This window comes from Acartia tonsa, chromosome 15, assembly GCF_053477335.1.
Source record: "Acartia tonsa isolate MP-2025a chromosome 15, ASM5347733v1, whole genome shotgun sequence".
NCBI lineage: Eukaryota > Metazoa > Arthropoda > Copepoda > Calanoida > Acartiidae > Acartia > Acartia tonsa.
The window spans coordinates 12,964,667-13,108,845 of record NC_137274.1 but is presented as its reverse complement, the minus strand read 5'-3'; the positions used below and the strand labels follow the sequence as shown (position 1 = coordinate 13,108,845).

The following is a 144,179-nucleotide window of genomic DNA, read 5'->3' as shown; positions in this document are numbered from 1 at the left end:
TTATACTTTGTTGTCCCAGGAATCAACATATCAAAAATCAGATCAATCGGATGATTAGATCACATAAAAAATATTTTTAAAAATTAAAAAAATCAACATGTTTAAAATGGACGTACGGACATTCTTGTTATGATTATAGAGTTGCTACGCTTTCTAAATCGTATTTAACTACTAAAGGAATCACCATGCAAAGTTATGATAGTGATATGACAGTTCTAACATTCTAATTTAACGGAAAAAGCTATCTCTATGTGATGGACGGACGGACCGACCCTAATTATAGAAAAGCTTCGCTTTTAAAAAGACAGCCATATAAGTGGCAAATATCACAAGATTTATAGATATAGTTTAAACCATAATAAATAGGAAAAATTATGCGGTTCATTATATTCAAGTTTAATTGCATTTTGTGCAACTACCCCTTTACTTCTAGGGCAAAATTTATATATTATATATAATTATATATGATATTATGATAGTAATTATGCTCCATATCTTAAATAGCCAAGATAATCACTATTTCTACTAGAGCGACCAAAATTCAAAATCTAAGCAAGGTAGCTCAGATTTACCAACAGACAATCAATATCCAGCTATGATTAAATTAAGAAACTAGGTACTTTTTGTAGGGTATAAAACACCACATAACACACCACACGAATAATACAGAACAATAATTATGTTCTAAAGCTTCTTATTTTATTAAGCTCAAAGCTAATAAGCAGGTAAAGACAAGAATACAAAATATTCACCAGACAATCACATATACAACAAACACCAGACAAAAGAATACCTAACTACAAGAAAATAACAGAATATACATCAATCAATAAAAATATTAAACCACTAGACACAGAATACCTTTCCACAAAAAAATATTAAACTATTAAATGCAGAATACCTATATACAAATAAAATAACAGAATATACATCAATCAATAAAAATATTAATACCACTAGACACAGAATACCTAACAGAATATACATCAATCAATAAAAATATTAAAACACTAAACGCAAAATACCAAACCACAAATAAAATAACAAATTATATACATCAATCAATAAAAAAATTAAACCACTAGATGCAGAATACCTAACCACAAGAAAATAACAGAATATACATCAATCAATAAAAATATTAAACAACTAGACCAGAATACCTAGAAATACAAGTAAATAACAGAATATGCATCAATCAATAAAAATACTAAAACCACTAGACACAGAATACCTAACCACAAGAAAATAACAGAATATACATCAATCAATAAAAATATCAAACAACTAGATGCAGAATACCAAACCACAAGAAAAAAACAATATATATCAATCAATAAAAATATTAAACAGAATACCTAACCACAAGAAAATAACAGAATATACATCAATCAATAAAAATATTAAACAACTAGACCAGAATACCTAACTACAAAAAAATAACAGAATATACATCAATCAATATAAATATTAAAACCACTAGACACAGAATACCTAACCACAAAAGAAATAACAGAATATACATCAATCAAAAAAATATTAAAACCACTAGACACAGAATACCTAACCACAAAAAAATAACAGAATATACATCAATCAATATTAAACTACTAAATGCAGAATTCCTAACTACAATTAAAATAACAGAATATACATCAATCAATAAAAAATATTAAAACCACTAGACACAGAATACAAGAAAATAACAGAATATGTATGAATCAATAATATAATATAATGACTCACATAGCATGACACATGCCACCAGACAATAATAAATTCAATACATTAAACAGCTATTTTGTAGCAATGTTGACCATTAATAGAGTATAAAACAGAATAATAAAGATGAAAGAATATTTCACATCTTTACTATTCTGTTTACTATACTCTTCAATCTCAGAAACAGTATCAACTAAAACTAAACCTAGAGTTTAACAATAAATGAGAATATAATAACAAAATAAAAAGCTTAAGGCTTAATGTAAAAAAAAACGATACACCAAACAATACCTTCAACAAACTATTAAAGCATTCTAGTAAATATTAGATAAATAAGCATATCATGTTGTAGAATGTAGAATATATAAAACAAAACATAAAGAATAAAATTGAAACCAAACTTAACACTAAGATATACACTACAAGACAACAAAGGTTGTAGAATGTTGATAATTGATAGAGTATAAAACAAAATAATAAAGATGAAATAATATTTCACTACTTTGTTTACAACTCTCAACTTAACTTCGTCTAATAAATTCAAGAACAAGATTTACACTACACAACAACTAAAAGATTAACACTACCAACAGACAAATAATCAAGATGAAATAATATTTCACATTTTAACTATTTCCCCTAATAAGTACCTAACAACAACAAAAATAACTAACAAAACAAAGACTAACACTACTAACAGACAAATAATAAAATTCTTGTTGGCAATTCTTTACACTAAGATATACACTATATGACAAAAAACAACAAAAAAAACCAAAGACAAATAGAAATAAAGATTTCATGTCGATAGAGGAGCATTGAGGTTGTAGGATTCTCGTTAGCAATGTTGATAATTAATAGAGTATAAAACAAAGTAATAAAGATGAAATAATATTTCACATCTTTACGACATTGTTTACTACTCTCATCCACAGTCTCAAACCAGTATTAACTTCACCTATAAAATACCTAAAAAAATAATACATTAATTAATGAAATACTTTATACCACCAGAAACCATCAGCCAAACCTGTCACCAGAAACCATCCACCAAACCTGTCACCAGAAACCATCCACCAAACCTACCACAAGAAACCATCCACCAAACCTACCACAAGAAACCATCCACCAAACCTACCACAAGAAACCATCCACCAATCCTACCACCAGAAACCATCCACCAAACCTACCACCAGAAACCATCCACCAATCCTACCACCAGAAACCAACCACCAAACCTACCAACCAACACAAACCCCACCACCAGACACATAAATAAATAACTAAAAGAATAAATATAATATTCAAGATTATTTTTAAAATCAAATAAATGTATTACTAAAAAAATCAGGAAAGCTCATTTGTAGAATATAAAAACCAGATAGGATTCAAACCAAAATTCTAGAAGGAAACTGTAAGACACTTATAGAATTCAGTTTGATCCCACCGGAGTTTTTTTTAAGTGAGAGCTATTTTAGGTGGGCCCATCACTAGAAGGGCAGAAAAGTAATACCTAGAATAATACTTTTCTACCCCCCCTCAAGGTAAGATAAGCAATGTTCTAGGCAAAGCTTACCTCACCTTGATCTAAAAAAAATTAAAAAATTAGTATTAAAAAATTTAAAAGAAGTAAAAAAAGTAAAAAAATTCAAAATAAAAAAGATAAAAATTAAAATAAAAAAATAAAAAACCTCCTGGTCAGTGTAATCAAAAAAACCTAAGGATTCCAATCAAAAAAAAAAAAGGCTTAGGAACTTCTGGAATGGAATGGAAGAGAGCAGCGGAGCGGGGCGCCTACCACCCCATTGCTCCCATAAAATCATACAAAAAATAAATAGTCATAAGCGTTATTATGACTAAAAATTTAAAAAAAGGGGTCGAAGTTCCTTAATGCCCAAAACAAACAACTACCAAAAGAACATAGAAAGTAAAATCTGCAGTTAGAAAATTAAGTAAAACTTTTTTGGCTTGTAACCCCGGGTAATTACAAGCCGCAATCCTAATACTTAAATGATCTAACAAAAAAGAAAAAAACTCAAAAAAACTTGTAAGGCCATAGTAATGACCTTAAAAAAATAATTGACTATCTCCAAAACCCCTGATACATACGACCTCTCACTCTTGAGAGGCCGCTTCACGGGCCTGGGCCAACAAACCCAGACCCACAGATGAGCCAACCCCACAAGGGGTTGGTTTTTGATGGAGAAAAGTCATTCAATAAAAAAATATGTTCAAATGGTAGTGAAAAAATGATTGAAATCCTTACATTCTATTACACTTAAGGGTGTAAATAGAATGCACTCACTGAAAAATCTTACCAACTATTTATACTAGCAGTAACTTTAAACTAAGATAGATTTTGGCGGGTGATTTTACTCTCTAGTTCTATAGTCATGTTTTTATAAATTTATTATGAAAGGACAGTAAATGCAAAACTGAGAAATATGCTGTGACTGTACCTTGTTAGACAGCTGTAGAAACTGCGCATAAATGGTTATCAAACGATGTAGTCTAAAAAAATGACATCAATTAAATAACGTGTAAAAGAAAAAAATCAAATATTCATTTTTGTCAAAATTAAATTAAAAATCGTTGATAAATTTGTATGTTATATATATTCTTTTTTCATTTTTAAATTTGGCATTTGCTTTTTTGTATCAACATTTAAAAGAGTTTTGATGATAATAAGATTATAGAAGCGTAGCTTCTCTATAATAATGTAGGTATGTCAGTGTTTTTTTTATTGATATTAAAATTTTATTTTTCAATTTTACATTGAATAAAACAATCAAATTAGCATAAAATAAAATAAATCATGTTTTAATCTTTTTAAACAAGGATGACAACACCCATAATAGCAAAGCACTGAAATGGTAGGAAAAACGGACATTAACACTTGTATAGTGTCTGAATTGAATATAAAAGTATAAGAGTCGAAGCAAAATTGTAAGCAAATTTGTTGAAAAACTGCTTGATACATGATAATGTTTATGGACATACTTACATTTTTAGGACTTGATTATAGAGTTGCTTCGCTTATAATGTTGTACTTTGATGTCCCAGGAATCAATATACCAAAAATTAGATCAAACGGATAATTATATCACATAAAAATTTGATGTTAAAAAAGTAGAAAAATCAACATGTTTAAAATGGACGTACGGACATTCTAGTAATGATTATAGAGTTGCCTAATTAAATTAAATCGTACCTAATTACTACAGGAATCATCATGCAAATTTTGAAATCGATAGGATAATTCTAACATGCCTAAATTAACGAATAAATGCTATCTCGAACGGACGTACAGACCGACCCTAATTAAAGAAAAACTTCGCTTTTAACAAGGATGACAACACCCATAAAGGCGAAGCTAAAAAAATGTTTTATCCAAATAAAGTTAATAAACAAAATTTTTTAAATGGACGTACGGACTTTCTGGTAACAATTTGAAGTTGTAACTAATTATTATTATAGGAATCAACATTTAAATCTTAAAATCGAAGGATAATTTTAATATGCCAAAATTTAACAATAAGAGTTACCCGCTATTTACGAAGTATTTGTATTTGACGGACGTATAGACCCTAATAACAGAAAATCTTTACTTTTGAAAAAATTAAAATATTTTTTCTAAAATAAATTGCAGAAATGTAAACTTTTTCATGTATCTATTCCATTTTACTATTTGCAGAAAACTGTTTGTCATAAAATAAATTTCTCTCTATCCATCTATCTAAAAAAACGAGGCTATAAATAAATAATAAATCTAAAAGTGAATCTTTTCTTCTATTAAAATTAACATGTCCGTCTGTAAGTAAGTAAAAGATATAAACATGTAAAATTAATCTAAATATGGCATGATGATTCCTGTAAAATTTAGGTAAAATTTGAAAGCGTAGCAACTCTATAACTATTACCAAAAAGTTTGTTGATCCATTTAATCCAAGTTTTATTATTTTTGTAATAATTATTTCTATGAAGATTGGGCATTATGTTCTAATCAAAGCAGCTCTTTAATAAAGGTCTAGCAGATACGCCCCTAGAGGCCTCTAGGGGCACTTGAGGAGAATGGAATCGAATTTGAAAACCCAATATCTTATTTTAGATTTTAAAAGAAAAAGTAAAAAATATTCACCCCTCAAATTTTTTTGGGGTGGGGATGCCTACCCCCCCCCCCCCCACATTTTATTTTAGTTTTAAAAAATTAAATTTTTTTGGGGGGGGTTATAAACCTTCCCGGGACCTATATAAAGGAGAACTTGATCGGTTCAGCGGTTAGCCAGATCCTTCGCTACAAACAAACAGACAGACAAACAAACAGACAGACATCGTTCTTCATTATATTATAAATAAAAATTAAGCTTCAAGAAGTTTTCTAAAAATAAAATTTTTGTTTAAAATATCATTCATCGTTGAATATTAAAAGCGTCAAATTTGACAAGACACGAATTTTCTTATTATAAGCGAAGCTTTTCTAAAATTAGGGGTGGTCATTACGTCCATTAAAGATTTATCTTATTTTTACTTTAATAACATTTTTTTATTCGTTGGCTTAACATCTTTGAGGGTAATTTTGTGTATCATCATTGGTGATTTGCATCAATCTATTGGCCATTGATCTATGATTCATAACACATTCATAAGTTTCCTTGCAATAAACAAGTAGAATCAAATCCAAAATGGGATATAGTCCCTTTCGTAACATTGCAACTTATGGGGCAATTCTTCATATTTTTCACAGTAGCTTTTCTCCTATTTCTAGCCCCTGCGGGGGGCTCTAACCCTGCGGGGACAATTACCTAACCCTGTGGGGCAATCACTTAACCCAATATAGCCTAACCTAACCTAAAATAACCTATAAAAAGCCAAAAATACGACGAATCGCCCCTTATGGGGCAATGTTACGAAAGTGACTATTCCCCCAAAATGATACGTCATTGGCAGGGATTTTAAGGGATAAGACAATGGAAGATTTATGTAAATTCCCAATTATTATAAACACTATAACCCTTTATGTAAATTAAAATTCGTTGAAAGGTTTCACTTAACCATTTAATGTTTAGATACAGCTAGCTTTAATCAACAAGCGAATTAATTATTTCAGCCTATTTCACTATAGTTGGTTAAAACTTGTTTTTTTTTGGGAGAATCAATTGTTAGCATCAGAACTGTCATATTGTGGTAATCAATATATAATATTACATGGATATTACACCAGATTTTTATGTACTTTAATAAAATTTTCTCTTAGCTGGCTAAAATAACAATACCCCCATTCACATCCTTTACCCCATTCCCTCCCCTCCTACTGGATGAACGAACTGACTAATAAATGAGTACCATATAAACAGAGAGAGAGAGAGGGGGGACAATAGGCAGTTTATAACATCACAGAACGAGTAAGTTGTATACTTTGGAAAAAGTATCTTAACTAAAAAAATTAGCAATCTATCTGAAATAGCAATCAAGAAAATAGCACCTCCCCCTGTCAGACAGACAGGGTGAATTTGCGAGAAGCTTCGCTACTAATAACAAAATAGGGGGAGAGATATATATGGACCCCCCCCCAAATTTTTTCCCTGTGGGTCAAATTTGCTTGGGGCGGGTACTTACCCCCCCCCTGAAATCTATTGGGAGGGTTAAATTTTGTTTACCCCCCCCCCAAAATTTACATCCAGGGTAAAATTTTTGGGAGGTAATATAAATACTATCAAATATTAAGTAGTAAAAATGTGCGCAAAGCGTGCCAAAATTTTTCTTTTTTAGGGATTATAATTTTGAGGGGGGGTGTTTACCCCCCACAAAAATTGTTTGGGGGGGGGGGTAAATTTCATATATGGGAGGTAAAATGAAAAAAATTTTGGAGGTGCCAACACATCGTAAAATTGACGACCTCTCCATTTGCCCCCCAAATATTATTTTAGATTTATTTCTCTTGTTGGTTATTCCTTGAACAATATGAACATGGATGGCAACATCCATGAATAAGAAGCACAAGAATATCCAATGCACGAACAATTGCATATATTCAGTTGTTTTATATAAAAAAAACAGAGAAAAAATCAAGAAACCTGTATCAAAATACGTATCGTTATTAGTAGCGAAGCTACTCTATAATTCACTCTGTATGTCCGTCCGCCAGTCAGTAAGTCCGTAACGCTATGGGGGAAATGGGATTTACTCAGCTCCTATAAAAGATAGAAAGCTGAATTTTTTTTACAACATTCCGATCATTAAGGAGCACAGTTGATTATAAAACACTAAAAGACGGTAGGACCGCTTTTTAGCCTTTATGGATGTTGTCATCCTTGTTTATATTTTTACGAATAACTGACAGACAGACGGACCGAAGTAATTCATAAACTGATTGCTCATTGGTACAGGAAAATAATGCAAAGAAATCAGCTGTCTACTATTGTTGTAAAACCTTTTTATTTAGGGGCTAATTGTTTTTTTCCACAATATTGATTTTTGAATCTTGTAGAAGGCAAGCGATCATGTAAGTCATTCCTTTGATCTATATCCCCCCGGGCCCCCCCCCCCTCACCCATTGAATAATGTATTTAAGATATAAATATCCAACTTGTAAAAAGCAAAGCTTTTCTATAATTAGGGTCGGTCCGTACGTCCGTCACAGAGAGATACCTTTTTCCGTTAATTTAGGCATGAATTGTCCTAGCGATTTCAGACTTTGCATGGTGATATCTGTAGTAGTTAGGTACAATTTAGAAAGCGTAACTACGTAACTATAAACAATACCAGACTGTCCGTACATCCATTTTAATTTTTACAACAAATTATCCGATTCTTCTGATTTTTTGAAAACTGATTCCTAGTACAACAAGGTATATGTTATAAGCGAAACATCTCTATAAACAAGTCCCAAAAATGTAAGTATGTCCTTAAACAGTATCATCTATTTATGCAGTTTTCAACAAAATTTACTTAAAATTTTGTTTGTACTGATGCATTAATATCCTGCTAAGCCAGTTCTGACAATCTACAATGTACAATTGTTCGTTTGTCCTTCCATTTCAGAGCTTTTATGGATGTTGTCATCCTTGTTTTAAAGTATATCGCCCTCTTTAATATTGCATAACCGTTCTCTCACACACATACCTATATAGAACAGGATAAACACACACACACACACCCTTCAAACTTATAAACTTATTTAAGAGAATTTCTTGTATTTTAATTTACTGTTTTTTTAATGAGATAACATATTCCTGTTAGATACCTAGCCACCTCTAGATTATCCTCGCTGTAGATAGATAGATATATAAAATGGTGGTAGTACCAAATTTTGAGGGGGTAAATACCCCCCCCCCCCCTCCGACGTCAAAAAATCAACACTAACCTTAAGTTTAGGATGGGTCCTGAAAAAATTACCAATTTTGGGACAATTTTTAAAAGCGAAGTTTTTCTATATTTAATGTTGGTCTGTCTGTATGTCTGTATGTCACAGTTAGCTCTTTTTTTTTAATTTAGTCATTTCAGAATTGACTTTTAAACTTTGTATGATGATTTCTTTAACAGTTAGGTGTGATTTAGAAAGCATATCAACTCTATAATCAGTTTCAATCATGTTTATTTAAAACTTACAGGGACAACAAAGTACAATATTATAACAGTATCCGTCATTTAACAGTTTTGCAACAGTTTTACATACTATTTTGTTTAAACTTATACATTTACATTCTGCTGTTCTGTTCTGACACTCTAATGTCGTTAACGTTTATTTGTCCTAAAGTTTTAGAGCTTCACTTTTATGGATGTTGTCATCCTCAAGGACGTCCAAGGGGGGGGGGGTAATTACCCTTCCCAAACGAATTTGGGGTTGCCTTAGTTGCCCCCCCCCCATTTAAAATTTACCCCAACCATTTAGGAGTGGGTATTTGCCCCACAAAAAAATTTTACCCTAGGGGTAAATTTGGGGGGGGGGTTAACAAAATTTACCCCTGCCAACAGATTTCAGGGGGGGTAATTACCCACCCAAGCAAATTTTCCCCCGGGTAAAAATTTTGGGGAAGGAAAAAAATTTGCAGTGCGCTTCGCACGCCATTTTACCCCCCCCCCCCCCTTAAATTTTTTTTCACCCTCAAATAAAAAAGCTTGGACGCCCCTGGTCATCCTTCTTACTTTATATTTAACCAGGCATGGTGGGGACAATGGTCTGCTTTATTACATTAGTTTTATTAACGCTTTTTTATTTGTTGGCTACTTTGGGGACTTCAAATGATTTTTGATTTGTTGTTTCATCAAGTTGAGTGTCCAAACGTTTCAACCAATAATTATTATCTAAGAAAGATGGAATTTTGTACATTATCTTAGGGAATGTACATAAATTTATTGGCTATTGTCTTATCCCTTTAGATTCCTGATTCTTTGATGAGAGAAACAAATTTGACCGCCCGCGCAAAAATTGAAAACTGAACATAAACTAGCTTGGTGTTTTTGTAAACTAGTGAAAATCGTTGAATATATGAAATATATAATTATTCTATTATACATATATATTAGAATCTTTCAAAGTTTGAAAAATATTGTATAGCTTTCCTTTGATAATTAAATTATATAAAGTAGTACGCGTTTTTTGTCTGTCCCAAAGGATCTCGCTAACCACTGAACCGATATTATTCTCCTTTTCAATTAAGCTTCTTATAGATCCTGGGAAGGTTTTAAACTATTTTTTGGGAGTGTGTCTTCACCCCCTTCTCCGCCCCCCCCCCCCCAAAAAAAAAATATTTTTTTACTCTTTTAAAACCCAAATTTAAAAAGAGATGAGGTTGAGTGTTGAATGCCCCTAGAGGCTTATAGGGGATTTCAGAGTATCTATCTTTAGCAATTATAAAGTTGTAATAAAGTACATATGTTTAAGTTTAAAATCGTGTTTGAATGAAGGAGCACTATCTCTCTAAAACTAATAAACAATATTTTTGGAGGTTCTAAGAATAAAAATAAAATCAATATAACAGTAAAATTCCGTCTAATTTTTATTTGTGATTTATTTGTTATGTAACAATATGAAATTTTATTAGAATCAAGTTAAATATGGACATCTAGTATATAAACCCTTAAATTATGTCAATTAGTTGCAGTCGAGTACTAATAAGTTTTATAGCAAGTCAGCGGGTTGTTTCCCCCCCCTTTTGAGGCAGTTTTTAGTCTTGACAACAGGTGGCGTGTTGTCCAAGGTATAGAGGATTAATAGTGTTGTTGAAGGGGACGCTCTGAGATATTGTTGTGAATCTATACCTTTTACCTTTTATTCAGTATGGGTTTTTAGGTCCTTATGGCTTCTAAACTCTTTTTTATGGTTTTTTGGTCCACCTGGCCTCTAAACTTTTTTCATGGGTTTTTTGGTCCCTACGACCTTAAAACTCAAACCTCAAGTTGGATTGATTCTGGACAGATTTCACAGTGTGGATGCTGTGCCGCGGCTGTTCAGAATCATGAAGGCCTGCTGGTTCTTACCTTAACCTTCCCTCCCTCTTTTTTTTTACCTCTTGCTTGAGAGAGGTTCTTTTTTTCAGTGGGCTAGTTGTACATTGTAAAAAGTCGAATATGGGAAGCATTCAGTGGTTGATAGGCTGCAGACTTGAGGCTATTGTTTGCTGAACATAAGGGAAATCGGACCATTGGCTGGTTCGTTTGGAATCTCGTCGTTTTAACTTTTTGCATGACCGCCCTCGGTCAGCACGCAGCGTTGGGACTTTGCTATAATACTTTATTTAGTACTCACGGACCGACTGCCAGGGAACAACGGCGCCTGTTCCATTATTAATTATCTGGTTGTTGCCATGTAGTGTTTATTCATGGTGATAATTGGGTAGTTTGTAATGTAACAGTGCTATTCTTCAGTGATTATTTTTTCATATTCCAAGAAATATTCATATTCAATCTTTATCAAACTATCAATCTATGAAATATCAAAGCAAACAAAGCTAGAAACTAACCAAACCTACAAACAATTTAACGAGAATAAATAAGAGCTTTCTATTGTAATATCTTATTTTTCTTGTTGAATTATTTGGTTTTATTATCTTCATTAGTGATTCAAATAATCTGCAGTTGAAAACATATTTTTATCTTTATACTGAATGTTTATTCCTACAAAATACCCAGCTTATACCAACAATGTAATTAATTCGGAAAAAATCACGAAACCTATACATGTTTTTCAGCTGTAGTTGGGGGCAACACATCGTAAAATTGACGACCTCTCCATTTCCCCCCCAAATATTACATTTTATATTTTTTTTCGCTTGTTGGATATACACTTAGAAACAAATGACAATTAATTTTACAATTTTTAGATGAATTCTGCTGTATAATTACAAATTCGCTGGATTAAAACTAGTTTGTTTATTCTAGTGGGATTAATTGGTTATGCTAAAATATTGAGATATTCTGACATGCTACTACATATGTTATGTTATGTTGTGCTCATTTTTAAAAGCGAAGCTTTTCTATAATTAGGGTCGGTCCGTCCGTCCGTTAATTTAGGCATGTTAGCATTGTCCTATTGATTCCAAACTTTCCATGGTGATTCCTATTACAATAAGGTACAATATTATGAGCGAAGCATCTCTATAATCCAGTATTAAAAATGTCAGTATGTCCTTAAACAGAATTCAGTTTTGCATCAAATTTACGTATAATTTTGTACATTATATATTCATATTTTGTATATTCAGTTCTGACACTCAGCAAAAGTTAATGTTCGTCTGTCATATCGTTTCAGAGCTTCGCTTTTATGGATGTTGTCATCCTTGTTCTTAAGGGGCATTATTATTTTTAAAAGCAAAGGTTATTTTTAATTTTATCTTTAAATGTAATTTTCTATCTTAAGCTATAATGACAGAAATGGCGTCATACAAATGATATGATAGATAAATTTCAATGTATACTGGCCTATCATAGGTAATTTGTATTGTATGGCATCATTTTCTTATAGTTCAAATATTCTTTGTTTATTTTCTTTGATTTAATCTATAAAGTTCAAATATTTTTTGTTTATTTTCTTTGATTTAACCTATACGTGATTTTCAGCTGCATTTTATTTTTCCCTGGAATATTATTTATTTAAGATATGTTTCGCTTGTTGGCTATACTTTATTTATCGCATCGGCTTTTAATGTATATTAAAATAGACAAATAGCTTAGGCCCGCACTATCAATACTGGTATTAGTTTTATCTTTTTTTAATTCAGTATGGCATTATATTATTGACAATTTTCTTAATTAATGTAATCAAAATTATTTTATTATTAGTCTGGGTCTTTTTAAAATTTAATATTCCACGAAAGCTGTCGCATCGTATTATAGACAGCTTTTTGCAGAAATTAAAATGAAATGTATTAATTTTATTATATTTTATGTATTTGTTAAAATTGTCCGTAGTACAATGATATACATGATTTCAATTCAGTGAATATAAATTTGTTTCGAAGCCATATTGGAAATAATTTAATTCCAGTTTTGATAGCCCGAGATGACGAAGTAACAAAACTGATGTAAAAGGTTGATTTATTATTTGTTAAATTGTTAGTGATTTTTCAGGATATTTAAATTAGAATATTGTTAGAATAGCATAATAGAAATAGAAGAGTAGAAGAATATTCTGAACCCTTTTTTCGTCAAATCTAAGAGAGAACATTCCTAGCAGACAAAAGTATTGTTTACTTTCGACTCAAGCTGATGTGGATTCTTAAAAAATGATAGACTCGCTATTCGATAGTGAGGCAAAATTATTTTTGTGAAAAATCATCCAAAAGCACATTAAAAATCTACAAAAATTAAACAAAACCATATGTTAATAACCCTCTTAAGATTTTATTTCATTTTTGTAAAATTTTTTATTCGATTTTGGAGGATTTTTCACAAAAATAATTTTGCCTCACCAGCGAGTTGCCAGCCTAACTTTTTTTTTAAGAATCCAACTTTGTTTCAAGCTTTCAAATTGTAAACGAAATTTTTGGGCAATTAATTCTGATTCCGCAAAGCTTTCTACTAAGAAAATATACTGTTAACAGCTGACTTTTATGTATGTATGAAATGAAAAAAAACATGCCTTCGTAGGAAAATGTGTACATAATTTCAACCAATGAGATCCAATGTAAATTCCGATGCGATTCTCCTATTGGCTCAATCAGACATTCCCTCTCTTTCTTAGTACCTTTATTAATAGCATGTTAGAATTTCAAACGTGCATAATGATTCCTGAATAAGTTCGGTAAAGTGTGTTTTGTTTTGATATATTCTTTTTATATTCGTTAATATTTCTCTTTGATTTTATTTAATTTATCCTTGTTCTTATCAAAATAAATCATTGAATGTGCCATTTTAAATATTGAATTTTTTAAAAGCGAAGCTTTTCTCTAATTGGGTCGGTCCGTACGTCCGTCCGAGATAGATAGCTTTTTTTTGTTAATTTAGGCATGTTAGAATTTTCCAATCGATTTTAAATTTTGCATGGTGATTCCTGTAGTAGTTAGGTACGATTTAGAAAGCGTGGCAGCTCTATAATAATTACCAGAATGTCCGTACGTCCGCTTATTTTTTTTACTTTTTAACAACAAATTTTCATGTGTTCTAATTATCCGTTTGATATTATTTTTGGTATATTAATTTCTAGGACATCAAAGTACAATATTATAAGCGAATCAACTCCATAATCTTGTCCTAAAAATGTCCATATACATAGTCCTGTATCAAGCATATTTCAACAAATTTACTTACAATTTTGCTTCGACTCTTATAGATTTATTTAGTTCTGACACTATACAAGTGTTAATGTATTTTTGTCCTACCGTTTCGGTGCTTCGCTTTTATGGATGTTGTCATCCTTGTTCAACCTTGTTTTTATCGGAACAAAAAATTATTCATTGTTTTATATCTTTGGAAAAATCATTTTATTTGCCTTTAAAATTGTTTTTCAAAAAAGTTTACTTTTTTAATCTATAATACAAAGTAGAACGATGTCTGTCCGTCTGTCCGTCCGTCCGTCCCTTAAGATCTCGGTAACCACTAAACCAATGATTCTACTCTTCAGGGTATTGATCCTGTGGTGGTTTTAAGCTATTTTGATATAAATTAAAACCACCGCCAAAATTAATTTGAAAAAAAATCACGAAATTTATGCATGATATTCAGCTGTCGTTGGGAGCAACGCTAGTAGAATTGGCAACCTTATTTCTTGAAACTTAAGAATTAAAAAATTTAATTAAAAACATTTTTTTAGTTATTTTCTATAATTAGGGTCGGTCAGTCCGTCTGTCCGTAACGGATAGCTTTTTTCGTTTATTTAGGCATGTTAGAATTGTCCTATCGATTTCAAACTTTGCATGGTGATTCCTGCAGTAGTGAGTTACGATTTAGAAAGCGTAGCAACTCTATAATCGTTACCAGAATGACCGTACGTCCATTTTAAACATGTTGATTATTAAACTTTTTTAACAACTAGTTTTTATGTGATAAAATCATCCGATTGATCTGATTTTTGATTCCTATTACAATAAGGTACAATATTTTGAGCGAAGCATCTCTATAATAAAGTCCTAAAAATGTCAGTATGTCCTAAAACAAATTTACGTATAATTTTGTCAACTTATATATTCATATTTTATAAAGAAGGTGTATTAACTTTTTTGCTTTTTATTTAAGTAGTAGATGTAAAATTTTTCATAGAATTCAGATATGCAATCGGATAACTGCCTTTTTTTAGTTTATAAACAGACTGAAGCATACTTGTTCATAATTTTTCATTTTTTACATGTTATGTAAGTATCACTATTTTTAAAAGCGAAGCTTTTCTATAATTAGGGTCGGTCCGTCCGTACGTCCGTCCGTCCGTACGTACGTCCATCCGTCCGTAACGGATAGCTTTTTTCGTTAGTTTAGGCATGTTAGAATTGTCCTATCGATTTCAAATTTTGTATGGTGATTCCTTTAATAGTTAGGTACGATTTACAAAGCGTAGCAACTCTATAATCATCACCAAAATGTCCGTACGTCCATTTAAACATGTTGATTTTTTTACTTTTTTAACAACAAATTTTTATGTGATCTAATCATCCGATTGATCTGATTTTTGGTATATTGATTCCTGGAACAACAAAGTATTATGTAATAAGCGAAGCAACTCTATAATCAAGTCCTAAAAATGTAAGTATGTCCATAAACATTATCCTAAATCAAGCAGTTTTTCAACAAATTTACTTACAATTTTGCTTTGACTCTTATACATTTATATATGATTATTCAATTTTGACACTATACAATTGTTAATGTCCGTTTGTCCTACCGTTTCAGTGCTTCGCTTTTATGGATGTTGTCATCCTTGTTATTGTAGTATCTATTGTATATATTGTTTGAACATTATCCTTTTTTTTTGTCAATTGTATTGGTTAAGTTTTGAGAAGAAGGAGGGGGTGTCGTTAGAGGGTATACCCACCCCCTTTAGAAATGATAGAGGGGGGGGGGGGTAGGATAGCAATTCTAGGGGGATTTATCTGCTATTATCATACCCTTTTTTGTACCTGCAAACCTACCGTAAAATTAAGGAGGTTGTCACAAAAAAAAACGGGTTCGCATGCCAATATAAGAATCAATTTTAAAAACTTTGATTTTTAAATATTTTTTCCAGACTATAATTATAAAAGGGGTTGGTTATCTCCTACCCCCCCACTTTTTTTAATGAAATAACTATTCAACCTCCTTCATCTAAAGTGCCCCTGGAGGCAGTTACTAATAACTAATACTATAATCCTTTTAATAAAGTAACACGATGTTTGTTTGTACTGAAGGATCTCTCTTACCGCTGAACAGCTATTGTTTTCCATTAGAGGGTAGCTTCTTATTCCCCCCCCCCCCCTAGAAAAAAATTTACTTTTTCATTTTAGATCTAAATTTAGATAGGACAATTCTAACATGCCTAAATGAACAAACAGAGCTATCTGTTATGGACGGAGGGACCGACCCTAATTATAGAAAAGCTTTGCTTTTAAAAATATGCTATACAAAATGTTGTACAGTACGAGCACAAGCAGACACGATCCTACATACCAAAGAAAGAGGGGACAAAGGGCTGTTTATTACACTAGTCCCCAAACTTTTTCTTATTTGTTAGCTTATCAACTTTGGGGACTCTAATGAATTTTGATTGATTTAATTATTAAGTTGAGTGTTCAAATGTTTCAACCAGTTCACAGAAGGGGTTCTTGTATGCATCATATTTGGGATATAAATCATTAGCTATTGTCTTATCCCTTTAGATCCCTGCCTGTACACATACACAAACACTCCCCAAAAGGAGCAAGCGCACAATCTGAACATACACACAAACACAGACACATAGAATCACACACACACTCATGTTTACACATAGACAGGCATACACACAGACATAAGAATCACACATAAGCCACACACACATATACACTGACTCGTACCAGCTACTAACACACACACACACACACACACACACACAGATAGGGATCACAACCACAAGCTACTGCTACACACACTCACAACAGGGAGGGAGGAGACATTGGACTGTGTATTACACTAGTCTCCAAAGTTTTATCAGACCATTTTCTTGTTCTTTGGCTCAACCACTTTGAAGACTTTTTGAATTTTGATTGGTTGGTTCATTAAATGAGTGTCCAAACGTTAAGACATGTGACTTTAAGGCTATGCAATCCGATTAAATGGGTATTTTCAAAAACCTGGAATTTTTTTAGCCTACCCGTGTATGATTTTGTTGAATTTTTGTAGATTTTTAATGTGCTTTTGGATGATTTTTCACAAAAATAATTTTGCCTCACTATCGAGTAGCGAGTCTATCATTTTTTAAGAATCCACATCAGCTTGAGTCGAAAGTAAACAATACTTTTGTCTGCTAGATATGTTCCTTCTTAGATTTGACCAAAAAGAATATGCTTCCATTCTTATATTTCTATTGCTGAATAACAGTTTCTAAAAAGTTCTACATCAGACAGCATGACAAACAAATGTTATCACTTGTAGAGTGTCAAAACTTGATAAGCAGAATATTAATTCATAAAGAGTTGTATAGTTGTGAAAGGATACTGATTTAGGATATTCTTACATTTTAGGGGTTGATTATAGAGATGCTTCGCATATAACATTATATCTTGTTGTAATTGGAAACAGAATAAAGAAAAAACAGAATAATAGAATAATTAGGTATAACAAATAAATTTAAAAAAAAAAGGTTAGAAATTAACATGTTTTAAATGGATGTAATTACATTCTGGTAACGAATATAAAGTTGCTACGCTTCCTAAATCGTACCAAACTATTACAGGAATCAACATGCAAAGTTTTGTTCCAATAGGACAAGTCTAACATGGCTAAAATTACGAAAAGTGGTTCGTTATAAAAAAATCTCTCACATTACAAGACTTTATTTAAAAATATAAACACTATACAAACACTTTACATGAATATATATAAATATAAAAATTACACTTTTTATTAAGCTTATTATGTATTCCAAAAAAAAGGTAGAAAAAGCTCGATAATTGTAAATACAGTGTGTTCCAAAATAATCAAAAAAGAGGGAAGAAGATCAGGCATCTAAAGGGATATGACAATGGCCGATAAATTGATGTACATCCCCAATGATGATGCACAAAGTTACCCCTTATGTAGATAAAAATTAGTTGTCAAAACGTTTGAACACTCAACATAATAAGCCAACCAAACAAAATTGGTACGTTAACGAATAAGGAAATGTAATTTAAAACTTTGGGGACTAGTGTAATAAACAGCCCATTGTCCCCTCTCTATCTGCGATAACTACCTATTAGAAACTTTAAATTTTTTTGTAGGCTTAATATGATATGTACTGAAATAACATTAAAGGAAGCCTGAAAGAAATACACCGCTTTAAATGCTTCAAGACTGCCACCAGTAGAACCAATAACCCAAATTTTAAGCCTTCAGCTTCAATAACAAAAAAGGGGGAGGTTTTTAATGCAACCATCTCGTAATCAGTGAGCAAATGACACTTAGAATTCGAATTTCGATCTGAACTTTTGCATGAGTAATCCTTGGTAGGTCTATTTTCCCTAAATCGAACAAAAAGTTGGAAAAGTAACGGCTAGCGGCTCAGCCGTTCAGCCGTTTTTAGCCTATTTTCAGGGTAAATCCATCATCAATTACGTAGGAATCAACTTTTTAAAACATATTTTTGGTTTAATTCATGTTAGATGATAGCAATAACCATTTTTAAAACTTCTAGCACCAACAGCTACCGTGTAGAACCGTTTGATAGCGTTTTAGAGTAGAAAAGAGTTTTATGTTGAGAGAGGTTTCGTGACTAATTTGCAATATAGATATCAAAAAAATGACAAAACAGCTGAGTCGCCAGCCGTTAGCCGTTACTTTTCCAACTTTTTGTTCAATTTAGGGAAAATAGACCTACCAAGGATTACTCATGCAAAATTTCAGATGGAAATTCGAATTCTAAGTGCCATTTGCTCACTGATTACGAGATGGTTGCATTAAAACCCCCCCCCTTATAGACATTTCAAACTTTAGGAATAAAAAAGCTTCAAATTTGGGGTATTTGGGTCTACTTATGACAGTCTTTTAGTAGATAGATCGGTGTATTTCTTGCAGGCTTCCTTTATATAAAATTAAAGAGATGGCTAATAAAACATTTCTTTAAGGAAGCACACTGTAATTTAAACTCGCTGAACAATTTGTTAATATTTTGATTTTTTTGTTTGAGCAAAATATACATTATAATATTCATTGTTTTGATTTTAAATATCGTTTCCAGGAAAGGTATTACTGTTGTGTTGACTATAGTTTTTTCTTGAATCAACCCACTGATACCAACCCCAATCCAAGATTTAAAGGGGGGAGGCGGATGTGCCACTTTTTGAAACCTAAAGTAAAACGTGCATGATCTCAGCCCACAGCTATCCTCAACAGTTTAGCGGATTTATAAACAACACGCTCCAAGCGGTCAATGGATCCTAAAAATAGACAAACTTGCTGAATCATACCTGGTTTTACCTAAATTATACCTGCTCCTTCTTCGGGACTATAGGCTTTTAAAGCTTTTTACTTAAATTACCCTATTATTTGACTTAAAAATAGCGTTCGACAAGACATCCTGTCGCTGTTTATAAGTTTTATTACAAAAAAGATGTTATTATTTTCTTTTAAGGCCATCCAAATGTCTGTTATTAGATTTAAATTTAACCGATATAATTGTTATTGGTTCCCTCTGCCGATTCTATCCATATTTCATGAAATTAAAACCATATGAAAGAGTTGACGAGAAAATAAGAAAAGTGTTGAGAGGATAAGTAAAAACTAAGTTAATGATAGTATATTAGTATTAAGACTAAAGTAATTTTATCTAATATAAGGTTTAACAATGTTAACCTCAAGAAAAACGTAAATATAATGGTGGGACAAAGTAAATTATAAAGTAAATGATCAGTTAAGTTGTTATAATAAATAGGAAATAGAGGAATAGAAATAAAAGAAAAGAATGATAAGAGAATATATAAGAAAACAGAGAAACCCTTAAATATAAATATAAAAAATGTAGCATGACCAACAGACTGACAGAAAAAGTAAGTTAGTCGTATGCTGTTACTTTTTGTTAAGGGATATCTTCACAAAAATTGACTTATCTATCTGAAATAGTATTGGTTAAAATTAAATTTTACCATATTGTTATGGACTGACAGACAAGATGAATTATAAAGTAGTTCTGCTACTAACCCGCAACTATGGCTCGTCATGTAGCGCATCCGCTCTTCGTTGGGGATGTGATAGGTTCGCGGTACAATTAAAGAAGTTAAAAATTGTTCCTACTGTTACTATATTAGGTGTGCGGCATAAATAGTTAGAGTAGGGAGACAGGAATCTAAAGGGATAAGACAATGACTTATAAAGTGATGTAAATCCCCAATGATGATACACAAATTTACCCCTTATTTAGCTAACACTTAGTGGTTGAAAAGCTTGGAAACTCAACTTAAATACCAATCAATCAAAACTTAATAAAAGTCTCCAAAGTTGTAAGCCAACAAATAAGAAAACATTATTATAAAACTTTTGCTAAAGCCCAATGTCCCCTTTCCCTTCTCAGACAAAGTGTTGGTTGCATAGAATAAGGAGGAATAGAAATGAAAACCCTAAATATTTCTGGGAAAATTGAAGGAATCTTTGACTTGCGCAGTAAAGACAATAATGATAAAGTACAAATCACAATGACTAGTTGGACAAAACTAGAAAAGTTTAATTTGTATCAACATCTAATATAAGAAACATAAGAGCGCAACCTAGTTTTATAATATAAATACTGAGACCAATATTTTGTTGTAAATTTTCTTACATAATTATTTTTTTAAGGCTTAATATGCACATTAAATTCATTTTTAATCCATTGTGAATAGGGAAGAGGAAGCTGGATTCTTGGCTACATGGCTTTTAGTAAATCATTGGAAAAGAAATTTATTTTGAATATTTTTTCTGAATAATTACTGAAATCATGTTATTTACTAACAGCCTTGTAGCCGTTTTGGTCTTTCAAAAGTTCCAATTTTACTTCAGGCTAGCCAGGCAGAATCTTCTACCTGGATTCTATTCTATACTTTATCTTCTTTGGTTGGTTGTCTGTTGAATGTTACTTAAATGAATATCTAACAGTGGGCGGTAGAGCTCCCATGACAAGCGCGCGGATTTTGAAATCAAAGGATAAACCCACCCCAATTAGGTAATATTTTCGCTATTAAAAACTTAAAACACATAGATGTATTTATGTTGAGTATACTCTGCTAACTTAATTTGAAGTCAAATAAGCTGATCATATTTCTACCATCCACTTTCTTATATTATGCCTGGAGTAAAACTCCAATTATATAGGTTAGTACTCTAGCCTATAACTTTTCCTCAAGATAAAAATACAGTTAATCTTTTAGATGATTGTAAATTTCTTTGCTATTAATTATAGCATACTATTGAAAATCGGTATGCAAAAGATAAATTTCTTGTCAAGTTTCACAATTATCATTTTTATCTCTTGATAGGATAAAAAGTAATGCATAATTTAATTTTCTATTCTTATCATTGGTGTTGGGCGTTATATACCAATAATATTTGATGCAGTTATCAGTAAGTATATAAACAGCAGGTCAACAGTCTTTAGATTTATGAAATAATATTAAATATGTATTAGATGGTAGTTCACAGCACAAAAAAACGCGCGAACAGAGGTTAGTGGGTTAAACTAAGCACTACTTTTATTCCTCAAAAAATAAAAATCAACCTGTGATAAACATGCTGCTACTTTTGTTTTCCATAAATTGTTACATGTCTTTTATTACTATAAATAAACATATGGTTGCCCTTTAACATCCAGGGGATTTGTATTCAAATGGAAGGAAAAGGCAGAAAAATAGCCTAAAACCATTGTGAGACCGATTTAAATTTTCCATTATTTCGAGAATTCAATCAAATCATTAGTTATTGAAATCTTAAGCTAGCTACAAACAAAAAAAACCTTAAAACTTTAAAAAATACATTTAAATACATTTTACATTTGTGCCAATAAAAAAATTTGATCCTAAATTTATGTTAGTATATTATACTGTAATCTTAGGCAATATAATTAATTTTTAGGAACCGCTATTCTTGACTAGCTGGAGAATTAAACGTACACTAGATCATTTTCTGATGATATTTTTTTCTTACTGCACTGTAATTTACTAATTACATTTCATATTTTGTTTTGATATCTATTTCAGCTTAAAACTGTAGTCATAATGTCACCAATCCTACTTTATAAAGTAGTAAGTTTTTTTGGGTCATGTAAAGGAAACGAAGTTGCGGGTTTCGTCGTATTTTAACAGTAGCTTTTGAAAGGTTATATTAGGTTAGGTTAGGCGATTGCCCCGCAAGGTTAGGCAATTGGCCCCGCCGGGTTAGAGCACCAGCAGGGGCTAGAAATAGGATAAAAGCTAATGTAAAAAAATAACGAAAACCGCAACTTTGTTTCCTTCACATAAGCCAGTTTGTTTTATAAAGCTTAAGATCTGAAAAGTTGTTAGGTTGTACTTTTCAAGAAAGCACAATCAATTTTTTTTTAGTTATTTTAGGCTATTTTCCTCCTCCCCCGCCTTCCCTAGAGTATCAGGTTGACCAATTAGTAATCTTATAATGTTAAGTAGTAAGTTTTGTGAATGTATGAATTAACATTCTAATATTTGAATGGTAATTTTGTATAAAAACAAACACTGTAAATAATGGTTTTAGCAAACGCTGTTAACAATTTTATCAATATATTAAATACAAATGACTCCTTTTTTGTAATAAAACGTATAAACAGTGACAGGATGTCTTATCGAACGCTATTTTTAAGTCAAATAATAGGGTAATTTAAGTGAAAATCTTTAAAAGCCTATAGTCCCGAAGAAGGAGCAGGTATAATTTAGGTAAAACCAGGTATGATTCAGCAAGTATGTCTATTTTTAGGATCCATTGACCGCTTGGAGCGTGTTGGTTATAAATCCGCTAAACTGTTGAGGATAGCTGTGAGCCCATAAAAGAGTTACAGCTCTAAAATTCTGCACAGCAGTTGCTTTTGTTGAGAACAATATGGTACTGTGTAGAAACGGCGGCGGAACCGCCGCTACCGCCGAAAACCGCCGTTTCCCGCCGAATTTTTTTTCTTTTCTCGCCATAATATACAATTTTCAATCATCTGAGAAAAACTTTTTTTTCATAAAAAATTCGCTTATATTTTCACTTGACTTTTGGCGGTTCCGCCGCCGTTTCTTCACAGTTCCATATTGTTCTCCACAAAAGCAACTGCTGTGCAGAATTTTAGAGTTATAACTCTTTTATGGGCTGAGATCATGCACGTTTCACTTTTGGTTTCAAAAAGTTGCACATCCGCCTCCCCTCTTTAAAAAAAAATGTTTATAGGCTTTTGGGTGCAGTACCTATAGTTTACACCACAATGTCCCTTCCTTCCCTGTAATACAAACTTTTAATACATTATTACAATACTTTTTAATAATAAAAAATATGTTTTCTGTTAACATTTACATCAAATTTATTTCAAATGTTGATTAATATATCTTAATTTAGCATTTTAGGGCTTTAGGATTTATAGAAACCATTTAATTTTAGAAATATTAAGAAAGACCTGATATAAATTTGATGTATTTTATAACTGGAAAATAAAGTGGTTTTATTTTTTTAACTTAAAATGTAATTTTACAAAATTAAAAAATTACCCATCTGCTTGTAAGATGGGTGATTTCCCCCAATGTGACTATCGAACACTGAATAACCCTTACCCTGCGGGGTTACTTTATATAACCTAACCTAACCTGACATAAAGTAATAAACAAACAAACGAAAAACTACATCCCTTAACAGATCTTTAGTATAGATGTATATACAGACAACTACCTCCCTTCATTTATCAAAGCCCTCTTTCGTCTGCTTCTAAATTATTTTCTGTTACTTGGCTGTAATAATATAAGCGACACTATTGGTTGATTTTCAATGATCCAACAGAAAGGTTGCATCATAAGATATGTAAGTTTTTTCGGAATTTAAATGTTAGGGGGAGATTTGAAATCTGTATCAAATTTTAAGGATTTTTTTTTATAAAATTAGTTTTTTGTATAATTCTTTATCTAAAAGCGAAAATGCATTTTAAGTTATTTAATTTTGACCAATTGGATAGGTGGATTTTAAACTACCTGCGCTCTAATTGGTTGAGTGATTTACGACATCCAATCAGAGCGCAGATTTTTTAAATCCACCAATCACAGATGCCAAAATTAATTAACTTAAATTGCATTTCCGCTTTTAGATAAAGAATTATAGAAAAAATGAATTTTATAAAAAATCCTTAAAATTTGATGCAGATTTCAAATCTCCCCCTAACTTTAAAATTCCGGAAAACTTATATATCTTCTTATTGCACAAGGTGGTTGCGATGAGGAGATACAGCTATTTAACCCGTTCTCCCTCTAGTATTTTACTCTAATCATCCCTCCCCCCTCCCAATTTATTTTTGATTTATTTAAGAGGTAGTTCTGTGCCCAACAAGGAACTTTGAGGGAAATCACCGATCATAGAGTTTTAAAATTTGATATCTTGGTATAATAAAGTTATCATAATTACATTTCACAGGGTTCTTAAGGGATAAGACAATGGACGATAAACAAGTCCCCAAAATTTTTAAAAACTTTTTCTTAATCGTTGGCTAAGAAACTTAGGGACTTTTTAATAAATTTTTATTTGTTGATTTATTAGATAATAATCCAAACGTTCCAACCAATAAATGTGATCTACAAAAGAGAGAATTTTGTGTAATATAACAAGGAATGTAGTACAACAATTTATCGGCCATTGTCTTATCCCTTTAGATCCTTGACTAATTTGGCACAAGATATTGGACAAGCACATAGTTATGGCACACTGGTATATGATAGTGGACAAACTAATGCCATTTCTCCTCGTCATACGCAATCATGCGTCAGGTTGGAAGAGTGACGCAAATTTCTGAGCCCAGATTTCGCGATTTGAAAAAAAATCATCTTTATATTATAGCTAATTAAATAATCTTCAAAGCATCGTTTTTATCATATTAAGAAAAATAGTAATTCAAATAGCAAAAAACGATATTTGAAATTTGCGTCACCCTTCCAATATTGCACATGACCGCGAGACGTGGCATTATTTGGTCCACTATCCTGGTATATTTTCAATAGGACATCCAAGAGGGGGGGAGGGAGTGGGAATGAACCCGCGACCGTGGCTTCACACGTAGCGCATCCGATCTTCGTAGGGTTAGAATCTCGGCTCAACACCGTATAATAGCTGAAGACGTTGAAAATGGTTCCTACTGCTGCTATGGCAGATGCACGACATTAATAATCATACTAAGGGGGAAAGCTTTGGTCAAAAATGGTTAGAACAACCAAAGGTCATGTAATCAAAGAGAACAGAAAAATTCGACACTGACGAGATGTAGCCCTGGAGACTAATCAATCAATAATCGAAGAGTTTCTGTTGTGTGATACTTGACCTAATACCCCCCCCCCCCCCAGGGTATTTTAACAAAAGGAGAGCATGGCTCCCCTTAGTCCCAAGTTGTTGGTGGAACCCCTCACCTGCCCCTTGGACGTACTTTAATAGGGTTACTCTATATAATCTATAAAAACAACACTACACTAATATGATTTCAAAAATTATAATGTAGGAGATACCTTTCAGGGGTGTATATTCTGCAAATTTGACCCTGCTAAGGGGGGGGGGGGGGGGGTAAAAAAAATATGTGGTTGGGGGAAAAAGTGTAAAAATTAAGAGAACTGAGAGCATTTTTTTCCAATTCATGTTTTAAATAAATAATGCATTTTTACACCCTTTATAAAATAAAACATCAGATGAAATATAATATTGGTGCGCTACTTATGGAAAATAATTGTCCTAGTTTTTTTTGTTTACTTGCATTGATCTTTAAAAATCACCAGGTAGAAAAGTTGTAGAAGAGGCCAAGCAAATATTTCCAGCCTTTTTTGGAGCAAATAAACCACTGAACCAATAGAGTTCTCCATAAAGTCCATTTATTTAGTATTCGGATAGTTTTAGGCTATTTTCAGTCCACTCCCTCTCAGTTTAAATACAGTTTTTCCTATGTTATTTTTAGAATAGCGGTTTATTTTCGACTGCCAGATTTCTGAAAATGTTTGCCTGTACTCTTGTACTAGCTGTCTATAAAAAAAATAGGGCTCGGCAGCCGCGCGTCAGCCGCCTGAAAGCCTTTGGGAAATCAACCTTTCACAATTTATAAAAAATAAACTGGAACGCTAAACCTGGACAAATGTGGCAACCCCTCCTTTCATAGCATCCCAAACGGGTTAAATTTAAGGCGTTTGAAGCGCGGCTGCCGAGCCCTGATAAAAAAAGTATAAAGACATACAATATACATTATACATACATGATCATAATAAAAATATCACTGGAATATAAAAAGGTTTAGTACAAAAAAAGTTACTTAAAAAATACTTTATTTTGATTCATAGAAAAATGTCTTTTTTTATGTTTGTTTTACTTAATTTTATACACAGTTAAAAATTGAGAATTATTCAGTTGCATTTTGGGTTCTTTTTTGCATTGATTTTGATTATATAAAATATACATTGATAAAGGCGTTTTTCAAATGGATGAATGAACAAGCAATTAAAAAAAATATTTGAGCTGGATTTTTTGCCTTGGTTGTGAAAATGTGTCGGAGCTCCAATACAATAAAAGTACCCAAAGATGTGGGTATGTCAAAACTTTGGGTACTGGTCTATTTCTTGAGGGGAGCCCCATGGTGTGTTACATGATGACGGCGTAGGTACCATTTATTTTTCACCTGAATAAAACAATGTTAATAATATTTACTAGCGGTTAATAGGCTTCTTGAGGCGACCACAACTTTTAATTTTAGTTTGAAAAAGGAAAGGAAACTAAAAAATTTGGAGAGGGTCTTTTATTTCTAAGGACGATTTCCCTTAGGAGCGTGGTGGAGTTGGGGTTTCCAACAACGACGTTGATTTGATGTTGTTTCTAAAAAGAAATATAAAAAAAATGTTATGGGATTTTTACATTTTTGAGGGTGTGTCTCCCCCCCCCCCCCCTTCCGACTAGAAAATAGCTTAAAACCGCTACAGGATTAGTGGGTATATTTCCTGACGAGTAGAGCCCAATCGGTTTAGCGGTTAACGAGATCTAAAGCGTCAGACTGACAGACAGAAAGACAGACATCGTTCTACTTTAAATTTGGCCCTTTATCGTTTTTAAAAAAATGAATGGCATTTATTAACAAGACAGAAGGACAAAACAATTGTATGCCATCTATCTTTAATAACAACCTAGAAAATCTCTATACTCCTATTAGCGTTACGGACGGACAGAATGAGTTATAGAGTAGCATCAAAAATGAAAAGTTACCTTTTTATTACAAATTTCACATTGCATCTCCCTTCCCACTGTGTGCATGTTCAGAATATGCTGAAACAAAGAGGTAGTTACACGAAATGCATTTGAACTTAATTTAGTGAACCGCATATTTTTTCCTAGCCCTTAATGGATTAAAATATATTTGAAATAATTTTAATTTTCTACCACGTAGTTTTTAAAATATTCAAGATTTGAAAGACGATTTTCAAGTCTTAATATTTTAAAAACTACGTGGTAGAAAATTTAAATTCTTTCAAATATATGCAATATAAATGTAGTTTAAACCATTAACTAGGAAAAAATATGCGGTTCACTAGGTAAATTAAGTTCAAATGTATTTCGTGAAAGTACAAGTTAGTTTTAAATCCTTGAATAAAAGTAACAGGATCTGTGTGTGTCTGTTTGTACCGCTGAACCGATATGGTTCTTCTTTACAATTCTCATAGGTCCTGGGAAGGGTTATGACTATTTTGGAGGAGGGTACCACCACCCTTACAAGAAAAAACTAGTTCTACAAAACCAGCAACGCCAAGCGACCGTTTAGATATTTTTGGTAATAGCTCATGTGTAAAAAATGCTATTTAAATTCAAACTGCGCGGCTTGTGTTAATAGTAAAAAAATGTTATGCATAACGATTGAACCACTAGAGCTCTGTTTTATAGAAATATTAGAAACATTCCTGTGCTAGGTATAGTTTAGGGGCTACGTGGTAAAATGTCCCAAATGACTTAAAACTTGTAAGAAACATTTTTTTAACCTTTCTAACTTTTTTCAACGTTATTCCTTAACTAGAAAAAACACAAAAATTATCTTTATATTTTCTAATACTATAGCTTATGGCGGTTCTAACGATAAGCCTATATTTTTTCTACATTAACACAAGCCGCGCTATTTGAATTTTAAAAGGTACGCAACACCCTTGCGTTTCCTTTTTTTATGAAAAAAATCTTCGAACTGAAAGTGAGGAAAAATTTAAGAGATTTTGTTCTTTTTAATTGGAAGATTTTTTATCTTAGATATGTTTAGGTACAAACTAGTGATGGCAATCCGTCGAATTTTTGGGCCGGATTCGGATTCCGGATTCTTAAAGAATCCGTCAAAAAAGTGGCGGATTCCTTGCGGATTCCAGATTCTAGCAATATTTTAAAAGGATTTTAATTTTTCTAAAATTATGTATGTCCTAAAAATCAATGTTCTTGGTGTTCTCTATAATTCACTTCCGAGAATCGAATCAGATTTTAAAAGATATTATATTTATGATGAAAATCTTTGCCTTCAAAGAGGAGGAGTTGAAAGAAAAAACCCAAGACGCTAATTTTAGCCTACCAAATAAGAATCCGGAATCCGCTATTAAAAAACGGATTCCGGATCCGGATTCCATAATTGGCCAAAAATTGGGCGGATTCCGGATCCGGATTGCCAACCATAGTACAAACATTATTTTTTTTTAATTTTTATAGGATGTTATAATAAACTAACACTAAAGTTGCCAATTTGTATGCTTATTTTCCGTGAAGGTGTTTTAAGACATTAAAACAGGAGTAGAACAAAAACGGCGAAACCGCCGATTTTTTTCTTGTTATTTCTCGCTAATTTGACATTCTTAATTCATTTAAGACAACCTTATTATTTTCTAATAAAGTTAACCTTTTATTATTGTATTAAAACTTGTTCCAAATTAACAAAAATCATCAAATGAAATATAGGGGTACTTTACAAGAAAAAAGTTTGTCTCAAATGGTTCAAAATTGTCTAATTTTGAGTTAGAAAAAAATCGGTGGGGCAGCCACCGTTTTTTTTCTTCATGCAAATCCACGTTTTACCCCATAAAAGCAACTTTAATTCTAAAGTTTATCGTTCTACTCCTGTTTAAAAATCTTAGACCACATACCCTTGCAGAAAATAAGCGCTCTTTATCATAAATCAAAATATTAAGAATTAGTTACTTATCGCACCGTATTATAGACAGTTTTCCGCGGATATTGATTTGAAAAATTCTAAGAGGAGCCGTAGAAAAATGTCTAATACAATACTATACATGATTATTCAGTATGGCTCGAAACCAGTTATAATCCAGCGGATATTAATCTGTTTCAAAGCCAAACTGAAATATATATTATCTCTGAATTTAAGTGCACGCACCTGTTTCAGATTAAACTTGTTGCTGAACATCCTGTTACAATGGATATATAATATTTTGATTAGGGTTGGGTCGGATAACCGATTTGGCCGGTTAACCGGCCGGATATCCGGCCATTTTCAATATCCGGCCGAATACCGGATATTAAAACTATCCGGTTACATGATATCCGGCTGATTTTTGACGCCGGATATCCGGTAATTTTACCAGATATCCGACCGGCACCGGATATCCGGCATTAGAAATCAGCCGGATATCCGGTATTCGGTATCCGGCCAAAAAAGTATCCGGCCCAACCCTAATTTGGATATTGTGCCAGGGGAATTTTTGTCGCAATTTAGGTTGCTACTATAGACCTCTGATATTGGTCAATATGTTCCTTCATGGTATTTTCAGCTTTTGCAACGGCTAACCCAGGTTATGAAAGTTCAAACTGCATAAAAGGAGGGGGTTTTTAATGCAACCATCTTGTAATCAATGTATAAATGGCACTTAGAATTCGAATTTTGATCTGAAATTTTGCATGAGTAATCCTTGGTATGTCTATTTTCCCTAAATCGAACAAAAAGTTGGAAAATTAATGGCTAATGTGCCGGCTCAGCCATTTAACCGCTTTGGTGCTTTTTTAAGGGCAAAATTATCGAAAATAACACCAATAAACTTTAAAAAATTTCTAGTACAAGCTGTTTTACAGCTAGAATCGACTTAAAAAGGCTGGTAAAGGCTATAAAATGACAAGATTATCATTTTTAGACCGAATAATGTAAAATTATTATTCAAAAAGTTGATTCCTCCGTAATTAATAATGAATTTGCCTTGAAAATAGCCAAAAACCGGCTTAACGGCTGAGCCGCCAGCCGCTACTTTTTCCAACTTTTTCTTCGATTTAGGGAAAATAGACCTACCAAGGATTACTCATGCAAAATTTGCAAATATGGTAAAGGGGGGAGGTATCGCTATATTAGCCAGCTGAGAGAAACATATAATCAGGGTATGCAAGAACCTCTCACAATAATAACATATTCTATATATCCATTCCTGTTACAGTGGAGACACATCCGCGGCTGTCTGCTCTTCCAGAGCGGACTGTCCAGCAGTGCGGCCATCTGCTCCGCGCCCAGCAGTGCTCCTGGTCCTCCACCGGAGCTCTGCTCCGCACCCAAAAGTGCAACCGCTCCCCCACCGCAGCTTTGCTCTCCACCCAACAGAGCCGCGGCCGTTGCAGCACAACCTGCACCGACATTCAATATAATTTAGAACAAGATAAGTTTTCATGAAAACTGATGCCTTTTTGAAATGAAAAAAGATGACTGTCCTTTCGTGTAATGACACACACACACCGACAAACTTTTTGGGTACCTATAAAAATTAAGTTCCCAAAATGCCATAAAAATGACGAGCAAACATTGAATTTCTTTAGCGTAATAGGTGAAAACTAGATGCCTTTAAAAAAAAGGCATAAAACCAGCACGTAGCACATCTACTGGTTGTATGTCGGGTTAGGTAAAAGGTTCGAGTCATACCGGGTCATAACTACACATTAAATATGTACAAAGTGCTGCTATGTCATGTGCGCGACATAAATAGTTAGCAAGGGATAATTTAGGTTATTAACATGGACATCAGACAAACCCTAATTATAGAGTAGCAAGCTGCGCTTCTACTCATCAATTATTGTTGTCGCCTGTATTTGTGTCAGATATGCTTGTTCTGGAGCCACAGATGTCCTAATATAAAACCATGATTAAGGGAGAAGTAGTTTGTGCTTGTAGTGCGTAAAATCCGTGAGTTAGCTTCAGTCAAAAGCGATTATTAAGTCTAACTTTCTTAATATTGACAAAACGCATAGTATAATAAAACGCATATTTAATAACCAGCAGACTTAATAATTGCTTTCGACTGAAGCTATCTTAGGTTACTTAGAGGTTAGATGTACCCAGTAAAATACATCCACAATGATGGTAAACAAATAAAGTATCTACCCCTTCTTTAGATTAAGTCGAACTATTGGTTGGATAGTTCGGGCACTAGGTACTTATTTTGAAATAACTAATTACAATTTGTAAATGTACCCAAAGTATTTGAGCCAACAAATAAGATATGTAGATATAAAACTTTGGGTACCAGTGTAATTTAATGTACTCTCCCTCTCTGAAATTCATGCACCAAACAACATGAGCATTGAGCATACCTTATTTGTAGACATTTGAGCTGTGGGTAATAGTTGCTGTTGCTGCTGTTTAAGCTGCTGAAACATAGCTGCCGCAGACAGCAGTGACCTAAAAAAATACAACATTTTGGATAATGAGCTCATTGAAATAGTTTAAAAAGTGGGTAATTTTTTTCGCTTATTTTCCGTAAAATTGTGTGTAATTTTTTAGTCAAATGCGCGTATTAAGAACAGTTTGACTTCATAAGCGCATTTGGCTATAGGCTTACACACAATTCTATGGAAGATACGCAAAAATGACCTTCTTTCTTATCCAAGAAATCATCCTTTTTGGGGAAAGGATTCTAAAGATAACTAAAATTAGGGCCTTTTTTATGGGGGGGGGGGATTTAAGCCCCCTGGGGGGCAAAAGGGGGGCAGGGTTAACTTCTGAAATAAAAGTTTGTTCAGGACCCTAAAAAACTTAAGTCCTAGAAATCTTACACTTTAGGGACGGGGGGGGGGGGGGGCGGCAAAATCGTCCACCCTCCTTCCCCAAAAACAATAGATTTAAATTATATAGGTATTACCTTGTATTATTAGTGTGAGGAGGTTGGATTGAGCTTTTTAAACATTCCACTGAGGATTTTGTTAAATTTATAGCCGTTTCTTCCTCATTTACTATTACACATTAATAAATCAAACATTTTAGAATTGTAATATCAAATTTAAACCATTCATAATGTTTTTATTAAAAATTTGGTAAACCTAATGAATTCATTAAACACCTTAAATATATTTTTCCTTTAAAACCTCTATATTTTTACTTTATTAGTAGTGAATAGAGCATGCCGCTGGAGGCAAGGGGAGTTGATATTCCAATTTAAAATTTAAAAAAATACCTATGGATTGAAAAATATTTTTTCCAGGAGCAATTTCTCTAAGGAGGTAACCTTCATCAAAATAGTTCTAAACCTTTCTTGAACCTACGAGAAACTTCACTGTAAAGGAGAACCATATTGTACCAATGGATCTTGCTATACGTTAAACTAATATGTATGTTTCTCTTTTGCTTCTTATAGATCCTGGGAAGTTTTTAATAATTTAAGCGGAGGGTAACAACAGTCTCCCAAGAGAGAGCAACATCCCAAAAACAATCTTTTAAAACTAAAATTGAAAAGGTAAGTCACTTTCTCCAACAGTCACCCCCCCCCCCCCCTATCTCAAGTTCCTTATAATAAATTTAAAGGATCTCTTTCTGTCTGTACCAAAGTATCTCACTAACCGCTTAAATGATTATAGTTCTCCTTTATAGGGTAGCTTCTTATAGTTCCTTGAAAGGTTTATAGCTATTTTCAGGGAGGGTACCACCACCCTACCAAGATAAATTCCTAGATAAAAAAGTACCTATTCCAGAAAGGGAAAGGTAGGTTGCGGGTAAAATCCGTAAAGGTTGTGTGTTTTAAGTTAAAAACAGTAGTAGAACGATAAAAATTTATATTAACTTTAAAGAAAAAATTTGTTGCCTATGGTTCTTTTCAATATTTAGTGAATATTATCGTTCTACAACTATTTCTAAGCCCTAAAACACACACTTTTACGGATTTTACCCGCAACCTACCTTTCCCTTTCTGTTAAAAACTAAAATTGGAAGTAGGTGGAACACTTCTCCAGCCCAAAGTGCCCCTGGAGGCCTCTAGGGGCGTAACTGTTAAAGCTAAAATACAATGATTAATCTAACTATTGTGTTCCTGTGTGTAACTGGTGGTGTTGGTCCATATTAATAATATCTGTGTCCAAACTCTCCTCTCTTCTCACTTGAACATCATCATCCTTGTTTTTGTGATGCTTGTCACTCAACAGGCCCATTTCTAGAAAAGAGGTTTCAAAACATTTGAAATAAAAATAACCGCTTGATTAGAAGCGGAATATATACATACTAGCGGCTTCACCTTAGCCTCTAGGTAATTCAAGAGGTAATTAAAAAAAAATTAGGTACCCACCTAAAAAAATAAGGGTTTTTTTTGGGGGGGGGGATGTATCCCAATCCCCAAGAAAATAGCCTAAAACCAACACAGAATCAGTAGGTATATATTCCCTGAAGAGTAGAATCCAATCAGTTCAGTTGTTACCGAGATCTTAAGGGACAGACGGACGTACGGACAGATATTATTCTACTTTTTATCATAGATATTTCGCGGGTAAAATGTACGGACTGCTCTAAAATCTAATGTATAACATTAAAAGGTCATAAATGTCAAAACAATTGTTTCAATACTTAAAATATTTAAAGAAATATTGTTTTCTTTAAAATCTGTTTAAAAATATTTATGTAGTAGGGACAGAATCAATTTAGTAGAAAAGATTGGTATTATTCATTATAGGGTTGGCAATCCGTATCCGAATCCGAGATCCGAAATCCGCCCAATTTTGAAATCCGAATCCAAAATCCGTTTTTAATAGCGAATTCGGATTCTTAATTGGTAGGCTAAAATTAAATGTCTTGAGTTTTTTCTTTCAACTACCCCTTTTTGAAGGCAAAAATTATCATCATTATGTATGATAATATATCTTTTAAAATATGGCACGATTCTCGGAAGTACTATGCAGCACTTTAAATTTTTAAAAAGCCTTTTAAAATATGCTAGATTCCGGAATCCGCCAGTTTTTGGACGGATTCTTGTAAGAATCTGAATCCGGTCCAAACATTTGACGGATTGCCATCCCTAATTTATTATTAAAGTCACTCATTAGGCTCATCCCTTATAATAAAGTAACATGATCTCTGTATGTATGTATCAAAGGATCTTGTTAACAGAAAAAAACCTATATGGTTCTCCTTTACAAGTTTGATTCCCTTAGGTCCTAGGAAGGGAAGAAAAAGGCATTTCGTAACACATCATACCAACAACTTTTTTTGAGTCCTTTTGTTAGCTTTATGACTTTTGGAACTTTTATCAAATTTTTTGTTTGGTTCATTAAGGTCAGTGTTCAAACGTTTCAACCACTCATTAAATTGTAATCTACATAAGAGGTAGTACCGTAGTTTTGAGTATCATTATTTGGGATCCCTTAAGATCCCTGCTCTCTACCTATTTGTTGTGAGTTGTGGGTGCGGACTGAATTCTCCTTCTCTGAGCTTGTCTCAATCAATATATCTTCCTCGCCAGAACTAAAAATAAACAAGGATGACAACATACATAAAAGCGAAGCTATGAAACGGTTGGACAAACGAACATTAACTCTTGTAGAGTGTCAGAACTGAAAAAATGTATAAGTTTTGATTTGATTAGGATTTGATTATAGAGATGCTTAGCTTATGATATAGTAATTTGTTGTCCAAAAATCAGAAGTGGATTATTTAAAAAATTAAATTCGGCTATGATCGCCAAATCACAAAATATTATTTCCATAAAAGCGAATCTCTACAATTTGAAGGAAGGACAAGCAAACAATTTTAGATTTAGATTTTAGAGCTTCGCTTTATTGTTTTCCTTATTTTTTTAAAAATAGTATCAACTGTTTTGTTAAGTTCAAACTGCATAGAATATGATCAAATAATAAGTCAGATTACAAAATTCTATAATTAAAATCATAAAAGGGTTAGACATAACCATGAGATTTTAGTTATTTTTTGTAGGTTTTTACAAAAACAATGTGATTTGGCGACCCTCACCGATTTAGCGACTATAATTTTTTTTTAAGAATCCACCTCTGAACTACAAAACAAGCAATCACTTATTTAGACCATTAGGAACATAGTGAAGATAAAATCCTACCAAAATAACCTTTTAGAGTACCCAAAATAACCTTGCAGAGTACCCAAAATAGCCTTGCAGAGTACCCAAAATAACCTTGCAGAGTACCCAAAATAGCCTCACCTGAAAGCTGATCTTGCGGGTGATGATGACGACATATATGATCCCAGCTTGCGAGGAACTGTCTTTCGTCTTTTTGAGGCTGCAATTTGGGTATGCAATCATTAACAAGGTTTAGGGTTGGGCCGGATATCCGGCTGATTTCGGGTATTGTTCCTCTCTTGACAACGCCTCTAAAGGGGGGTTTCGTCGTATTTTCTAAACAGCTTTTGATAGGTTATTTTAGGTTGAATAAGTTAGGTTATGTGATAATCGCGCAGGGTTAGGCAATTGGCCCGCAGAGTTAGAGCACTACTGAAAAGCTACAATTGAAAATACAACGAAACGCCCCTTAAAAGTCGTTGGCACGAAAGGGACTATTATACCCCTGATTTCTAATGCCAGATAATCGGATATAATGTAGTAGCAAAAACAACTCATGGATGGGAATACAGGACCAGGAGATTTAGAAAGCATTTTTTAACATAGAGAATAGAAATATATTGGAGAAGAAAAAAATGAAACCATTCTTACATATTTTTATATTTAGTAATATTTACTTATATTTTGTAATCAACCGACTAATAACATTAATCTACAGATGGCTAAATTTTGTTTATCTTTACATTATTGAGGAGAAATATGAATCTATCCTCATTGTCTTATCCCTTAATATCCCTGTTTTTAATGATTAATGCCTGTGTTGGGTTGTGAGGGGTTTGAGTCCTCCATGAGAGGGGCAGCAGTGATAATATCTCCTCCTGTTGTAGTTGTGGCTGCGGCTATAGCCAATAAGCTCAGATCACCTTAACAGAATTTTTTTTTCACATCACCCTTAGGAGGATGTGCATAAGAATGGTTTGGCGAGAAATGTAAAAAAAAAAAAATTTGGCGGCGGCGGAAAACAGCGGCAGCGGCGGTCACCGATAATTTTAGAAGTAACTTTGGCCCTGTAGTAGCTTAAATCCGAAGTTAGCACAATTTTGGGCAAAGGGTTCTAGAGTAACCCCTCCCTCCCTTCCCAAACCATTCTTATGCACATCCTCCTTTAACTTATTCAGTTTTACAACCCCTCCTTGTCTGTTTTAGGGTACATGATTAATTCAGCATGGCCGAGAACCGGTTTTAATCCAGCGGATATTTATCGGTTTCGAAGCCATACTGGAAACAGTTTTCTCGTATTCATTCGAATCCGGTGGAAAGGAACCGGTTCTCATCCATACGAAAAAACTATGTCTAGCATCGTATTATATCCAGCTTTCTAGGGGCGTCGTAGCTCAGTGGTAGCGCACTGAGTTACGGTGATGAGAGTTTGAGTTCTAGTCCCAATGTGGCAACTCGAATTTCTCAGTTGAATACATTCACGCAACTTCCCCTGGTTGTGTAAGAAGGGGATTATTGAGTAAGTTTGGATACTTAATAGTCACGTACATAATATCAGTACTACCCTTATCCCAAGCTCCTCTGCGGAGAGCGTCATTCACTACGGTGACTTAATTTGGGACACCTGCCATACTCGGCGAGGGTGAGGTAATAATGAGTAGCTCTCATGAGATAGCGGGTCAAGTCATAATGTGCTTGAACGTGGAGCTTGAAAGCCCTAGTTGCTATACAAAAGTGTCTCAGCCTACTCCATGACTACTTAGGTCCAAACCCTAAGAGACTATGGCTAATCAATCAATCAATCAACGAATATAAAAATGTACAATCATAAGATTAAAACAAGTTTTTTAGCCCCGAGGTGCCGTACATTCTATATCGGCGGAAAGCCGTTTATAATACGATGAAAGAAATAACTATTCTCTTTCTACATTACATGACAATCAGTCTTTTTTCACATTTTTGCAATCATCCTACTTATGAATGTTGTCATCCTTGTTTAAATAAACCCATCTTACCATTAATAAGGTTGTTATTTGAGATAGAGTTGTTCCTTGTTAGACTCGAAGATTTCTCCTCCCGCCCCAAATTTCCGGCAGTTGGAAACAGGTTTTCATTTGGCTCATGTTTCAGCTCCGTCTAAAATTAATGGGGGTTAAGTTTTTGTGTTTCGTTTGTTTGTCCGTTCAGATCTCGCTAAGGGGGGGGGGGGGAAGTTCTGACACATTTGCGTAAACCTGGTGTATAGGCTTTATCTTTGGACTGAGAGGATAGGTTATTAGGGATAAAAACATTCTTATATGATGAATTTCCCCCAGATTTAAGATTTTTTGGATAGGCCTCCAACAATTATGAAACAAAATATGCTTCTTTTTGATTGTTATTCACACATTTGAAGAAAAAACATACATATTTTGTCTCATAAGCTGACATCTAACCTGGAGCTCCGGAACCTGGAGGCCTGTCTAAAAAATCTTAAATCTGGGGGAAATTCATCATATAAGAATGTTTTATCCCTAATAACATATCCTCTCAGTCCAAAGATAAAGCCTATACACCAGGTTTACGCAAATGTGTCAGAACTTACCCCCCCCCCCTTACTGAACGGATGGAGGATTAGGTACATTTTCAGGAAAGCTTCACATAGGTCTCGTAAAAGATAGTTTATTTAATCATTAGAGTAAAACTCTAGGGGTAGAAAAGATTAAATACCTGTATTTTCCTATCGCAATGACCTTGTGCCGACTCTCAATTTGGTTTTCGAAAATCAACCAATGGTAATGGAAATATTAACACAGCCAAGTAGCAGAAAACAATTTGCTGGCAAAAGAAAAAGGTCATTGAAAAAGTTGAGATAGTTATCTATAATACAAAGTAGAACGATGTCTGTCTATCCGTCCGTCCGTCTGTCCCTTGAGATCCCGGTAACCACTGAACCGATCGAATTCTACTCTTCAGGAAATATACCTACTGGACATGTGGTGGTTTTAGGCTATTTTCTTGAAGGGTGAGAAAACCCAAACCCACACCCCCCCCCCCCCAATTTTTTTACGAATTTTGCGAATTCGCGATTTATTCGCAATTTTTTTGGCTGGGAGGTAATAGAAGATGTAAAGCCCCTAGAGGCTAGGGGCGAAGCCGATAGTCTGTATATATACATACATCTATACTATAGATCTGTTAATTAATTTATTTTAAGAGGAGAGTACCCCAACAGTAACACCCATACGAAGGGTCAGAGCTAGGCGTCGAAAACAATATCCTCCCCCCATAGAAAAAAATTATCCCCCATTTTTAAAAAATTTTCTTTTTAAAATTAAAATTTAAAGTGGTGGAGAGGGGTTGACTTCACTCCCCTCAAGTGCCCCTAGAGGCCTTTAGTTTATAAAAAATACCTTGACTTGAGATTGGTGGGGATTCAAAGCATCCACAATTCCTTTAATTTTGAAAGCCTCAGCCGACCTTAAAAACTCCTGACAAACATAAAAAAAATATTCATTAAAATTCGCGATTTAAAAGTAACAGGATGTCCGTCCATCCTCCAAAATGAAACTACGATTTCTATATTGTATCTAACTATTACAGGAATCATCATACAAAGTTTGAAAATAATAGGACAATTTTGACATGCTCATAAGATTTATTCCGATCAGACATAAGGACGAATGTACTTTCGCTTAAAAGTAGAAAATACAGGGGCTGCTTATTACACTTTACACTATTACCCAACGTTTTATGATATAGATGGATTAACTATTTTGGAGACTTACATCAAATTTTGAATTGAATTTGAGTGTCCAAACGTCCTTCAACCACTAATTGTAATCTACAGAAGGGGTAATTTTGAGTATCATTTTTGGGGATGTACACCAATTTATCGGCCATTGTCTTATCCCTGGAGCCTACCTGTAATTTATTGTGAGGTACAGACACGTTGCCATGGTAGATGTACGTCATTATGGCCTCCAGGATGTCAACCTAACAAAACAAATGGGTACTCAAATGGTTACTTGATTGTACAGTTCCTAGTATCCTACCTAGGGTGCAGTGTACTATTTTATTCTTTAGTGTAACGAATGGAAAAAGAAGGAAAAGAAAATGGAATGAAAAGGGAAAAAGAAGTGGAAGAGAAGGAAAAGAAAAGGCAATGGAAAGGGAAAAAGAAGGGAAAGGGAAGGGAAAGAAAAGGGAAAGAAAAGGGAATGAGAAGATAATAAGAGAAAGAAAAGATAATGGAAAGGGAAGGGAAAGAGAAGGAAAATAAAGGGAAAGAGAAGCGAAATATAAGGAAATGGAAAGGGAATAAGAAGGGTAAGAGAAGGAAAGAAAAGGGAAAGAAAAGATGATGGAAAGGAAAGGGAAAGAAAAAGGAATGAAAATGGCAAAACCCGCTACTTTGTTTTCTTTCCATGATTCGTAGTTTTTTGAAACAGACTATCTGGGATTATTTCATATTATGATTCAGATATATCGTTATTTTATTTGTTGGCTCAACAACTTTTGGATCTTTAACTGAATTTTGATTGATTGGTTCATTAAGTTTGGTGTCCAAATGTTTCAACCTCCAATTGTAATATACAGAAGGGATAATTTTGTGTATTATCATCATCATTGGGCTAAAAAAAACAGTAATAATCTTACAATTTTAAAATTATTATCCGCGGAAAGCTGTCTATAATACGATGCGATGATGCTATACCTGTATGTCATTGAGTATCAGGACTGGATGTCCGCAGGGGTTCTCCTGAAAAAAAACAAGTTTTAAAGGCTTTGGACTTTCTTAATTTTCCAGGGTTGTATATTTTGCATGGGATCCCAGGGAGTAAGGGAGGGGACAATGGATCAAATATTCAATTTTTAAGAGTCTCAGACTTTGGGTACTGACTTAAAGGGATTGTGCACGAATACAGCAGATTCTGACTGACTTTGGGTACTAGCTCATCAATGCCCCGCTAACTAGCTGAGTTAGTTTTGAATATGCAGACAGAAAATTTGTTATTGATGGCTGGTTTTAACAAAATTTTTTCTCAAGAAAATGTCATTTCATTTATAGAAACTCGACTGTGATATTTATGTATTAAACAATCTAAGAACCGCTTGAATTTAGGTGTCAGTTAAAAATATATGAGAAGGGTTGACGTAGTTCTAAACAAGATTTTTCTAGTGATTAATTACAGAATATTTACTACATTGCGATGTATTGGTAATTTAACTTTCGAGTAAATAATTTTTTTCTTAGAACTAATTTTGTTCTAAATTAGATTACCATGACCCCTTTACAATTTTGGTCAAATTTTCTTGATAAATCTGGTTTTCATTGCTTTTCAGCGAACCCTCTTAAATTGAATTAATTGCCCATTGTCCCCTCCCTTACTCCCTGATGGGATCCCCAATACAATGGAAATACTGTACTATATGTACATTATAAATCTTCTTATTTTAGATGACCAGAGGCACACCCATGAGAAGCAAAGCAAGCCCAAATAAATTGTTTCATTCCTGAGCATACCCCCCCTAAAATTTTTCCCAAATACTGAAAGTCTTGTACTTTCAGATAACACAAAATGACAGAATCTTAAAGCTCAGGATTGGAACAGTTTTTTTTCACATCTTTTTCCTACACTTTTGTATCTATTTAAGAACACAATGAGTAGATAGTTGTGAAGCTACCTTACAAGGGCTTTGAGACAGTCGGATGAATTATCTGATTATTGAGGTGAGACATTATCAGGAAATATTTATCCCTGACAGTGAAAAAAAACTGACCTATGGTAGAGAACATACTACCTATAGTTAGTTATAAAGTCTTTCAGGAACCCTTGAAAGACACCTGTAACTGAATGTTGACATTTAACAGCATTAGGTTATAGTAAATATTATAGTTTGTTTACAAGCATTACCTCAGGAGTTTGGAATCGGATCAAGATTCTAAATTTGCTGTACACAGCTATAATCAAATGAGGGAGGTCTGGACTACTAAACAGTCAGAACCATCTCAACAAGCATGCACAGACACCCGTGCTCGCAAGCGATCTGTTAACAAACAACTAGAGTTTAGCAGATGTAAGTTAAGACGAGGAGTTCCTGTAAATAAGAACTCCCGACCTCTCAGACGGACATTGTCTGAATCTGAAGTTTTTGCAGGCGAACCAAGCCAGCTAACTGATTATTTTCTTCATAATTATGAAGAAACTGAATCTGGACCAGTAACTAGGTCCAGAAAGCGAACTTTACACCCACCATTGGACTTCTCTAGAGTAAAACTAAAGAGAAGTGTATCACTAGGCAGTGTCAGAACCAATGACACTAATCTGGCTAATATTGATGGCCAGGAACTAGTACCAGAACAACCATTAAGTGCTAGTACATCATTTGGATCACAGCTCCAGTTTGAGGCTGATAATCTTGATCATCTATCTGATACTGATGATAGGGAGGATCTAGATTGGGATCCATTTTCCCCCAACCTTACTTACAGTAACGTACCATCTATTGTTGACTCTGTTTTTGAGGACGCATTAGACTTAACTGAAAGAGGTCAAGACGACGACCTTCCTGGAAGCCTACCCAGAGCTTCCACTAGTACCCATAATATTTCTGTTGGATCCTTGAGTGATATTTCTACAATGGCTTCAAGGGATCCCAGAGAACTAATGCTTGAATGTGATGATGCACTCACTTTAGATGAATATTGTGAAGTTTTCGTTGCAGACCTTCAAAGTCGGACCCCTGACTTTCTTAATAGTCAGATTAAAGATATTGACCTGGCTATAAAAAGGGTTGGATCTAACCTGAATTTTTTCAGAAGATTTCCAAATCCTGAATTTACACCTGATGATGTAGATAAAGGAAAGGCGCTAGTAAAACGCCTTATGGATAAAAGCCTTGCTATTCAAGCTCATTTGAGCAAACCTGCTAACTCAGAAAAAATCTCTGAGGAGTTAGCTGTTGGAATCGAACAAATTGAAATTCCAAAATCTGCAGAAGATCAACAATCTGCTGGTAATAGCAATGACAATGGTCAGATTGGAAATAATCAAGGCATAGGATCAGTACCTGCCTTGCCACCAACTGTCCCAAGTCATCCACCTTTGGCTCTCAGACCCACAGACAGCCAAACCAATCATTTGACTCTAGCAATTAAAAAGGCTAGAGTTCATCAAAGACGAGATCCTATTCTAGTAGAAATAGCAGATCTTGGAGATTCTCTTGCTGAGTTGATTGCAGTAGATTGCAATCAACTTGGCAAATTTAACAAAGTTCACAACAGGTTTAAGGAACTTCTTGATAAGAGCCTAAGAGCTTTGAAAAAAGCTCGCGACCTGTGTGATGATGCTATGGCATGTGAGTTAGCAAAGGATGCTCATAATCTTAATGAAGCATCCACTCAACTTGAAAGTTTAATTTATGAATGTGAGGGCCATGTTGACAACCAAAAAGAAAGACATGGATTCTCGCATGGTAATATGCCTTCAAAGGACAAGATGGCTACCTTACCATTACCCAATTTTTCTGGGGGAAAGGATGATGCTCTTAACTTCTATACTTTCAAAGAGAAGTTCGAAGCACATATAGACTCACTTCCCTCCCTTGCTAACTGTGAGATTTTGTCAATCCTTAAAGAGAAATGTCTACAAGGAGTTGCAGCAAAAATGGTTTCTTCTGAGAAGACAACTGTTGCTGTAATGGACAAACTTGCAAGCTTTTATGGCAGTAAAGACCTTATTCTTGCCAGAAAGAAAAAGCAAATTCTTGAACTAGGGCGCTGTCCAACCTCAGGTTGGGAGCAACAATTAAATTGGTTGGTTGAGGTGCGATCCCAGCTTGGATCATTCCAAGATTTTGCTATAGAATTTAAAGCCGAGAGTCTGTTGTATGGTAAAATTGATCTTGCCAATGCTGTATCAGGACTATTGATAAAAAAGCATTTTGAAGAGATCACCAGAACTTTCAGATCCCAAGTAAGTATGGGACTCTCAGATGGTGAGTTGTGCTATAATGCTTTGATGTGGTATTTAGATGAAGAAATTCATCAGCTATCATATTGGCTTGCACACAGCGAAAGTAGATCTGTGCTGCAGTCAGCCCAACCCCAAATCCAATCTAATAATAATGGAATTAGGGGGGCCAGGAACCCACCTAAGGCCCAAGGTGCTACATATGTTTCTACAGAAACATCTGCACCATCAAATAGTACTCAAATATCAAATATGGGTACCCCAACCCCAGCCCTATTATACACAGGGGCTGGCAAGAAACCAACTCCCATGAAATGCAACTTATGTCATGGGAGACATACTCACATGTACAATTGTGAGCAATACATTCAAGCTCCTATTAAGGATAGGAAAAAGCTTAATGTATCAACTAAGAGCTGCTACAGGTGCTTGCGACTGAATGCACAAGTAGAGTTTACTTCAATTGAAGAATGGTGGACCAAACACAAGAATGATTGCAGAACCAACTTTACCTGTAAAGTTGGGAAATGTCAGTATTCTGTCCATAGAATGCAAAAACATATTCTTGTGTGCGCTACTCATGGTGATGCTAATGCTGAGAGGATGAATGAGTTCAAAAATTCACTTCCAGTTGGTCAAATACCCAACACCTCTCAAATAAATTATCTTAATGGACCTACTCTAACTGATAACGAAACAGTTAATGCATTAGTTCCATCTGAAGATGGTACTTTTCCAGATGTAGGAACACCTGCCATATTTATGTGCCAGAAAATAAAGGCACTAGATGGCTCCCACATATTTGTCTTCTTTGACAGTGGCTGTGGTGCCGCAGCTATATCTACACAGGCTGCCTCCAAAGTAGGCAGCACAGTGTTTCGCCCTGGCCCTACTTCTATGAATGTAGCAGGGGGTAATACCATAATGTTACCACATGGTAGTGATAAATTCTACCTGCCTATGACAGAATCCCAGGTCAAGGCCACAATCATTGCTACCAAGATGGATCGCCTTACTGCACCATTTCCTGTCTGGGAATTGCAAGAGGCCTATCAAGATCTTGTCCACCACTACAAGGGCAATGAAATCTTACCTACAGTACCCAGCAATATAGGGGGCTGTGAGGTTGATATCATATTAGGTATCAAATATAATACCTATTATCCATACTTGGTATGCACACTACCCTGTGGGTTATCACTCTATCATAGTCCATTTGATGGAGTTGATGGCCATGCAGGTGTTCTTGGAGGACCCCATCACTCTTGGGCAAAAGCCAAGGAAACTGTGTCCTTTATAGGTACAGCCTCGTTCTTTACCAATGAACTTAAGGCTTACAGATATATTAACAACTCATTGCTTGAATCCGGAAAGTCTTGGATTGCTGCTAATGAGGATGAGTCTTGGGTAAATATAGACTCAAATGAGTTGGTTTACAGCAATGAAGAACCTGTAAAACTCAACAAGGATTATGACCTTCAAGATCTCAGTGCCAAGAAAAAGCTCAAACGTTACCTTGAAATTGAGCTGCTTGGTACAGAGGCCTCATACAGGTGTATATCTTGTAGAGGATGTGTGGATTGCAAGCATGGAGACAAGCTTGAAGCCAGAGTCAGAAGATGCTCTTATACAGTCAAAGACCCATTATGACATTGAAAGGAAGAAAATAACTGCTTCCCTTCCATTCACCTCAGATCCTACAAAGGATTTAGCCCCGAACAGGCATATTGCTCTGAAAATCCTGAAAGGGCAAATGAAAAAGCTAGCTAAAGACCCAGAAGCTAAAGCTCAAGTCATAGCCAGCCATGAAAAACTTGCTAGTCATGGATACAGTTGCAATGTTACAGATTAGGGTGGTTTTTGATGCATCATCCCGAACAGCAACTGGAAAATCTTTGAATGATGTCCTTGCTAAGGGATCAAATAAGTTGGAAAAGATTCTAGATCTCAACTTAAACTTTAGATCTGGCCCATATGCTTTCTGTAGTGATATTCAGATGGCCTACAACCAGATTGCGCTGAACCCAGAACATTACAGGTGGCAGCGATACCTCTGGTATAAGGACCTTGATCCAGATGGTCCTATTGAAGAGAGGGTTATTTTGACAGCCATTTATGGTGTCACTTCATCTGGAAACCAGACCTATGAAGGTATCCAGAAACTTGCAGATCATGTGATCAAGAATCACCCTTAACATGCTAAGGGTGCAACCACATTAAAGAACAAAACATATGTGGATGATACAAATGATACTGCTTCATCAAATGAAGAACTTGATGAGATTATTGGTGGTCAGGTCTTCACTCTTAAAGAGGGTGGAATGGCTGCTAAATCATACACTAGAACTGGAGTTCCTCCAGATGAAAGTGTTTCCAAGGATGGAGAAACAGTATCCTTTCTTGGCTATCGATGGAATCCTGTCAAGGATTGCCTTATGTTAGATGCCAAAGAACTCTATTTTGGCAAATTCAAAAGAGGCAAGCGCCCATTGCCAGTCCAAGGCAATCTTAAAGATGCACTTGCATTGACTTTTACTAAGAGAACCCTTCTTAGTAAAATGGGTGGCAACTTTGACCCGATTGGGTTAATTACACCCTGTTCAGATAAATTTAAATATGATTTTCATGCAATACTCCATGAAGGTAAAGGTTGGGATGATTTGTTACCAGAGAAGTATCTAGATGTTTGGGTTGACAACATTAACATGATGGTCCAAGTCACTGATATCAAGTTTCCAAGAGCAGTCATGCCCAAAGATGCCTTAGAACCCATAGACCTCTTTGTTAGCATGGATGCTAGTCAGCATCTTGCTATAGTTTGTGTTCATGCCAGAACTGAAAATAAGCATGGACAGGTATGTGTCAGGTTAGTTGCTGGCAAGTCTAAAATTGTCAGTGGCTCCACTATACCTAGAGCTGAGCTAAAAGCTGCTGTAGCTGGTGTTACCCTGGCTGACACAGTTATCAAAAATTTAAAAGGCAAAGTGCGAAAAGTCACTTATGTTACAGACTCCTCTGTTGTTCTGTCCTGGATCAGTCAGGACACTAGACCAATGTCACTTGGCATCAGAAGCTCTGTTATAGAAATCAGACGTTTTTCTGAAGTAGAACAATGGAGACACATACCATCAGCAGAAAACATTGCTGATTTAGGCTCCAGGATGAATGCATCTGTGAAAGACATCGATGAACATTCAGAATGGCAGAATGGTAAGAGATGGATGTACTTAAAGTATGAGGACATGCCACTCAAAAGAATATCTCAGATAAACTTGGATAAGGAAGCTGAAGTTGCTGTCAGCAAAGAGATATCAGTGAACTATACTGATCCCATACCAGGTAAGTCTCAAATTGAGGAAAGGAAGGTATACAGTAAGTATCTTTACCTACCTACAGCCTTACCATGGTGCAAGGCTGTTAGAGTCATTGCAATCTGCAACAGATTTTGCAAATATGATTTTAAATCCAGGCTTAAAGCTGACCAGCGAGTTACTCGTAGTAGCAAGACCAAAGCTGCTGAAAAAGCCATGTCACTTGCTCTCACATTTACACATGATGAGTTAGCAGAAGCGGAAGATTACTTCTTTAAGAAAGCAACAAAAGAAGTATATCGCTTTAGCAATCCCAGGGAGTACAAAAATAATTCCTTAGTTAAGAAAGGGATATTGCTGTATTCTGGAAGAATTTTGGAAGGACAAGCTATCAATGATGTTGAAAAGATCATGTCTGACATAAGACCACTTAGTTTTGTCAGACCAATCATTGATAGGTATTCACCTGTGGCATACAGTATCATGTTATATGCTCACAATGAACTTGTTCACCACAGAAACACAAATGCCACATTGAATGAGTCTCGGAATATTGCCTTTATATTAGGAGGCAGAGACTTGGCAAAGGAAGTAAGAGCAGCTTGTGTGCATTGCCGCAGGTACAAAGCTCGCCTTCTTGAAGCTGAAATGGCACCAGTCCATGAAAATCGACTGACCATAGCACCACCATTTTACTTTACACAGGTGGATCTTATGGGCCCATTTACAGCAATCTGTGAACACAATCACAGATCATCAGTCAAAATATGGGGCATGGTAGCTAGAGATCCATCATCTGGTGCTATAGCTGCCCATGTAATGACTAAATATAGTACTGAAGCCTTTCTACAAGCCTTCATGTGATTGACACATCGCTATGGAGTACCTGCTATAGTTTTTTCTGACCCAGGATCCCAGTTGGTCAAAGCAGGCAAAGATACTAAGTTGTCTTATGCTGACATCACTCGTACCCTTAATGGTAAATTTGATGTCACTTTTGACCATGCAGTAAGTCCTACTGCTACCCCTAACTTTCAAGGATGTGTTGAAAGAAACATTAAAGAGATTAAAAATTTTTTTCACCAAACCTATAGTGGTTTAAAATTGGATGTTGTTTCATATGAAACAGCATTTAGTTATTGTGCAAATAAGCTCAACAACATACCTCTATGCCTTTCATCTAAAACAGATGATTTAGGACATGTTGACCTGATAAGTCCTAACAGACTTATAATGGGGCGCAACAACCGTAGAGCCCCTACTGGGCCAGCATCACTAGCCCAACCAGGTAGACTGTTAAAACAGATCCAGTTAATGACAGAATCCTGGTGGAAAGTCTGGCGAACTGAACATATAATGAATTATGTTCCTAGACCTTCCAGGTTCAACAGAACAACAGTTCAACCAGAAGAAGGTGATATTGTAATCTTTAAGAAAGATCAGGAAGAACTAAGTTCTGATCATATTTGGCGTATTGGACGTGTAACTGAATGTTTAGTGTCTAAAGACAACATTGTTCGCACTGTCCGCATCCAGTATAGAACAGACTGGAAAAATAAGTTCCGTGAAACCACTAGAGGAACTAGGAGTATCGCCAAACTATTTGCTGAAGATGAGATCCCTTTCATTGATCAGCTAAATGAGAGTAGCCTTCATGCTAACGCTCTCTATTTCAACTATCTGAAGACCAATCAGAAAGTTCATGATTTTAGGCACAATGAAGCCTACCCATTCATTCTACCCTTACCATGGGAAGAAGACTAATTATGATTGTATGATTCACGTACATAACCTTTAAAACATAAAAACAAAACAAAAAAATACCAAAATACTAAAAAAAAAAACAAATATTTAACATTGTATTATTATATGTTTATCAATTGTGGTAAAATATTATACAATAAAAATTTAAAAATATATTTATTATTATTTGTTATATTTCAGCTTGCAATCATGGGAGTACCTACTGGTCATTTCTCCCGCCCCCCCCAGTGTACTATATGTACATTATAAATCTTCTTATTCTAGATGACCAGAGGCACACCCATGAGAAGCAAAGCAAGCCTAAATAAATTGTTTCATTCCTGAGCATACCCCCCCTAAAATTTTTCCCAAATACTGAAAGTCTTGTACTTTCAGATAACACAAAATGACAGAATCTTAAAGCTCAGGATTGGAACAGTTTTTTTTCACATCTTTTTCCTACACTTTTGTATCTATTTAAGAACACAATGAGTAGATAGTTGTGAAGCTACCTTACAAGGGCTTTGAGACAGTCGGATGAATTATCTGATTATTGAGGTGAGACATTATCAGGAAATATTTATCCCTGACAAATACAAATGATGTTAGAGGAAAAAAGAAAAAAAAAATACCTAAGGAGTACTGAAATTTTTTTGTCCCTCATCGACGAAAAACTACAAAAATACCTATATAGAAGGGGTAGAAAAAAGAATAAATTAACTTTTAACCCTTCCCTTGGGGAAAAAAGATAAAACAGAATATACAATACACCCTTAAGAATTTGTTAGCTGTTATTCAAGATAGTCTCTTTTTAATTTTATATTTACTAGCGGCTTCGCCCCTAGCCTCTAGGGGCTTTGCCCTAAGAGATGATAAAAAAAAGTTGAGGTGTAATTCGTAAAAAAAAAAATTAGAATGACCAAGGAAATCTTCTGCAAAAAAAAATTGGGGGGGGATTTATTGTTTTTTGGGGGGTTTGGGGTGTCCCACCCCCCAAGAAAATCGACTAAAACCACCACAGGACCAGTAGGTATATTCCCTGAAGAGTAGAATCCGATCGGTTCAGTGGTTACCGAGATCTTAAGCTTTAGACGGACGGAGGCACGGACAGACGGACAGACAAACGGACAGACATCAAGCTACTTTGTATTATAGACTAGCGGCTTCGCCCCTAGCCTCTAGGGGCTTTGCCCCAAGAGGTTTGATCAACCTAATTTTTCGTATTTTAGATTTAAAAAGAAAAAGTAAAAAAAAATTTTTTTTTTGGGGGGGTATTTTTAATTTTTTTTGGGGGTTGGGGGTGTCCCACCCTCCAAGAAAACAGCTTAAAACCATCACAGGACCAGTAGGTATATTCCCTGAAGAGTAGAGCCCAATCGGTTCAGTGGTTACTGAGATCTTAAGCTTCAGACGGACAGACAGACGGACAGACAGACATCGTTCTACTTTGTATTATAGATATACCAGTTAGACAGGGTGGGGAGGGGGTCAGGAAGTTGCAAAATAATAACTGAAGACAGTTTTTTTATAGCAAAACCAATTCTGACTACCTAGCAATCTCCGAGATATTTAGCTTCAATAAAAAAAAACCTTACTACCAAATTAGTTCAGTGGTTAATGAGATCCTTAGCTACTTATACCCTTAGACAGACAGACATCCTGTTACTTTTATAATGACAAGTTTACCTTTAAAATCCTTCTGAAGTAAGAACTACCAGCAGACAAAATTACTTTGTGACCCTGAAAACAAAATTATATAATAGTTAGGTAGATATCATATAGGAAAGAGATGGTTTTAGGCTAAGGGAAAGAGATGGAAAAGGGAATAGATAAAAAAAAGGGAAGAGGAGAAAAGGGGAAAAAAAAGAATAGGGAAGGGAAAGGGAAGAGAAAGTGAAGGAAAAGACTAGGGAATGGGAAGAGATTGGAAAGATAAGGGAAATATAAAGGAAAGAGAACGGAAGGAGAAGAGAAGAGAAGGGAAAACGAAGGAAAGAGAAGGGAAAAAGGAGCACAGAATGGAAAGAGAAGGGAAAAAGATAAAAATGGGAAGAGGAGAGAAGGGATAGAATATGGAAAGAGAAGGGAAAAAAGAAAAGGGAAGAGATAGTGAAGAGAAAGTGAAGAAAAAGAGGAGGGAAAGGAAAGAGAAGGGGAAATGAAGAGAAAGGAAATAGAAGTGAAAGAGAACGAAATAGAAGTGAAAAAAAAGGAAAGAGAGTGAAGGGAAAAATTATGAAAGTTTACCTTGAAAGTCTTTCCATCACAGGAGAGGGTGACATCAACAAAGTCCTCCACAGACTTTAGATCTTCTAAGGAGTTTATAATGTTGGAATGAAAGCCTTGCCACTGTACACAATATTGTTTAGTTTAAGTAGTGACGCATAATGTAGCGTGTTGTCTTTGAGTTGGCTATAAGGTTCGCATGCATGGAGATGAGACACATCTGTGGTTTAGTAAAGTGATGCTTTGTTGTCTACTAGCGGTTGTGCCCCTGGCATCTAGGGGCTCTATATTCGAAGGGCAAAAAAACAGCCTAAAACCATACCCAGACTTTTTTTTTCAAAAAATAAATAGCCTAAAACCATTTCAGAGACTATATGTGGCTTCACTATAAAAAAGAACCATATCGGTTCAGCGGTTAGCGAGATCCTTTGCTACAGACAAACAAAGCTTATTACTTTCTATTATAGGATAATGTTCTCATGTAAAGGAATGCGATACATTGTTTGTATTGCATTGTATTGATGTTGTGATGTAGTAAAGTGTTTTTTTTGTTGATGATTATAGTGATTTCATGTTAAGGGATGAAATACTACTATTACCTATAGTGTAGTAAAGTGTGGTATTGTTTTGAGTTGACTATATGTAGAAGAATTAGGTATGAGATTAAAGAGATACAGCTGTATGTTGATATGATGACTATAGTGTTCCTAAAGGTTTTTGTTTTTAAATTTGTTACTTTTCTTTAGTGTTCTCATGTAAAGAAAAGAGATATATTAATAGTATTATTTGTTGTTGTACTGACTATACAATTATAATAAAACAAGGATGTCAACATCCATAAGTAGCGAAGCACAAAAAAAATCGTAGATGGGAATATTTACAAGTAGATTTTAAGTGTATTTATAAATATCAGGAATAGATTTATTAGAAAGAAAAAATAAACACGAAACCTTGTTTTATTTTGTATGATAACGACGGTTAAAGTAAATTACATACAAGATGCGCATAACAATGGAAAAAATATTTTGATACTGTCATCGCAAAAAAGCTCGAAAGTCGGACCAAAAAATTCAATTTTGATATCCATAGAAAACTGGAAAATTTTTGAAAATTGGACCATAAACACCAAAGATATGAAAAAAACTGTGAAAATATAAAAATAGCCAAAAGCCTGCAAATAGGCAGTCTGGTTGTCTTTGCCGTTTACTTCAAACGACAGGAAATTAAATTTTGATATCTTTAACTGAAAAATTTTGAAAATAGAACCATAAACACCAAAGATATGGGGAAAATGTGGAAAATATAAAAATAGCCTAAAACCTGCTAAAAAGCGGGCCGACCGACTTTAATGTTTTATAGTTAATTGTGTTCCTTAATGATGGGAATTTTGTCAAAAAATTTCATCTTTTTATCTTTTATAGGAGCTGAGTAAATCCCATTTCCCCCATAGCGTTACGGACTGACTGACAGACAGACAAAGTGAATTATAGAGTAGCTTCGCTACTAAAAATAAAACTTTAAACTAAATTCCTGAATTGAATAATGATCTGTGGTCTTCATGTTTGATTTCTCAGGGATCCTAAGAGATGGGACAATGAATGATAGATTAGTCTTCCCTACCCCAGACACAATAAACAAAATTACCCCTTGTGAAGATTGAAGCAAAGAAGATAGGAAAATGTAACTTTGTACAAAGCTATCAGTATTCAATATAATCCAACGAGATTTACTAGTAAATAAATGGAGTAGATCTCATGAGTCTAAAGAAATAAAAATGGCAGATAAATTGATGTACATCCCCAAGGATGATACACAAAATTACCCCTTCTTTAGTTTACAATTATTGTCTGGATACTCAAATAATAAATCTACCAATCAAAGTTGCCAAGCCAACGAATAAAACTTTATTATAAAACTTTAGGGACTAGTAGAATAAACAGCCCAAGGTCCCCTCCCTCCATGAGCAGGACTAGAGTTTGAGTAGATACATTTCATTCATTGTCGGCCCACCCTCCCTGTTGGAGTGTCAGTAATGCCCAGCTAACTCTCTTAAACTTCAACTATGAACTTGTGACCAGATTTTGAGCGTTTTTTTTTGCTTTGTTTCTCGAGTTTCTTTTTGTTTTCTTGTCTTATATTTACAACCAAGTAGATTCTATTATGATTTTTCTGTCCTGATCTTTTACAGGCGACCAGGACATCTGAAAATAGTTATTTATAGCATCGTATTATAGACTGCTTTCCGTGGTTATTAAAATTAAAAAATTATAAACTTAATACCAGTTTTGTTAGCCCTATATTTTAATATTCGTGGAAAAATAATTATCTATAAAACGATGCAAAACATGATTTTTCAGTAGGTATGGCTGAGAACCTGTTCTAATCCAGTGGATATTAGTTTCGGAGCCATACTGGAAAAAAGATTGACAACATCCATTAAAGCATGCAGGGCTTCATAATTAAGCATTATGACGTTTAACTATAATTTTTGTGTACACAATTCCCCTATATCTCCCGTTTCTTTCTAATATAATTTGATAGGTAGGTAGTTTTACGTTTTTTTATTACTTAAGTAAGGTCAGATTAGGTAAGGGTAAAATTCGGTTCTTGGTAGCCAACTACAGAAAAAAAGACATTAGTCTTAAGAGTGTAATTTAGTTGATTAGATAATATTACTTTATTACAGGGTTTCGGATCCGGATCTGGATCCGGATCCGGATCCGCAAGGATCCGCATATTTTTGAGTCCAAGGATCCGGATCCGGATCCGCAAAAAAATGCGGATCCGGATCCGGATCCTTAGACTCCAAAAAATGCGGAAAAAATGGAAAAATCTACCTAAATTTATATAAAATCTCAGACATTCTCTTGATGAGAGCCAATCTTTAAGGTTTAGGTTCAGACTTGAAAATTAAAAGTATTTTTGACTTTGAATTAAAGAATAAAATTTTTGTAAAAATTTGGTGATTTTATTTTTATTGTCAAAGATCCGGATCCGGATCCAGTAGGATCCGGATCCGCATCTGGATCCGGATCCGGATCCGCACTGACCAAATTTTGAGGATCCGGATCCGGATCCGGATCCGCATAAAATCAATGCGGATCCGAAACCCTGCTTATTACAACGAAACAACTAACCTATTTAAAGAAAAACTTTAATAAAATTCAAAAATTCTCTTTGTATTTTTTAAGATCTGTGTTTTAAGAAGAGCAAGGCTAGCTACAAAATTATTACGTTCGTACGTCCGTCTATCCGTCCGTCGGAGTAAGTAAACAACATTAAATTTTCTCAAATTACAAAATGGAAGAAAATGATTTTTAAGCACAGATTCCCCTACCTATAAGGCATGTTTGACCATTTTCTAAAATTGGCAAATATAAAACCGCTTCCTATACCGTTAGTCTTTATTTTCTTAATAATCTGGACTTAAAGGGATAGTTTCACGAAGTGCATTTAAAAAAAAATAGTGAACTGTAAGTTTTTTCTATTTTAAATAACGTAGTAGTGCATAATATAAAGTTATTGATTAAAATTAAGAGATTTTACCAGGGATTTTCCTTAAAAAATGAGTTTTTCATTTTTAATTTTCAACTTCGTTGCGTGTTATATATGGCAAAAACTTTTTTGTCATAAGTACAACTTTAGATAGCATTTACTAGTTAATAGAACTTTAAACTTTTTATACAACAAAATACACATAACAACAAAGAATGACCAATAAAATATTCAGTATGGTACTTAGAGTAGTGATCTTTTTATATGTCTTAGTAGAATATATTAGGCATTTGATAGATTTGATTGTGATAAAGAATTTTAACATTGACCTGACCAAACTTTTTTTATTTGACAATATCTGAAAGAGTTAGTGATTTGCAACATAAATTACATGAGAATGGTCTTTTTATATATATATATGTTGTATGGTTAGTTGGTATTTCCGCGTGAGATAATGTGTATATTGTAGATAAACCGGACGGTTTTCTTTATTTTTTTAAAAAAGAATCTATAGAAAACCTGTCCTATAGTGAACCGGACGTTATTTTTTATGTTTTTTAAGTAACTTGTCCCAAGGGGAACCCCTGTTCAATTTTTTTATAACTCTTGTGAAATATGTGGAAAAAGATTATCTAAAATTAGTGTTTTGGCTATACATATTTGGAAAAAAATAGACCATTCTCATGTAATTTATGTGGCAAATCTCTTTAACTTTTTTCGATATTGTCAAATAAAAAAAGTTTGGTCTGGTCAATGTTAAAAATTCTTTAACATATAATCATATCTATCCAATGCCTAATATATTCTACTAAGACATATAAAAGTTCACTACTCTAAGTACCTTAACTCTTTAAATACACTTCATAGAACTATCCCTTTACATTTAAAGAAGTAGTTTTGCTTCGTTTTAAGTCTCTAGGGATATTAAGAGTGAGCTAAACAGCATAAAACCACCCAATAACATTCCCATAACCACATACAGCTTCCCTAAAAAGTGCAACACATTCGGACCGAGTATTCTTATTTTAGAATCAGACAAGATAGAATTAGCAGATATGCCCCTACCATCTAGAAACTCTCATAATTCGAAGGGACAGAGAAAGCAAGAACAGCCTAAAGCCATACTAAGGACCTATTAGAAGCTTCCATAAAATAGAGAACAATATCATAAATATATATTAAGCTTGAAGCTGCATGATTAATTCTATTATGACAGACAAACTGTACATTCTGATACTTTTATATAAGTAAGGATAAAATGGAGAACCATATCGGTTTGTGAGATCATTACGTACACACAAGACAGACAGACAGACATCCTATCACTTTTATATTTGGTTTCTTCTTTGTCTAGACATTGTAGTGTATGCTTGAAGCTGCATGATTCTATAATGGAACAACAACAAAAAAACAATGGTTTCATTTTTTCTCCTGATTTATTTTCCCATTTGCCTTAAATACTTTTAACTATTTTCCCTATAATAAAGTAACAGGATGTTTGTCTGTCTCTTTGAACCAAAGGACCTTACTAACCGCTGAACCAATAGTGTTCTCTTTTACAGGGTAGCTTTTCATAGGTCCTGGGAAGGTTTATAACTATTTTTTGGATGATAACTGTAGTATCTCATATTTAAAAGTATTAAAATTTGTGTTTCTAATAATTCGATCAAGTTCAAACTTTTCAACCAATAATTTAATTTAAAGAAGGGTTATCTATGTTTATTATCATTGGGCCCATGTGCAATTTAATAGATATCAATTGTAGGGGGAAAATGTCAGCAAAACTTTTGTCTGTTATTATTTGACGGAAAATTTGAAAATAAAACGCGGCATTTTTGCGCTCAAAGTAAACGATTTTTTTGTCACTCTTGAAAAGTAAGTCAGCTTTCTATTAAAGGAAAAAATAAACATAATTGGGAACTTTAAAACATTCGTTTTTTTTTTAATATTAAAAAATATTATTTAATATGAAAGCTAGCTATAAAAGAATAGCTACAAAAAAGCGAAAAAAATTATGCTCTCAGACATGCGTTTTAGCGCTTAGTTTCTCTGTATTAAAAAACCCCTTATTTTCTATCTACAATTCCCAAAGCCATTTTTAGAGATTTTAAGGAATAAGACAACGGAGAAAAAAAATTTGGTGAACCATAGTTTTAAGCTTATAAATGAGAGAATGTGCTTTAAAACTTAAAACTGTATAATTTAACCTTTACTGTCACCTCCCTACCCGATAATAAGAATATTTTGTGGGGGGAGAAACGTTGATACATAATTTGTCCACCAGTTGAGATAGAAATGCCATGCAGAGTAAAAATTTCAAATTATTTTGATTATTAATTTATTTTTGATTTTTTTTCTAGGAGGGGGAGAGAACATTGGACTGTAAATTATACAAGTACCCAAAGTTTTATAACCACTTTAGTTTCATTGTTTTAAAAACTATGGGTACTTTATAGCATTTTAATTACAAGTGTAAACTTTCCATCCAAAAATTTCAATCTAAAGAAGAAATTATTTTGTTTTATCATAATTAGAGATAATAAAAATTAATTTATCGTCCATTGTCTGATCCCTTAATACTCCTATAATACAAAATTTTTGGAAGTCCGATAAAATATGTAAATTTCACGGTGGCTATTCGAGATATATAGCTAGACGGCTGATATTTTGTTATGAAGACTCTTGGTATCATTTAATATCCAAGATACTTGAGTTGTCTAGTTTGTCAGTTTGTCGGTCGTGTACACTTACAAAATACTTGCAAGGTGTCGTGATTTTATACATTGACAGATATAGATAATTAGAAAATATATCAGACGTCTATCTTTATTAGTAGCTGTGTAAATCTCATTTCGATCCCCGGATGTTTATGTTCATTTGGGCTATATCGTTTGAATCCAGAGCTTTGTTTTCATGGATGTTGTTATCCTTTTTCACTTTTTCCACTTAAAAGAAATTTATGGGGCACGTACCTGGATGTCACTGTTCTTCTTGCCTATAGATCTAAAATAAAGATTTGCTTGTTTTGGGATCTCCAAATATCCTAATAATCCTAACCTAAATTAATTCTAGAAGGGAGGAGTAATCTTGACCGTTTGTGACCGGTCAGAAACTCATGACCGCCGTACTTATAGCTCTTATCACGGTCAGGCTAAGTTGACCGCTCCTTCATTAGCTATACGGCTGGGCAATTAAGACTAAAATGGAATTTAATAAAATTCCCTTAAGTCCTCCCTTCTATAATTGATTTTATCCCCACTACCAAAAATAAAGGCCCGTGGAGATATATGTTAGGTTTGGTATACCCTATATATGTTAGGAAAAAGGAGATAACTAAAAACAAGCTCCCCTTGGTATAATATTATATTCCTGCCAGATCCCAGATATTGGAACTTTTCGGCTTAATATCCAGCAATATAAGTTTTTATATTATACAACAGAAATCCCTGTTAACAAACAGGCAAGGCATTTTTTCTTAAATTATTGGTATTATATAGCAATAAGTAACACTTCGGCTCAACTTAATAGTTTCTTAATTTTTAAGTTCTTATTCTTTTTATATATATATGTATAAAAAAATAAATAAAAAATGCATTTTATGTCATCAATATCTAATAATCCGGCTGGATATATGGTATTAGAGATAAGCTGAATATCTGGTATCCAGCCAAAATGTATCAAGCCCAACTCTAATTCTAACTAAAGAATTTATAATTGAGCATACAAAAAACAAAGAATCCGAAAATCACTTCAAAATTAGTTGATTTGTTACAATTAAGAGCTATTGTATGAATCCTTTGTCTATTTAATAAAATAAATCGTGGATCTAAGTATTTAGAGCTAGCTTTTAAGATTTTTATAGTGGATGTAATGTGCACAGCTGCTCCTACTAAAATCTTAAATTCTAGTTTTTATCTCTGCTTTAATCCTGCTATATCTGAGATAATACCTAGAGTTTTCTCTGGTACAGAGAGTTAGAAGTAAAGAATTAGGAAGTATATTTCCAGATCTGAAATCGTTTCAGCCACCCGTATGTAAACAATAAACTAAAGTGAGGCTTTCTGTAATTAGGAAAGGTCTGTACATCAGTCGTACCTGAAGGTTAAGCATTAAACTAAACACGTTCTATAGAGTTCAGACTTTGCATGATAAGTTCTGTAACAGTTAAGTATAGTTTAGAAAGCGTAGCTACTCTATAATTATTACCGCAAGTCTGTACGCCAATTTAAAACCACCAGCTTGTTTGTACTTTAATGACAACATTAGTCTTATTTAAAATATATTTATCCTATTCAACTGATTATTGTAATATGATTCCTAGAACAGGGTACAACTTTATATCGAAGCATCTCAATAAGTAATATAAATGTAAGAATATTCTATAAAAGTGACCTCTACTTGGGTAATTTTTGATCAATTTTTCATACATACAATTTAATATCTATACTTAATCAATAATCTGATTATTACAGGAATAAGGTATAGCCAACCAGCGAAATAATATAATATAACATTTATTTTTGTTATGTGTTATGTTTGTTTGTCATAACATATAATTAAAAAGCTTCACTTTTGTGGAAGTTATCATCCTTGTTTCAAAGTATAAACAATTTACAATAATATGTATTTGAATTATTAGGTTTTCAAATCTAGGGGAGTATCCCATATTCCCGGGATGGTTTAATGCTATTTTATTAGGAGATCCAAGCAGATTAATTTTCACAACAAGAACAATACTCAATATAATGCACTCCTGCATTTTTACTTTAATGACAGGTTCAGTGGAAATTAAGATTTAGTTAAATAATTGAGGTGTTTGTTTCTCCATGTGTGAAAATTCTTATTGTAAACACGAATTTTTTTTTTTTTAAATTGGAGACTTGTGTTCCATATGTTATGTATAGACATCAATCATTGGTCAGTTTGTTCATCCAGTAGAAGGGGAGGGTCTCAGTAAAGTGGGTGGATGGGTGTAACTTTTTAGTCAGATACCAGTTTCTTTTTATTATGTTTAACATAATGATCTGGAGTAAAATCTAAGTAATACTAAATCTATAGTATTGAATGGTTATTTAGAAAAGGAATAAAAAAATAATTTCCTACAGTATCTGTTATTATGCTATTCTTTAGATATTTGCTTCTGTCATAAGCATCTTGCATATTACGCAATTCGACTTGACTTATTGTTGATATGGAAGATTAAAATTTCGTGATTTTAGTAGTTTTATTATCGTGGATTTCCTGTATCCTAAAAAAAACACTGAAAACGAGATTTTTCCATGTCTTGTTTTTAGAGTATATGAAAACAAATATTCATGTCAAAGTTTTCTATACTAATTTCCTACACTGTACTTAATGTTTTTAAAATTCTGCACATTCTTTTTTTAATACAAACTATTGATTAAAACAGGATTAAAACCAAGATTCAAAAATTATTGTATTTCTCAGAGGTATATATCAGTACATAGTTTATCTATATTATGATGAAAAGTTAATCTATAGATATATCTAAAAATAGATTTTAATGAAACTTATCTAGATACCTACCTACAATTCTTGTATGTTTTGCAGTCTGTAATATAGAATTAGCCAGATAATCAATTATTACAAATAGAATCAATAGAATCGTTTTTGTTCATCTGAAATTTAAGAAACTTGACACCACCTCAAAAATTAGGTTATACTTTTCAGGAAGTAAAGTAACAGTCCTAACTGTTTTTCGTAGTTAGTATCAAAATCCTTTTACAGACATGTGCTTTCATATTAATTTAGTACTATACTACATTATTTAGGCTGTAATGTTTAATCTTGTTCTCGATAGCATGAATAAATGCTTTCCAAGCCAATATATTAGTCGCATTATGAACTTATATATTACCTATGTCATAATAAAAGGTTCTACCATTTTAGAATGGATTAATTCAGAAGTAAATCTTTAATGCCATGCAATATTTATTTTATTCAAGAGTGACAATTCACAATACTGAACTCAAAATGAGTTAATCTTAATAAAGTGAAGGTTAACATCACCTAAATGTCTAAATATTTTAAAGGAATGTAACAATGAAGTTTTTTTCTTTAGTAGCTTCTTAAATTTAAGGAAAATTGTCTAAAACAGAGATGTTTAATATTTATTTCATAGTGTAAATATAAAATGTAATGCAATTTACAGGCTTTAGAATTCCTTTTGAATTTAGGCTGATGTTTCAGCAAAGGACCATTTGCCAATTTCTGGAGCAACTATTTTCTAGTATTGATATATTAGCGAAATAAGCATGATAGAAATGACTTCCTTCTGATACAAATTAGATTATGAGATTGAGTCTGAACTCAAATCAAATCCTAACCACGATGTATTTTAATCAGTTGTGGGTGATGTAGGACATCAAAGCAGTGTTAATGATTTAGTCAATAAATAGGCAAAGGTGAACAATATGTATACTTGGTCAAGGGACGTCCAAGCTTTTTATATTTAGAGGGGTAAAATAAGTGGTTTGAAAGGTTTGAGGGTATAATTTAATGTAAAAAAAAAAATATTGAAAGGGGTAAAATGAGGGGTTTCAAAGTTTGGTTGGGGTAAACGAATCGTTACTCCCACCCTTGAACGTCTATGTTTTGGTCTAAACATCAGGGTTAAAAATAATTGAATTAGAGTAAGTACATATTTTGGTAAATAGACTTGATTAAATTCCATGACCAGCTCAAGAAATTTTCCTCGTAATGGTATTAGAATGAAAGGAAGAGAACAAATTGGCAATGTTGGAATGAATCTACTATATTCATCTTTGTACAAAATTTAATTCCTAATATTGAACATTTGCCAATATTGTCCTAATTTGACTTGCGTTTGGAATTTTTAATGTTTTTATTTATCCAATATACCGAATGTATCAGGAGTGACTAGGCACTAAGTGTTTTTAGTAGTCATATAAACTACTATTATAATTCGATATTGTGACTTTGATACAATTACAAAATCAGTAGTATTTCTTACTAAGCACAGTGGGGCAAGGTCAGGATAAAAGTATACTTTCACGGGTTGCCAATTTTTGGTTCAGTACAGACATAATATGATTAACAGTACTGATATTCTTTTCACCTGTGCCCACTAGTGGGGTTTTATTCCATTAACTAAATGTGCCAAAAATTGAAAACTATTTTTTTAAAATAAGAACCTAAGTACCTTTAATAACATATTTCAATGTTTTCTAACCAACAATAAATTAGAAAAAAAAACAAAAAAACAAACATAAATTTACATTAAAGTGTTTTTGTATCATGGTTATTAGCGTAAAACACTAGAAGGAGTAAGGGTTAAATAACCGTATTTCCCTGTCGCAATGACCTTGGGCTGACTTTCCATTTGGTCTTTGAAATTCAGTCAATGGTAATGGGAATATAACAACCCAGTAGTAGAAAATAATTGCTATCAGACAAAAAACATAATTTAAAAAAAGGGGGGGGGGGTTGTTATTATCTGTATATACATCTGTACAATAGATCTGTTGAGGGATTAAGAAATTCTTTTTAGATGTCTAAAGCCTAAGGTTACTAACAGAAACCCAAAATTATCCTGAAAGTAGTTCCATTCTATTCTTATTAAAGATTAAGATTCTTGTTGACATTCTCATTTTCATGGAGAATATTTTAGTTAAAATATAGTTAGCCTTCATATCTTGCTTCACATATCTTTGTTATTGTCCTATTTGTGGGTAATAGAATCAAATAATAAAATGTTATCATCCTAAGGATTTTTGTTCCCCTGGATGAAGACAAGAATTCCATAGATTTTTTTAACTATTAACAATAAGACATAGTTACTAGTAATTCTAAGAGTTGTTTCTTAGTACCTACAAAAGGTAGGAAATTTGCAATGAAAAGTATTTTAGACAATACCTCTGATTTATTAGCATGCACGCTATATATTACTTGTTTTCTAAAAATATTTTGATATGTTTTTGTTACACTACTTATCGGCATTGTTATCCTTTTTTAGGTTTCATTCTTGCTGGAAACATGTAGGGGAAACTAATTCAGTCCTAAATTGTTACCAACCTTCCTAAACAATAGATATAAGTTCATTGTCTTGCCATTATCCAAATTTAACAAAATAATGTTTCTCCAAAAAATATATTTGTATAAATCTTTAGTAAAAGTTTAGAATAGGATGCTTGGTCATATTATCAATATTTCTTCGCCTATAATGCAAGGTTGTTAAAATTGCTTCCAATTATCAAATTAGAAATCTTATTAGAAAAAGGAAAAGAAAATAAGTTCCAATTTTCCCATGCATTTTATGGTAAATATTAGGATCTGATCTCAAGAGTAGAAGAGCATTAAGCTACTTCTTAAATATTAGGTACCCATCTACCTAATTGTATAATAATTATAAATTAAGGCAAACAACTAGCGATTTTGTTGAACATTTAACAAGCATTATAAGTATATTTTGTTTGATTATTGAGATCAGATGGTTCACCAACAGATGTAAAACTACTAGGACGATGCAGAATGAGATACTTCATAACGAAAAGAAAAATCAAAATAAAACATAAATAAAAAATGAAAAGAGTGGGGGGGGGGGGAATTTCTTAAGTTTGGTTATTTTACTAAATTAAAGGGCAAAAATGGAAAATCTTTTGATTTCTCATAATCAAAAGATTGTAAGTTTATTTGATTAATTTTTCTTTTAAGGAGGATTTAAATCTATATTTTCAACTTTTATGTCGTAAATAGCTTTCAATGTTAAAGATTCAATGCTAAAACTATGAGGTGTAAATATAAATATAAATAAATGGCCTTTAATGTCTATAATTGCAGTTTCTCTTTAATTGGATGGGTGTGAGTGTCTGACTGTATGAAAGAAACAATAAAAAAATAGGGAGTTTTTAGTTGTCTTTTGGAGTAGATCTTTGTATGTTTCTTTTCATTATATTCATTTACCTCTTGATAAAGCACGTGTTGAAGCAATTTCATTTTGATGCTTATTTTTACTTTGTTAGTACACAATTTCAGCATCATGTTTTATAGAAGATAGCAAATCTTAGTTATGAGTGTCTGAAGGTTACAACATTATCAGTTTTGTGAGGAAACCCCTCTAATATATATTTTTATTAAAGGGATAGCTGCACAAGGTGCATTTAGCAAGTTTGATACTAAGCATAAGTTATAAAATTTACCATCTTATATATGTAATTTTGTATTACAATAAATAGCAATCAATTTGGCAAACCCAAGATAGTCCTCATGCTGTTATTGAAAATAAAAATAGCCATTTAAGTTACATATATCCAAAAATAAGATTTTCAAGTTATAGTATTTTTAAAACTAAAAGGAAATTCTTTCTAATATATGTCCTATAGATGTAGTTAAAACTATTGAACTGAAAATTTATGCAGTTCACAAGGTAATTTAGAGTTATAATGCACTTCGTGCAACTACCCCTTTATATAGAACCTTTTGACTACAATTTGAATAATATAGTCTTGAAAGGCAATTAGTTTAATATTTGTCTTAGTACCTTTTGTTTATATTTAACACTATCTGACATAAATGAATTTCCTAATCTTAACAATCAATGAAACCCCCTCCTTGCCCCGAGTACAGTTTAAAACGGCTAAAATCCAATCCCCATTTACAAGCAAATAAAACTTATGATACTCCCTCCCCTTTCATTTTAATGTTTCATATCCCCCACCTTCCCTGTTTTGTGATTGTTGTTGAAGTGTAAGAGACACAGTCATGAAATCTAATCATGTACTGTCTGAATATTAGTGCAGGATCAAACAATGATTCTTTTGGTTCCTTTCCAACAAACGACCAAGTCTATCATACCGTCCACATTAGCGGTATTGGTCTTCATAATCAAGATCCAGTCAGTAGGTTGATTGAACGGACCTTAATACTTGGAATAGTCTCCTTTGGCCATCCTCCAGATCTTGTCAAATCTGAACGAGAAAAATTTACATTAGTTATGAATAATGTAAATAAATTAGCTTAATATAATCCTATTATATAAAGTAGCAAGCTTTTTATTTTGTCTGCAGCGAAGGATCTCGCTAACTGCTGAACCGATATGGTTCTCTTTCAAAGAAAAGCTTTATATAGGTCCTGAGATGGTTTTAGGCTATTTTATTTTTATAAAAAAAAGTCTGGGTATAGTTTCAGGTTTTTTCTGCCATTCCATATCCCTTCGAATATATAGCCCCTAGATACTAGGGGCGCATCCACTAGTATTATAATATAATCTATTAACTTTGAGTATAGTAGACTACTGTTCTAAATTGAACCTTTCTGAGTACCACTTGTTCTGATGATGTCAAACATCCCATCCACGTTGGTGGTATTGATCTTCATGATTAGAAATCAGTCATTTGGATGATGAAAAGGAGCTTCATACTTGGAATAGTCGCTGTCTGCCAGCCTCCAGATCTTTTTGAAACTGTAACAAAAATACCATTGTTAATGGAAAGAGTACAATTTGACAAGTATTTTATTACTTTCTTAGTATGGGTTCAAAACTGATTTATATCCGCTGGATTAAATCCAGTCACCATTCATACTGAAGAAGGTCCCAAACTTATAGAACATTATATTGTAGACAATTATATTAATAGAATACAACATCTACCTTTATCTTATTGATTTTGAAACGGTTCTCCATGGTTGGCCCCTAGCCCCTTCCTTTATTTCTACTTCCCGTGATATAAGTTGTGTATAATACGATGCAATAGTTAAACTGTTAAAATTATTGATGATTATAGCGGAAATTTTCTCTAGTGATGAAAGGGCTAGAAAGTAAGGAAATTTTTTTTTCTTTAAAAATTTAAAATCAGACTGTGTGCAGGGTGAGAAGAAATTAGATGTCGGACGAATTTGAGGCAAAGAATACTGAGGTAAATTTGAGAAGTTACAAGGTAAAATTTCTATGCAATGGAACTATAAGAGAAATGATTTCAGTTAGAGCTATAAAATCCAAAGTGGATGTTCATACTGATTGATGGTTCAATATATAACTGTATCCCCAAGGATATCATCAGTTAAACTATTACTGTCAATATTAGGTATTCATCCAGATTTATAGCCAAAATATAACTTAATTACTAAGGATAATTTTAGTTATAGCTAAAAAATCAAAAGTGGATGTTCATACTGATTGATAGTTCGATATATAACTGTGTCCCTAAGGATATCATCAGTTAAAACTATTACCATCAATATTAGGTATTCATCCAGATTTATAGCATTAATATAATCTAATCCCTAAGGATATTTCGGTTACAGCTATAAAATCCAAAGTGGATGTTCATACTTATTGATAGTTCAATATATAACTGTATCGCTAAGGATGTCATCAGTTAAAACTATTATATCAATAATAGGTATTCATCCAGATTTATAGCGTTAATATAACCTAATCCCTAAGGATATTTCGGTTACAGCTATAAATCCAAAGTGGATGTTCATCCAGATTTATAGCGTTAATATAACCTAATCCCTAAGGATAATTTCGGTTACAGCTATAATTCCAAAGTGGATGTTCATCCAGATTTATAGCCTAAATATAACCTAATCCCAAGGATAATTTCGGTTACAGCTATAAATCCAAAGTGGATGTTCATCCAGATTTATAGCCTAAATATAACCTAATCCCAAAGGATAATTTCGGTTACAGCTATAAATCCAAAGTGGATGTTCATCCAGATTTATAGCCTAAATATAACCTAATCCCAAAGGATAATTTCGGTTACAGCTATAAATCCAAAGTGGATGTTCATCCAGATTTATAGCCTAAATATAACCTAATCCCAAAGGATAATTTCGGTTACAGCTATAAATCCAAAGTGGATGTTCATCCAGATTTATAGCCTAAATATAACCTAATCCCAAAGGATAATTTCGGTTACAGCTATAAATCCAAAGTGGATGTTTATCCAGATTTATAGCCTAAATATAACCAAATCCCAAAGGATAATTTCGGTTACAGCTATAAATCCAAAGTGGATGTTCATCCAGATTTATAGCCTAAATATAACCTAATCCCAAAGGATAATTTCGGTTACAGCTATAAAATCCAAAGTGGATGTTCATACTGGTTTACAGTCCCATATGTAACTGTGTCCTTAAAGACATCCATAGTTACGGACTATAGAACCAATAACAATACTTCATACATATGTAGTTCAAGTATAACTGCACCCTCAGGGTATCCTCAGTTAAAAGCTATGTATGAAGTCTGTCAACTCATGTCATATAAACAAATACTACAACCAAATTGTTCAAGACCATTGTTTCAATATTTCAAAGACCATGATCTGACTCAGTATTTCTCAACCCAGATTGTTCTTAACAGTTAAGAATAGTCTCAAATGTAAATAGTGCTTTTAATTTTAAGTTAATTTAATCTCGGCCTCTTAAAAGGGGTATATCCTTTATCCCGTAATGTCTTTATCCACATCCCCGACTATATTTATAAATTGATCCTATCTGACATGAGTTGACAAATATTAAGTTCATGTTGGCGGCTAACAGCCGAAAAGTTTTGTGTGGCAAGCCACTAATTCTTAATGTCTTAAAAGGTCCTATTAATACTTACATTTCACCGCTGTCATCTCTTCTTTCGTAGTTCATCCGCCAGTTAAAACCGCCGTCGCCTTCGTCCGACATCTTAAAACGCGATCTTTCAAAATTCCTTATATAAAATAAGAAATAAAATTCTGAAATGGATAGATATATATCAATAGTTTGCCTAGAATTGCAATACTCTATGTTTACATATTAGTTAGATGATCACTAGTAAAATCCAGGTATTCCCCCTTCGGATTGAAACGACTTTAGGTCTTATCCAAACCAGCCATTATTGCTTTTTCTTCAATCATATTGCCCATGTCCAAAAAGATTTCTGTCTGTATGTCCGTCTATTTTTGTTTGTTTATTATAACTAACTTTCACCTTGGCTATGGTTTAGTTTTAAAAATGATTTTTAGTATTTATTAAAAGCGAAGTTTTTCTATAATTAGGGTAGGTCCGGCCGTCCGTCGGGGACAGTAAGCTCTTTCCGTCAATTAATATAAATTAAAATTCTCTTATCGATTTCAAACTTAGCCTGAAAATTATTATAACAATAATGTACGATTTTGGAAGTAGCAAATGTACAATCTACACCAGAAAGTCTGTACGTCCAATAAGTCATGTCATCCTTATTATTTTTTTTCAGAACACGCGGGAGTTGTTAAATCTCTTTTAACAGAGATTAACTTAGCAGTTAAGAGGAGGTGTGCATTCTATATCTTTATATAAAAGTTACAGGATGTCTGTTTGTCTGTATCTAAGGATCTTGCTACCCACTGAACCAATATGGTTCTTCTTTACAATGTAGCTTCTCTTAGGTCCTGAGATGGTTTTAGGCTAGTTTTATGCCCTTCCCTATTCCTTCGAATATGGAGCCTGTAGATGCGAGGACCGCAACCGCTATTCTTTGTATTAAAGTTGCAGGATGTCTGTTTGTACCAAAGGATCTTGCTACCCAATGAACTAATATGGGACTCCTTTACAATGTAGATTCTCATAGGTCCTGGGCAGGTTTATAACTATTTTGGGTGAGTGTACCACCACCCTCATAAGATATATCGCTCCATATCGGTGCAGCTTTTAGCTAGACAATTGATAGACAGACAGACAGATTTGCTACTTTTCTATTAGGAGAAAACATTAAATAATACATGAAAAATATTGTCTCACTCGTGCGGAAAAAGATTATAGACAGCTTTCCGCTGGCAATATGAAGATGGTATAGCTTAGAACCGGGTTTTAATCCAGCGGTAATGAAACGGATAACCATGAATGCACACTCGTATACAAAAGAAAGAAAGAATAAAAAATGAGCACAGAAAGGAAGCCCAGTAAAGTCTTCTCTGTAAAGGTAAGGCATTAACTTTATTCATAATCCCCCCAGGAATCACCATTGCCAAAACTAGATAAATTAAAATCAAAGAATCCGATATAGCACAATGTATTTTCAAGTATGGCTTTTAAACCGATTTGTATCTTGTGTATTAGAATCGGTTCAGCTAGCCATACTTAAAAATCAAACATAGCACCTGATTATAGACAATTTTCCACTAATATTAAAGTAAAACTTATAAAATTAATACCAGTTTTGTTGGCCTAGTTTTGTGGTGTCCGGGGGGTAACAAAACTGGTTTTAATCTTGTATTATTTTAATTTACTATCCACGGATTGCTGTCTATAATACTATGCGATAAGTAACCTTTTTTTTAATGAAATACCCACATACCTAGATCATTAGATGTTCAAGGGGGGGGGGTGAAGTTCTGCTACTTTTGCGTAAACAGTGATTATAGGCTTTGTCTTTGGACTGAGAGGATAGGTTATTAGGGATAAAATCATTCTTATATGATGAATTTCCCCCAGATTTAAGATTTTTTGGATAGGCCTCCAGGTTCCGGAGCTCCAGGTTGTCTCTCGACAGGTAAAAATGAAAAAAAAATTTTTTTTTTTTTCAGAGTTAGATGTCTGCTTATGAGACAAAATAAGTATGTTTTTTCTTCAAATATGTAAATAACAATCAAAAAGAAGTATATTTTGTTTTATAAGTTAACTTCTAACTCTTCAAAAAAAAATCTTATTTTTAATTTTTACCTGTACAGAGACCACCTGGAGGCCTGGAGCTCCGGAACCTGGAGGCCTATCCAAAAAATCTTAAATCTGGGGGAAATTCATCATATAAGAATGATTTTATCCCTAATAACCTATCCTCTCAGTCCAAAGACAAAGCCTATAATCACTGTTACGCAAAAGTGTCAGAACTCCCCCCCCCCCCCTTACTATAATCTTTAAAATTGTGATTCTATGAACGATTAGGAATGATTTCATACATGCATCAAAGCTCTTTAATTGGGTATTAGACTGTAAGAAAGATCAATTTAAAGTGGAACATTTCAAATGTCAAAATGGTTTAAATATCGTATTGTATGTATCTCTCACAAGGATAATGTAAACGGCGATTTATTGTGATAGGTACTCTAGTCGTTCAAACCAATTCTATCAATAATACAAAGTAGTCTATTAATATATATAAAGTAGAACGATGTCTGTCTGAAGCTTAAGATCTCAGTAACCACTGAACCGATTGGGCTCTACTCTTCAGGGTATATACCTATTGGTCATACTCATGTGGTGGTTTTAAGCTGTTTTCTTGGGGGGGGGGGGGGTGGACACCCCCAACCCCCCAAAAATTAAAATCCCTCCCCCCCCCCCCCCAACATAAATTGTTTTCTGGGGAAACTACTTCACATAAAATTGGCATCACCAGAAATACTTAATTTTTTTTTTAAATTGCCTTTTGGGTCAAAGCCCCTAGAGGCTAGGAGCGAAACCGCTGGTAAACTTACTAAATTATCAGCACAAGATGTCTGTCTGTCTGTTTGTTCTTTACAATTCTTTCTGTTTTTTTTTGGGGGGGGGGGTTTAGGGAAGGTTTTCATATGTCCCGAGATGGTTTAAGGCTATCTTACTTGCCCCCCCCCTCATATGTTCCAATCTTGGGCGTTAAAGATGTTTCCTATTGCTGCTATGTCAAGTGCATGACATAAATAGTAGGGGTAATGCATTGGCCCAAAATATGTGCAACTCAATACCATGCAGTTAGATCTAATAATAGATTATGCAATTACAGGTTTCTTTGTCTAAATGACGTTTGACCGTGTAATCAAGCACTTGATATGCAAGCTTTGGTTCAGAGATGTTTTTTTTTTAAAGCGAAGCTTTTCTATAATTAGGGTCGATCGGTCTGTGTGGGACAGTTAGATCTTTCCGTTAATTTAGACATGTTAGAATTGTCCTATCGATTTCAAACTTTGCGTGATGATTCTTATAACATATAGGTAGGATTTAGAAAGCGTAGCAACTGTATAATCTACCAGAAAGTCTTACGTCCATTTATAACATTATGATTTTTTTGACATTTGACAACATTTTATGTATGATATAATTATCCTATTAATTTGATTTTCCTAGAACTGACCCATTGTTATATTATTTCAGAAAGGTGGCAATCTCCAGGAAGGCTATGGTAAGTTTACATTAAGGTTCTAAACCTGCGACCGTGGCTCAACATGTAGCACATCCGCTCGTCGGGGAGGTGATAGTTCCGAATCGCGGCTTAACACTTCGTCATAACTACAGACGTTTAAAATGGTTCCTACTGCTGCTATTTCAGGTGCGCGATGTAAATAGTTAGAGTAGGGGAAACGCCTTGGCCCAACTTATTACCATTATTAAGGACTTCAAAGTGTTGGTTGTCTGATGGGTGTTACTTAACCTAATACCCCGGGTGTTTGGACAGAAAAGGAGACATGTCTCCCCTTAGTTATCCTGGGTTGTTTGACCATGGCGTTTGAGTGTCATGGACAGCATCCCCGCCCGCATAAGTTAATTAATCTTAAGGACCTTATATGCAACCATGAGGTACTCCACTATCCTAATATGAAAGGAACAGGATGTCTGTCTGTGTATGTATATGTAACAAATAGATCTCTCTAACCGCTGAACTGATATAGAATGGGTTGATAATTAGTTTTGGGGAGGTTTCCACCTTGCCCCTAGAAAAAAATTACCCCCTAAAATTGAAAATTACCTCTCTCTACTTCAAGTTCCAATAGTTCAATATGCCACCAATAGTTTTCTGCTTTGTTTAGCCCCTTATGAGAAGGACTTGTGTACCAAGATGGTTCAAATCCAAACTAAGCGCTACTACCTGGATGTCAAAGAGAACCGGAGGGGAAAGTTTATCAAGGTAAGAGGTCCTAACTTTTCAATAACTAATTGTAATCTACAAAAGGGGTGATTTGGTAAATAATCATTGGGGATCAATGTATATCTGTCATTGCATTATTCCAGGGGTGTATAATGTATTCTGGATGGTTTACCCTGCTAAATAAAAAATATGTGGTTAGGGGGAAAAAATGTACAAATTAAGGCAACTGGAAACTTTCTTGTTCATTTTTCTCTCCTCCTTGGTGAAAAAAAACTTAAAGAATGTGTGGGAGAGGGTATGAATGAAATGAAGAGTTCTGAAAATATTTTTCCAATTTTCCCCTTCCTTGCTGAAAATAACTAGGAGGGGAAAAATAAAATTTTTGCAGCAGGGGAAAAAATTAATCTTGTGCAGAATATACACCCCTGCCTTATTCCCCTAGATCTCTGATTTTTATGTATAGGAATATGATACAATCATAGTTATCCATAAAAGCGAAGCTCTGAAACGGTAGGACAAACAAACATTAACACTTGTAGTTTTAGAACTGAATAAGCAGAATATAAATATATAAGTCTAAACAAAATTGGACATATATTTTTTTGAAAACTGCTTTGCTTAGATACCTACAGGATATGGTTTAACTAAGGATAGGAAATACTTACATTTTTAAGACTTTATTTTAGAGATGTTTCGCTTATACCATTTTATACCATAAATGCGGTGTAAAACGTCCATTCGCCAGATGGGTATTGCGTTGCCCAACAAGACAACCTACCCTTTGATTACACCACCTTTGTCTGAGAAGTCCTAACTGTGTATGGTAATGAGTTGTGCCTATTTACAGGCCAAGGCATTACTCTCACATATTATACTATTTATATCATGCGCCTGACATAGCTGCACTAGGACACTATTTTTAACGTCTCTAGTAGGGTTGGGCTGGATATCTGGCCAACGTTCGATATCCGGCAAATTACCGGATATCCGGCGTAAAAGTCAGCCGGATATCCTGTAACCGGAAAGTTTTAGTATCCGGTATCTGGCCGAATATTGGAAATTGCCGGATATCCGGCCCAACCCTAGTCTTTAATATGTTTTGTTTAGGTGGCGGAGATAGCTGCCGACGGACGGAGGGACCAAATTTTTCTGGCACTGTCCACAGCTGCCGAGTTCAGGGATCATTTGTCAACATTCAGGTACTTTGGGGACTTTCATATACTTTGGATATTTTTATTTGATTTGGTACTTTTTTTTTACTTTGGGAACCTTCATTTACTTTGAGTACATACATTTATTTTGGTTACTTTCATTTTCTTTTGATACTTTCATTTATTTTGGTTACTTTTATTTACTTTGGATGCTTTCATGCTTTAACAGTGTCAAGACATTTTATAACCAATACTTCAATTTTAAAAACGAACAATTTTGTTGATCATAATTGGGAATTTATATTAATTTAGGGAACTCAAGGGATAAGATAAGGCCAATAAATTGATGTACAGTACACCCCAAAATAAGATACACAAAATTACCCTTTCTAAAAATTGCAATTATTGGTTGAAATGTTTTGACTTAATCAAAATTCAAAATAGTCCCCAAAGTTGTTAAACCAACGTATAAGAAAACATATAATAAACAGTCTAATGTCCTCTCCCTCCCAAAAACTTTTTTTTTCATTCATAAGAGGGATCAGTTTTTGTATTGTCTTTCAAGTTTAAAATGTCCTCTTAAATCATCTTTAAGCAAAGTCACATTTTCAGAAAAATGATTCACTGAAACCCAAAATAAACGATAAAACCCCTGTGTTTTATTTTAAAAAAACACTGGGCTGCGTTATTTATTAAAAACCCGGGTATTTTTCAAACCCTACTTGTGATGTCGCCATAATATTTGTTTATATTTTAGCGAGCACTACAGCAGTCTGCCCCCTCACAACCCCGACATCCCACCCCCTGAGGATGGTAAACTCATGTCGGAGATTATGATTAAGGTAAAACCTTTACCAAAATAGCCTAAAACCATTTTAGGATCTGTCTACTTCTAGTAACTACGCCCCCAGAGGCGGCACCAACCATTAAAAACTCACTGAAGTCCCCAATGAGAAAGAAAATGTTATTATTAGGGATGGCAATCCGTCAAATTTTTGGACCGGATTCGGATTCTTACAAGAATCCCTCAAAAAAATGGCGGATTCTCGCGGATTCCGGATTCTTATTTTTGGCGGATTCCGGATTCGGACTCCGGATTCTAGCAATATTTTAAAAGGCTTTTTTTTAATTAAAAAAAATTAAGTGCTACATATGTCATAAAAATTAATGTTCTTGGTTTTCTCACTTCCGAGAATCGAAACAGATTTTATATATAATGATAATAATCTTTGCCTTCAAAAAGCGGGAGTTGAAAGAAAAAACTAAAGACGCTAATTTTAGCTTACCAATTAAGAATCCGGAAGCGGATTCGGAAACGGATTGCCAACCCTAGTTATTATAAATCTTTGGGAACTAGTGTAATAAACAGTCCATGGTCCCCTCCATCTCTGGTTTGATTTAGTAGCGAAGCTTCTCTTTAATTTCAAATGTCCGTCTGTCCGTCCGTCAGACACTAAACGTTTTTTTCTCGGCTCCTATCAGATATACAAGGCTGAAACTTCTTATCAACATTTTTATCAAGATAGAGCATAATCAAGTACAAATCATCCATAACGGTCGGACTGCTTTTAAGCAGTTTTTTCATCCGCTTTTACTTTTTTCATAAAAGATTTTGTGCTTCACTACTTATGGATGTTGTCATTCCTGTTTAGGACAATAGACGCTACTACTTGGACCTGAAAGAAAACAGCAGAGGGCGCTTTTTAAGGTAATTTATTTTTTTTATTTAAGGCATGTTTTAAATAGACAGGCCATTCTACTAACGATTTTAGATTTGCTATACTTTCTAAATCATTTTAACCTAATTATAGAAAAGCTTTGCTTCTTAGTTTTAAGAACCAGAAAAGTAAAAAAGTATGGCTTAGAAACCGATTAATACACGCTGGATTAGAACCAGTTATCAGCCATACTGAAAAATCATGTTTAGTATCGTAGTAGACAAATTTTCATGAATATAAAAATAAAAAAAATATTGTTAGTCCAAGCCTTCGGCCACTTAAATCTTATAAAGGGGGGGGGGGGGGCGAAAGTGACACTTTTTGTAACCAAAACTAAAAGTCAACAAAAGAACTCAACTAAAAAAAGAGTTACAGGTCTGAGATTTGCATGGCAGTTGCTTTATAGGGGTACAATATTGAACTGTGAAGAAACCACGGCGCAACCGCCGTTTCGCGCCGAATTTTTTTTGCCTTTTCTTGGCGGTTTTCGGCGGTTGCGCCGCCGTTTTTTCACAGTTCCATATTGTACCCCTATAAAGCAACTGCCATGCAAAATGTCAGACCTGTAACTCTTTTTTTAGTTGAGTTCCTTTGACTTTTAGTTTTGGTTTCAAAAAGTGTCACTTTCTCCCCCCCCCCCCCCTCTTTTCATATTAATATCTGCGGCAAGCTGTCTATAATACGATGGGATAAATAACTAATCTTTTATTTTAGGGTATCTCAGACTATGGGCCGTGACAGCTACAGAAATTATTTGGCTATACCAGCTCAGGTATAAAGTAAATAAAAAGTCCCCAAAGTTGTTAGACCAACGAATAAGAAAACGTTATAATAAACTTTTGGGGCTAGTGTAATAAACAACCTATTGTCCCCTCTCTCTCTCTGCGTTGTTAAGAAAGTGACAAACGAAAGGACAAATAAATATTATAGAGTAACAGCTCTATAAAAATAAAAGATATATTAAAACAGTTTGTAAGGCCCCCAAGGACCAAAATTTATGGAAATAATTCTGTAATTTCTTATTTTACTACCTGCGGAAAAACTGTCTATAACTTATAAGTAACACTAGCGGCTACGCCCCCTAGAGGCCTCTAGTGGCACTTTAAATGTTTTTTTTTTATATTTAAAATATGGCTTTTTTGCGTTTGACGTTTATTTTTCGTTGAACTCTCTTTCTAAAATCGAGAAATTTAAAAAAAGATTAATTTCTCTAGGGAGGGTGGTGGTACCCTCCCCCTAAATAGTTATAAACCTTCTCGGGACGTATGAGAATCTACCCTGTTAAGGAGAACCCGATCGGTTCAGCGGTTAGCGAGATCCTTTGGTACAAACATACAAACACACAAACATCCTGTTACTTTATTATAAGGATTGTGTGGTAACCGCCTCGGTTAAATGGCCGTTACCCAAGTTCAAATGACTACGGCATTGCGAACAGACGTGGACATGTATAATTATAGAGAAGCTGGGCTTCTCTAGCTATCACTAAATAACAAACAAAGTCTATTCAGATGTTACTTTATTCAGGGTCCAAAGGCTACTAATTTATAATACAACAAATAATAAATACACAGCTTGGAATAAATAATACTAAAGCAAAATCAATATAAATACATATACATTAATCAAAATGGGCAACAATGATCCCCCATCCCTGGAAGGGGTGGGGGAACCAAACAATGCAGCTTAGCCATAATACGGCTGTCAAAATCTATCATTAATTTTAAAGCATAGGGAGGGGTCAGGCTGACCCCTTCCCCGGTACTCGGGGGAGGGCCCTCGGCCCTTCTCCGAACCAAGGTCAGGGTTGCCACATAACATGGCTCAGGGTCGCCGAATACCACAACTCTCCCCTCGGAAGGCTGGGAGGGGGTTTTCCCCACCAGACTTCCGACAGTGGTGGAGGCCTTCGGCCCACTCATTATGGGACTATTATTTACAAGGGTTAACAATTCAATGGAATCCTAGTGGTGCTTTTTAGAGTTGGTGGGCCCCCAACGTGGGGTAGAAGGTAGAGGCTGGCTTTTGTTGGGCACGTAGCTCGGTGCCAGCGGGTGTCAGGCCACCATGGGGCGCGGCCGCTGCGGGGCCTGTCAGCAACGGGGCGTTCTGGTTGGCGGTGGCAGCGGCTGGAGCACTGGCTACAAGGTTGACTGTCTGGGCGGCAGCCTGGCCTCCCGAGGGGCCGCGGGGCTTTCCGGAGTGCGGCCCAGGCTTGCCTAGGCGGTCATTCCCACTATCGGCTGATTTCATAGACACCATTTCCTAGGCTGCTTCCCGGCCAATAGGATTGGCATCCCAGTCCACTGAAAAGTCCCGGGACTTGGCATGGTTGGCCCTGGCCCTGGCCAAGGCCTTACGATACAAGGTTGGGTGATACAGGAATACTTGCGACATCGCGTTCAGGGCGGCACCTACACCTCCTTGTGCAGCTGCCAGGAGATGATGGTTAAGTCTCCCAGTAGCTTGAGAATCAACAGCAACAAACACAGTATGGCTGCACCATCTCCCCACTCGTGAATGGCTTGTCTAAATCCAGCCCAGACATCCAGGGTTTCCTCCCCTTCCTCCACCAGTCGGTCAATATTATAGGACACTATGCCATGGTCTCCGGTGGCTGAACAGCTTCCCTGCTGGACGCAGGAGCCATAAGAAAGGCCGGTCAGCATGGCTGCCTTATACGCCGGAAACGATAGTAGCTGCTGCCAATCATTCAGCTCGGCCTGGGAATACAACCCTCCCGAGCTAAAGTCATCCAAGGGCTCGGTCAGCAGTTGTTTGGGTGTATCCAGCGGGGGCGGCCTCTTCTTAGGGGCTGGAGTTAGCTCTATCCACCCTTCCTCGGCGTGTACAGTTAGGGGGTAGGTGGAGGAGCAGGGAATCTCGGTGGCGGGACCGCTATACACCTTTCTCACGGCATCTACAAATCCTGTGGGCTCCACCGGCACCTTGTCCCAGCATTCATTGCTCTCCCTTACCACGTATTTATTACGCTGGCAGGTAAGCTGGAGCAATACATCTCCCCTCAAGATAGAGAACGTGCTCCCCTGGACACGCACCGGATGGGCCGGGTCTAGCTGCTGGAGCTTCCAGCAGTTGGCCGCTACCTCTTCTCAAGGGGCCTCAAGGGGCATCTCTCCCCAGGTGGTCCCACACGTACGTGGCCTCTCCGGTGACGCAGGACAGCTCAGACTGGGGACACGCCAGGGTCAGGTGGTCGGACTGGGACTCCACCCGTCCGTTCTCAACTACGTAGGTCTCCTCCTTGACCAGCAGCCGTCGCTCCTGGAGCACTAACTCATTGCGGTACAGTTGGCCTTCAAAATGGACGTCCTCCCCTTCACAACCCACCCCCTCGGGGTTGTTGACCAGTGCTCCCACCATATCAAGGGTGAAGAACAGGGGGTGGTTCAGCTGGAACGTCAATGGCTTGCAGGGTGTAGACTCGGCTCCGGGCCAGGTCCCGGCAAGTCTCTGGGTCAATCTTGGTTGGCCGCATGAGGGTGGGGACCGACGTCACCTTCAGGTGGCCCCAGACTCCACACCTGAATGTCCACTGGGATACTGTGAGTTGACAGCTATACCACGTGGTCTCCCGGATCTTAACTTGTTGCACGATATGTAACTCATGGCCCAGAGGCACCTCCTGGTGTAGCGGCTCCTTGCTAAACATCTGCTCTTTGTTGAAGGCAGTGACATGGGTGGGGTTGGCACAGTCCCACCCTACTAAGACATAGCTGGCCGTAGGCCACACAGCTGCTAGCAATAGGCCCCACAGAACCATCCACCAATGGGAGAACCTGCCAGATAGCCACCATCCTCGTGCGCACATCTGGGGGTTCTCAGCTCTGGCCACAACGGCTTCCTGGGAAGGGGGACTGCTTGTCTGCTCCTGGCTAGATATAAATTTCCATTGAGTGTTATCCTTAGACGCCCGGGGCTTCCCAATACCCTCCCCAATGATGGACTGACAGGCGACTGGCGCCTGTCTGGGCGTCGGCTCCCCTAGCCTCAAGGTGGCCCTTCCCTCATCCATGGCATGCCCAGTGGCATGGGGCTCTAGTGCGTGTGGCACAGGCTCGCCCTGGATTACATCCCTCCCCTGCCCTAGGAACTCAGGTGCATGTGGCACAGACAAGTCCTGATACCCCCAAATCTCAATCTCGCCAGCCTCTAGTGCGGGGGGCACAGGCAAGGCTGGGGTGTTACAATATTTTGGGTACAATGCATTTGTCAATTTTAACTTATCCTGGCTCGGTTGAGGGGGCTGGACAGCTGGATGCAGTTGAGGGTGAGGGACAGCTGGACTCTCCCTGCTGGCTGGGGGCTCGGGCTGACTGGGGGTGACGGGTGTCACCCCTTCCTCTGGGCTGCGGGCTCGTTCCGGGGTCCAGGTCTCTTGGTGGCGGCGACGGTTGTCGCCCAAGGCACCAGCGTGGGGGCGCTGGATAGCACCCCCCAGTCTTCACAGGTGGCGGCGACGGTTGTCGCCCCAGACATCAGCTTGGTGGTGCGGGGTAGCACCTCTCGTCCTTCCTAGGTGGCGACGCCGGTTGGCGTCCCATACATCGACTCAGACTCGCTGGCTAGCGCCTCTTGCCTCTCCCGCTCGGCGGCCGCAAGGGCCTCCCCGTACACCATCCCGGTGGCGCTGGGTAGCGCCCCTCGTCTCTCGCTGGGGGTGACAGGGGTTACCTCCTCCTTCGGGGGACTCGGTCTGGCAAGTACCATCATGTTGAGGCCGAAGGGCAGCGGCTGCAGGACTTCTGGCTCCGCGATGTTGGTTGGCTGTACGAACTCTGGTCCCATGTGGTTGAGGCTGAAGCCCAGGCCAACCCGGTTGGGTTCAGCCGCTCCTCCCAGCACGTTGATCCTGGCTGGGATGGTCCCAAACTGCGGCATTCCTTCTGAGTGGCCCACAGCGCTGGGGGCGGCTGCTTGCTGGAGTGTCACTGGCGGCGCGCTCCCTTCCATGTTGGCTACCTGGGAGTTGGGCTTTCCCGTACGCGTCTCCTCCCGGCTACCTGGTCCCAGTCAGCCTTGCACTCGGCTGCCGTATGGCCTGCGTAGTGGCAACATTCACATCTGGCAGGCCGGTCACGGTGGGACTGGGTGCGTCGCTCTTCTAGGCTGACCTCCATAGGTGTAGGACAGTCTCTGACTCGGGCCTCCCATGGTAGCAGTAGCAGTGGCCTGGAATCTTGGAGGCATCGTCTGGTGCAACCTTCCCCATCTGGTGGAGACCCGGAGCCAAGGCGCTAATCTCCATTGGCTCCGAATCATCATACTGGGGCAACTGGACGCTGGCCGATCCCGTGAGTCCGTCGGTGGCGTCCATTAGGCACACACCCTCCTTCAGCTGCTTGGTGATCATGGTCACGGTGAACATGGCTCGCCTCGTGTACTCAGGTACCGAGGCGATCTCATGTCCCATCATTTCACGTTTCACGTTGGCGTTGCGGATGCCACGGTTAAGCTCATCAATGAGCAACTCCAGATCTTCGTGGCTGTAGGCCTCCCTGTACAGGGCGCACTTTGTGGAGATATAGGCCTGGATGGGCTCCGTCGAGTGTTGCCTATAGTCCCTGAAGGCTTGCTTCAGGGTCTGGGACTCATAGGCTGGACAAAACAACATTTCACACTCGGCCTTGACTTGTTCGAAGGTCAAGGCTTGGCCTGCCTCCCCAAACAAGTGGGAGGCCATCTCCGCCGCCTGCCCCACGCCAGGGATAGTAAGAGGGCGTTGCGGCGGTTTAGCGTGTCATGGGCGGGTACGCGGTAAGCCGCCCATGACATTTCCAGCCTCCGGATGTGGGAGTTCCAGGACTGCTTGGGCAGTCCTAGGTACTCCGGCAGGTTACTCAACATCAGCTTGCGGTACTCGGCTGGAGCCGGCTGGGGATCGTCCTGGAGCCATCCTTGAAGCTGGTCGCCTCCTTGCGCTTGTTGTTGCTCCATTGGGTCAAAGGTTCAGCGTCGGGTCACTAATTCTAAGCCAACACTATAGGCTGCTTACACTTATGGTCACTATTCTAGCAACCGCTACCGTTTATCACTTGGTTGGTTGTTTGAACTACAAATATATAAAATAGGTGTACACTAGGGTACTTTTCACTAGCTTCTCAGCTTTAGGGTAGGCTGGTAGGTCTAGAGAGTTGTTGAGGGTCTGAACTGCTGTCAGGAACTGATTTAGTTTTCCTTATCACACTGTAGATAGGGGGGAGGAGCTTTGCAAGTTTTTTTTTTTCTAAAAATATATCTTTTGTATGCTATCGAGTAGCTCCCCTCCTGTGTGTGTGTAATCCCCTTTCTCACAACGCGCCTACGCGCCGTCAGAGTGCGCACACAGGTAAAACGCGCATCTATCCCTCAATCTGCTCTCTCATTGGTCCGCTTTATCTCCTTTGTCCGTCAGATTTTCGTTGTGTTCCGAGCTTCGCTGCGCAACCCGTGAAATGCGCTCCGTTCTCCCGGTCTCTGTCTCTGCACGGTAGACGGACTTATCCGAGTGCGGGGAGAAGGGGGAACGCGTGAGGGGACGGGGTAAGGACGCCCTTCCCCAGGTGGGGAGGGGGGTGCCGCGGGCTTGAGGTGACTGGGTTATAAGGTAGGTGGGCTTCTCCCTTAATCCTTGGCTTATCAGATGTCACCTTCGATTGTATTTACTTCGATTTATGGGTGGACCCTCCCCTTCTGTTGGGATAGGGGGTGTATTTGCCGTGCTGCAGGTTTGGGGGTCCGAGTGTTTACCAATGCATTGTTAGCTTGCACCTGGGTTCTATTTTTGGCTTATCAAAATTCACGGCAATTGTTTACCAAACCCTGCCCATAAATCTATTGTTTAGCCTTCACACCAGGGAGGCAATCCATAAAATCTGATACAATATCTGTTTTTCTCAATGGGTGGCTGTGCTGTAGCCTCTCAGGATACTTGGAGTTAACGTAGTTTTTCTCCTATTTGGTACACTACACTCGTATTTTTGCTCACAGCTCACGGCTATTTTGCTTGCTTCAGCCAGTCGGCGGCAGGGAATGTCCCGTCCTGCAGCGCTGTGGGTCCGAATCCGGGTGGTGGCGGCAGGGAATGTCCCGTCCTGCAGCGCCGTGGGTTCAAATCCTGCTATCTTTCGCAGTAAGTAGTGGGCCTGTTTTCAGCCGTCTGCAATTACTTGGCCTGTTTCAGCCCGTCCGCAGGCCTGTTTCAGCCTTTGAGCGCCCAATCCTCCATTAGATTTCGTCGCTCTCCGCGGTTCTCCGTCGAATTTCGCCGCTCTCCGCGGTCTTTCGTCCGATCTCGCTGCTCTCCGCAGCTCTGGTTCCGCCACTCTCCGTGGTCTTTCGCTAGGTTTTGCTTCCACAACTGCCGGATACAGAGTTAGACCTTGCTATCCAGGGTGGGTAATTCAGGTTGCTTGTGTCAGTTTTGCCAGTTTCACTGCTGGGAGTACCTTAACCTCAGCTGCGCGTCTGCTCTACACTTGTGTTTTGCCGTAATCTCACATAGCTGTCACCAAGTTGTGGTAACCGCCTCGGTTAAATGGCCGTTACCCAAGTTCAAATGACTACGGCAGTGCGAACAGACATGGACACGTATAATTATAGAGAAGCTGGGCTTCTCTAGCTATCACTAAATAACAAACAAAGTCTATTCAGATGTTACTTTATTCAGGGTCCAAAGGCTACTAATTTATAATACAACAAATAATAAATACACAGCTTGGAATAAATAATACTAAAGCAAAATCAATATAAATACATATACATTAATCAAAATGGGCAACAATGATCCCCCATCCCTGGAAGGGTTGCCACATAACATGGCTCAGGGTCGCCGAATACCACAATTGCATAAGCCTAAGATTTACTGGATTGTTTTTTAGGCCTTGGCATGGCTCGTTGTTAACTTAACAGGGATAATACATTGGCCTATAAATTGATGTACATCCCCAATGATGATGCACAAAATTACCGCATCTGTAGACAAACGAAAGACTATAATTGATTATAGAGTAACAGCTATACTAAAAATAAAAATTTAAGTGATTAAAGGAAGCCTGCAAGAAATACTACGCTTTAACTGCTGAAAGACTGCCACAAGTAGACCAAATACCCCAAATTTGAAGCCTTCAGCTTCTATAACAAAAAAAGTTCTAGGCATTTTAAAATTACATTTTATGTACAATGAAAATGTTGAAAGAAATACAATGCTCATGTTGAAAACTTTGAAATTAAACTACGTGGCCTAGAAATAAAATTATAAGCTTATTTTTGTCAAAAATTTAGGTTTCCAGTAACTAATTATATTTTTACAATAAAAATACCCATTTTTATAGTCAAAATCATTAAAAAAAATAAGTTTTACTTGCGTTGTACCGAATGTACTGTAGCCAATCAGAAGGTTGAATCAGCTTAACAACCAATCACAACTAAGCTTGTATTAGTTTACCCCTTTGTTTCCGCTATGATTTTCGTTTAAAAATGCAATTTAAATCGAATTTTTTTCATAGATTTTGACTATGAAATGTGGTGTTTTTATTGTAAAAATATAATTAGTTACATGCAATCTAAATTTCTGACAAAGATAAGGTTATAATTTTGTGTCTAGGCGACGTAATTTTATATTGTTTTTTTTCTTTTATGAGCATTGGAAATCTTTCAACAATTCCATTGTACATAAAATGCTTTTTGAAATGCCTAGAACTTTTTTGTTATTGAAGCTGAAGGCTTTAAATTTGGGGTATTAGGTCTTCTTGTGGCAGTCTTTCAGCAGTTAAAGCGTGTTATTTCTTGCAGGCGTCCTTTAAGTGTTTGTTGAACCGGTTCTGATCCCCCCCCCCCCAAAAAAAAAAAAATCTATTAATTTTCATTAAAGAACTTTCCTAAAATAAGGGAGGGAGAAGACATTAGACTGTAAATTATACTGGCACCCAAAGTTACTTAAACAGTATATCTCATAAGATAAATTCGAAAACTTGGGGATATTTTATATCATCCTGATTGGTTGGTTGGTTTTAACTAGCAGTGTCTTATGTCCAAGTATTTTAAACAACATTTTTTATCTCCAAATTTGTTAAGCCGAAGAATAAGAAAACTTTATTATAAGACTTTGGGGACTAGTGTAATAAATAGCCCATTGTCCCCTCCCTCCCTGTAGAACCCCAATGTTGACAATACTATGTTGCAGGGAATGATTGAGATGCACAACTGAAATGTGTACACATTTCAACCAATAACATGAGCGGATTGTACTTACAAACATTGTTATCCTATTGGCTGTGTATTTCTAGATTATTTAAATTGATTTGAGTTTGGTGTTTATCAATCGCCGTCCGTTGATGTGATTGTATTGCAGGGTCCAAGAATTGACCCCTGAAGCACCCCAATGTTGACAAATGATCCTTTTGTGTTGCTTGGAATGATTGAGATGCGGAACTGAATTGTGTACACATTTCAACCAATAACATGAGCGGATTGTACTTACATTGTTATCCTATTGGCTGTGTATTTCTAGATTATTTACATTGATTTGAGTTTGGTTTTATCAATCGCCGTCCGTTTGTCGGTGATTGTATTGCAGGGTCCAAGAATTGACCCCTGAAGCACCCCAATGTTGACAAATGATCCTTTTATGTTGTAGGGAATGATTGAGATGCGCAATGCTCTAAGTGATGTTGTGGATGAATTTGGAACTGATGATGGCGGTTTCCAGGTTAGTATCTCATCTCTGAACATACACTATGGTTGCAGGGATCTTAAGGGATAAGACAATGGCCGATAAATTGATGTACATCCCAAATGATTATACACAAAATTCCCTCTTTTGTTGATTACAATTATTGGTTGAAACGTTTATACACTCAACTTTGTGAATCAACCAATCAAAATTCATTAAAAGACCCCAAAGTTTTAGGCCAACGTAAAAGAAAACTTAGACACCCTAAAATATATTGGTGATGGGGATTGGGAGAGGGGGGGGGTGACATTTTTTTTTTTAAATCCCAATCCGTACTGTTAAGACAGTTCTATTTTTTAAATAAAATAAAAGGAATTAGATAATGTTCGTTTGTATGTCCGTATGTCTGGTTTATTGAGCTTCGCTACTTATTGATGTTGTCCTCCTTGTTATATGATAAAATCATCCTATTTACTTGACTTTTACAATATTGATTCCTATAACAATAAGGTAAAATGTTTTAGGTTGAGAGCCTAACAAGTCAGCACGTCAGAGTTGGCCAGAAAATTTTCCATTTCGACGCTGGACAGGGAATTGTTACAATAATTTTATTTTAGCAGCTACGCCCCCTAGAGGCCTCTAGAAGCACTTGAAGGGGGGGGGGGGAGGGTTGTATTCTACAACCTAATTTTCATTTAAAAAGATAAAGCAATATATTTTTTTAGGGGCGATTTTTCTTGGGTGTGGTGTTGGTAACCTCACCCAATAATAGTTATAAACTTCGGCCTTTCTGGGTTATCAAAACTGGTTTAATCCTATAATTTTTTATACTAATTCTCGCGGAAAGCTGTCTTTAATACCATGCGATAAATCTGTAACTAAAGTAACAAGATGTTTGTCTGTGTGTTTGTACCGAAGGATCTCGCTAACCGCTGAACCGATCGGGTTCTCCTTAACAGGGTAGCTTCTCATGGGTCCTGGGAAGGTTTTTGACTATTTTGGGGGAGGGTGCCACAACTCTCACAAGAATACTCACAAAAAAATCGAAATTATTTATAAAGAGATAGTAAAACGCAACATAGATAGGTATCGTATTATTTAAAAAAAAACATTTACAGTGCCACTAGAGGCCTCTAGGGGCGTAGCCGCTCACAGGTCTCCTTAACAAAACCTTAGATTAAAAAAAATCTCCAAAGAAACGGACAACGGGGCCTTCAAATAGGGCACAGTGGTGGTCAGAATCCGTTGGAGATTAAATCTTAGCTGCTCCTTCTTGCCAGATATTGCAATTTGAAGTTTTGTGGTAAAAATGCCTAAAATTACAAGAATTCCAAGGATATATGCATACATTTTCATCAAATAAAAAGGTGAGTTTAAAATTTGAGGAGTTTAGATGTCTCTGTATATGTAAACTACACAGTTCCTCCCCATTTAGAAAATTTTAAAACTTTTAAGAAATTATTTTAACAAGAGTAATGAAAAAGGTACAATGTCCTGTCCAGTTTATAACTTTAAGCTAGAGGCTGTTACCCTGGTACAGTAGGAAAAATCCTCAGTTCAAGTTTACATATAGCTAAAGTTAATTCCTAAAATACTCACAACCTCCCCCCCCCCCCCACAACCCCACCACTTACAGCCCATAAATTTAAGGAGGGAGGGGGCGGGGGGGCAAAGTAATAGTATTATGTTTTACTCAAAACTACTTGAAGTATTGTGAGAAAAATTTATATGTAAGATTCTTAGGCCCAAAGTTTCTGGAAATATTGTTGACTACCCCCCATCCCCCCCCCCCCCCCCTAAGAAATCGAATAGGAAGGGGGTGAAGGAGCAGAGTTCTTTAGATATCACTAAAGAAATATATAAGCTTTAGTACTTAAACTTTAGTAGGCATCAAAATCTCTTGCAAATATTACTTTTACAAACATTACTAAACCCCCCCCCCCTATCTGTTGGAAATAGTGACTAGTGGCATAGGTAAATAATATTGTGTATCATTTAGAAATCTCTAGAGATATTTCAACTTATATAGGCCAATATTTACTTTTATAAATATCTATTCCAACTACAACCCTCCCAATTTAGTACAATTATTTTGCTGCATAATGTTCTCCAACCTATTGGACTCATAAAAGAAATATTGTCAACCCATTGCTCCTTCCCCTAACATTGAATAAGTAATACATATAAATCAATTTGGAAATCTAAAAGCTTTATTCCAAAGTTTGCTCCTTATTACTTTAGTGGTTCCTGAGTATAACACAGGTGGTGAGATTGTATGGAAGGTAGCTGTAGAGGGTAAGCAATAATTTAATATTTTTTTTTATGGGGGTGGAGTATGCAGCAATATAATTTTTCTGGTTGGGGTTGGTTGAAGTTGGGGAAAGGCCAGCAATATTTGTTCAAGTATGAAGTAATTATGAACTTACTAAAGTTTAAATCCAAAAGCACACTATATCTTGAGTAATCTCCAAGTAAATCACAAGGGTATTGCTATACTCGCTTCTATTACTTAATTGGAGGGGGGGTGGAAGGAGATTGTAAAGCAATATGGAGGGAAAGGGGGCTTGGAGGGGGGGTTTCAGCAAAATTTGTAAAAGTTACTTTTGGCCAACCAAAGCATATCTCAAAGGTTTGCTTTGTTGCTATAATTCTAGCGGTCTCTTAGTAACACAACAGAGTAGTACCCTATCAACTGCAACCCTCCCCCCTTTCTCTCTTTACAAAATGTTATGTTTTTGGTTTATGGGGGGAGGGGAAGGGGTCAGCAATATATGAAAAAGTGCTTTGGGTCCTACAACAATACAAATCCAAAAGCATATATATATATCTAAAAGTCTTTTAAAACACATTGGAATGATCTTTTGCCACACCCCCTTACCCTCTCAATTAGGTTAGGAAGAAGAGGAGGGGGGGGGGGGGGGAGAAGGTGGTCAACATAATTTGTACAAACTTTTGGCCTAAAAACCTTACATAAAATTTTTTCTCACTATACTTCAATTAGTTTTTGAGAAACACATAATAGTATCATTATGCTTCCCCCCCCCCCCCCTCTCCACCCTAAAGTTTGTAGGTTGTGAGAGTTTGGGGGGGGGGGGAGGGAGCAGAATAACTAAAAGTAACTTGGGCCATATGTAAACTTAAGGGTAATATCCTTTGGGATAAAGTTGTAAATTGGACAAACCTCCTTAAGCTTATAGTACCTTATTTATTACTCTTATTTAAGTTAAAAATATCATTTATAGTGGTAAAAATTGTTTTGAATGGGGATGTAGTGTGTAGTTTACATATGAAGAGATATCTAAACTCCTCAAATGTTAAACTGACCCTTTTTATTTGATGAATTAAGGTGTTCACTTATGCATATATCCTTGAAATCCATGTAATTTTAGGCATTTTTTCCACAAAACTTAAAATTGCAATATCTGGCAAGAAGGAGCAGCTAAGATTTAATCTCCAACGGATTCTGACCACCACTGTACCCTATTTGAAGGCCCCATTGTCCGTTTCTTTGGAGATTTTTTTTAATCTAAGGTTTTGTTAAGGAGACCTGTGCGCTAGTAAGGGGGGGGGGGGAAGTTTTGACACATTTGCGTAAACAGGGAGTATAGGCTTTATTTTTGGACTGAGAGGATAGGTTATTAGGGATAAAATCATTCTTATATGATGAATTTTCCCAAGTTTTAAGATTTTTTGGATAGGCCTCCAGGTTCCGGAGCTCCAGGCCTCCAGGTCCTCTCTGTACAGGTAAAAATTAAAAAAATAATTTTTTTTTTGAAGAGTTAGAAGTCAACCTATGAAACAAAATATGCATATTTTTGAATGTTATTCACATATTTGAAGAAAAAACGCATATTTTGTTTCATAAGTTGACTTCTAACTCTTCAAAAAAAATTTTTTTTTCATTTTTACCTGTACAGAGAGGACCTGGAGGCCTGGAGCTCCGGAACCTGGAGGCCTATCCAAAAAATCTTAAAACTTGGGAAAATTCATCATATAAGAATGATTTTATCCCTAATAACCTATACTCTCAGTCAAAAGATAAAGCCTATACTCCCTGTTTACGCAAATGTGTCAAAACTTCCCCCCCCTTATTATTGTAATCAATGTTAATAGAATGATCGTGGAGTTTATCTTAAGATTTCAGAAGTCCAACCTACCTACAGGAAAACACACACACATACATACATCTAATTAATTTATTGATAAGCTATAGTGACTTACCTAGTGTTTGGACTGTAGTAGTCATGGAGTAGACTGAGAAACATTTACCAATGTCCCCTCCCTCCCTGTATTAGGGTAGATGACATTTTTTGCAGGGTTGGTAAAAACCCGTTTTTTTTAAATAACCCAACCCAGTGGGTTTTATTAATAAAACCCGGGTATTTTTGGGTTTAATTGTTTTCCAAAATTTATTACCTAGGAATTTTTAAATATATGGATAAATCCTTATAATAAAGTAACAGGATGTTAGTTTGTGCCAAAGGATCTCGCTAACCACTTAATCGGTATGGTTCTCCTTTACAGGGTAGCTTTTCATAGGTCCAGGCAAGGTTTATAACTATTTTGGGGGAATGTACCACCACCCTCCAAAGAGAAATCGTCCCTAGAAAATTCCCCACCCCAAATAAAATATTCCTCCCCCCTCAAAAAATTTTACAAACTTTTTTTTTGGGGGGGGGGTGGTATTTTTTCTATGGGCAATTTATTTTTAGAGGGTGGTGGGACCCTCCCAAAGTTAAAAACCTTTAACAGACCCGTGAGAAACTACATTGTAATTGAGAACCAAATCGGTTCACTGGTTGTTTTGGTACATGTAGACAGACATTCCGTTACTTAAATATAAAAATAAGCAGGTAAAATGCAGTTATACAGTTAAAATAAAATGTTTCTATAATTACTATTAGTTGGTTGAAAATGTGTTAAAATAGAGTTAATATTATCGAAAAAAGGTACATTTAAAAAAAAAATCCGGGCTTTTTTTTTGAGTTAATAAAGCCAAAAAAAAACAAGTTGGGTTTTTTACTTGGGTTTTTTATGCCAACCCTGATTTTTTGTGATGATTCTAGGGTTAGCAATCAGTCCAATTTTTTGGATCCAGAATCCAAATCCGAAATTTAAATTGCGGATTCGGATTGTTAATTTTTATGACTTTTGTAGCACTTAAATTTAAAAAAAAAATGTTTCAGGCAAAACTAAAAAACTAGTTTATTTGTTCTTGGTACTAGTAAAATGGTGGGTAGCATCCAAAGTCTTTTTCGTATTTTATTTTCACAGTAGCTTTTCATGCTTATCTTAGTTAAGGTTAGCGTTAGGTTAAGTAAGGGTTAAAACATGGCCGCTGTAAGGGCTAGAAATTTTTATTTTTAAAAGACCTTTAAAAATATTGCTAGAATTCACAATCCGAAAATCCGCAATCTGCAAAAAAAAAACAAATTAAGAATCAGCAATCTACAGATTAATCCGTTTTTTTAGGCGGATTTTGTTAAAAATCTGAATCCGACCCAAAAATTGTAAATTGGGCGGATTGCTAAGCTTAGAAGATTCCCTAGATGTGTTATTTATGTGTGTGTGTGTGTCGTTATCAGGACAGCAATCACCATCCCGGACAAGTGCTGGTCAAAGTTTAGAGATGTTATCGATCAGTTCATCGACAAACTTGAGGTAATTAGACGGACGCTTTCGCCGAAAATAGCGGTTTTTGACGAGAGCGGCGGTTCCGCCGCCGTTTCTTCACAGTTCCACAGAATACCTCTTTAAAGCTACCGCAATGTCAAATTTCAGTGCTGTAATTTTTTTTATTTGAGTTCCTTTGACTTTGTAATTATGGTTTTAAAAACTTTTTAACAACATTCCCAGCAGAGGAATAAAACTATAAAATGCGGTCGGACCACTTTTTTGTATGTTTAATGCCATTTTTAATCGTTTCATATTTAGAGCGAAACTGAAAGAGTTGGTCATGAGAATGAAATTGGAATGGGAAATCTGACCATTGACGATAACAAGGCAGGAATAGGAGGATAGAGAAATATCAGGGATCTAAAGGGATAAGACAATGGCCGATAATTTGATGTACGTACATCCCAAATGATGATTCACAAAGTTACCTTTTCTGTAGCGTAAAATTATTGGTGTAAACATTTGGACACTGAACTTAATATACCAACCAATAATAATTTACTTTAGTCCCCAAAGTTGTTGAGACAACAAATAAGAAAACGTTATTATAAAACTTTTGGGGACTAGTGTAATAAACAGTCCATCGTCCCCTCTCTCTGGATATATACACAAGTAACAGAATGATGTCTGCGAGTTTGTTTGTCTGTCTGTCTGTATCGAAGGATTACCCTAACCGCTGAACCAATATGGTTCTCCTTTACATAATATATTCTTGCATCTCCTGGGAAGGTTTATAACTATTTTGGGGAGAGTGTACCGTCCACCACCCCCTATCTTAAAAACAATTGAAAATTTTACAATCATTTTTTGCCTAGACCCTATCAGGTAGCCCTAATCCTTCAGGGCTAACACCCAGTTCCCAATATAACCTAACCTAATAAACAAACAAACACAAAAATACCAATCCACTTTTCATATTAGTTTAAAAATTAGGAGGGAGTGGGGGTTCTTTTTCCAATAAGGCACATTGCATTGGGAGAAAACTTTGTTCCGACTCATACTTTTAGTTTTCCATTTACCTATCCATCTATTCATGATAACATCAGGAACAAGAAGAAACTAAGAAATAATTTACTCAAAGAAGATACCACCTCTATAATACCAGCGACATCTGTTGATATAAAAATGAACTATATATAGATATATAAAGGGTAGTATGTATTTCATATGTTACTTCTCGTGCTTTTATAAAGGGAGGGAGGGGATATTGGGCTGTTTATTAAACTAGTTCCAATGTTTTATTGTAAAAGTTTTCTTATTCGTTGGATATACAACTTTGGGGACTTTTATGGATGTTATGATTGGTTAGTTCATTAAGTTGAGTGTCGAAACGTTTCAACCACTAATGGTATTCTACCTACAGAAGGGATGTACATCAATTTTTCAGTCATTATCTTATCCCTCAAGATAATATAATAAAGAAAATAGTTTCCAGGAGTTTTAAGGGATTAGACAATGGACGATGAACTAATATACCCACCTCCCCCTCCCCCTCAAATTATGATAAACAAAATTATACCCATTTCTTTATTCTTGTAAATTAAAACTATTGATGGAAAAGATTGTACACTCACTTTGTACTGTACATTGAAATCACGAGTTAGAAACTGTTTTTTTTGGGGGATTTTTGATTTAATAGCTCAGCTGGTTTCCATACCTTTAAAAGAAAATTCGGATCGTGGAAAGAAAACGAAGTAGCGGGTTTCGTCGTATTTTCACATTAGCTTATTTCTCCTATTTCTAGCATGTGTGGGGGGGGGGGGTTTAACCCTGCGGGACAATTATCAACAAATAAAAAAGTAAACAGTAACAAGCCCTTTTCACTCCACAGGGGGGAGCATAGGCCGCTGACAATTCGTCAGTGTTTCTGTAACAATGTGGCCTATGGATATGGGATAGGGTTGTCAGCCCTAAGCCCTATGATTGCGGTGTAAAGCGTCCATTTGCCATCAGACAACCAACCCTTTGATTGCACGACCTTTGTCTGAGAAGTCCTAACTGTGCATGGTAGTGAGTTGCGCCTGTTTTGGGCCAAGGCATTCCCCCTACTCTAACTATTTATGTTGCGCACCTGACATAGCAGCAGTAGGAACAATTTTTAACGTCTTTAGTTATGACGCGGTGTCGGACCGAGATTCGAACCTATCACCTTCCCGACGACGAGCGGATGCGCTACGTGTTGAGCCACGGTCGCGGGTATTTTATCAACAAATACCTAACCTAAAATAACCTTTCAAAAGCTGTTTTGAAAATACGATGAAACCTGCTACTTCGTTTTCTTTTCTACTATTCTACTATGTAAACAATAATTTAATATTAAGGGTATTTTTATAAAGGGGGGGGGGGCGAAAGTGACACTTTTTGAAACCAAAACTAAAAGTCAAAGGAACTCAACTAAAAAAAGAGTTACAGGTCTGACATTTTGCATGGCAGTTGCTTTATAGGGGTACAATATGGAACTGTGAAGAAACGGCGGCGCAACCGCCGAAAACCGCCGAGAAAAGGCAACAAAAATTACGGCGGGAAACGGCGGTTTTGGCGGTTGCGCCGCCGTTTCTTCACAGTTCCATATTGTACCCCTATAAAGCAACTGCCATGCAAAATCTCAGACCTGGAACCCTTTTTTTAGTCGAGTTCCTTTGTTAACTCTTAGTTTTGGTTTCAAAAAGTGTCACTTTCGCCCCCCCCCCTTATTTGTTAAAAAATTGATTCGTTGGAATTTTTTAAGATTTCAACTGTATTTTTGGAAGTATCTTTACAAGAAAGTAATTTTGCTATAAATATTAATATTAAACTTCATTAACAAGCAAAAAGACTGGTTAAGAAAATAAAACTGTTTATTTACATTCTTTTAGTTCCTATTTTTTGGCAGAAAAAATCTTCCAAAAGTTTTAATTAAAAGTTCGAAGATTTTTTATTTCTATTTCTATTAATCGTAGGGGTTCAGCTGGGAGGGAGGTGACATTGGACCTAAAGTTTTCAACCATTAACTAATCAACAGATGGACAATTTTGTTTATCGTTATTATTGGGGATAAATTATCATTTTGTTTAAGATATTTGCACAGAAACTGCTAGTTAAAAGTTAAAACCAACCAATCAAGATGTAACAAAATATCCCCAGTTTTCTCTAGAGAGACACTGTTTAAGTAAATTTGGGTGCCAGTATAATTTACAGTCCAATGTCTTCTTCCTCCCTTATTTTTGGAAAGGTCTTAAATGAAAAGGGGGGGGGGCGAAAGTGACACTTTATGAAACCAAAACTAAAAGTCAAAGGAACTCAACTAAAAAAAGAGTTACAGGTCTGACATTTTGCATGGCAGTTGCTTTATAGGGGTACAATATGGAACTGTGAAAAAACGGCAGCGCAACCGCCGAAAACCCCCGAGAAATGGCAAAAAAAAATTCGGCGGTTTTCGGCGGTTTTCGGCGGTTGCGCCGCCGTTTCTTCACAGTTCCATATTGTACCCCTATAAAGCAACTGCCATGCAAAATCTCAGACCTGTAACTCTTTATTTAGTTGAGTTCCTTTGTTGACTTTTAGTTTTGGTTACAAAAAGTGTCACTTTCGCCCCCCCCCCCCTTTATAGGATCATTTTTTTGGAGGGGGGGGGGGGGGGGAATTACAAAGTACTGGGTCAACAAACTTGGGATTTGACCCTTGAATTTTTATTTTTATTAGAGCGGTTACTCTATAGTCTATATTTAATTGTGGTATGTCCTTTCGTCTGTCACTTTCTTAACAACGCAGTGAGAGAGGGGACAATAGGTTGTTTATTACACTAGTCCCCAAAGTTTTATAATAACGTTTTCTTATTCGTTGGCTTAACAACTTTGGGGATTTTCTGAATTTTGATTGGCTGGTTATTAAGTTGAGTGTTCAAACATTTCGGCCACTAATTTTAATCTACAGAAGGGGTAATTTTGTGTATCATCACTGGGGCTGTACATCAATTTATAGGCCATTTGATTATCCCTTTAGATCCATGCCAACGCCTAAAACAATCTTAGGCTTTTGCGACGCTAATCATTATAGACAGTTTTTCCGTGGATAGTAAAATTAGAAATTTTAGAATTATTTTCATAAATTTTGGTCATTGAGGCTTACAAACTGATTTTAATCTTATCATTTTTCATTTTAGTATCCGCGGTAAGCTGTCTATAATACGATACTTTGACTATTTATGGTGTTTCAAAAAGTTTTTCATTTTTTTCTCAAAAATATATACTAAATAAAATTATATATAATATGTGATCAATTTGTTATTATATTTTTTTATAATCAATTTCAGAATAAATATTTTTTTTACTTTACACTTTTTTTTTAAAGCGAAGCCTTTCTTTATTTAGGATCGGTCCGTACGTCCGTAACGGATAGCTTTTTTCGTTGGTTTAGGCATGTTAGAATTGTCCTATTGATTTCAAATTAACTCTCCCTTTAGAATTTCCTTATATTTTCTGGATTGATCTGGATTTTATAGTCTTCCAGCAAAAACTCCTAAATTGTCCATTGTCCCCTCCCTTACTCCCTGAAGAAAAGGAGTAATTTAGTGGATCATCATTGGGTATGTATATCTATTTACCGTCCATTGTCTTATCCCCTAAGATTCCTGAGTAATATAACTTCTTGAAATATGTAAACACTAGCGGCTTCGCCCCTAGCCTCTAGGGGCTTTGCCCCAAGAGGTGATAAAAAAATTATTGCGAAAATCGTAAAAAAAAAAAAAAAATGGGGGGGATTTTTTGTTTTTTGGGGGGGTTGGGGGTGTCCCACCCCCCGAGAAAATAGCTTAAAACCACCACAGGACCAATAGGTAGATACCCTGAAGAGTAGAATCCGATCGGTTCAGTGGTTATCGAGATCTTAAGGGACAGACAGACATCGTTCTACTTTGTATTATAGATATCTTGAAAAGTGCAAGTTTTTAGCGCATTTTATTTATAACTAGAGGGTACGGCCCTAGATGCCTCTAGGGGCACTTAAGGTAGGATGGGGAAAAGTCGACCTCATCCCATTTTAAATTTGAGTTTCAAAAGAGTAAAAATATTTTTTTGGGGGGAGGGGGGTGAAGACACCCTCCCCAAAAATAATTTAAAACCTGCCCAGGATCTATAAGAAGCTTCACTGAAGAGGAGAATAATTTCAGCGGTTAGCGAGATCCTTCGGGACAGACAAAAAACGCTTCCTACTTTATATAATAGGATAAGTAATATATAAGAACTATTAAACATAATTTTAAAAGCGAAGCATCTCTATAATTAAGTGTTGAAGTGCAGATACAATGTAATGTTGTCTATCAGGCGCTGCTATTCAGCCAATTAATTCCATTTGAAATTGCCGAAAATTAAATATTTTATTAGGCAAAACTTTTTTTTGTGTGTAACTAAAAGGGAAGTGGATAAAAAAGGGAAGGGGGTTGAGGGGAAATTTTCACTTAGAATGGTTTGTCCCTGATTGTCTATAATCTTAGATTTCTACACCAAAAACTAAAATATCAGTAATATGTAGTTTATAATTTTCCCGCTAGGCGGCACTAGTTCAAACTATAAATAGTTATTTATCATGTTTATGAAAGTTTTAATTATTTAAAATTATTATTTCTATTTTGTTACATTTTTTATTAAATAAATGTATATTTTTCTATATAATGTAAATATTTAATGTAAAAATCCTTTTTAAATGAAATTTTTATTCTTTATATCTATTGTAAAGGGATGTCTACCAACCAGATTTGGTTTCTCGGATTCTTCTACCGTACGCAATTTTCTGCAGCTTGCCAAAGCTATAACAAGGATGATAACATCCATAAAAGCGAAGCACTGAAACAGTAGGACAAACGGTCATTCACACATGTATAGTGACTGAACTGAATAATCATAATAGTATAAGAGTCGAAGCAAAATTGTAAGTAAATTTGTTGAAAAACTACTTAATATAGGATAATGTTTATGGACATACTTACATTTTTAGGACTTGATTATAGAGTTGCTTCGCTTATAAAAATGTACTTTGTTGTCCCAGGAATCAATAATCCAAAAATCAGATCTAACGGATAATTAGATCACATAAAATTTGTTGTTAAAAAAGTAGAAAAATCAACATGTTTAAAATGAACGTACGGACATTCTGGTAATGATTATAGAGTTGCTACGCTTTCTAAATCGTACCTTATTACTACAGGAATCATCATGCAAAGTTTCAAATCGATAGGACAATTCTAACATGCCTAAATTAATGAATAAAAGCTATCTATCTTGGACGGACGTACGGACGGACCGACCCTAATTATAGAAAAGCTTCGCTTTTAAAAACTCATCAAGATCCATGACAAATATACCTTCTAGTGTATATCATATAAACGTAAAAAATATATCTATGATTGTAATACTGAACTGTAGAAAAATGACTATAGAATTCAATGGCCACTTTGTCCATGATTTATTTATCTTATGGTCCGGATGTTGAACTTGTCATCCTTTTTAAAATGTTTTCAGTATGTTAATTAATACCAGAATTCAGAAATCAAAACTGCTTATCTCTGCATCTCAGGCTACACACATGTTATGCTATTACAGTGCTCTAAGAATCAAAACTATTAAAGTATATCAATGCATATGCTAGAAAAAATTTTTGGCGTTATCCTCTGCAATTTTTTCCCTTCAATTTTAAAATTTATCTACCATTCCACCCCCCCCCCCCCCTTTAGAATAATATCAACTTTTTTTCTTACTTGTCTAATTACGTCATAAAACTGTATTTTGTTTCTTTTGATTGCATCCTTGCGTGTTATGGCCGTTTTCGGTCTTTTTTCTCAAACGAACAAATAAAAATAATTAAACTAATTTTGTTTCTGGTCCATATTCGAATGTAGATAAATCTGTTGATAAAATTCAAGCAATAACCACTTGTAGAATATATCCATATTTCAATCCCGCGGACAAAAAAATACCTTTTCGGGCATAGGCGTCCAAGGGGGGGGGGTAATGGGGCGATTACCCCCCCAAAATTTGCTACGCGCGCTTCGCGCGCCATTTTACCCCCCCCCCCTTAAAAAAATTTTACCCCCCCCAAAATAAAAAGCTTGGACGCCCCTGTTTTCGGGTATTCACCAAATTTTTAAAGCAACGAAATTTAGAAAGTTAGCATGAGTAAGATCTTGATAACGACTGAGTCATTTCTTTTTTATCTCTAAAGTTCACAAAAGCTATTATTCTTGTTTTTTAAAAGCAAAGCTTTTCTATAATTAGGGTAGTTCCGTACGTCTGGAATGGATAGCTTTTTTCGTTAATTTTGGCATGTTAGAATTGTCCTATCGATTTCAAACTTTGCATGATGATTCCTGTAGTAGTTAGGAATGATTTAGAAAGCGTAGCAACTCTTTAATCATTACCAGAATGACCGTACGTCCATTTTAAACATGTTGATATTTGACTTTTTTAACAACAAATTTGTATGTGATCTATTTATCCGATTGATCTGATACTGATTCCTAATACAATAAGGTACAATATTTTGAGCGAGGCATCTCTATAATCAAGTCCTTAAAAAGTCAGTATGTCATTAAACAGAAGTCTTGTATTTAAGAAGTTTTGCTACAAATTTACACATAATTTTGTCAAAACGTATATTTTGTATATTCAGTTCTGACACTATACAAGTTTTAATGTCTGGTTGTCCTATCGTTTCAGAGCTTCGCTTTGATGGATGTTGTCATTCTTGTAATCGTTACTACTAATGATAAGGATGACAACATCCATAAACGCGAAGCTATACAATTAGAAGGAAGGACAAACGAAAAATAACTCTTGTTGAGTGGCAGCAGAACTTTGTAAGCAGAACATTAATTTCTAAACTAAGCGAAGTTGTACAATGTACGTAAAATTGCGTATATACAATGCACTGAAAGACATTAAGGATTATAGAGTTGCCTCACTTGTTAGCTCTTTTTTAAATTTAAACATGTTAGAATAGACAGACGGACGGACCTTATAAATTATAGAGTAACTTTGAACAAAAATAATACAACACAATTTTACTTTTTTGATAACTTATATATTTGAGCATTTTTTTCATTTTTGCTTTAAAATACAATAATACTTATTTATCGCATCGTATTATAGACAGCTTTCCGCGGATATAGAAATAAAGAATTGTAAGATTAAAACCAGTTTTGTTGTACCCGAGGGGCCGAAGGCCTGGGCTAACAAAACTGGAATTAATGCTTTAGATAATTATTTCAATATTCATGGAAAATTATCTGTAATACGATGCTATACATGTTTTTTAAGTATGGCTGAGAACCGATTCAAATCCAGCAGATATTAATCAGTTTCAAAGCCATACTGGATATATATTGATATACAGAGTGCCCTATCTAAATTTTAAAAGTAAAAAGAATAAAAATTCCTATAAATTTTTTAAAAACTTAATTATTGTATATTATAAATCTTTACAAAAATACATAAAATAATTAAAAAATATAAAAAATATTCACCTAAATGGTTGCATTGAGTTTATATTACATTCTTAAATAAATAATTCTTTTTCAAAAAAAATTAAGAAAATTGTTATAAAAAAAATTAAAATTAAAATAAATGCCTTTTTGAAAAAATTGATAGACAAATTTTTATAAATCTACAGACTGAGACACAACTTAAAGTGAAAAAAATCATTTTGAGCCTTTTTTGAAAATTTTTGGGTTTTTCAAAAAAAATATGTGTCATCATTGGCTGTTTGAATATGTTACTATGATTTCCATAGACGTGCACATCATAATGTAAGAAGTGGTTGGGGGGGGGGGGGGACAAACTCCCCTCTTCCCAAAACAGGAAATATTAGGGGTAAGGGGGCTTGAAATAAATTTTTATCACCTCCAAACTCTCTAAAAAGTCAGTTGGGTTGCAACAGACTTTTTTTTCATAATAAATCCCCCCAAGCCAATATCCCCCTACTGATTATTTTTCCGGGATAGGGGGGAGGGTAAATAAATCACCCCTCCCCACCACACCCCCAAAAAATGATGTGCAGGTCCAAAGATGATGACCATTCACTCGGGGTTATTACACAATGATGGCAGCTAGGGCCGCGAGAACGGCGGCGGGAACCAGGGTGAGACCAGCTGCCGCACCGTGGGGCTCGGGTTCAGGTTCAGCCTTGGAGCTGGGCTCGGCCTCAGGCTCTGCGTCTAGATAGAAAGAGTATAAGTTTTTTTATATTATTAGATAATACTTAAAAGAATAGATAGATATTTATTATGGTTTTTCCATTATTATTATTAAGTTAACTTTTATGTGGTAAAACTTTTTTCATATAAATTCAATCCCCTAACTATTGCAGGGGTTTAGCCCATACGGGGAGCCTTAACCAACTTGCCTAACCTAAAACAATAGGAGGTGTAATAATATTAAATGTAACTTATATGAAACTAGCGGCTAGGCCCCCTGAGGTCTCTAGGGGCACTTTAGGTGGGGGTAGGGTTTGGTGGTGAGTTTGAAACCCTTCCTTTCCCCACAAAGGAAAATAATTTTTTTTTTTGGGGGGGGCGTTAATTTTTTTCTAGGGTGATTTCTCTACAGAGGGTTGTGATACCCTCTACAAAAATAGTTGAGCACCTTCCCAGGACCAATGAGAAGCTACACTGTACAGGAAAACCATATTGGTTCTGAGGTTACAGAGATCCTTCGGTACAGACAGACATATAGAAATCCTGTTACTTTTATAAAAGAATAAGAAGTAAGAGTATAAAATTATATAAAAAATATTATTGTACCCAGTGCAGTGGCGTGCACGTTTTTTTTGGAGGGCCGATTTTGGACATTTTTATCTGAGACCAAAGCGGGAACTTGCACATGATTTTTATAAATATAATACACCTCTGGATGATTTAAAATTGATCTTAAGTCTAAATACCGTTGGCTACCACACATACAGTTGTATAGCTATTTCTGAATGGGAGTCAAAAATTTATTGAATCAGAACTATGACTTCATGGGGCTTCCAGAAAAGGCCTTGAGGAGTACAATTATGAACCTTTGTACATTTCAAAATATCTCGTTCCTAGCTTTAGAAATAACAAAAAAAAACACAATTTTTTTGAGAATTGGCCAATTTTTAGAAGTGTTTTGAGAGCTAGGTACGAGATATTTTAAAACAGACAACAAAAGTTTCTGATTTCACTCCTTAAGGCTTTTTGATATAATTTTATTTTATAAAAATCATGTGCAAGATCCCGCTTTGGTCTCAGAAAAAAATGTCCAAAACCGACCCACCCTAGTGCACAGGGTTTCCCCCGGGGGGGTGGGGGGGTGGAGGAGGGGTATATGCACCCCCTTTCTTAACCATTTACTTACCAACGCTGTTGTCAATATCATTATAATCACCACCGTCATGATCCCAGTGATCACTATGATCATCAGTGTGCTCAGGTTCAGGTTCAGGGGCTCCGGGGTGGGGGATATCTTCGTCATCAGAGATCTACAAATATTAATTATCCTTATACTAAAGTAACAGGATGTTTGTCTGTCTGTCTGTGTGTACCGAAGGATCTCGCTAACCGCTAAACCGATCGGGTTCTCCTTAACAGGGTAGCTTCTCATAAGTCCCGGGAAGGTTTATAGCTATTTTGGGGAAGGGTACCACCACCCTCCCAAGAGAAATGACAAAAAAATAAAAAAAAATAAAAATTTAGGGGAGACTTCCACGTCAAATAAGGTGGTATCGTACATAAAAAATTTACTTTAACAAACAACAACATTTAAAGTGCCACTAGAGGCCTCTAGGGGCGTAGCCGCTAGTAATGGATATAGCAAAAGTGAATATAATGACGGGATATTTTGTCGTCAATTTAGATCGTCCTCATTTATGATAGGGTACCAAATAATGCCACGGTCGTAGCGGTCATGCGTCTTGCATTATATTGGAAGGGTGACGCAAATTTCAGATCTCAGTTTTCGCTATTTGATATACTATTTTTCTCTATAAGATAACAGCGATGCTTGCCAGATTATCTAATTCGCTATAATATAAAGATAAATTTTTCTCAGATCGTCAAGTCTGGGGTCTGAAATTTGCGTATCCCTTCCAACCTGACGGAAGACGCATAACCGCTCCGACTCTGGCATTATTTTGTCCACTATCCTAATTTATTGCTCAGTTCATTAGGGAGGGGAGATAATTAGGGTAAAAGGGGTATGGTTATATTAGCCAGCTGGAATGAACATTTTCTTCGTGTTTGCGTGAATCTCTCAAAATATCCACGTATTCTAAATCCATTTATATAAACTTATGGATGGATGATCAATAAATTGATAAAAGGATATATGGATAAAATGACTGACCAATAAATCATTGTATTTGTGTATAAAAAATAATGTATTAAAAGTTAAATGTATTTTTTTCTACTATTGGATATTGAAAAAGGTACTTTCCCTCTTATCCATAAATGTACCACTAATAACCCCCCTCCTCGACGGCCCGTGGTAACAAAACTGGTTTTAACATTATAATTTTTTTTTAATATTCTTGGAAAATTGTCTCTAAAACAATGCTATACATAATTATTTAATATGGACGAGAACCGGTTCTAATCCAGCGGATATTGATCGGTTTGGAAGCCATACTAGGAAATATTCTTACTACTATCCGCGGAAAACTGTGTATAATACCTGGAATCCGTCAGGAACGACAAGTTCACCAAAGTTGACGGAGAACTGGCGGCACCACACAGAGATCCACTTGATGTCGCTCATCTAAAACAAAAATGGTTGTAGAATATACGTGGATATTATGACACTAGAGTTGGCTCGATAAAACTATCTTGCTATTGGCTAGTTTTCTATAAGTACATATCTATTTATCTATTTCAATTTTCCTCCCCCGCCATTACTTTCTAAAAGAAAGAAGTAAGTATTTAATAACTTAATTTATTAAAAAGATTTTTTCAATTTTATAATTTTCACATTACCATCACCAAAGGGTTAATATGATTACAATTTTAGTTTAAATATTTGAACACAAAGGAAGTGTCGCCACAATCGAATTCTTTTAAAACAGAGTTTTCTTACATTTACTATATTATAAACGTATATTTTTTGTTTATTAAATAAAGATTTAATACTTCAATGTAATTCAAATATCAACATGAAGTGAAAAACTTAATTCATTCCATAAACAAATAGAATAAAGGCCTTTTCGCTTTGGTCAATGAGAGTTTAATGAGGATTATTGAAACACTATGAGTATTAAATCCTCTACTATTGGAAGACTCGAGCTCATTTATAGACGTTTATTTCCTATATAGATCTGTCATGGATCTTGATGCAATATAGCATGCCGTTTTATAAAAAATCAGTCAAAAATATTTCATAAGGTAAAAAATCGAAAAAGTTGTCGCTCATATAGGTATAGAATGAGAAAAAGTGTCAGAGTTTACTTTATTATAGAACATAAAAATCTTGTGTAAGATCCAAGTAATAATATATCCATTAAAACAAACAATTATGTAAAGTTATGCTCGATGTTGAACTTTTAACACCAAGCTCCAAATTTTTTTAACCTTAAATGCTAAGAATCTTTTTGTCTTTGCTGGATTTTGAACCTTTAGCGTCAATGTCCAATTTTACTTCGAGGGAGAGGACAATCAACTGTAAATAATCATTGGGGGAGGGAACATTGGGCAGTTTATTACACTAGTCCACAAAGTTTTATATTAACGTTTTCTTATTCGTTGGCATAACGACTTAGGGTACCTTTATTAAATTCTATTGGTTGGATCATTAAATTGATTGTCTAACCGTTTCAAATGTATATTACAGAAGGGATAGTGGACAAAGTAATGCCACGTCTTTCGGTCGTAGCGGTCATGCGTCATATTGGAAGGGTGACGCAAATTTCAGATCTCAGTTTTCGCTATTTGATTTGCTATTTTTCTCTATATGATACAAGCGATGCATCCAAGATTATTTAATTCGCTATAGTATAAAGATATTTTTTTTTCAAATCGTGAAATACTGCATCTGAAATTTGCGTCACCCTTCCAACATAACGCATGACGAAAGAAAAGTGGGGAAGAGAATAAGGTATGTTAAAGAACCGGTTCCCATAATGCCATTGTTTCTAGTCCTTGAGTTGAATCCAATCACGCAATGGATTAGCATCACTGGAGTTGTTGTACAATAAATCAATTTATCATCCATTGTCTTATCCCTTGTAAATGATGCTACCCTACCCCTTTGTTTAAACTTTTCCACCAATAAATTTAAGGCATATTTTTGACAATCTAGCATACATTGCACTAATACTGGATGTATAATGGACAGTTATAATATCCAGGGATCTAAAGGGATAAGACAATGGCCGATAAATTGATGTATATCCCCAATGATTATCCACTCTTCTGTAGATTACAATTAGTGATTGAAACATTTGGACACTCAACTTAATGAACCAACTAATCAAAAGTCATTAAAGCCCCTAAAGTTGTACAGCTAACAAATAAGAAAACGTTATATAAGGGAAATAGTGTACAAAAACAGACCAATGTCCCCTCCCACCCTGACAGTTATCTCACACAACCAACCACAAGTACAAAATATCAATTATTAATTTAATTTAAGTAGCGCAGATACTCTAGAAATATGTTATACTAGCAGCTTCACTTCAAAAGGTTTGATCAACCTAACTTTTCATATTTTATATTTAAAAAGAAAAAGTTTTAAAAAATTGTGGGGGGGGGGGCAAGAAAGTTTTTTTTTGTGGGAGGGAGGTTTTTTTTATTTTTTGGGGGGATTGGGGGTGTCCCACTCCCCAAGAAAATAGCTTAAAACCATACCAGGACCAGAAGGTATATTCCCTGAAGAGTAGAGCTCAATCGGTTCAGAGGTTAATGAGATCTTAAGCTTCAGACAGACAGACAGACGGACAGATAGACATCGTACTACTTTGTATTATATATCAATCTGTCTTTAAAGGGTATGTGCATGAAAACCTTAACAATTTATTAGCACCTTTAACTATACTGATCAACCAAAAACGTCCTTTTTACAAAAAAAATCGAGGATTTATGTCTTGATTTTGCCGCGTTTTGGGAGAAAAAATGGAAAAACAAGGAAAATCTGAACAGTAAGTTTATTATTATGTTTCTAGGGATATTTTACTTGTCATATATTGTATATAGTTGAAATAATTTACTAAAAATCTACAGAAGGATTCTTTTGGGATGTATGTTAATTTATCGGCTATTGTCTTATCCCTTAAGATCCCTTAATCAAAAGGAAATCTGATAATTTGACTTGTGAATATAATAATAACCTTTACTTAACCTAACCAAAATTATAACCTAACCTAAATTATAATTTTTTACAATTTGTGTTCCAGTAGCAATGAGACGGCAACCGCCGAAATTTTAATCTTTTGCTTTAAATAATTTCTGCGGATATTTCAGAGAGAGAGAGAGAAAGGGGACAAAGGGCAATTAATTACACTAGTCCCCAAAGTTTTATGATAACGCTTTCTTATTCGTTGGCTTAACATATTTGGGGACTTATTGAATTTTAATTGGTTGATTAATTAAGTGTTCAAACGTTTTAACAACTAATTTTATTCTACAGTAGGTGTAATTTTGTGTGTCATCATTCGGGATGTACATCAATTCATCGGTCATTGTCTTATCCCTTTAGATCCCTGGGATATTGGCTGTGAATTTGTTTTAAATTGCAGGCCTACAGATATCATAAACTTACTTCTTAACCTTGAAAACTAGTTACACACACGGATGTAAAGGGATAAGACAATGACCGTTAGATAAATGTATATCCCCAATTATTATATACAAAATTTTCATTTCTATAGATTTCAATTTGTGGTTGAAACGTTTATACACTCAACTGGATGAAACAACCAATCAAAATTCAATAAAAGTCTACAAAAATATTATCCTATTATATAAAGTAGTAAGCGATTTTGGTCTGTCCCGAAGGATCTCGTTAACCGCTGAACCGATATTGCTCTCCTTTACAATGAAGCTTCTTATAGGTCCTGGGAAGGTTTTAAACTATTTTTGAGGAGGATGTCAACACCCCCCTCCCCCCCAAATATATTTTTCTTCTCTTTTGAAACTCAAATTTAAAATGGGATGGAGTCGACTTTTGCCCCTCCAACCTTAGGTGCACCTAGAGGCTTCTAGAGGCGTAGCCACTAGTTATTTATAAAATGTTAAGCTTCAAACTTCAAAAAAAAAAAATCTAAATTTAAAAAATTCAAATTTATAATGTATAATGTATAAATCGTTTACACATTCAAATTTTGATTTTTTTAAGGGAAGTTTGAAGATTTGTAGCTAGTAGTAAATATTGAGCTAGGATGAGGAAACACCCAGGAAACTGCGTACACATTCGGCAACTACTTTCAGTTCATCTGGAAGTGTGTCGTTGCTGTCAGGGAGTAAGGGAGGGGACAATGGATCAAATATTCAATTTTTAGGAGTCTCAGACTTTGGGTACTGGCTTAAAGGGAATGTGCAAGAATTTAGCAGTTTCTGACTGAGTTTGGGTACTTGCGCATGGAATGCCGCAACTCGTTATGTATGTTTTGAATATTGCAGACGGGGAGAAGAGATAAGGGAAGTGGGGGCAAGGGAAATAAACACTCGTTGTGTTAGTTTGGAATGTAGCAAACGGGGAGAAGGGAGGTGGGGGCAAGGGGCAAGGGAAATAAACAGAATAAAAAGGGGCAGTCATATTCTTGCTAGCAGCTGGCCGGGTCCAATAATCTTGTAATATAAAAATCACACAAAAAAACCTCAATTTCATCAAAAACAAGTTGTGATCTCACTTTACATGACGCTATGGAAATCTATTATTCAATTAACAATCCCTTTATAATTTCCTACAAATTTATTGGATTAAACTGGATTTCATGCCCTTTCTTTGATAACTCTTATATTGAATTAATTGCCCATTGTCCCCTCCCTTACTCCCTGCGTTGCTGTCATTAGTAGCGAAGCTACTCTAAATGTCTGTTAGTCTGTCCGGGGGCCGAGCGCTGGTGCCATGACCTTTATTAACAGTGGAGGCTACTTTTCATAGGAGGCTACTTTGTCCTGAAGCTACTTTGTCTGAAGCTACTTTGTCTGAAGCTACTTTGTCTGAAGCTACTTTGTCCGAAGTTACTTTGTCCAAGATCTGTCTGTCCTTCTGTATGTCTGTTATGGTGGTAGGGTCGTTGGAAGGAAGAGGGGGGGGGGTATTTTTAGGGGTGATTTCACTTAAGAGGGTGGAGGTACCCCTCCCCTAGTTATAAACCTTCCATAGAGGCCTATATGAGAAGCTTCGCAGTACAGGAGAACCATATCAGTTCAGAGGTTACAGATATCTTAACCCACAGGGAGGGAGGGGACATTGGACTGTAAATTACACTGGTACCCAAAGGTATAAACCGCGTTAGCTTAAAACATTTGATACTTTTTTATGAATTTCGATTGGTTGGTTCCAAACTAGTTGATTTCAAACTTTTCAACCAATAATATTAATCCATAGAAGGTTTTTTATTATCATCATTGGGGATGTATATCACTTTGTCTTATTCCCTAAGATCCCTGATAATATCTGTCTTAAATGAATGTAACAACAGTTAAGGAACTAATGGGATTGTGGTTTGTACTTTTACACACACACACATACACACACATCAACACACACACACACACAGACATACACACACACAAACATACAAATACACACACACACACATACACACACATCAACACATACACACACATCAACACATACACACACACACAAACATACACACACAAACAGACATACACACACACAAACATACAAATACACACACACACACAGACAAACATACACACACACACACACACACACACATACACACACACACACACACACACACACACACACACACACACACACACACATAAACAGCTGATCTGTGTATGTGTGTGTGTGTGTGAATCAACTCTATATCCTGAAATGTCAAAAATTTATCGGTCTATCTATTTGTCAATTTATCTTGCTTCCTATCTATCTATCTGTCTATTTGCTTATTTATCTATCTACCAATTTATCTGGCTATCTATCTATTTATCTATTTGTCAATTAATCTATCTATCTAAATATCTATCTGTCTATTTTATTTATCTACCTTCCTATCTATCTAAGTATCAACCGATCGGTTTATTTATCTACAATTTATCTGTTTATTTATCTATTTATCTATCCATCTATAGTGTAATTTTTGCCATCATCATTGGGGATGTACATAACTTTTTACGCCATTGTCTTATCCCTTTAGATCCCTGCATTAAAACACAAGTTTTATAGGGCAATAAATTAAATAGGTTAGCGATGAATAAATAAATAATATATCATGTTTATTTCAATATTTCATGAAATATGCATTCTTTTATAACAAGGATGACAACATCCATCAAAGCGAAGCTACAAAACTGATGATCAGAATATAAATGTATAAAATTCGAAACAAAATTGTAAGAAATTTTGTTGAAAAACTGCTTACATGTAGGAAAATGTTTAAGGATATACTTACATTTTTAAGACTTGATTATAGAGATGATTCGCTTATAAAATTGTACATTGTTGCCCTAGGAATCCGTATTTCAAAAATCAGATCAATCGAATAATAATAACACATAAAAATTCGAAATCTAAAATTTTCTGTTAAAAAAAAAGTTAAAAATCAACATGTTTAAATGTAAAAACGGACATTCTGGTAACGTTTATAGCGTCGCTATGCTTACTAAATCGTACCTAAACACTACAGGAATCACGATGCAAAGTTTGAAATCAAAAGGACAATTCTAACATGCCTAAGTTAAATATAACAGCTAACATTTACGGACGAACGGACGGACATACGGACCTATCCTTATTATAGAAAAGCTTCGCTTTTAACAAGGATGACAACACCCATCAAAGCAATGCAATGGATGTAGGATATGCATGGATATATTGACAGGGGGAAAATTTGTAGTCAATTTAGCTTGCTCATATTGACCTTATTTATGAGTCAGTTTGATTATCCAGTAGAAGGGAAGAGGATGGGAAAAGGGTTGTGGATGGGAGTATCATTATTTTAGCCAGCTGCAAGAGTACATTTTAACAGAGTACATGAAAATCCGGTGCAACATCCGAGTAATAATATATCGAATATCAAAGCTGAAAATATTGAAGAATATTTTTTAGAAATCTAATCAAAAATACAAAAACAAATTGAAAAAATGCTTAAATATAATGTTTTCCTTTGATATTTGTAATATGGATTACAAAAACGATTTGGTATATCATTATATGAAAAGCATCTCTATAACTAAGTATGTACATACATATCCATAAACAGTAACATGTATTTTAAGTAAATTTAGTATTTATACAAAAGTTAGAGACTAGACTATGAATAATTCTGAACATTAAATGCTTTGTTATTTTACATTTTTTAATGTTCGATTGTCCGACATGATTAGCTTTTTGCATGGAGGTTATCATAAATGTTAGAAGCAAAGCTTCTCTACAATTAAATGTTAGTCCGTCCTAAACTCTATTTAGGAATTGTGATTTTCTCAGCAGCTATTCAAGATAATTTCATTGTGAAGATTTCCTGTACCAATGAGCATCCATAGCTGAATCTTTAAATCATTTTGTTGGTGCGCTAAATCGGGGCGCGCCATCAAAATGATTTAAAGATTCAGCTCAGTATGTAATTTACTTTGTCTGTCTGACATGCTACATGAAAATGCGTGAGAAAGGTTTCGTAATTTTTTTCTCCCATATAATATTTTTGTTTTAACAAATGATCTTTAAATCTTATTGTCTGTAATTTTTATGCTTCGCTACTTATGGATGTTGTCATCCTTGTTAGTAGCGAAGCTACTCTATAATTCGAAATGTCCGCCCGTCTTTATACTTTCATATTCTGCATACTTTTTATAAAGTTTTATTGAGATTTGCTTATTGGTTGGGGTGTTAGTTCGATTCCCAGATTTTTAAGTTCTACGGATTTTCTTTACTCCTATTCGAGAGAGACGGCTGATATTAAGGATTATATAAGTCAACAATATACATATCCAAACAAAGTTTCATTAAGATTTGCTTTTTAGTTGAGGTGCTAAATCGATTCCTAGATTTTCACGTTATAAATCATACAAGGTCTCGTGATTTTTCAGTTTTTTTTATGAAACTGCTCTACAGTTAATTTTTTCCAGATATTCATCCATAACTTTTGAGCTTCGCTACTTATGGAGGTTGTCATCCTTGTTAAATATATATTTTTTCTTCCAAATTTGTAAATTTTGTTCGCTCCAAAAAATTAACCACAAGAATTTTCTTTTGGTTTTGTAAACTTGGCATTTAAACATGCTTTGTTGTCTTTAGGCCATCAATATAGGAATCTAAAGCGATAAGACAATAGCAGATAAATTGATGTACATCCCCAATTATGATACATTGAAGTACCCCTTCTGTAGATAAAATTAATTAAGATCCAACCAATCAAAATTCCCTCTAGTCCCTAAAGGTAATATCCCAACGAATAAGAAAACGGTATTTTAAAATTTAGGGACTAGTATAAAAAACTACCCATTGTCCCCCTCCCCCCCTTCTCTGTAAATAGTTATTTAGCCAACCCACTTAATTATTAATCTATGTATTTATTTGTGTAAATTTCTTTATTTAATACATCATTTTTGTACTTTACCTAAATGAAATGAAAAAATAATCATTTGTAAATCTACTCCAAAGCTTAATTACTCCTTGCTATGCAATTTATTATGTAAATTCAATATTTAATTGTATTGCATTAATTAATCAATTCTATTATATTCTATTCATCTATCTATCTATATATCTTTCTATTCTCTATGTATATACTAGCGGCTACGCCCCTAGAGGCCTCTAGTGGCACTTTAAATGTTTTTTTTTATATTTAAAAAAATCTATGTTGCGTTTGACGTTTATGTTTCGTTGAACTCTCTTTGTTAAATCGATAGCGTAATATTTTTTTTATATTTTTTTGTGATTTCTCTAGGGAGGGTGGTGGTACCCTCCCCCAAAATAGTTATAAACCTTCCCGGGACCTATGAGAATCTACCCTGTTAAGGAGAACCCGATCGGTTCAGCTGTTAGCGAGATCCTTCAGTACAAACAAACACACAGACACACAAACAGACAGACATCCTATTACTTTAGTATAAGGATATATCGATCAACATATTTCTCTAATCTTTTCAACTTCATTGACAGACAGACAGATTGCCATATAGACAGACACTCAGATAGATAAATAGACAGATAGATAGATTGACACAAAGACAGATTTATAGACAGATTAATAAATAGACAGACAGAGAGATATATAGATAGACAAACAGACAGATAGAGATATATAGAAACTGACAGATAAACAGAGATAAACAGACAGAAAAAGAGATACATAGACAGACAGATAGATAAATAGACAGACAAATATAGCGACAGATATAAATAGACAGAGGATAGAATGACAGATGGATAGTTAGATAGACAAAAAGATCGTTAGATGGATGGATAGATAGATGTATTATATAAGAAAAGATATATATATATATATATATATATATAGACAGATTGATAAACAGACAGACAGACGGATAGACAGATATATAAATAAACAGATAGATAGATAGATAGACAGATATACTTACAAACAGAAATATAGAGAGATCAATAGACAGACAGACAGATAGGATAGATAAATAGATAGACAGATAGATAGATAGATAGGATAGATAGACAGGCAGATAGATAGATAGGATAGATAGATATACAGGAAAGGATAGATAAATGGATAGACAGAGATATAGATAAACACACATACAGACAAATAGGATAGATAAATAGACAGATAGATAGATAGATAGATAGGTATTAAAATTGTCTACCTGCCAGCCTTCAGGGAGGGTGAGGACAACAGTTTCATCAGAATATTCCCCAAGCTTGGGTGCATTATCGTCTCTGTACTCGTAGTTGTCACCATTCTGAAAATAATAAAATATCAAATTTTGAAGCGGCTTAAAAGCAGCTGTCTGACATCTAATGTTGTTAAATGGTCAAATATGCCCTAGAGTCCTACACTATAAAATTCAGACCTCGATCAATCATATTTAGTCTCTGAGAATTTAAATTTTTTTATATTATAGAATACTTATTTATAAGTATAAAATGTATAAAATTTATTTCAAATTTGTACAGGAATTAAAGTTTAAAATCAACAGGATAATTCTAACATATCTAAATTAACAACATGAGAAAAAGAAAGAAAACATTTTGCCAAAAATACATCAACTGTAAATTTGCTGGATGTGTAAGTGCCATAGCCCCGAGTTATGGGTTACAGACTGACGGACGGACGGACAGACCCTAATTACGTAAAAGCTTTGCATAAAAAATGTTCATAATAATACTTTTTTCTAAAAACAAGTTACAGGTTTATTACGTGAGCAACTAAATGTGCATTTAAGGATTGTCTCAAAAATGGCGCATTTTTTAGGCGCGCTCGCTTGTATGGGTACAGCCATAATTTCTTAATATTAAATAGTCATTGAGATGGATGTGACATCCCCTCCTCCCCCCCTTAAAAATAGCTTAAAACCAACACAGGACCAGTAGGTATATTCCCTGAAAAGCAGAACCAAATTAGTTCAGCAGTTACAGAGATATTAAAGATTCAGACGTACAGATATTGTACTACTGTTTATTATACTTGCGGCTACGCCCCTAGCATCTAGAAGTTTCTAGTTTCTGTATACTAATGGGCTAAAAAAATAGTTTAAAACTAAATATAGTCAAAATAGCCTAAAACCATCACTAGACCTAGATGACGCTTACCTAATAAAGAGAAACCAATCGGTTCAGTAGCTATTGAGATCTTAAGCTTCTGACAAAAAAAAACAACTTCTTTTCATAATAAGAAGATAATTAAGGACATAATCAACCTTTTTGGCGCTTTTTATTTGAGTACAAATTTTGAGTCTATCCTCATTGCCAAATGAAAATAGTTGGCATTAAAAACCACACCTTATATCATTAGTGGGCAGTAAGTTCTGGGTTCAATTTCATACAGAGCATATTATGTACACATGGAATTCTATACAGTTTTATAAAAGTTTAAATTCTGAATACATTTTTATCAAGTTTTATTAAGATTTAATCATTAGTTACCCCAACTATATCTTTAAGTTTTCATGATTTTTTTCGACTCCTATTCAAGATAGACGGCTGAAATTTTCCGGGATTGAATAAGTTTACATTTAAATATTTTCAAAAAATTTCATTAAGATTTGCTTATTGGTTGAAGTGCTGGTTCGATTTTCTCGTTTATTTACTAAAATGTTCGCAACAACGATATCTAAAAACAAGGATGACAACATCCATATGAACCGAAGCAATAAACAAATCTTGAATGGTCAAAGCAGATATGCAAAACTCAAAGAATATAAGTTAAAAAATAACATTTATAGCTTTTAAAGCTTAACCGACAGAAAGGCGGACAAAACAATGTACAGATTAAATTCGCATATGTTATAGGAATCTTCTTTCAAAATTTCAGCTGTCTAGCTTTAATAGCAGCCGAAAAAAATCATGGCTATACGAACTGACGGACGGGTAGCTTCGCTACTAAAATTACTTTAAAAAGTTGCATAGAATTTCGGACTCCAAAATATCCGTCATCTTATCTTTCCCATCTAACTATTTAAAGGACACTTTCATTTTTACATTTATCCTTTCATTTATGGATCTTAAGGGATAAGACAATAAGCAGATAAATTACTGTTCATCCACAATGATGATACACAAAATTACCTCTTTCTGTAGATTAAAATTAATGGTCGAAACGTTTGAACAGTCAACTCATTAAACCAACCAATTAAAATTCGGTTAAAGTACTCAAAGTTGAAAAGCCAACGAATAAGAAAACGTTATTATAAAACTTTGGGGACTAGTGTAATAAACAGCTCATTGTCCCCTCCCTCCCTGATAACAAAACTGATATTAAATTTAATACTTATACTTTGATATTTGTAGAAAATTATCTATAATACGATGCTATACATGTTTTTTCAGTATGGCTGATGTTAAGAGGCTAAGCCTAAGTATAAGAGTGTACATTAAAACCCCAAAAGTCCAAATGAAACAGGTATTGCGTAATAAACTACCAGATCATCCTTTTTTAGTAGAAAAGCTACTCTCTAAAGAGAAATCTAAATCTGTTGGTCTGTGGGAAACGTGATTTTCTCGGCTCCTATTCAAGATAGACGTCTGAAACTTCTTGTCAACATTCCCATCATAATTTAAGTATAAAACATCCATGGCAGTCAGGCTGCTTTTATGCAACTAATTTCCACATTTCTTTGGTGTTTTTGGTTCCATTTTACTATTTTTTCAATCTTATTAAGAAAATAAATAGAAAATGAAGGGGAGGAATAGTTTTTTCCCTATACCTGCCTAACCACTGGCGATCTACCCAGTACCTAACCTAACCTAACCTAACCTTGACTAGGCACTATGAGCGAAACTAAAGAATCAATCCATCTATCATTAAAACAATCAATCAATCAAACAGTAAATCAAATAATCCATCAATCAATCAATCTATCACTCACTCACTCAATCAACTAAGTCACCAATCAATCAATCAACTATGTCACCAATTAATCAATCTAACAATCAACTAAGTCACTAATCAATCAATCACTAAATCAATCAATCAATTAAACAATTAATCAATCATTTAATCCACCAATCAATGAATGAATGAACCTTACCTCACCAAGGATGTATGTAGACTGTTCATCAGTAGCTTTAGGGACTCCAGATTTTCCAATCCAAAAGAAAGCGTCGGGACCGGTTCCATCATACTAAAATAAGTAATATGACAATCATCTATAATACAAAGTAGAATGATGTCTGTCCCTCTGTCCGTCCGTCTGTCTGTCCATCTGAAGCTTAAGATCTCAGTAACCACTGAACCGATTGGATTCTACTCTTCAGGGTATATACCTATTAGTCCTGTGGTGGTTTTAACCTATTTTCTTGGGGGAAGGGACACCCTTAACCCCCAAAAAATGAAAATTTTCCCCTCCAAAAAATATTTTTCATATTTTTTTCTAATTTTAATATTTTTTATGTTTTTATATATTTTTATATCTTTTTATATATCTTTATAAATTTTTATATTTTTTTATACTATTTTATACTTTCTTTATATTTTCAATTATTTTTCTTATTTTTAATTTTTTTCTCTTTTTTTAAACTTTATTTATCAAATTCAAAAAGATTGTAAAAACTTCCTTCTCCTGTAGGGGCGAAGCCCCAAAAAAGCTAATGGCTAAGAAATTTAAAAAAAAACAATAAATAAAAAGAAAAATTCAAATGTTTTAAATGATATAAATCAATAAAAATAAATATAAAAAGTTATAAAGAGTTATAAAATGTTATACATAGTTATAAAATGATATAAAGAGTTATAAAATGTTATAAAATACAGATAATATCTAAAAAAATGTAAACAAAATTTTTAACATTCTCCCCTAAACCTTCAGAAAAAAAGCCCCTAGAGGCTAGGGGCGAAGCCGCTAGTATTATAAAAAGTAGTAAGCTTTTTTTGTCTGTATCGAAGGATCTCGCTAACGTATGAAATGATATGGTTCTCTTTTACAATTAAGCTTCTCATAGGTCCATGGAAGGTTTTTAATTAATTGGGGGGAGGGTATCTCCCACATTAATTGTCCCTAGAGGCTTCTAGGGGCGTAGCCACTAGTTGATTATGAAGTAATGTGATTCCCCTCCCTCCCTCAATAATATGCGTGTCCAAACGTCTCAACCGCTAATTGCAATCTACAAAAGGTGTAATTTTGTGTAAACATTTGGGATATACATCAATTAATCGGCCATTGTCTTATCCCTTTAGATCCCTGAAATTTATCAGTGCTACTTACCGAGAAATTATAAATGACAAGAGTCTTGGCATCCTTTGCACAGACCTTTCCTTGCACATCATGCTGTAGGGTCCTATAACAATAATTAGTCTTTTGAATAGGGTCATACAACAAATACTTGTATAATAACGAGGCTATGTTTATTTGTAATAACCTATTGATTCTCTATTTTGACGCTTCACGTAGATCATGGTATAGTTTTTGGCTATATCATCTTTATATCTGAGGCATTAGGTGGTTTTAGCTTATTTTTCTGCTCCCTACCTGATCCCATTAGAATCACTAGTTAACCACTGAACCGGTTAGCAAAATTAAATTATATATCCACCAAAAAATTATTAAAAATAAAAAAAAATCCTTTTTTAAGTACTTTTAGAAACTTTGGCCTTAAAAATCGCCGTTGATACATACTTGAAAATAATATTTTTTCCTTTATCTTGTGTAAAATTGTATAGAGAACAAAAACATATGATACTTTTGATGATACATTAAGAAATAAAGGCTGTAAATCCTAAAAATACTTTTTTTGTGGGTCTTACTTTAAATCAATCTATCAATCTGTTAATCAATTTATCAATCAATCAATCAATTCATCAATCAATCAATATATCAATAAACCTATCTATTAATCTATCAATCAACATGTATTTCATTCTATCAATCAATCAATAAATGAACCAATCAATCTATCAACCTATTAGTCAATTAATCCATTAATCTATCAATCAATATATCATTCAATCAATCAATCAATCTATCAATCAATATATCAAACAATCAATCAATCTATCCCTTAATATGTCTATCAATAAAATCTGTCTATCAATCTATCTATCAATCAATCAATAACTTACTTGAAATTTCCAAAACATTGTTCCTTGGCTTGAGTCGCAGCTATGGAAAGCGCCAGACTGGCCACTAACAAAATATTTTTCATTTTAAGTCTGAAAACAGAGTAATAGGATGTATTTCTGTATTTTTTACTTTTTAAATAAAGATATCGCTAACCGCTGAACCAAAAGGTTTTCCTTTACAGGAGAAGCTTATTATGGGTCTAGGAAAGACTTATAACTATGTTTGGGGAGTAATAGAAATCGCGTTTGGAAAAAAAGACATAAGGTACTTTTTCTCTTTAAAGCTAAAGAGCAGAAATGATTTTTTCAATAACTGCTGAATTGATTTAAGAGTTTTATTGACGTATGGATGTTAGAAAGTCAAACTAAAAAAGTTAATTTTTTAAAGCAGACCTTTCTTATTTAGAGGCCAAAGTATAAATTCTGAAACTAATTGAACAGATTTTTGTTAAAAATTGATTTCATAAAAATTTCATTTGTTTCCTAAAAAAATATAAAATTGTACAAATCCACACTTTTCCACCAATGATTTTAATTTTGTTATCATTATTGGGGATGAATATCAATTTATTGTCCATTGTCTTATCCCTTGAGATCCCTGGTTTGTTTATTGATTTTAAGAGGTTCTCTTAATCGATGGGCAATCAATTCCGTTCCTGTATCACATTACATGGATCTAAAGGGATAAGACAATGGCCGATAAATTGATGTACACCCCCAATTATGATACACAAATTTACCTTTTCTGTAGATTAGTTGTTAGTTGAAACGCTTGAACACCCAACTTAAGAAATCAACCAATCAAAATTCACTTAAGTCTTCAAAGTTGTTAAGTCAACGCTTTCTAAATCGAACCTAACCCTTACAGGAATCACCATGCCAAGTTTGAAATCCATCGGGCAATTCTAACATACCTAGATTAATGATAGGAGCTATCCATTACAGACTGACACTAATAATAGAAAAGCTTTAGTTTTAAAAATATTCTGCAAAATTCAGGGTCAATGAAAACTGAGGCAGGTAGTTGTGTGGAGTATACACACAAGCGGAACTCAATGAACACATTTAAGAGAATTTATATATAATTACTCGGATGTTACACAAGATTTTCATGTACTCTAACAAAGTAATACTCACAGCTGGCGAAGATAACAGCACCCTTTATCCACCCTCTTAATCCCATCCCTTCCCCTCCTCCCGGGAGAACAAAATGATTAACAAATGATGATCATATAAGCAACCAAAATTGACCACAATTTTTCCCCTGTCAATATATCCGCGTATAATATATCCAATATTAAGAGGTATGTTTAGAAAGGCATTCACATGAATACTGTTTAATGTTTCTTTCACTGACCTAATTTAAACAATTTCAGTAGCGTAGCTACTCTTTTATATAGGGTAAGTACGTCCGTCTTAAAATAAATTATAAATAAATAGACTTTATAAAAGCTTTAACATTTTAAATGTTAAAATTTTAACTCACACACACCCACTCACACTCACACACATACACACATAAACACACACACACGCCCACATAAACACACCCACATACACACACACACACACACACACACACACACACACACAGAGAGGTTTCTAAAACTAAAATATTTTGATTATAAAAAGTATGAAAAAGATCTGGAATTTTTTTAATCCTATTATGTATAATGTAATAAGCTTTTTTGTTGTAGATAAGGATCTTGCTAACCGCTGAACCGATATGGTTCTCCTTTACAATAAAGCTTCTTATTGATCCAGGAAAGGTTTTTACTATTTTGGGGTAGGATATCTCAACCTTCCTAATAAAAAAATGACCTCCCTCCCCCAAAAATCTTTTTACTTTTTCTTTTAAAACTCAAATTAAAAATGGGGGGGGGGGAAGGTTCGACTTTTCCTAATAAAGTAGTAAGGATTTTTTTTGTTTCAAGCTTAAGATCTCTAAAACCACTGAACCTATTGGGTTCTTTATTTTGAGTAAGCTTCAAATTGGTGTCCTAAAATGGCTTTAGGCCATACAAGTCTTGGGATGGTTTTAAGCTATATTAAGTATTAAGATTTTAGGTCTGTAGCTTAAGTTTTTGATAACTACTTAACCAATTGGGTTCTCCATTTTAGTAGAGCTTCAAATAGAATGGTTTTAGGTTGTTAAATTTTTTTAGGTTTAAGTCTTTAGGCCAATTTTCCCCCCTTTCTATGCTCCTTCGATTACAAACCCCCTAGATGCTAGGGGCGACACCATTAGTTAAAAAAATTGCACTAAAAAGTAAAAAAAATTTGGAGTAAAATTGTTTTAGGGACGGTTACTGTAAAAATACTGTAAGTTACATTGTCAAGGACTTTGTGCCGACTTTCAATTGGGTCTTTAAAAATCAACGAATAACGTTGAAATTGTTGACACATCCAAGTCGCTAAAAAAGAGCAGAAAGCAATTTTCTAGCAGACGAAAAAGGTCCTTGGAAAAGGGGGGCAGGTAGATGTCTGTTTTTATATCTATACTATAAACTTATTAATTACTCTATTGAGGGTGTAAAAATCTTCCCAAAAAAACAAAAATTAAAGTGGCAACTACCCTATAGCTATAGACTGCAGCCATTTGCGAGATTTTACACATACACACACATCTAGATACTTATAGATTAGAAAAGTACATTATAGCAATTATCAGGTATCTTAAGAGAGAAGACAATGGATGATGAATTATTATACATCCCCAATATTGGTAAATACAAATATAAATATGATTAAATGAATGGTCGAAACGTTTGGACTCTTTTAGTTTTGAACTAACCAATCAAACTTTAGTTTAAAAGTACCAAAGTTTTTAAATCATTGAAAAAGATATTCTGATTATAAAACTATGGGTACTAATGAAATTTTCAGTCCAGTGTCCCCGCCCCCCTCCTCCCCTTTCTAAAGATAGTACATAAAAACAGGTTCATCGACCAACGGGCAACAATGGATATATTATTACTTGGATGATGCACCATTTTTTCATGTACTCTAACAATACTCGCATCTGTCTAAAATAACGAAACACATCCCTTCTACTGAACAAGCGAACTGATCAATTAATGAGGTCAATATTAGCATGCTAATATTACTACAAATGCCCCCCTATCAATATATCCAGTCTATCCTATATCCATTAACGTGCAAGCAACACACACGGCTATGCGCGGCATAAGAACTGGTTATTTCCAGAAATTATTTCTGTTCCCGCCATTACTGTACACTTACTGATAGGGGATAACCAGGAATTCTAATGTTATGTCACACTAAATAAACCAGGGGTGAAAACTCTACATACGTAGGTGTTTACTTCACATAGACCCCCCTCCCCCCTCGGGCCTTTTTTTAATAAAACTTATTTGACCAACGAATCTCCCCCCCACCCCCCCCCCCCCCACCCACCCATCCATCCCACAGTTTTCTGTAACAAAATATTTAAAATACTTTTATGATTGGTTGGTGCAAACTAAGCAGAGTCCAAACTTCATCTATCATTAGAAAATAGATTTATTATTTATTGTCTAATAACTAAACCAGTGGCCTCTAGTGGCACTTGAGGTTGGGGGAATCGAACCCATCACCACTTCAAATTTTGGATTTAAAAAGTAACAGTAAAAAAATTTATAGGGGTTATCTTATCTAGGGGCAATTTTTCTTGGGAATGTGGTTGTGCCCTCCCCAAAAGTAATATTAAATCTTCTCTGGACCCATGAGAAGCTTCATAGTAAAGAAGACCATATTGGTCAAGTGGTTAGCAAGATCCTTACACATATACAGACATCCTGCTACTTTTATACAAAAATTTACAAATATGGCTGTATTCAAATTTGCCAGCAGTAAATTTTTAAAAAGTACAAAGCAGAAGGGGGGGGGGGGGGGTTCTAAAAAGGTCCACTATGCATTTAATGGGATATTGGAATACCTGCTTTTAATTTGGGAATCCGGTAATTTCTAGATGGTTGCTCAAAAAGTGGCTTTAAGCACTTTTAGGGCATAGAGAAAAGTGAAAAATAAATTGTTTTAGTTAAAACTATTATTTTTATAAATCAGAAATCTGAGGGGATAAGACAATGGACGATAAATTGATGTTGAAAGTTTAAACCAACTAATCAACCAATCTAACCTAAAAGAGAATATATTTAGTAAAACTTTGGGTACCAGTATAATTTACAGTCCACTGCCCTATCTCTCCTTATATCCCCCCCTCTTACAATTCTAAAATCTAATAATTTAGAACACCCCCCTCCCCTCCCCCTCCTCAAAGTACAATAAAATGCCTGATCCTTAACGCCTGAGTTTGGCCATTTTTAGCATTTTTCAAGCCCCAAAAACTTCTACCTCCCCCCCCCCCTTTTTCAACCCACTCTCCTCTACTCCAAGAGCCGTGCCCAATGCGTAATCATCTTTATAAAAGTAACAGCATGTTTGTCTGTGTAAGTACCGAAAGATCTCGCTAACCGCTGAACCGATATAGTTCTCCTTTACAGTGAAGTTTCTCTTGCCCCCCCCCTCTTCAAATTTTTTTTCACTTTTAAAACAAATTGTTGTTCGACATTCCCCTAAGTGCCTCTTGAGGTATCTGGGGGGGGGGGGGGGTAACTGCTGGTATCATATAAAGTAGTATGGTCTGTTCGATAAGATCTTGCAAACTTCACTAAGTTCTACATTTCAGGAAAGCTTTACATGGGTCCTAGAATAGTTTTAGGCTATTTTTATATTCAGTCAATCTTGGGAGATTTTATTACTTCACTTTAAATTTATTTTCTGATTACGTTTTATTTTGGTATTTCTTAATATTTTACTAAAAAAATAAACCCCCAGCCCTCCCTAACTTTAATTTAGTCAAAATATAATGTTTATTTTATCTATTTATCCGAATAAAAAGCAACAGGGTGTCTGTTTGTATATAAAAGAAGAATCTCACTAACCACTGAACCGAACTGATTCTCTTTTACAGTGAAGCTTCAAATAGGTTCATGAAAGGTTTCGGGTGAGGATACCCCCCCCCCCCACAAAACTATACAGAATATCTTTTTAAAAAGTCATAGTACATACTGATGAAATATGAAATACGGACATTTCAAGAGCATTTATTAAAATCAAGAATATTGGAGTAAACATGGATGACAACATACATAAAAGCAAAGCTCTGAAAAGGTAAAACAAACGAACATTAACACTTTAAGAGTGTCAGAAATGAATAATCACAAAATAAATGTATAACAGTTAAAACAAAATTGTAAGTAAATTTGTTGAAAAACTGCTTGAATAAAATATAATGTTTAAGGACATACTTATATGTTTAATACTAGATTATAGAGATGTTTCCCTAATAATATTGTTTTAGGAATCAGTATTCTAAAAATCAGTTCAATCGAATTATTTTATCATATAAAAATTTGTTGTTTAAAAATTTAAAATCATCATGTTTAAAGCAGACATTCTGAAACAATTATAGAGTTGCTACGCTTTCTAAATCGTAACTAACTACTACGACCACAATGCAAAGTTTGAAATTAATAAGGCAATTGTAACATGCCTTAATAAAACTAAAAAAGCTATCCGTTAAAGACGGACGGACGGATGGACCGACCTTAAATATAGAAAAGCTTCGCTTTTAAAAATCACAAAACATATTTTTCTTATTTTTTAATATTTATATTTTGTATGATGACTAACAGACTGACGGTCAAAGTAAATTACACACTGGATGCTCAGAACAGTGAGAACTTTTTATTTTATACTGTAAACCAAAAAATTAAAATAAAACCATAAACACTGGATATAGAGAAATATAAATTATAAAAGTAGGTAAAAACCTGCCTAAATGCTGTCCGACCGCCATGGATGTTTTAATACCTAATTATGCTTCATAGCGATGGGCATGTTGACAAGAAGTTTTAAAGGAGCCGAGAAAATAACGTTTAAGATAGACGAACATTTTGAATTATAGAGTAGCTTCACTACTAAAAATTACGTCATCTATAGGTGTATCACACCCCCCTCCCCCCACCAACTCCACCCCAATGAGTCAACCCATTCATTTATTTATTCATATATAAATATGATGTAATTTTAAGAGTTTTATAATCCAATCCTAAAATTTTGATAACCACTGAACCAATTTGAAATTTAGGTTATTTTATTAATAGATTTATGCCTTAGGGTGGTATTATGCTATTTTTCTGCCACGAATATCCACATTCAAATACAGGGCCCCAAGATACTAGGGGCGCAGCCGCTAGTCCTATAATACAAATTAATATTTTTTTTATCTCAAGCTTAAGATTTCATTAACTACCTAACTGAATGGATTATTGCCTTGGGGTGGTTTTAGGCTATAATTTTCTGCTCTCATCTTACCCCCTTTGAATATAGAGCCCTTATAGATGCTAGGGTCCCATCCTCGCAAGACATAAAATAGATAAGACAATGAACGATAAATAAATGTGCCTATAGCCATTGATAATAAACAAAATTACCCCTCCTGTATATGAAAATTATTGGTTGAAAAATTTGGCCATTAATAGTTCAGAACCAACCAATAAAAATTCAACAGGGATCATACCCAAAGTTTTGTAATGTGGATAAAAAACTTTGGGCACCATTATGTAATTTAAAAGGCTGTTAATTACACTAGTCCCCAAAGTTTATAATATCGTTTTCTTATTCATAGAATTTCCAACTTTGGTGACTAATACTGATTTTGATTGGTTGGTTTATTAAGGTGAGTGTTGTAACGTTTCAACCACAACAGAAGGGGTGTCATCATTTAAGATTAATATCTATTTATCGGCCATTGTCTTATCCCTTTAGATCCCTGACTAAATGTACTTCCATCCCACGACCTTGGAATAAGATCTTTTTAAAAATTCACATATGGCGTTTTAAAAATGTTAAATTTAATAAAAATTGTTTGCAAATAATTCAAATCTAATTATAGATCACTATTATAATACAAAATTCACTTTAAATTAATTTATAATATTGTTTTTTAAAATTTCATATATGTATTATAACACACACACGCACACACACATACACGCGCGCGCGCGCACACACTCACATGGTTAGTGAAAGGTTAGCTTGAAATAACTGAACACAGAACAAAACCTTAGACTAAGGTGGTTCTAGATTACAGGGATGTAAGGGATAAGACAATGTCATCATTAAGTTCTATATCCCACCCCATCTTTTTTAACTAAAAAAAGGCATAATTTTATATATTTTTTTGGTGGGGGGAGGTGATTTATTTATTGTCCATTGTCTTACCCCTACGTCCCTGCTATTTTCAGGTGCGGGGATTTCATAGATTTTTTCCCCGCATTTTTATAGAGATAGCTTAAAATTTTAAAAAAATTAACAATGGATATAATATATGTGAGAGTAAGAGAATAGGTAATGGGATGGATGGAAGATCATGTTATTTAGCCAGCTGAAAGTATCACTTTATTAGAGTACATGAAAATCTGGTGCAACATCCATGTAATTATATTGATTCATGTAACAAATTATATTTTTCAAATTTATGAAAGAAAATAATAGTTATTTATCACATCATATTATGAACAGCTTTCCTTGGATATAAAACTGTTTTTAATCTTGTTATTTTACATTTTTATACCTGTTGAAAACAGTATATAATACAATGCTATACATAATTTTTAAGTATGGCTGAGAACCGGTTCTAATCCACTGGATATTAATTTCTTTCGAAGCAAAGAGTGTTTGAACTTAAAAAGTAAAATATAAATTTATAAGTTTCAACAAAATTTTAATATAAAATTGCATAATAAATGGATACTATGAAAGGATATACTTACATTTTTTAAAACTAGATTCTAGAGAGCCTTGCTTTTCAAGTTATACATAACATTGTCTTAGAAATCCTTTAGTTGATATACTGACTTTCTGGAATATATTTATTGCTATACTTTCTAAATTATACCTAAATGTTACAAGAATCATCATGTCAAGTTTGAAATTTATGGGACAATTCTAACATCTGTCTAATTTTGTTAGCACCCTCCTTCCCCCCCCAACAAAAAATGTCCTTGTCGCGTAGCACAGGTAAATGCGCGAAAAAAAGACAATTTGAAGCTAACTTTTCAAAGCAGGTTTTAATAAAATTGGTTCGGACGCACATAGTGGTTGGTTTAGCGTATATACATACATATATTATTATTTTAAAGAAAGATGGTATTTAGGAGGGGGAAAGGGGGGGCTTGAGAGGGGACGCTTTATTTTTTAAATATATATATATCATTTAGGGAGGGGAAGGGTATTTAGTGAGGGAAATGAACAACCTGTAGCTTACAGAGTTGCCGAATTTAAAAGGACGATTAAAAAAAATTACAAAAACCCCCTTCCCCGCCCCCCTTTGGTTTGAAATGAATTGAAAATAAGAAAGGTAACTTTTTACTTTAGGTCAGGTCATGTTAGGTTAGGTTATAATGGGTTAAGGCACTGTAGGAATAGGCCCCACAGTGGCTAGGAATGGTGAAAGGTACCCCTCCCTCTCATTTTCAAGAAAAGTGGGGAGAGAGTTAATGCAATTTTAAGAATAATAATGTAATCTTATTCGTATATAAGCTCTTTTTAACATCTCTAGTATGACTTAGTTAGTACATGTCAACATAAAATTTAAGTACTATATTATGTGGCAACCCAACCTAAGATCAGGTTCAGTGTTGTTTTTTTGTAAATGAGGGGAGGGGAGAGGGGAGGTATGAAAGGTGCGTCACTTGGGTATTTTTTTGTTTTTTAGATCTAAAGGTAGCTTTTTATTAGGGTAACTAAAAAATCCCTAAACAAATATCTTATGTATATTAAAGCTTTTTGTTTATAAGTCTTAGTATATCAAATTTTGTAAAGACAGCTAGTATTTGTAAAGTTATGATAAAAAAATTCGTCCATCAGACGGCTCTAGACGCACAGAGACTGCATCGCTCGTTCACCCGCAAAGAGTCAACAAAAGGGAAGGGGAAGGAGAGGGAAAGGTGGGAAGTTGGTAAAGAGGCGGGTCCACAACATTTGTTTACATTGAAAAGAAAAAAAGGGACATTGAAATTATTTCAATACCGCACTCTTTTTTGCACAATTTAAGAAGGGGCAAAATCTCACTGCGAAAAGTGAAGTTTTTCCCTTTTCTGAGTCTCCCTGTTGACACCAGAGCTAGTGCTTTTTTATATTTTCAGATCCCTTTTCAAAATCTCGACGTGATTAAATCTTAGGGCGAAGATGGGAGGTGGGGCAATGAGTTTATGAGAGAGGAGAGTTAAGACAAAATGTTGTCTGGAATTTATAGATCTTGAATAGAAGAATTTATTTTAACCCTTACAGATCGGGCCCCAATTCGCACCTTAATAGATTAGGGAGGGGGGGGGGGGGGCAAATTATGACCCCCCTCCTATCTTGACTCCTGTTACAGATAGAGACATAAAAAAATTTTCTGTTAGTTCATGTGCATATTTAGAGAAAATTACTTTTTCTGGTCATGGCTGTCAGACTGTAATAGAAGCCACAATATAAAGATATACATATATCTATAGTAAAAGCCGGAAAAAAGATCATCTAAAAGCTCTCTATCTTACCTACAAAAAATGACATTGAAAAAACTAGAGGCCCCCCCCCCTCCCCGATCTGTAAGGGTAAATTTCCAGTATGGCTTCGTCGAATCCGATTAATTTACCCTGGATTAGTACCGAACCTGAGCTATACTGAAAAATCATGTTTTTAATAAATAATAAAAAAACAAAAATTTTTTATTTGATATTCTTATTTTTGTAAATATGTATATAAACTTTAAGTATGTCCGTTTTTAGCATTCTCATAAAAAAATCACATTAAATTCTTAAAAAGTTTCTAGGGACAATTTCTTCTGGGAGGGTGGTGGTATGCATCCTAAGAAATATTTAATAACCCTCTCATGACCTATGAGGAGAACAATATCAGTTAAGTGGATAGCAACAAACAGACAGACAGACAAACATCCTTTTACTTTATTATAAGGATTTGTCAATTTAAGTTTGTCCTTCTGATTTGTTGAGATTTGTTTTTAAGGATGTTGTCATCCTTGTTTAAAGAAAGGATTTCCCAGGGATCTAAAGTGATAAGACAATGGCAGATAAATTGATGTACTATCCCCAATGATGATACACAAAGTTACATTTTCTGGAGATTAAAATTAGTTGTTAATCTTTGGACACTCTCAATTGAAACTCAATAAAAGTCCCCAAAGTTGTTAAGCCAATGAATAAGAAAACTTTAGGGGCTAGAATGTCCCCTCCCTTTCTGATAAATATAAAAACAGTAGGAATAATCAGACCACATTATTGGTTAAATTGTGAACAAATTTTAGGTGTCTAATGGACCATCTAGATTAATAAATCTATTGTGACAAGGCTAATAAGATAGCAATAAGTAATTTTTGCTAGGTTCTGAACCTTTGTCTTCAAGGTTTACTTAATTTGGCTTTTGAGTTATCTTTTAATAAAGTCTAAATAAATTGTAACTACACATTTTAAAAGATAATATAAAAAATGAGAAAAATGTAAAAGCCTATTGATTTTCCATTTTAAAATGGTAATAATACTTTTTATAGATACTAGCGGCTTCGCCCCTAGAGGCTTCTAAAGGCACTTGAGGAGGGGGGAGTTGAATCCAAAACCCATTTTTAAAAATAGATTTAGATTTAAAAATAAGTAAATAAATTTTATTTTAGTTTTTCAAAAAAAAATATTTTTTTTTATTGGGGGGGGGGGGGGTTTTATACGGGGCGATTCTCTTAGGAGGATGGTGTTACCCTTCCCAAAAATAGTTATAAACATTCCCGGACTTATGAGAAGCTACCCTGTTAAGGAGAAACCGATCAGTTCAGCGGTAAGCGAGATCCATCATTACAAACAAACAGACAGACATCGTTCTACTTTGTTTTATAGATATTCAACTTACATACACAATCGCGGGGGATTTTTTCTAGGGGGCGATTTCTCTTGGGAGACTGGTGGTACCCTCTCCAAAAATATTTATAAAAATTCCCAGTACCCATGAGAAGCTACCCTGTAAAAGAGACCCTTATGGGTTCATCGGTGAGCAAGATCCTTCGAAACAGACTGCCACTTACACAGATAGAGATCCTTTTACTTTTTCACAAGGTAGATAGATGGTCGGAAATCTGTATGAAAATGTTTGGTATGTACATATTTTAGAAAACTCCGTAACTTACACAAAAAATCTTCAGTATAAACACAAAGCGCATAGGTAGGATTCTACTGTGATTTTGTACCAGTTTTAACTAAGGAATCATAATATAATTTATGGGTTTGGTCTTTTGTTGCACGGTTTAGTTCATCTTTAGACGTGTTTAAGATTTTGTGATGTTATTTTTTATAAACAATAAAAAGTTATCAAAAGTTAAAAGTTATGAATAATAAAAGAAGTTAAAAGCTGTAAAATCTTTTTAAAAAATTTAAAATAATTAAATGAAAAGTGATTATAGATCCCATGAAATATTTCTTACATCCTTATATATAAGTAACAGAATGTCTATCTATGTGTGTGACTACCTGTGTGTATCAAGGGATCTTGCTAACCACTGAACCAATATGGTTATCCTTTACAGTGCAATTTCTCATAGGTTTATAACTATATTGGGATTAGGTACCACCACCCTCCCAAGAGAAATCACCTTTTGCAAAAAAAATGCAGCCCTCCCCCCCCCCCAAAAAAAAGGGATGTAGCAGCTAGTACTATATGAAGCTTTATGACAATTTCTGTCTATTTTTAAAAGCATTTTTGTTTTTAGTAGCGCGACTACCTGTCCTATTGTGATAGGTTTTGTGTATAATATATCTATATTTTTAGTAGCGAAGCTACCCTATAATTCACTTGTTGGACCTTTCGTCCGTCCTTCAGTCCGTCCGTAACACTATGGGGAAATAAGATCTATTCATCTTCTGTAAAAGAAAGATGGCTGAATCTTTTGACACCATTCCTATTACTAATGAGTATATTAAACTATAAACCTTTCATGGCGATCGGGCTGCTTTTTAGCAGGTTCTTGGCTAGTTTTATATTATTACATGTTTCCCCGAATCTTTGGTGTTTATGGTCCAATTTTCAAAATATCTTTAGATAAGGCTATCAAAATTTAATTTTCTCGTCAAATAGAGAAAAAATCCATGGCAGTCAGACTGCCTTTTAGCAGGTTTTTTGGCTATTTTTATATTTTTCACATTTTTCCCCATTTTGGTCTGAATTAAAAACTTTTTTGGGATGACAGTATCAAAATAATTTTTAATTTAATCCAGATTTTAATTTACTTTGACCATCAGTCTGTCAGACATCTGTCAAATTAAAATAAGGTTTCATGTTTATTTTCTCCAATAAATCTTTTCTTGATGTTTACTAATATTCTTTAAATCTTCTTGTATGTATTCGAATCCCATCCATGATTTTTTGTGCTTTGGTATTTGTTGTCATCCTTGTTTCCTGCTATTTTTTTTTTACAAAAACATGTAAATTTATAGTGACAAAAATAGGTTGTTTAAAAATAGATGTTTTTTTTAAAAATAAAATTGGGGGGGGGGGGATAAAGTGGTAATTACCTCTTTCTAGTTATTTGTATACTAAATTTTGCACCTTACAAATTCCAGGTTTTCCATGGGCAACCACAAAAGTTTTTTTTGAGGTCAAAGGTATCAACATACCATTACCCAACCTTTATTTTGATTTCTAAGCTGATACTTAAGATAGTTAACTGAAAATTTTGTAAAGTTTTTCTATTGAAATGAGTATCATAATTTAAAAAAAAAAATATGACTTCCTCAGCTGCTATGTAAGATAGATGATTGATCTATTTTGGTAATGGTTTTTCTCATTGATAAGCTTCTATTCTACATCGTACATTGTCTGCCAGTCTGTCTGTTATGCTCAAAGTTTATGTATATCTCTTTTGTTATTTAAGATTTAAGGCTTATTTTTAAGTGAAAATTTTACTTACCAATCCACTTCTACACAATAAATCACTTTTTCTGTTGATCTGTTGATAATATATGTTGTTTTTGGTTTTGAGAATTAATTGGTAAAATTTCTCTTTAAACTGTAATGAGTAATTTTTAAAACTAAGAATTACAAAATTCTTAAAGAACAAAGCACTAAAGACACCTTTCAACTTCTTTAAGCTCCAAATTGCTCTCATGTTTTAGAAGATATTAAAAAACACCTATTATAAATCTGATGCATATTTTTACAGATAATATGGACCTGTGATAATTTTTTATACACCTTCTCATTATTTCCAAAAACCAATAAATAAATCTTTAATTTGGGACACATTGTATGTTGAAAATAATATCAAAATATGAATATCTTTTTAGAACACAAAAATCCAGAATTTTATATTTTTCAGATCGACAAGGGAAAGGATCCTAATGAATTTTTAAAAATGAATTAAAATAAATGAGCACTGCTATTGAGGAAGTGACAATGGAGTTAAATGAAAGATTGGCTGAGAAATCTTTACAGGTACACTCTAAAAAATGTCATGCTCATGTTGAAAACTTTTTCATGCAAGAGTATTGTAAAATTATTTCAGTCAAATCTAAAAGTTCATTTTATAAAGGTGATGAAGTACTGATGTACTTTATTAAAATTATTAATTAAACCAACAGCTTATTGTTACTTTAACATTTCAAACTCATTCTAGGAACTTAATTATTAGAAATTATCATTGTTTATTGTTTATTTAGAAAATGTACTCAGAGGAACCTGATGTTACAGAAGACTCACCACATAAGTTGGTATCATCAAACCAAGGAGAAGACTCACCTCATAAGTTGGTATTATCAAACCAAGGAGAAGACTCACCTCATAAGTTGGTATTATCAAACCAAAAAGAAGACTCACCACATAAGTTGGTATTATCAAATAAAGGAGAAGACTCACCTAATCAGTTGGTATTATCAAACCAAGGAGAAGACTCACCTAATCAGTTGGTATTATCAAACCAAGGAGAAGACTCACCACATAAGTTGATATTATCAAACCAAGGAGAAGACTCACCTAATCAGTTGGTATTATCAAACCAAGGAGAAGACTCACCTAATCAGTTGGTATTATCAAACCAAGGAGAAGACTCACCTAATCAGTTGGTATTATCAAACCAAGGAGAAGACGCACCTAAACAGTTGGTATTATCAAACCAAGGAGAAGACTCACTACATAAGTTGGAATTATCAAACCAAGCAGAAAATCAAGTTGTACAGGTACACTAATCAATATATTCAATTTTTTTACATTGTATTTTATTACCAAAATATATTTTATAATTTAAAATTATTTTAGATAGAGGAAGGATACTTCACAAAAAGATATCCAAGGTAAACATTCTTTGATAATAAAAATGTTTTAAGATGTATTTTTGAAACTACAAACATATCTTATGCATTAGGTATTATTTTCTGTTTCTTTCTCTCACTAGATAAAACACATTCCAAGAAACTTTGTCTTTAAATAAATTTATAGAAAGATTAATTAGGATTTTTCCAGGGTTCTAAAGGGATAAGACAATCACCAATAAATTGATGTACATCCCCAATGATCTTCTCACCTTAGCACCAGTACGCCAGGTAGACTATGGTCTGTCTGGTATCAGCCTCCATATGAACTTTCTCCATTCATCTCTCTCTCTGGCTAGACTTAAGACCTCTTCAAAGTTAGCAATTTTTCTGCTAGTTATCTCTTTTATCTGTTCTAGCCATCTCTTTCTCGGTCTTCCTATCGGTCTAGGTTGGTTTGGTTCCCATTTTTACATCTCTGTCCTCTGACATTCTTATGATGTGGCCAAACCATCTCAGTTGGCTTTTCTCAATTATCAATAAAATTGACTTCACTTTGAGAACATCTCTAATTACGTCATTTCTGAGCCTGTCTCTTCTAGTTACACCATGGATCAAACATAGTACTCTCATTTCTGTAGCTTGGATCTTGCTCTTTAGCTTCATGGTTAGAGTCCATGTTTCACATCCATACAAAAGTACAGGTCTCAGGATAGTTATGTAAATACAAACTTTGACACTTTTTGGTATAGATTTTTTTTCATAAGTTGATATAGGCAGTTCAGATTTTTTGTAAATTTTGATATCCTGTTGTTGATTTCTTCTTCTATAAGGTTGTTTGAGGTCAGTTTACTGCCCAGATAGATAAAGTTATCAGTCTCTTTAAGAGTGTGCCTGTTGATAATAATTTCACAATCCCCATTGATAATACACAAAATTACCCCTTCTGTAAATTAAAATTAGTAGTTGAAACGTTTGAACACTCAACTATATGAATCAACTAATCAAAATTCACTAAAGTCTTAAAGTTTGTAAGCCAACGAATAAGAAAATGTTATTATAAAACTTTGGGGACTAGTGTAATAAACAGCCCATTGTCCCATCCCTCTCTGATTTCTTCTCTCAAACATAGAATTGGCTAAAAATTTTAAAAGCAAAGCTTTTCTCTAATTATAGTCATACTATCTACAATGGATAGCTCTTATTGTTGATTTGGGTATATTAGTGATTTATAAAAAAAAAACTCTACAATTTTTATTAGGATTTAAATATTCATTTTCATCTTTTTTTATAACAATTTTATTGTTCTATTTATCTCATTATTGGAATAGTGATAGGTTGTAAACAAAGCATCTCTATATTAGTCCTTAAACAGTATCCTGTAATTATGCAGTTTTGAAACAAATTTACTTTCAAATTCAGACTACCATTTTAACACTCTACAAATGTTAATCTTTGCTCTCCTACATTTTTAGAGCTATGCTGTTATATATGTTGTCATCCTTGTTATGATTAAACTAAGCCATTATATTCATCATATTTTCCCAACTTATTTAAATTTAACAGAAAAAGTAATAATTTGTATATATTTTTAGTTTGGTAAATTTATGGAAATTGTTAACTTTGACAAATTGTGTGTTCTTGGTTCTTGATGTTTGTTTGCCTGCCTGGGATTTTACCAGTGACATCTTTGTTACCACCAATTACTGGATCAATTCTAGTTTTAATTGGGTAAGGAAATTTTCATTGATTTAATCCTTATAATAAAGTAACAGGATGTGTGTTTGTCTGCTCCAAAGGATCTTGCTAACCCCTGAACCGATCAGGTTCTCTTAACAGGGTAGCTTCTCATAGGTCATAAAACCAAACATTTAAAGTGCCATTAGAGGCCTCTAGGGGTGTGGTAGCTAGTTTTAACATAAAGAAATAAAACAATGTTTTAAAATGTCTTAATATTGTGATTTTATAATGCAATATGTAGATATCATCTTTTGTTTGTTTTAGAATGATTATGTAGAGTATTCTCAGCAAACAGGAAACAATCAAATAGATATTTCTTTTCTTTTAAATCTATTTTATCAGTTTATTCTTTGACTAATTTTAAGAAGTTTTTACACCAACTGAAATGATAACTTAAAACAACTCTATAATTTTCTGTAAACTTACCTTAATCTTTAATTAATTCATATCATGAGGAATAAAATAGCTCTATTGATCTTTCTTCTTCCACATCAATTTATGCACTGGAAAAATGACCTTTGTTTTTCATCATTTGATGACCATAATTTCTTATTACAATGTACAATGGAGTAGTTACAAAATTTTTCTATTATGTAGAATTAGAAAAAAGGTAGGTCAATTGAATGCTCTAGATTCAAACGAAAGGGGTGATTTGTACTTTTTCTAGAAACTAAAAGAATTGTCACCAGTCTTCAATTTTTTTATCCTAATATAGAGAATTAACCCAATTCAATGCATTGTGTACAACTTGTTTGAATTGCATTTAATATTTTCAAAAAAACTGCAATTTAGGGGTCAAAATCAAGTTCCAAAATAAAAATATCAAATAAAAATCTGATTTGAAATTTTTTATATTTATGCATTTAGACTTTTATATCTTAGGTATTTCATCAATTTATTTTATTTGTATAATTAACATGCAGAAGTTGCCAACTACACATACAAGTATACAAAATTTGGAAAAGAACAGGCAAATTCTGTTGGATTTATTGCTTCAGGTTCACATTTAATATTTTTTACTTTTTACAAAGATTATCTAACTTAATTCAAAACTATGCAATTATTTGTTTGACTTTCTAATGTATTTTTACTTTTTAGTTTTCATATTAGTCATGCCAAGTATTTCACTGATGCTGGATCTTTTAGCAAAGAAAAAATGGAATTTGAAAAAAATTTTGTTGGCATTTTGTTATCAGCCTGTAATGGTTTACAAGGTATTTAAATCTTTATTTTTATCTATCTTAAGTTATTCCTCCAAATTAAATATTGAAGTCATTAAAACTAAACTTTTTTCCTTGTATAAATAAAAATCAATTTATTTTTTCCTAAGCTTGCTGCTTTTTAAAATGGAGTCTTTTTAAATTGAATTTTTAGGTGCAGAAACAAGTTAAATTGTAGACTATCAGCCCTTTTTAAAAGAAATTACCTTGGCTTAATTTGAAGCAAACAAATGACCACCCTCACTTCAAATTAACTAAAACCCCATTAATTTTCTTTAAACTAATTTTACAAATTTGATCAATGTAGCAATTGTATAAAAGCATAATTTAGAACTAAAACCCTCTTTATAATAATTAAGGGATTTCAATGTTTTCTGAATCCACATGATGATAAAAAGAAGAAAGAATATCAAAGAGAAAAGGTAACAATATTCAGCATAAATATAAAAAATATACAAATTATGAAAATGAAAATTGTAAACATCCATAAGTAGCGAAGGTGTTGAATGAGTTGAGGACTAAATACACAGTTATCTTGCTGTTAGAAATATATTTCAACTATGTCTTAGGTTTGATAATAAAATAAAAATTTCCTTCTCATTCCCTTTCACAAGAAATGTAATAGTAGGCTCCATATGCAAAAAAACTATGTACTCAAATTTTTTTGAAGGGGTTTGTTCACCTTATGCTATCTTTGAGTGGAGTGTTTAATTTTTCTGTTTTCTTAAACTGTTTTGAATCTCATTTATTGGAATTTGTATTTTAGTTGTATGAGGTATGTGTTGAATCCACATTGCAACTATTCCTTCAGTCTGGTATCATTCTCTTCAAGATATTCCTGACAACTCCAGGCACATATGAATTCCTGGATGACAGCAGTTATTATCTGGACATTATTAGTATCACAACATCCTCATTTACAATAATCTGGGGGCTCAGCAGTTACAAGATAAATGTGACTCGGATTGAGCAAAAGATTATTGATAAGTTTGTTTTGATGGTTAGAAGTTCTGTGGATATTATTGCAAGGTTAGGTTATTTAACTCTAAACCCTTACGAAAAGGGGGTTGGGGATAAGCAAATTATTGACTAACCTCCAACACAGAAGTTGGGGTATTTTTATCCCATTGTCTGTGTATAGGATAAAAAGCATAAATGACAATAAGGGAATATAACATTTATGATAAGGGGTGCTTGAAAAACGTTTTTCTGTCAGTTACTTCTCCATCAACCCAACTGGCCCTAAAGGGTTTGATAATTTCCATTAATTTAGATCATCACCTTATTTAAAATAAAAGACACTGTTTTTAGACTTTTATAAGACACTGTTAATCAATTTGCAAAGTTTTTAGACCTTTATAACCCTAAAACTAGATGATAAATAAGGTAAAGGAAATGTATAATTATATATAGAAAGTTTATTATTTGAAACAAATTATGTGAATTAAGAAATTAGATGAAATAGAATTATATGGAATGATACTGAATCATTTGCTTAAAATTGAATATGTTCTTGATTTTTTTTTCTTTCAGATGGAATTAAAAAAAGTTTTAAAATATTTATTGAGATTGAGCTTTTTTTTGGTTAGCTTTAACTGATGAGTAATCAAATTCTAGGAATAATATTCTAAAACTGTAGCAATTAATAATTTTTATTGTTATAGGTTAGCTACAATGGTGAGCCTCATAGTTTTCAGCCTTAGCTGGAAATTTGGAGTTTTCATTGTAACATCTTCTTTGTGCTTGATGGTGTTCATCATTCCTACACTTGCCACATTGTACAATAGAAAAAAAGAATGTAATCAAAATCTTGCTGACCGTTCTTTTCTGTTTATACCTGTACCTTCATTTCATCAAAATAAGTTTCCTGAAACAAATTTTGTAAAAAATTGCCAGATGTCAAGAATTAAAAACAAAGCAATTGCTTGCATTCTGATTGTATTGGTTGTTTCACTGCAATATCTAATTTCCAAAAAAGTCATCCCATTTCTTCCACCAGAATTGTGGTAAGGTTATAATATTGATTGTAATCCATAAATTTGATTTTGGTTTACCTCTTATTGTATATTGTCCAAAGAGGTGTTTTCTTAATGGGCTTTCTGGTTAAATTTTATTTACAATTGACTATAATAATCAACCTAAATTTATTATTACTGAAAGAAAGTTTAGTTTCTTACACCTTGAATTTTTAAAACAAACAATAAATGCACTTCTTTGTTTGTTCTTCTCAGTTTGGTATTAATAGTTTATATTGGTAGGTGGAACTGTGCAGTAAGAGCTAAGAAGATACAAAATCTTCAGGAGATTCTGTGGATGACAATTATCACATGTCTTATGATATCAAATATTGAATTTTTTCAATATTTGATATTCAGGACATGTTGGGTCAATTTCTTGTTTCCTGAAAAAAATAGGATCATTCCAGAACCAGTTGAAAACACTACAGGTTACTCAGTAATGTTTTATTCTCTTTTCCTTCAAAACACCTGGAAGGCAACATAAACTAACCAAGGACATCCAGTGGATTTGGGGAAGGGTAGTAATGCCCATATTAATTAGGATGTACAGAAAGTTTTCAAAAAAGTATAGAAATTTTGCAAGTCCCCTTTCTGGAACAAATTAAAATTCATGAAATTTTTTTCAGATGGAAATATTGGTGAAACTTTAGGAAAGAAAAAATTTAAAAGGTAATTAAATGTTTTTAATAACTCATAAAAAAATTATACAAAAAAATATTTTAACAACTCCCTAACCAGACTGGAATTTTTTTTGAAGAAAGCATGGCAATCTATACTGTTTAAGGTTATTCTATTAACACCTAGAATTAGATTTATTTTTTTATTTAAGATTGCTTCTAAAAAGAAGATTTATTGATTTAGCTGCAGGTAGGTTTTAAAAAATAAACAAAAGATATTTGTGTGGAACTGAAAATAATTGTATATACAGCAGTCTACAGTAAGACTGTTGATTACATTTTTAACATTTGTAAAAGTTTTAGGTTAAAATTCAACCCTATTTTGTATATATTTTCTTTCTTATCAACAAGAAATTGATATGTACAGTTAGATATATAAGTTTTCCGGAATTTTAAAGTTAGGGGGAGATTTGAAATCTATCAAATTTTGAGGATTTTTTATAAAATTCGTTTTTTCTATAATTCTTTATCTAAAAGCGGGAATGATATTTAAGTTAATTAATTTTAGCATCTGTGATTAGTGGATTTAAAAAATCTGCGCTCTGATTGAATGGCGTACATCATTCAACCAATTAGAGCACAGGTAGTTTAAAATCCACCTATCCTATTGGTCAAAATTAATTAACTTAAAATGCATTTCCGCTTTTAGATAAAGAATTATACAAAAAACGAATTTTATAAAAAATCCTTAAAATTTGATGCAGATTTCAAATCTCCCCCTAACATTAAAATTCCGGAAAACTTATATATCTTAATGTACAGCCCAAAAAATAAATTCAACTTGCTTATGTATAGCATCACAATTAATATACAATGCAACATATTTCCATGTTTAGGTTTTCTTCTTCTTGGTTTCTTCACTACAGCTTTTGTGTTGTTAATGGTTGAAACTTCTAAACAAACAGGATTTGTTCAAGTTCAAGAAAACATGAATAGAACAGAGATTTCCCTATTCATTGAAAATATTGAAAAATCAATTAAAAGGTATGTATTGCTGAAACAATCTAGTATTTTTAGGGTGACTATCAACTTTTTTTTTCTAAAGAATTTCCTGGTCAGATAAAATTTTGATTCCTATTTCATATTTTGGTTGAAGAATTTTTTTTGTCTTTGATCATTTCTAAAACATTTCGACTGAAATTGCAAAACAATAATTCCAGTTGTTTACAGGATCTTATAAGCAACTTACAAATATTTTACCAAATCAAATATTTAGAAATGAGAATGCATGTGATCTTCTGAAAAAAGCACCAGATTCACTAGGAAAGTATATTTATTTTCAGACAAATAATTAAATTAAATCTAAAAGTTGGAAATTGTTCTCTGAAATAAACAGATTTATATTTTTCCAATACAAAAATTGTCCTGCATCCTATAAATAAGCTTTTTGACTTATAAATGAGAGTATTTAAATGTATTTGTTGCTTTCCTAAAAGTACTTTGTGAAGCTAACAATCTAATATCCTCATTAGTGTTTTAGCCAAAGATAGATTGAAAGAGTTGATCAAAACATAGTTTTATACAGCATGACCCTCGAAAAAGTATTTTTAAGCATCTGCAGCCCTTATTTCTCAATGAATTATAAAAAAATGCATATGTCCTTGTTCTCCATAGTATTCCACATAGGTAGATATAAAAATATTTTTTTTACCTCCATTAAAGGGCGAATATAGGTTCGATATGATATGAGCTTATATGAAAGGTGCCATTTCATACTTTTAGAATATCTATGCCAAATTTAAAAATTCAAAAAAATCCTTAAGTAGATTTTGCAATTTTCTGTTTCAATTGAACATATGATAAATGAGATTGCCGACAAACCGTTTATTTTAGCCCTTTACAAGACTTTTTTTTTGACTACTTTACTTATGTTCATTTAATTAATACATTTGCATGCATCTTTTAAGATCATAAAATCATTAATTTTCGTAATTTTAAATGTAATTATTTTAATTACAAATAAGCGTACGTAGGTGTGACGTCATTGACACGTCACACATTCCACTTTGATAAATATTCATTACTAAACGTATTTTTAATGCAATTATCTACCCCTGTGCGTATATGTCAGCTGATTTCAATAACAAACACCCTTTCTAAAGTACGTAGTATTTCATAACAAGTGGTTTCGGCAGGATATTGAACAATTATTTTGAAAATTATTTACTCTTTATTATTGAACTATTATGCTTTCATGATTACGTTTGGACCAGTAGGCTAAACTTTATAGATGTGTAGACTGTAGAATAACCATAATTATAGAAAAGCATTGTTTTTATTAACCTCATATTTCTATTTACCTACCTTATTTTGAATCTACCTAAGTTTTTATTTTTACGGGAATTGTTGTGTAAGGAGCTTTACCACTTCAACCTCCCCTTTCTCTTTTTTGATTAACCTTCTCCCTGTCTCACTCTATTGTGGATTAGCTGTCTGGGATACATCTAATTTTTGCTACTCTCTTTTTGATAATTTTGTTCTAATCGTAGTATACTTTTTTATTATTTTTTACCAACTAAATATTTTTTCCAGCAATTTCATGTTCTTGTCAGTAAAACACACTCTGAATCTGACACCCGTCTACACCCTGCTCGATTTTGGTTTAAGGGGAATGACAAATGCTGTGCACGCAACTGAAAAAATGTTTCCTTCAAATATTACTCAATATGTTTGTCCATCTTATTTGATCTTTGCTTTCATGGATATTCTCATTCTTGTGAAGTTGGCTGAGACCTCAAAAGTTTAAAAGACTTAATTAAATAATATTTTTTTTTAATTTCAGGTGAAAATGTTTAAAGTGGATGAAGTCTAAAAAACCAGATAAATAAAGTTCAACAATTTACAGATAAATACAGGTAAAAATAAGGGAGTTTTTTTTTGAGTAGCGAAGCTACTCTATGATTCACTTTGTCCATGCGTCAGTCCGAGACGCAATGAGGAAAATTTGATTTTTTCGGCTGCTATTTAAGCTATTCCTATTAGGGTTGGGCTGAATACTTTTTTGCTGGATACCGGAAAACCGGTATCCGGATTGTTTCAATATCCGGTATCCAGCCGGATATCTGGCCAATGCTTGATATCCGGCTAATTACAAGACATCCGGCCGGATATCCGTTATCCGGATAGTTTCAATATCAGGTAACTGGCCGGATATCGAAAATGGCCGGATATCCGGCCCAACCCTAATTCCTATGTATGACAAAGGCACATCTAGTCTTAATTTTTTTGCCTGTCTGTCTGTCGGTCATGAATTAGAAGACATAAAACTTTTTAAAAGATAGACAGCTGAAATTTTCAGTGAAGATTCATATGACATGCAATTCTAGTCTTTACACAGACATAAACCTTATTTTTTAAAGGTTTCATGATATTCTTTTAATTTTAATATATTCTCTTTCTGTCCCTTTTTTCCCTTGCTATGGCATAATTTCGCTCGTAATTTCAAGAATTAAAGATAATTTGACTCTTAAGTATGTATGCTAGACGGTTGACATATAGGAAGGTGAATCCACCCCTCTGACAATAAACTAACACCACCATTGTTGCCTGTATTATACTTCACTCAATTTGGGTTTAAGGGGGTATCTGTGCATGTCACTAATTTTTTTATTTTGAAGAAATTTCATATTTTTCAGGAAAGTTATACCATGAAGTGTCACTGAAGAAATTTAGGAAGACAAACATACATACACAGATCCTGTTACTTTTGTATAATGATAAAAATAGTAAAATAAGGGTAGAAATTCTCAATCCACAGTTTTTTTTAAAAGCAAAGCTTTCCTATAATTAGGGTAGGTCTGTCCGTCCGTGAAGTATAGCTTTTTTCGTTAATTTAGGCACGTTAGAATTCTCCTATCGATTTCAAATTTGGCATGGTGATCCCTGTAGTAGTCAGATACTATCAGAAAGCGTGGCAACTCTATAATCATTACCAGAATGTCCGTACGTCCATTTTCAACATGTTCTTCTTTTCACTTTTTTAACAACAAATTTTTATATGATCTAATTATCCGATTGATCTGATTTTTGGTATACTGATTCCTGGGACAAGTACAATATTATATATAAGTTTATAATATTAATGAAGTCCTTAAAATGTAAGTATGTCCTTAAACATTAGTTGCTTTTGTGGAGAGCAGTATGGAGCTGCCTTTTCCCGCCGAAATTTTTTCCCCCTGTTCTTGCCATAATAGACAATTTTCAAACATCTGTGATAAACTTTTTTTTCATAAAAATTTCCTTTATTTTTTCACTTGACACTTGTAAGATTTTACAATTGCAATTTTTAAAAGCGAAGCTTTTCTATAATTAGTGTCGGTCCGTCCGTCCGTCGGTCCGTCCGTCCGTCGGTCCGTCCGTCCGTCCGTAACGGATAGCTTTTTTCGTTAATTTAGGCATGTTAGTATTGTCCTATCGATTTCAAATTTTGCATGGTGATTCCTGTAGTAGTTAGGTACGATTTAAAAAGCATAGCAACTCTATAATCACTACCAAAATGTACGTACGTCCATTTTAAACAAGTTGATTTTTTTACTTTTTTAAAAAGCTTTTTTCGTTAATTTAGGCATGTTAGAATTGTCCTATCGATTTCAAATTTTGCACGGTGATTCCTTTAATTGTAAGGTACGAGTTAGAAAGCGTAGGAACTCTATAATCATTACCAAAATGTCCGTAAGTATATTTTAAACATGATGATTTTTTTACTTTTTTAACATCAAATTTTTATGTGATCTAATTATTCGATTGATCTGATTTTTGGTATATTGATTCCTGGGACAACAAAGTATAATGTAATAAACGAAGCAACTCTATAATCAAGTCCTTAAAATGTAAGTATGTCCATAAACATTATCCTGTTCAAGAAGTTTTTAACAAATTTACTCACAATTTTGCTTTGACTTTAATACATTTATATTAGGATTATTCTGTTCTGAAACTATACAAGTGTTAACGTCCGTTTGTCCTACCGTTTCAGTGCTTCGCTTTTATGGATGTTGTCATCCTTGTTTTAATATTGACATGTTTGAAATATTACCAGTGTCACGTAAAAATGTAAGGGAAATTTTTATGAGAAAAAAGTTTATCTCTGATGATCTAGAACTGTATAATTTGGCGAAAAAAGTAAAAAAATATTTCGGCGGGAAACGGGGGTTTTCAGCGGGAGCGGCTGTTCTGCCGCCGTTTCTTCACAGTTCCATATTGTTCTCACAAAAGCAACTGCTGTGCCGAATTTTAGAGATGTAACTCTTTTATGGGCTAAGATCATGTGCGTTTTACTTTTGGTTTCAAAAAGTGGCTCATCCGCCTACCCCCTTTACAATTTTGCTTCGATTCTTATACATTTATATTCTGATTATTCAGTTCTGACACTCTACAAGTGTTAATGCCCTTTTGTCCTACAGTTTCAGAGCTTCGCTTTTATGGATGTTGTTCTTTCTATTTTTATGTCGCTAGTTAATAGAATAAATATTATCCGTAAAATTTTTATTTTCTTTAAAAATAAGGCGGGGGGGGGGGGGTTAATGACATTTAAACTTAAACTGTGAGCATAATGGTCTAAATATTGAGCTAGACACTTGAAAATGGTACATAAGCATAGTCCCATAGATACTACATCTAAATGAAAAAAAAATCATTTTTTTTTATTTTAAGGTTAGGTGTAATTTGATGTAAAAACTCACTTTTAATTTTTTTTCTTAAGTTTTTTCCTTAGAAACTTTTTGTCTATTCATAAGGACATTATTTAAGATGATTCAGCAAGTTTGGTACCAAAACTCAAAAAACCCAGATTTGATATATGACACACAAACTTTAGAAAAAATGCACTTTACTCCTTCGAGCCACTCACCTAGCCTACTGGGGTCGGTCCCCGACTTGCTGAATCATTTTAAATAATGTCCTTGTTTAATAGACATAGTGTATTCAAGGAAAAAACGTAATAAAAAACAATTAAAGGTAAGTTTCTACATCAAAATAGACCAAAAATGGCCTAATAACCCCATTTTCGCCCATTTCCGCAGGGTTTTTCTTACCTGACCTAACCTAAAATAAAAAAATTTGAATTTTTTCGCCATTTAGATGTAGTACCTATAGGACTAGGCTTATGTACCAAGTTTCAAGTGTCTAGCTCAATATTTAGACCATTTTGCTCACGGTTTAAGTTTAAATTTCTTTACGCCCCCCACCCTTTATGGTGGTTGACAAACCTGACCCTCTCCTTCCTCAAGTGTGATGAATATGCATCTAGCGGTGAAGCAAGGGGAGGGTGGGTTAATGCAACCATCTCAAAGTCAATGTATAAATGGCACTTAGAATTCGAATTTCGATCTGAAATTTTGCATGAGTAATCCTTGGTAGGTCTATTTTCCCTAAATCGAATATAAAATTGGAAAAAGTATTGACTGGCGGCTCAGCCGTTAAGCCAGTTTTTGGCTTTTTTCAGGGCAAATCCATCATTAAATACGGAGGAATCAACTTTTTGAATGATAGTTTTACATTCTTCGGTCTAAAAATGGTACTCTTGGCATTTTATAGCTTCTACCAGCCCTTTTTAGTCGATTCTAGCAGTTAAACAGATGGTACTAGAAAATTTTAAAAAGTTTATTGGTGTTATTTTCAAAAATTTTGCCCTAAAAAAAACCTTAAAACGACTGAGCCGGCAGCCGTTAGCCATTACTTTTCCAATTTTTTGTTCGATTTAGGGAAATTAGACCTACCAAGGATTACTTTGCTTTTTACATTGTTATACTTTAATAATATTATTGTTAAATTAAAACTTTAGTACACATTCTATTATGTTATTGTTATGTTATGAAATAAACTAATAAATGCAAAACATTTCAAAACTTTTGTATTTTTTATTTTACTGAAAGGGGAAGGTGTTCTTCGTAATAGCGAAGCTACTCTATTATTTGAAATGTCAGTCTGTCCATATGAAAGTTTTTTTTATGAAACATGATTTTTTTGGCGCTTGTTTAAAGATAAACTGCTGAAAACTCCTGTCAACATTCCCATCATTAGGAAGCATAATTAACTAAAACATCCATAACAGTCGGACTGCTTTTCCCCCTACTTCAACTATGTGTGTCGCTGATAAGTTAGATTTTGAATTAAGAAATATAAAAGAAATATAACTACTTTTTATCAAAAAATGTGAAGAAAAAAAAACAAATAGAATGCTTAGATGAACAATTATAAAAGGAGAAGAAGTGAACACTTATTATTTAAAAAATTTTTTTTTAATTATGTAGCATCTAATCTTTAACGTATCTGTCCGCATAATTGTTAGACTATTTGTATATCTAACACTTAACTGTGGCGTAACACGTAGTGCATCCGCTTGTTGTCGGGAAGTGCTAGGTTTGAATCTCGGCCCTAAACCACATCATGAACTGAGATGTTACTGCTGCTATGTCTAGTGAGCGACAAAAAAAATAGAGAGTAGGGGGAATGCCTTGGCACAACATAGCCGCAACTCATTACCGTGCTTTTCTAGACAAAGGTCAAGCTATCAAAGAGTTGATTGTCTAATGGATGATCCCTTACTTGATATCCTTGGCATTTGAGGACGTTACATTACAACACAAATTCAGTGTACGTTCATGGTGGCGTGTAGCGGACTTGTACCCGAAGCATCACCGGGCCCCCAAAAGTTTATTATTCTTAATATCTTAAATAATCGAACACGCTTGTTCATATCAATCAACCGAAAAATTTACTTTTTTTTCCTTAATCGGCCATGGGTGTTTGTTATGCTTGGTTTCCAAAAGATTGTTGTAACCTACTTAAAAACGAAGAAGAAAGCACTCCCTCTTTCTTCGAATATAAGGAAAGGGTGAGTCTCAGAGGTAAAACTTAATCTTCTTCTTATTATATAAAGTAGTAAGCGTTTTTTGTCTGTCCCGAAGGATCTCACTAACCGCTGAACCAATATTGTTCTCCTTTACAGGGAAGCTTCTTATAGGTTCTGGGAAGGTTTTAAACTATTTTTTGAGAGGGTGTCTTCACCCCCCTCCCCCAAAAAAATATTTTTTTTATTCTTTTGGAACTCAAATTTAATATGGGATGAGGCCGACTTTTCCCCCTCCTAAATTAAGTGCCCCTAGAGGCTTCTAGGGGCGTAGCCGCTAGTCCTAATATATAAAGTAATAAGCGTTTTTTTGTCTGTCCCGAAGGATCTCGCTAACCGCTGACCCGATATGGTTTTTCTTCACAGTGTAGCTTCTTCTAGGTACTGTGAAGGTTTTAAACTATTTTTGGGGATTGTGTCTTCTCCCCCCTACCCCCAAAAATATATTTTTTTACTCTTTTGAAAATCAAATTTTAAATGGGATGAGGTCGACTTTTCCTCCTCCTACCTTAACTGCCCCTAGTTTTAAATAAAGCACCACTTTTTCTTTACATATGTTTGTTTCTCATCCCTATACATGAAATTACACCCACACAATAATAAAGCCTCTCAATTTTAATATCTGAAACTGTTAAAAAAATAATGAATAAAGCTTTTAATAAAGGGGTATTTCCATGAAGCGCAATTCAAATGTGAAACATTGTGAAAATCAATGCTCAAAGTATTTGATATAAGATTACTTAGGTGCATCATTCACACTAATTAAATGCGAAGCTACTCCATATTTCTTTTACTGATTTTCATTTGCTTTGTCCATATGTCTGTCAAAGATTTTCAATAATAAAGTTTTTCACTTTTGGAATGTGGCTCTCATTTGTGTACAGTCCCCTTTTGTTACAGCTTAAAATAGATGAGCTTCTGTCCATGAAACTTTAGGTCGGGTCCAACAACCA

At 34.5% G+C, this 144,179-nt stretch overlaps 4 protein-coding genes and 2 long non-coding RNA genes across 14 annotated transcripts in view; 3 read left to right on the top strand and 3 right to left on the bottom strand.

The window, feature by feature from the left end:
• Window positions 1-26,442: 26,442 nt before the first annotated feature.
• LOC145306866 (uncharacterized) lies at window positions 26,443-51,141 on the bottom strand. Its single transcript, XM_080149203.1, has 18 exons — window positions 51,034-51,141; window positions 50,473-50,526; window positions 40,474-40,518; window positions 39,681-39,752; window positions 39,170-39,247; window positions 37,793-37,913; window positions 36,593-36,700; window positions 35,919-35,997; window positions 35,130-35,209; window positions 33,791-33,908; window positions 32,628-32,720; window positions 32,080-32,167; window positions 31,573-31,615; window positions 30,935-31,119; window positions 29,891-29,929; window positions 27,739-27,798; window positions 26,723-27,160; window positions 26,443-26,514 (listed from the first exon to the last, which is right to left on the bottom strand). The coding sequence occupies exons 4-17, from the start codon at window positions 39,729-39,731 to the stop codon at window positions 27,095-27,097; spliced, it is 1,209 nt and encodes a 402-aa protein (XP_080005329.1). The 5' UTR covers window positions 39,732-39,752; window positions 40,474-40,518; window positions 50,473-50,526; window positions 51,034-51,141; the 3' UTR covers window positions 26,443-26,514; window positions 26,723-27,094.
• On the top strand, window positions 38,969-93,815 carry LOC145306867 (transcriptional regulator protein Pur-beta-like). 8 transcript variants are annotated; one of them, XM_080149209.1, is made up of 15 exons: window positions 38,969-38,980; window positions 68,366-68,428; window positions 70,573-70,600; window positions 71,226-71,323; window positions 72,392-72,483; window positions 73,193-73,277; window positions 74,088-74,143; window positions 74,868-74,925; window positions 83,791-83,862; window positions 84,351-84,416; window positions 87,940-87,991; window positions 89,414-89,487; window positions 89,761-89,829; window positions 90,546-92,320; window positions 93,644-93,815. In XM_080149209.1, the coding sequence occupies exons 2-14, from the start codon at window positions 68,387-68,389 to the stop codon at window positions 90,570-90,572; spliced, it is 819 nt and encodes a 272-aa protein (XP_080005335.1). In that variant the 5' UTR covers window positions 38,969-38,980; window positions 68,366-68,386; the 3' UTR covers window positions 90,573-92,320; window positions 93,644-93,815. The 8 variants fall into 8 exon arrangements, with proteins under 8 accessions (XP_080005335.1, XP_080005337.1, XP_080005338.1 ...); XM_080149211.1 differs by lacking the exon at window positions 38,969-38,980 and adding an exon at window positions 67,705-67,781 and having other exon boundaries at window positions 90,549-90,653; XM_080149212.1 differs by lacking the exon at window positions 38,969-38,980 and adding an exon at window positions 67,705-67,781 and having other exon boundaries at window positions 90,549-90,656.
• Window positions 59,730-67,362, bottom strand: LOC145307671 (uncharacterized). Its single transcript, XR_013875552.1, has 3 exons — window positions 67,103-67,362; window positions 64,797-64,948; window positions 59,730-64,454 (listed from the first exon to the last, which is right to left on the bottom strand). It is a non-coding gene; the product is annotated as an uncharacterized LOC145307671 (long non-coding RNA).
• Window positions 93,816-97,532: 3,717 nt separating the features above from the next.
• LOC145307486 (uncharacterized) lies at window positions 97,533-115,521 on the bottom strand. Its single transcript, XM_080149938.1, has 7 exons — window positions 115,369-115,521; window positions 114,515-114,587; window positions 113,342-113,434; window positions 110,459-110,554; window positions 101,166-101,249; window positions 99,852-99,975; window positions 97,533-98,686 (listed from the first exon to the last, which is right to left on the bottom strand). Exons 1-7 carry the CDS (start codon window positions 115,449-115,451, stop codon window positions 98,562-98,564), a joined length of 678 nt encoding a protein of 225 aa, XP_080006064.1. The 5' UTR covers window positions 115,452-115,521; the 3' UTR covers window positions 97,533-98,561.
• Window positions 115,522-128,792: 13,271 nt separating this feature from the next.
• Window positions 128,793-144,179, top strand: part of LOC145306857 (uncharacterized) — a 58,577-nt gene continuing 43,190 nt past the window's right edge. The window contains exons 1-15 of the mRNA XM_080149179.1: window positions 128,793-128,910; window positions 129,135-129,650; window positions 129,730-129,764; window positions 131,318-131,453; window positions 131,727-131,757; window positions 132,386-132,460; window positions 132,561-132,676; window positions 133,042-133,104; window positions 133,449-133,716; window positions 134,352-134,688; window positions 134,941-135,128; window positions 135,327-135,369; window positions 135,530-135,567; window positions 136,214-136,361; window positions 136,594-136,640. Coding sequence (XP_080005305.1) covers window positions 128,845-128,910; window positions 129,135-129,650; window positions 129,730-129,764; window positions 131,318-131,453; window positions 131,727-131,757; window positions 132,386-132,460; window positions 132,561-132,676; window positions 133,042-133,104; window positions 133,449-133,716; window positions 134,352-134,688; window positions 134,941-135,128; window positions 135,327-135,369; window positions 135,530-135,567; window positions 136,214-136,361; window positions 136,594-136,640 — 2,107 coding nt within the window. The 5' untranslated portion in view covers window positions 128,793-128,844. The remainder of the gene's footprint in view (window positions 128,911-129,134; window positions 129,651-129,729; window positions 129,765-131,317; window positions 131,454-131,726; window positions 131,758-132,385; window positions 132,461-132,560; window positions 132,677-133,041; window positions 133,105-133,448; window positions 133,717-134,351; window positions 134,689-134,940; window positions 135,129-135,326; window positions 135,370-135,529; window positions 135,568-136,213; window positions 136,362-136,593; window positions 136,641-144,179) is intronic.
• On the top strand, window positions 137,025-142,222 carry LOC145306798 (uncharacterized). 2 transcript variants are annotated; one of them, XR_013875221.1, is made up of 3 exons: window positions 137,025-138,232; window positions 139,013-141,730; window positions 142,098-142,222. It is a non-coding gene; the product is annotated as an uncharacterized LOC145306798 (long non-coding RNA). The 2 variants fall into 2 exon arrangements; XR_013875220.1 differs by having other exon boundaries at window positions 139,013-142,222.

Excerpts from the sequence above, each read along its gene's own strand:
- LOC145307486 (XM_080149938.1), bottom strand. The coding sequence starts at position 115,451 with ATGAAAAATATTTTGTTAGTGGCCAGTCTGGCGCTTTCCATAGCTGCG. Across the intron at positions 110,555-113,341 it reads CTACATACATCCTTGGTGAG|AATGGTGACAACTACGAGTA; the intron begins GTAAGGTTCATT and ends TATTATTTTCAG. Across the intron at positions 99,976-101,165 it reads TCGTTCCTGACGGATTCCAG|ATCTCTGATGACGAAGATAT; the intron begins GTATTATACACA and ends TAATATTTGTAG.
- LOC145306866 (XM_080149203.1), bottom strand. The coding sequence starts at position 39,731 with ATGACGTACATCTACCATGGCAACGTGTCTGTACCTCACAATAAATTA. Across the intron at positions 37,914-39,169 it reads CCCACCAATCTCAAGTCAAG|ACGGAGCTGAAACATGAGCC; the intron begins GTATTTTTTATA and ends CATTAATTTTAG. Across the intron at positions 33,909-35,129 it reads CCACAACTCACAACAAATAG|AAATGGGCCTGTTGAGTGAC; the intron begins GTAGAGAGCAGG and ends CCTCTTTTCTAG.
- LOC145306867 (XM_080149209.1), top strand. The coding sequence starts at position 68,387 with ATGAGCACAGAAAGGAAGCCCAGTAAAGTCTTCTCTGTAAAG. Across the intron at positions 71,324-72,391 it reads GGAGGGGAAAGTTTATCAAG|GTGGCGGAGATAGCTGCCGA; the intron begins GTAAGAGGTCCT and ends TGTTTTGTTTAG. Across the intron at positions 74,926-83,790 it reads ATTTGGCTATACCAGCTCAG|GGAATGATTGAGATGCGCAA; the intron begins GTATAAAGTAAA and ends TTTATGTTGTAG.